We start from the raw sequence: 144,179 nt of genomic DNA on the forward strand, positions 1-144,179 counted from the left end.
TGAATAATCGGCCACAGAAGGAAAAAAAACCACTCTCTTCACTTCACTGAAATTACAGAAAAGCCTGACAAGGAGTAAATCCCAAAGCCATACTTGGCACTGGTTTGTGAATGCTGGCTCTGAGCTATCGAAGGACGGTACATCAGATAACCCGGAAGCCTAAGCCAAAACCTAAGAGTTAAAAGGTCAGGAAGGTAAGGAGAATCAGGACCGCTGCAAGCTTTATAAGTTAGTACAAGAATTTTAAAGCCATATGCTGCTTAACAGGCACCAGGGTAGAGGGAACGTGAGACTGGAGAAATATGATCTGTAGATCAAGTCCTAGTAACAATTCTGGCAGCAGCAACATTCAAAACCATCTGCAGCCAGTTTAGCAAACAATCTGGAACACCACCAGGAACAAATTAAAATAGTCAATCCTGGAAGTCATGAATGTAATGGTGTTTGCTTGAGAATATCTTGCAATATTCTCAAAAACATCAGAAGAATTTTTTTGCCCTCTCTTTCATGTGAAGACAAAAAGCTAAAAGGAGAGTCATATGGGTAAGCAGAGAGAAATGCATTTCAGCACTAGAGCTCCAAAGTAATCAAAATGCCACAGATTTCACTGGCAGTAATATTAATACAAGTCAGGAAGAGTGCTCGTGTACACTGCAGGGCCTCAGACCCAGATATTCCACTACACTTTGCACCACATGTTGAGTGCAAGAGCTGGGAAGCAAGTGTGCTGAGAAATCCCACAGAGAGGGGTGTGGGTGAGAGAACTGGCTAGCATATGCAATGCTCTAACATACAGCAACTGAACCCTCACTACATGGATTTCGTTGTGCAGCACCTCCCAACAAGTGAAAAAAAATTGTGCGTGTGTGTAAGAGGTTAGGAGTTTAGGATGTGGTGCCAGCAGGAAATGGAAAGGGAGAGAGAAGTAGAAAACCAGACATTTGTAAAAACTGCAAGGAAACACACCTCCGTTAATATTATCCAGCGAGGAGTACTGCCTTTGCAATTGCCTGGGATGGCAAATTGTCAAAGCGAAGAACATGACAGAGGTGTCTTCACAGAGGCCCACACACTGGACGCAGCACAGTCAGGGATCTCTGCTGTGGGCTAGATTAACTCTTTTGAGGGACTTCTGCCTGTAAAGTTTCACTCCAGACATGATACCGCTGTTCAAAAGAGGCAGCTCCTGCTCCAGCTGTTCTAGCGCAGTTTCCCCCGCCGCTCTGGCAGGGAGCGCAAAGCTCATCCTGCTTGCTGCTCCCTCCTGCCCTTCATTTCACATGGGAAAAGAAGTAAAGGTTTCAGGTTGTGTGTTTCTTTGGGTTTTTTTAATCTAAAAGTAATTCAAGTTCGGTCCAAACTCCTAGCACATCAAATTCTCACCGGTTTAACCTGAACACAAGGAGCTATAAGAGAGATCTCTCTACAAAGCAGTGTGACCCACCAGTACAGGTGGGAACACAAACCTACCATGTGGGCCAGGTTCTTGTTCAGACACACAGGATGGGAACAGACAAGTTTTTTTCAGTGTGTCTATGAAAAGGAACATTTGCATGATGTTAACTTTCTTTCTGAGCATCCAAGAGGAGAATGTAAGAACAAAAAATTTACTTCGGATTAATCCTACTCTTAGCTTTGTATTGTTTTCATCACTCCTCTCTCAGTCTTGTTACTCTGGAATTGACAGATATTAGAGCAAATTTTTGCCCAGTTTAATTGCACATATAAGCTCTATTTTCTTTTCCTTCCACAGGTACGATTGAACCCCTGATGCTCGTCCTGAGGAGGGGCAGCTTTTAACGGTTGCTGTTGAGTAGCAGAGCTGTGATGGAGCTGGCTCATTCCCAAGCCCTGCTGCTCCTTTACCTCAACCAGGGAGAGCATGTTAAGCTCACAACACAGTCAGTGCCAGTCTTGTACCCAGCTATAAGAGCCACCAGGTGGTTTTTTCATAGCTTTGGTCTCTCTGTGGCCACTCATAATCTAGCCCTAAACCTGCAGTCAGAAAAAATAAAAAGAAAGAGTGCTTTCTCTCCAAGAAAGCATTTTCTGACACACTGGAGTAGAGGATGGGAAGGAAAGCAGGCGCCTACAAAACACTGTTTCAGTTTGTGCATCAAGACTTTTATTAGCAAAGCTGATGGCAAGCAGTACTCCGAACTGATAAAGTTCACAATAAAAAAAACTTAAGAGACTATTCTCTGGCTTTTTAATCATCCATTCTAACTCACCCACAGTATGGATTTTAGAATTAAGTGCTTTAATAGCTGACTCAGCCGAATGCTTTTGACGATGGTTTTACTCAAATGAAGGACAAGCCGTGCCTGCAGCACTGGGAGGCTGGGGAGGAAGAGACAGCAGCCCCAGGAGCCGTGGCGCGGCTCACGGGGAGACGACCAGCCGCTCAGAAACACTCGTTCATCCTCATTTGTATCCTACCCTCCTCATTTCATGCCCAGACTTCAATATGTCCCCATACCTCACGATAGCACAACTATTAGTGACAATATAACCCAGTACTTGCCGGAATCGACAGCACAGCAGCAGCCAAAACACCACGTCGCAGTTTACTCCCCCTGTCCCCTAGGGAGTAGGAGGGATGCGGTCAGAAGGGCCACCCAAGGTAGGGACCCAAACTTCGTCTACGTTTTACATGTCCAGTAAGTCTGTCTGGCTAAAGTAATACCCTGTATGATTACAAGGAAACCATAGATTCCTTTTAAGACCCTCAGAGCGAAGGCCTGTTGCTCATTAGATGCCTCAATTTGCCAAAAATATCTGCCTCTGGAGATCTTAAAAAACTCCTATTTTTCTTGGCCACCTGTTTAGGGAATATAAGCACTTACTTTAGCAGGACAACACAGACGCACATTTGGCAGACAATGCCAGACCTGTTATGCCCCATCTTTTGCAAAAGATTGATTTCAGTATTAAAAAATGTATTATTCTATCTATTTTCATTTATATCTATTTTTCTTCAAAAATTGAAGGGCTTAATGGACCCCCAAAATGGAGTCAACTAAATAAATTTCTGCAAGCTCTTGGAGACAGGTACCATTTCTCATTCTTTCCGTAATGCTCCCAACTCTCCATAATATCTAACAGGCTGCAGGAAACAAATATTTTTCCACAGCTGTTAAAACCCAAGCAAATGCATTAGAGAGATACAAACAAAGATAAAAATACTTAAGTACCTTTACTCAGCCTTTACTTTACTCATTATCATTGAATTGTTTTGCTCAGGCCAGAAAGATCTAAAACTTTGCAAAACGTTGAAATAAAACACAATATTTAGGGCAGATTCAGTGGAGGTTTTGTGAGGATGTACCACATCCTCATGAATAAGACATAAAATAAATTTTAAAGAAGAGGTGAAAATGTAGTTAGAGTTCTTACTGTTTGATGGAAAAGGAAGTCCTGCCTACAGATTTCAGCTTGAAAATGGCCAGCATAAAAACCAAATTCTTTTTCTCTCCCATTTTTAAAGGAAGAGGTGCCAGGAAAATGTACGTTGAGAAAGGATGAATTAACTCTGGGTATTGCCAAGGGGAAAATGGGTCATGCAAGGCAGGACTGTCTTGTCCTGCGAGGTGTGATGGTGGCAGGGGAGAGCCTCCCACGGCGCTGGGGAAGGACCAGGCACCGCAGTGCTGGGAGTGGCACGGGGGCCTGTCCAGCTTCCCAAGCGCTAGTATGTTATGCAAATTTGGAAGTGATTTTCCAATAGGCATACCCAATTACTTTATGTTCCTAGTTAGGGCCTACCATAAAAAAAACCAGATGCCTTTTAGACATCAGTTGCCTCCTGACACAAAATTTTTTGAATTGGTTTATCCTCTATGAACCTCCCACTGCAAATAAGCAGAGGTTTGCTCACACTTGGATCAAATTATCCTCTAGCTGCTGGGTGCTCCAAGGCAGATGTGCAGCCAAACAAGCCTCTGAGCTTCAGAAAGTTTTGCAGTTGTATTTCACATGAATCCACAAGATTACTGCATCTTCTACCAAAAATACAGGAAAACGAGCAACAAATTACAAATGTCATGCCTTCCCCCACCTCTCTCTCTCTCTCTCACACACACACACACACTCACTCACTCTTCCTCACTATTCCTAAGAAATAACTGAGTTTCTCACAGTAGGAAATTCATGGAAAAATACAATTAAACCCAGAAATATACAACCAGATGATTACAGCAGGTGCATTCTGTGTTCATAGAAACACTTCATGAATCTTGAATGAAACGCTGAGGATGAATGCAAAAATTATTCTTTACTCTTTATTATTCTTTATCAGTAAAATTGCTTCAATGCTAAGAAACATTTATTGAAAGAATTTAAAATTATTATAAATAAGTAGTTATAAACTGATTGATTAAAAAGTATCCTAATCATATGGTATTTTTAATGGATAAACTGTTCTACACTGTTTTCTAAAATTTTCCTAGATTACTGACCCTGAGATGGGGCAATTATGATTTGAACTATTCAGCAACCTGCTATTTAGCAACACCATATGAAAACACTCTCTCTCTTGTGTACTGACATCCATCAAACACCATTGTGTCAGCATCAATCATCTGGTAGAAGAAAAAATACTGTTATTGTAATAGCACAAGATCAATATCTCCTGCTTTGAAGATAAATCTCATTTCAATAAATGCCTTGCCTATGTGACAGCAAGAGGCTATTACTCTACAAAAATATTCTGTTTCATTCAGATTATCTCTTAATTAAAAGTTTTGCTATATTAAAAGTATGGTCAAGAAGGCAATTTCTTATGTAAAGCTGAAGCTAACTAGCTCTCTGGTATAAAGGAGAGGAATACAGAAAAGGTGCTTTCCTCAGTTCCTGGTTCTAGGTACTAGCTCCTGCTTACAAGATTCTGCACACTTCCATTCTCAGTATTGACGGTTCACACTGGTAATTTAAAATGGCTATTAATAGGTTCTGACCTTTAATTATATCTCCCAACTAGATCTGTTTTAAAAATAGATTTTCCATCTCAACCTAAATTTACTTCAATCTAAATTAAAACATTAAACCATTAAAACTAGGAAAAATTTCTGTTAAAACAACTAAAATGATATCTCAAAAATTGCTTCAGACAAAATATCTTGTAATTAATTTGAAATATTTTGGGCAAGTTTAGAATCCTTACTGTTTTTAATAGAAAACAGAGACAGCTTGAAAGTAAAAAGTCATTTCAGAATCAGCAACAAGTTTATCAGTGCTTCAAGGAGCTCTTGGAAGAATATTCCTGAAAGAGGTTTCCATTCCATTTTTTTCCCTAGAGGCCGTAAGGATTCCACTGAAAAATGAGGAGTTCCACCCTTTAGAGAGGGTGAAATCCCACCCAACACAAATCAATGGCAAAAACTCTATTGATTTGGATGGGGTAAGTATTAATTTCCACGAATATGAATTTCCATCCCTGTAGTCAGTTCCCTGGCAAACACTACCCAGATTAAAACCATAACCTTTCTGATTTCTGTATAAAAGCTTTTTGTTATAAAATGCTCTCTATAGTATTATAGAGTGGAAATATTTTACATAAGAGTTGCCTTGATTAAAACTTAAAATATAATTTTTTCCTCACAGTCCTTTCCTCCTTGGTAGGAAATCCATATAAGGCTCTCTCTCACACACACACACACACACACACACACACACACACACAAAAAGAAAGAGGTTTAGCACCATGAAGTTGAAATAATTTATACAAATTGAGATGCACATAAGTACTATGGTTCTGAAAATTTACAACAATGGAAAAGCTATGGATCAAGAATTCGAACTCTGCTTCCAGATATTGAAATGGGGCTGATGCATCATTCCATTAGACAATTCGCATGATATATCTCCAATTATTTCCAAGATATAAATGGATATAAAGCTCAAGGTACTCTGTAAGATTTCAAGACAGCTCTAATTGATTTCAGTGGGAATTGCATTTATGTATCTAAGGGGAGAATTCAGCTGTTCATATTTAAAATGCAGAATCTTGACATACTTAAATAGTGTTACAAGAATCTGATCAAAAGATTGGTCAGCTTAGGCTGTTTTTCTCAAGAGACACGAGGATGCTACAGCTTACATGGGGTATATAACAATAATTTGAAAAGATGGGTATTTGCTTCAAGAAGGAAGGATTTTTCAGTGCAGCAATGCACTTCAGTTAAGAGGGCTGCATTTCAGATGATAAAGCATTTCTGAGTTTATGATGATTTCATTTTGGACAGATTTCTGAAAGAAATAATAACAATGTGTGTTGGGATAGTTAATAGTTAAGGCCTGCTGCCTATTTCTATCTATTTGGAGTGGTCTAGGAGGCTGTCTTGCCTGTCTTCATGCCCAGGGTTGCACACGTGGTAATGAACACCCCAAAGGGTCAAGGGACTTTGCCCAGCTCTGCAGACACCACTGTCCTGGGCAGCAGTAATGCTGTGAATGGAGGATCTGTATCTCCTTCAAATATATCCCTCTCCCAGATTTCTCTTCAGGACTGGGAGGGGACGGGAGAAAAGAAGTACTGCAGACCCCTCTCTGGAGTTTATTTACTAAGCCAGCTATATTTTGGCTTTGGCAGGACAGCTGCAGGTCGTGCACAGGAATGTGAGCGTGTGGGTGAGGGGGTGCCAGCAGTGTGAGCTGTACTATAGCCAGGGCGAACAGCACTTTCTAACATATGCATTTGTGTATTTTATTCTCAACAGATGCCAAGTCACTGGGCACCAGGGCAGAAAGCAGAATTTTTTATTTCCTGCTTAAGCCCTTTTTCCAGTGTAATGTGCAGTCAGTAGAGTTGCTCATTTATGTCAGTATGTTTAGTGTCTATTGGGCATTAACAGAAACAAATGCACCCCATTTAACTTCGGACTTGTCAGGTATCTTTTATTTGATGCTATGTTCTCTTGCAAGAAAATCTGAACAATATTTTTAGAAGGAAATCTAGTCTGTCTCATTTTACCCTCTTGCTTTTAGTTGCTTGACCATCTTTAGCTCACTGGTGTCTCACAAAATCTCCTTTGGGCAGTGGTAGCATAGTTAAGAGCTCAGAGATTTATGACTTCAATTGTTTAGCTCACAGGCAATAATGCATCATGACAGAAGCAATTGTTGGAACAGGCAGCTATGATACCATGCCTTTGTGAAAAACTGTACTTTGAGATAAGGAAGGCAAGAGAAGCCTCTGGTGAATATTATTATTTGTTGGAAATGATCCCAAAAAAGATTTGCCGTTTCTCTATAGACTGTGGCTAGAGTTCATTGATCCACAGACTATCATCCTGAATAGCAGATTAAAAACAGATGGCCATAGATCTGCTCTTGGCTACAAATCTCAAAAGGAATAAGAGGGAGTACGGTGGTGACTGACCACAAATGAAAGCATAGAAGGGGTTCATTTTTTCCTTCCTTGTTTGGTTCCTCTGTAGTTTTATACGAAGTCCACTGTAGTTATAACTCCAGTAATATTAACACAGGGAAAGTATGCAAAGTAGACCAAAATTATACAAAGCATACTAAAAATACACTACAGATTCTTTTATGTAGACTCTGTAATAGGTTATTGTGCTGGAGCAGCATATCGTCAGTGAAAAGAGTCTTTGTATAAACTTGAATTGATGGTAGTATTTTTGCTTTAGTGGCTCAGGTCAAGTAAAAAGTAAGTATAAATTATGTGTTCTTATGAAAGGGATAAATATATACTACAAGGTAATTTGATACAGAGGATGAACCCCAGAATAGTTTACTGTCATGTCAAAATCCTTGTTTACGTTTCACATATGCACATATGAAGATTCATTAATATAATAAGTAATATCAGTACTTACGCATGTAAATGTGACCCACTAGACCAAAGGTTTCCATCTTCTCTTTTCATAGTTTTAAATACTCTTTGGAATACAGGTATTCCATTATTGTGAAGTTCCATTGTATTCTGTGTAATATTTTCCTTTTTATCTGCTTTGAGCTAAATGAAATGGCAAGCTGAAATTCCAAAATTTCTGATGAAACAAAAATTCCAGAAAATTTCAATATAAGCCCATTGAAGCATTCTATTTCAATAATGTCATTTTATTACAACCTCATTAACAATCTTTCTTACCGGATAAAAATCTCTCAAAATGCTGAATTCCCAGTTATCATTTCAGACATTTTATTTGGATTTTATATTAGATTAAAATTTATATTATCTATAATTTAATATTCAAAACATGTGATTAGACTAGTCAAAAGATAACCAACATTCCATTCAAAATATTTTTAACTTAATGAAACAAAAAAAATAAACCAATTGAGGAAACAACAGATCTTGTTTTGATTTTTTTCATGGTACATTTTTTCAAAATCAACAGATTAAGTATTTTGATAACAATGAAACTGCACTTTCCTGGGGAAGTTATTCTGTCAAATTGTTTTCAGGCAACTCTACCCTTAAATATACTGTTGGGCAGTGAGTCAAAAAGCCTAGTTGTCCAATGAAATTCCCGTGGACAGCCTCTGCAGTTTTTTATACAGTTTTAGTTCAGCTTTTTGTAAATGTTTTCAAATATATATAAAGTGAAAACAATTTTCACCAAGACTCTACTTAATACTAACACATTGATGGAGGCAATAGATAGCTTAATTATATAACTAATATTATTACTATAAACAACCACTGTAAATGGTCAGAGGAGTCAAATGACATTGTTTCTGCTCCTGGATTGAGAAAATATTTTTATTTAATTTCTGGAAATTGTTTCCAAGCATAGCTGTGCATACTTCAAACTCACTATCTACGAAACGGAGTATCTGTAAAGGTCTGTTGTTCAAATGTTAGTTAGTAAGAATTAAATGCAAAAAATTGACTACAATAAACTATTTTTTTGCATATTGAAAGTCCAAGAAATAGACAGAGAAATTAACTAGGTTCCCCTTAATCATGGATGAAAGTTGCAAAAAAAATGTATATTATCCCATCTCAGTTAACATTCATGTAACAGTATTGGAAGGTGTCAGTCCTTCACAATTTGCTAATTTTGGTTTCTTCTGGAATAGTTAATAACCTGGACATATGACACAGCAAAAGTTCTGGTCAAGACAGCTCTATGTCCTCTAAATTAAAATCTGAATCTTGTACACATCCAGAACATCAAATGCAACTAAGACTGAGTCTCTGGAGGGATGTTAAGGGTTTTCACCTGGACTGCCTCTGTGGCTTTTGCCTCTCATAAATTAAACTTGCTTTTCCCCAGCATATTATAATTGCATTTATATCGTTGTTATTCTTCACTGATGTGGGAGGATTTCATTCTCAAATACATCAGACGGAATTGACAATTTTCTACTGAAATGTTCTCCCCTGTGAAAAATGACTTTTCAACTAACATGAAAGTGTTACTGAAAGAATTCGAGGGTGTTGATCCTTTTAATTAATGGTACAAAAATTTAAGTGGAAAATCTTGAAAAAAAATCTAATCTTTTTTCCCTCACTGGTGGACAAAAAGCATTTTAACTTGCAATTTTTTTAAAATTCCCTTTAACTGGCGGAAGAAAGATTTTGTCATGAAAACATCTTTTTTCTCAGAAGTCTTTCCTAAAAGAGTGAGACTAAACTTTTTTTTTCTAAATAAAACGTAAAAATTAATTTGCTCTGACATACTTATTCTGTCTTTAACTAGCTCTATTTTATCATGGTGCTCAAGGAGTTAGAATTCACCTTTTAGAAAGGGGAGGGAATATCTCAGGCGCATCAACTCTTCTTCAGGAGTCAGCCTGGGAATCCACCACTTCATCACCTTTTCCGATGAGCAATGAACTGACTCAGTTATCTTGATAAAGTCCTTTCTCAGGAATGAGCTGCTTTTTCTGTCACTGTTTGACTCCTTTCAGATCTACACTGGAGAAGACATGACACCATCATCATTATTCCCTGTCTAGCTCCACAAAAGCATTTTGAAAAATTCTGACATTTCAGAAAATTGTTACATCTGACAACAATTATTCTTCTCTATTTTCTCTCCTTGTGACCTGAATTTTCATATAAATTGCATTAACTTCACTTTTTAAGGACTCGTAGGGAAAAGGATCTTTAAAAGACTTATTATTAGTTTCCAGGTTATAATCCAGCATGTAGCTTAGTTCTTGGAATATAAAAGAAAACTTGAGAAACTGCCTCTATTCTGGAGCTCAGCTTAGCACATGTATGTGTGAAAGTTACTACTTAGGTGATGCTATAACAAGCTTTCAAAAACTGTAGGCTCTTCCGAAACGTGGCAGGGAGTGCTCATATATTTAGTAAATGGTGGGCAATTTGAAGCAAGTGAGATGTATAGAGGATCAATCTAACTGATTAGGTTCACTGAGTTTGTCCAAAGAAAGCTCATTTTGTATATTCGTCTTATAACAAAATGAATTCCCTTTTCACCCTCATGAGCTGAGTTAGGTCTACAAGTCTATGAACCTAAGCTGAAGAGGTCAGGCACCCTGGCTGGAGAGAGTCCAGAAAACAGGAACCCATAATCTGTTGATTCCTGTGTTAACAAAAGAGGTCCAGTCCTTCAGTACTAAATATTAGACAATTTGTAGTTTAGATACAATTTTGAATTTTATGAAGGAGCTGGACAGCAGTGGAAGTCTTTCATTGAAGCAACTGTCAGCCAAGTTTGCAATGCCTCTTTGATTAGCAAAAATGGCTTTACATGTTATGCCTTCGGTTGTTTCCTCAAGATCCCATTTCCCTAATTTTCTAAACTTGGGCTTATTAATTCTTCATGTACTGACTTTCTCTCACCGGCGCAGCAATGAGCGCTCTTCCTCCCTGGTTCTGTTGGTTACCTGATGCAAAATTATTCAAGGCTCTCAAATGTCAAAGCAAATTTTTTTTTTATCTCCTCTCCTTTCATATAGCTTTCTCTTCTTTGTTTCATACAGTGTCTTCCTGCAAAGGAAACACTGATCCCATATCATGCCTAGGCCTATGTATTTGGGAGGTTTTTATTCATTTGTGTTTCCAGGCTCAGGCAGGGCAGCACATGAAATCCACATACAGATCACAGCTGCGATTCTGAATACTTTTCCACACATTCAGGCCTTTCTGCTCCACAGGCTGGCTCAGAGCATCATTGGTCAGATGGTTGAGAATAATAAGAAAATCCATAGCCCAAACTCAGATTCTGAAATGTTTACCCTGTGAACAAGGAATGGCTGAAATAAAAACACCCTGAAGTTAAAATAACTGTTGTATCACCATATTTTTAAATATAGCCACTTTTTTTTTTGTAATTTACAGTGTCTTATGCTCTGCAAAGCCAAGCAACTGTTCAGTCAAGACTGGCAATGCAGGTTAAGTAACAGTCCCTGCCTCCAGAGATCTACTGATATCTTTGATTATGCTGTTGTAGAAAGAAGGAAATAATGGAGTGACATTAATTTTAGTTTTGTTGAATACACATCATACTGAAGGGTCAAAGAATGAATATGTGTCTGATGAAAACAAATGAAAACATTGTAAAAGAAAAATTATTCACACGCTCAGAATGAAAAAAACCTACAAAGGGAGTACGTGTGTGTGTGTGTGTGTGTGTGTGTGTGCTGTAAATGATATTACAGACTGGTTACCTTGAAAATCTAGTGAGTTCAAGATGCAAGTGAGATGTATTCAGACTACCTATTTTGGTATATAAAACAGATTCAGGTGATTAGAGTGACACCTACACAGAAAATTGAAGGCAACTTACTAGCCAGAGCTGATAAGTCATAGTTACTTATGTATTTCAATTTCATGGAGAAGTATCTACACTGCAAAGTCTACCACTTAACAGTGGTGCACAGCAATCTGTCGCAAACTCACATGCATATACAGAACTGGCCTCGGATAATCAGTTCTCTCTGGGACAGATACAAAAGCTGGCAAAGCAGAGGGAAGTTTACACTGGTTCTTTTTCCCCTTGCTGTAGTCTCATAGGAGGCGGGCTGGCTGCAGGCCGCTCTGCAGTGACCATTGCATTTATTGAGCATTTACCTTTCTGAAACAAGAGATCAGTCTGGTGAATTTATCACATTCTTGCATTTCTTGCATTCTAGGAGGCATCAGCTGACACCATAAGTAAAATCAAATACATGAGAAAGTCCTCTGCAAGGATTTTAAGGAACAGAAATACTTTCAACAGTGGGACATCAGTTTAAAGGATTTTAAGGAAACATCTCTGCCTTCTTTTGGCTTTAGGTCTATTTTGAAACATAACATGGCTATTTCACCCTTCTACCCTTCTACCATCACTGTTTTTATCTGGAGCTGTTTTTCATCAGATAGGAGTGTCCTGTAGAACAGGGATTGAAAACATTTTTGCTGTTTCAAAAAAATCCAAAGGTTTCACTGTGGAATGAGAAAGGGCCTGATGACATTTTCTAGCAGCCAGCAAATCATGCTGTCATGCATAGGGAAAAAGCCACTAAAATATCCCTAACCAAAATATCGCAAAATTATGTAGAGCTCATCCTTGGGAGCCATCTGCCATGTGAAAGCTCCACTGATTTCAAAAGGCGTTCATTGCAGACAGGCTTGCAGGACTGGACGCATAATTTGTCCCTTTTAGAAACTGTAGCTGTGAAAAAGAAGCCTTCATCAAAAACAATCACTTTCGAGTGGCAGAGGCTGCCTGAAAAAAAGTTTGTGAATTCAGCTGGCCAAAAAGAAATCCTAAAAAGGAGTTTGTGTGCTGGCTGAAAATGTGCCACAACTACAGTTATATGAATGGGTTACCCATTAATGGTCTAATCCTGACGTGTGTAGGCATGGAAATCTGCCCGCTCTCAGGGAGTTCATGTTCAGAAAGTGTGCAGATAGAGGCCCTCATCAGCAATTGCCTTTTCCTGAATTATACAGGCCAATTAAAACAAAAGTTAAAAAATTTCAATCCACACAGAGATATATTTATTGGAACAATTGGGTTTCTAAAGGTGCTATTTAAATTGAAAAATATTTAGCAAACAACCAAGTCTGCTAGAACATTGGCTTCCTCCATAACTTTGCAATACATTTTTATATATATATATATACTATATATATGTAGTATTAGCTGTCATTTTGTCAAAAAATGTCTGTTGGGAATGGTTTAGTGGGTCCTGCCTTGGGACAGAGAGATGGTCTAACAGCCTCTTAGGATCTTTCCTGCCGTTTTTGTGTTTCCAAAAGCCCAGACCCTGGATCTATAGAAAAAAAAAAACTTACAAAGGGGCAGAAGGTGATGTGCTTTACAGAATTGCTGCAGGATGAGCTCTGTGACAACATTAAACACCCATGGAGAGTTACTGTAATATAAATACTAAATGAAAAATCTTTTATGGCAGTAGTGAAAGCAAAGTCTTTGATATATATATAAAATAGACAAAATTCCATTAATTTTCAACTTGGGACAGACGGTATATTTGAATTTACAGACACGCCAAATGGTAATTTTGGCTTCCAGTCTCTGAGATGTGGCTGATCTATTATGGGAGATAACAGCATATGTTACTTTCTGAGTCAGTTTCTGTTATGTCATGAGAACCATCACCAGCAGTAATGGAAGGCATTACATTAACTAAATTACTAAGTGAGATATTTAACATTCAAAATAGGTGGGCTCCTAAGGTAGATTCAGTACTTCAAATGGATGTCAAATTCTATATTGAATAAATAAATGAATGAAAGCAAATTTCACGTGACAAAACAACATGTTGTGTAGCTTGTTCAGATCTTTTTTCTTTCACTGTGACAAAGTGTTGTGTATCTTGATAACTTCCTTTAGCTGATTATGCCTGGGAGAATGAAAGGAGACATTTAGCCTTTGTGGATCTGTGTCCAAACTTAATGTCCTGAGGAGAAAAGCAGCTATGGAGAAGCCGCCAAGCAGTGGCGAACAGGTGAGGAATGGGAACGTCTGAGTACAGTTTGATGGAGCAGATGTTGCATCCCAGCATTCCAACACTGCCTCAAGGCTTTGTCTGGTGTCATCCCTTTCCTAAATAGGTTTTTATAATAAATTAAGTTGTTAATTGACACATAAAAACCTATGTAAGGAGCAAACACCAAGAAATTCAAGAAAAAAATCTGAGTTTGACTCTCCTCGAAACTTACCTGCTGTTTCCCAGGTGGAACAGCAACCTCTGGTACAGGGACACTTTACTTGTCACAGAACCGAACATTTCTTTTTTTATTCTGGCACTTGCTAAACAAAATTGTATTTCTATGGCAAGATCCCCAAAAGCTTTTTGACACTTGCCATGACGGAGACAGCCACCTCCAAAGCCTGGCAAAAGTTTTGGCTGTTGCCACCTTACCTTGAGGGTGCCCCAGCATTAGGACACTGTCTTCTTAATTTACCTGGTGCCTAGACTTGTGGTTCTGTCTGCTCAAGTTGTCCCACTGCTGACCAGGCCAGGCAGAAAGGCTCTCCCATTTCACCTTGAAGAAATGTCAAGATGCTTCCCCTCAATCTTTCAGGGTTTCCACTATTTCAACAACAGAGCTAACAAGACCTTAAATTAGGCAGCTCATTCAATACAATAGCCTAGTTGTTGCCATATAAGATGAGAAATTGAGAAACAATTTCCTTCTCAGGCTGATGGGATTCAAATTTACCTTTTTACCCTCAGGGAAATACCCCACCCACCAGTAGGTCAGGACACCTTCTACTGAAGCTATACAATGATGAGTTCAAGGCTAACTTTGGCAGCCTGGCAAAGGGAGAGATTTTGTTTTAGCATCCGGCGAAGTCAAATGAGTGGGGAACTCCTGGGCTCCAGGCCATCTTCCCAGGACCATTTTTGTATTTAACATTAAACCACTATTGCAAAGACTCAAACCCAGAACATTCACCTGTAGATCACCAACTCATGATGTCTGTTGCTTTTTGCCCTCCGCTGCAATGAATTTTTCACTGTTTTTTCCACAGCACGATCATTTCCATAAGAGAGAGAAACCATATCCCCTCATAGAAGAGTTAAAGGCACTTTTCTGAGGGAAGAAAAGAACATGAGTGGTTGAATTTCACCAGAAACAGTAACTGAATCTGGACATCTTGGCTCTCAGAAGAGTCTTTCAACCACAAGGATGTTATGCGAAAGTACACAGAAAGCCTAGGCCCTTCTCCAGCTGTGTTTTGAAAAGGAAAGAGTGAGCCCTTTTTACTTTTATAGAAGAAAAATCCTCAGTACCTACCTTCATGAAACACTATTCAGCCATTGATCCTGGGAGGATGGAAGTGGTTTGCTGCAGCCTGAGGTGAGCTGTACCACTGCCCTGAGTCTATCCTACCAGCTCTCTCAAGCCTGTGCACTGAGGACGTGGTTTTTAGGCTGTTCCTCGCATCCCTGACTGCCTGCTTAGATGCTGTCCCTAGGCACTGGGAGCTCCTCCCTGACTGCACCAGTATCCTACATTCCTATGTTCTTTTCCTGGGCCAAAAATTCATTCTACTAGCTGCCTATACCCTTTATGAGCACTAACCCTCACTTTGCAAGCATCGCACTGAAAACCTGTTCCTGCATCTTCTGACAAACCAAGGCACAGGACGCTCCCAAAATATGTTCATAAGCAGCATAACTTGTTTGAAGGACTGCCAATAGCCAGATCTCAAAATAGACATCACAAATGCTCTAATTCTGGATTTCCCAAATATTGGCAGCCTTAGAAGACATGTGAAAACAGCAGTTTGAGATGGAAATTCCTAACGAATATTCACTCTTTTATTAAGCTGCAACATAGCTTTCTTGTATGCTTATTTCCCTCAGCCTGTTTTCGGAGTAGAGGGTGTAAGTGAGTGGTCATAGCCATGAACTGGCAAGCCTGGCAAACTGACAGTGAGCATACAAAGGTGAGGCAGGTTGTGGGCACAGAAGGGCCTGCAAATGAGCCCACAACATTCTCTTTCAAGTGCTCTCCTGATTTGCCACAAGATTCAGTTTCTGGTTTTCCTTTAGAGTAGTGAAATCAAGCAGGTAAACAGAGTTCCAGCCTGAAGGTGATTTCACTTGCAGCTGATAAGAAATGTAGATAGGAAATGTAGAGAGAAACCACTTTGGTCTTGGCTCTTAAAATAAGCTCCCAAAGTAACACTGCTCCCGTGCCAAAAAATAACCCTGCAAAACAAGGCCACAGCCAAAGCCACATTCCAAGGCTGGGACAATTTGTTAGCAAGTAGTAGCACTGTGGCTATAGGATGGTAATAAACTGTGTGGGCAACGCTCAATAACTGCAAAGGCTGCTGACAAAAATTACTGACTGGAGGATTCCTTGAGAATAGGGAGGTGGAGGGGGAGACATCAACTGCTGATTAACAAAGACAAGCTGTTGTGCTGAAGGTCAGTGTTAACGAAGCAAACAGGTGCACCAGGAACGTCTTTTCCCTGTGCTTGTGCTCCATCCGGTCTGTTCTTGCTTTAACACACGAGCAAATTCTCTCCGTGCCCAGCTGGAGATGAGACTTAGTTGGCACAGCCACGGCCAAGCTTCCCTCCAAGAGGCTGCCCCCAGCACTTCTAGCATGAGGGGAGTTTGGTAGGTTATAATGGGAACCTCCTGCAGATTAACGAGCTGGTGAGTTTGTTGAAAATGCACTTTGCTAATATGGCAACAGAGGACTAAACTGATGTCTAAGTGGTCTCAAATGCTCTTTTAGGGCTCTTCTGCAGGACTTCCATGTGAGCGAATCACCCTTGAAAGATGATCCTGTCTTGACCTTGTCATGCTATATGTGTTATGGAGCAGAAACACATGTATTTCTCAGTGTAAAACCAGTCTCAGGCTTGCCCCCTTCACCTCAGCCTGTTCTCTCCAAAAATAACCACCCCTCATTCTTGAGAAGCAGGGAAGTAAGAAGTGAATTTTGCATGAGGTGAGTCACAGCAGAAGACAGACCACAGTGTAGATTAATCTTTGCTGCAGATCAGGGAAGTTGCAGACCAGAAAAGGCATGACCTAGGGGGAAAGATGTCCATGTCCTGCCTTTTTGTTCCACAGGTCCAGCTACAGCCATGTAGAACCACCTGGCTTGTGATGACATGAGTTTCTGACAAAGACAAGGCTAGACATCAACTGGAACAGATTTCCAACGGTCTCACAGGACTGAGTCAGTGTTAATTCTTCTCAGCAAACCATCCTGTCGAGTCGAGGCTGGGAGATGGGAACTATTGGACCACGGCTTCCACATCCCAGGAAATGTTTTATATTTGAGCAACATTCACAGAAGACTTTCCAGACCCATGTGTCTGTGTGTTTGTTTCTATACTGGCTGACAGCCACTGTGTGAAACCAACAGCATCAGGTGCATCAGCCTTTGCTGTTTGTCTGGAGACAGGAGGGGAGGGTGGGCCTAGCAGGCTGCAACTGCTCCCCTGTACAGGAGCTGGTGAAAGCCAAGGTGACAGCCAGTACACGAGGCAGAAAGACACACTTTAATTGGCCTATGTCATTCTGGTCTTCCAGGTAAGTAGAATCACCAAACTGCTGAGGTTGGAAGGTGCCTCTGAAGGTCTCTAGTCCAACACCCTACCCTGAGCAGGATCAACCAAAGCAGGTTGCTTGGAGCCATGTCCAATTTGGTTTTTAATATCTCCAAGGATGGAGACTCTAAAACATCTCTGGGTGACCTCTTCCAGTGTCTGACCACCCTCACAGTAATTTTTTTTCTCATGTTTAAGTGGAATTTCCTGTGTTTGAATTTGAGCCCATTGTCTCTTGTGCTGTTACTGGGCACCACTGAGAAGAGTCTGGCTCCATCTTCTTTATTTCCCCCCATCAGGTATTTATACACATTGATAAGATCCTGCCTGAGCCTCCTGTTATCCAGGATGAACAATCCCAGCTCACTCAGCCTCTCCTCATATGAGAGAAGTTCCAGTCCCTTAGTTGTCTTAGTGGCCCTTTGCTGGACTCGGTCCAGTAGCTCTATATCTCTCCTACTGGGGAGCCCTGAGCTAGACACAGTAGTAGTTAGGTAGATTTTGGTGACCTGGCAGTATTCAGGTCTCAGGCCTGAATTAAGCTCTCAGACTACACCTTGGTAAAGAAAACCCAAGCTGGAAGGATGTTTTCTTTCTAAACCAAAGACCAGAGAGAAATCAGAACGAGTAGATGTTCAAACCCACACAGATGTCTCCCTCCTGATATATGAGGCAATAAGGCACTCTGGCTACCCTAGTGCATAATTCCTCTGTGCTATCTGGGATAGCAGCAGTCCTCTGGGTGATCACCGCACATCTCCTGGAGTACCCTAGTGCAGCTGAGGCCACGCAGGTAGCCTAGTGTAAGACATCTCTACAGCCTAGTTTGATGCTACCCTGCAGGAGGTGCAGGTGACGTGGCAGGGCATGGTGTGCTGGGGTCACAGCAGAGCGTGGCTCAGCCTTGTCACCTTTTGGCCTAGGTGCTGTCAGGAATTGGGTCCTCAAGGCAGTGTGAAGAGTACAGGACTCGTACTGTCTGCCCAGGAGCCCTCCTGCCCTGACAGCCTTCTCGTGCCACCTCTGAGTACGTCACAGGGGCCCGAGGGAGCAGGTGGCCATGGGACATGGCCCAAGGGAGTGCTGACTGTGCTTCCCAGGTAGATGTGGCCACACTCCCCATCACTGAAGGAGCTTGTCTTCTTCCTGGCCTAAATGTCAATGCAGTGAAGTAGATGCTGACCACATAACAAACATCCAAATTTAGGATTTTAACACACAAAATGCCATCAATATTTTTCATGGTTAACTACTGACAAGTTCTAACTGACTAGTTATTCTGAAACTATTATTCTAGTTTTGAATTCATTCTTACAACTGAAAATATTTCTCTTCTACCTTTATCTGTTTTAGTTATATTTTGTATTCAATCCTCAGTTTTCTTGGATGCATGCCATGAACTGAGCTACCACTACCCCTGCTGGTTTCTGATGAAATATCGGAGTAGCAACATTGATGGAGCGATTACTGAAGTGCTTTGAGCATGGTGTTTGCAATGACTGTCCATAACACGTAGGTGGTAATGCTGAGGATACACCTGTTCCTCCTTATGTACCACCTGTCTCTCTGAAAAAGAGTAGTCTATGAGATTGAAGAGAGGCAGATATGAGCTTGCTCATACATGCACTTCATGCTTTTATGGATGAAACACCTATAAATGCTTAATTTCTTCTGAAAAAGAAATCTTACTCTAGAAAAAAATCTCGTTGCTCTGAGGTAATTTAAATGCTTTTAAAAACTACATTAGAAGGATCAATGGAAGTGCAGGGGAAGTACACTTGTGCAAGACAGACTACACTTCTGAAGAAAATAAACACACATGCTGATGAAGGGTCTGCCAGTAACAAACAGTTTATATTTTTATCATGTACTTGTCTTTATTTTTTAATATAAACACAGCAGGTTAGTGATAGCCAGCTGCTTTGACTGGGTGGGCAGTGCGGAAAAATTACAAGAGGACCACCGAAGAGGCAGTGCTCCCTGTCCCCTTCCCATGTACCCTGGGAAGGGCCTTCCCACCCCCAGTCTCATGCACTGCCGCCCCATGGCCTGCCAGCACCTTAGCGCTGGTCTGCAGCTACGCAGCTGCACGATCACACGTGTGTGTCATCCACCAGTGCACCCCACCAGCACGCGGGCTGCATGGCCCATCCATACGAAGCAGACTATGTGCTGAGTGTCCCCCGTCCCCGTCTGCTTCTCTGATAGCAGAGAGGCCTCTCCCAGGGCGGAGGAAGGAGCGAGGTGCGCAAAGCCAAGGTCTGCAGAGCATCACACCTCCCCTCTGGATCACCACCTTCGGGTCATGGAATTGGGACTTGAAGAGAACAGGCCATCAGAGAGGCATGAAGTGGGGCAACAGTGTGGCCATGCCGGCATTCAGTCTGAGCTACAATCAGCAGATTAAAACACAATTTTATTTTATTTGAAAATAAAGTGAAAATGATCACAAATAGTAGATTGCAAATGTAGTATTCCAAAACCTATTTCCAATCTGGAAACACTCCAGAACCAAAAAAGTGGGTTTTTTTATTTTCCTTATCAGTTAGGATTGCTTTAATTCTTCCAAAGCACTCCTTCTTTTATGGAGGTATTCTGAAATAAGAATTTGCCTGTAGGAAACAAGCTAAAAGAGAAAAGGAGTGAAGTCTCAAGGATTTAAAAACAGTGGCAGGCAGAGCAAAGAAAAAGAGGAACTTTAAAGAAAATGCTGAGAGTGTTTGATATTAGTTTACACTGGTGTATAACCTAACTATACTGGAATATAAACTAACAATGCCAGCAATGTGACTACTAAACTGTCTTGTATAGGAAATGTCATAATATTATTTTAAAATTTATTATGAGGGGACTTACTAACAGTGCTGTAAACACAGGACTTTCATAATGACAGAATGGAAAATCAGCTATAGACACTGCAGCAAACTGCTATGATATCACAAGCAAGTAGGATCATCTAGCTGATGTGTGATGTATAGAAATAGACAGTCTTCCTTAAAACTAAAGGGCTAAGAAAGCCCTTCTCTCTTTATCACAGAAAGCATGTAGGATCAGTATTATTTGCCAAAGACTTAATTCTCAAGGATGAATTAGCAAATAACATTAGTTCCTTCCTGCCCCTGTTCTGGGGAAAAACAGACCGGGATCTCGTTCCCCCAGCTTACAGGGGGATTTACAGGGCTCTGTCGCAGCAGTTCACAGGCTCAAGAGGTCACATGAGGCATGTGTGTATGAAACTTTGCACTCACATGAGACTGTAAGTCAAGAACAGGGAAGGTAACAGCTAGTGGAGATGTGTGAAGCACTTCCCCACAGAGCTGAAAGACTGCTCTTTGGGTAATACTACTTTCCATTTCTGAAAACTCTCTCCATCTGTAGACTACCACAGAAGAATTTTTGCTATAATTACTATAGCTTGTTCAGGTTTCGAATGTTTGAAATAGTAGTCAAGTCCCAAGAAATCAGGAGTTTGATTTAAAAATCATTCTATAAAACTATAAAACAGTGCTACCAGTTATCACAGAAAATGCAGGTCAGTGATGGAACAAGTCCTGTCTAGTCCTCTGTTCCTAAAATTGTATATTTTTTGTTCCGGTTTGCTGGTTCAGCCCCCTCCAAAACTGGAAGTGGTACAAATCTGAAACCATCTAAGAGATGTTTATGTGTCATTACATGATGTTCCTGGCACTTCCTCTGCGGACTAACAGAGGGACCTCATTTGCTGAACTGATGCTCAACAAGCATTTTTAACTATACCACCTGGGGCTACAAATGACAGGCTATATACACACTTAATATGTGCTGATGGCTTTGTTTATGTAAGGTTTGGGATTTACTCAACAAAGGGAAAAATGTGCAAAAAGTAAGTTCACCAGCCACTTACAGCTACTATTAACAATTAGGGGATCAGATTTTCTCTCTCAAATGGAATATAAGACAATTAGAGGGACATACTTAGTAGGATTTAAATGAAAGTACAAAGTACAGCTTATTTCACCATTGTGGAGCTTTTAAGAGCTATAGCGTTCCTAAGATTTGGCTGCATTTTGAAACTGTGACAGCGCAACAATTAAAATACAATGGGGATAAAAAGTGCTTAGACTCACCAAGTCAGTCAGAGCACCAGTACAGACTTTTATGACAACCTATGCAGCACAATGATCCATTTCCCCAGTTCTTCATCACCTGACTGTATCAAGCATAAAAGGGATTTTTATGATTAGAAAGCACAGTAGAAAAAAAAATAAACAGCCATTTCTCTGCTTCTGCATGTCATACTGTCCAGAAAGGCTACAGAGCCTGAGAATTCCCATTAGGGAACGAGTTGCTCCCTATGCTACCTTTCAAGTCCTTGGTGAGAGCTGACCTTGAACTCCTACTCTCCACTTCTGGGAATGAAAAGAAAAAGTTACTCAGCCATGTGATTCCAAAGCGGCTTCCTTACCAGTTGGTGAGTGTAATTGTGAAGTGTAGCTCTAGAAAATAGCCTTCATCATTAAGAATTTCATTAAGAATATTTAGCTCTGTAGCAACTACCAATTTATGGCACTGCAAGTCATTTAGACTTTTGCAGACCAGTGTAAAATAAAAAATGTAGAGGTTGCATTAATTTTTTGTAGCAGTAAGTGCTTTAATAATTCACCAGCCTTGAAAAATTAGGCTATTATTTTCAAGGCCAAATTTTAAAGGAATCTCAATCTCTTTTCCATTTATACCATCGCAGTTATTGGGGCTTGGGGTGTGGGGGGGGGACTACCCATATTTTCTCCTCTACTGGGGTAACCCATAGACTTTGTATGAGCAATACCACAAACTGGATATGAGGTGCACCATCTGTAGATGGAAATTACAGAATTTAAAAAGACATATTATAATGACTGTACATGCATAGAAGTAACATTGTGAAACCTTAGCCAAAGATTTCTGTATCTTTTACAGAGGTCTGTCAGATACCAGTCTCCCCTATAAAAACCTAGGAGGAAGCAAGTTCTGAATATAGTACAATTATTCTGTCTCATTATTAAGATTTTGAGGTTGGAGAAGGCAATGTACATCATTACAGACTGGTTAGTACAGAACGTAAAAAAAACTGTTAAGTATTGAAATAACAAGGACATTTTCCTCCATGCACTTGTAAATTATCTCCTATTCCATTTTATTTCCATATGAATTTATTGTTGCACGTGCTAATATACAGAATTGAAATAAGGGAAAAAAACAATTAAATGCATTGTAAAACAAATGGAAATGTGTACATTATGTGATCTTTACTAAGAATGCATCGTAATGATGAAAGCACTGTTTAGCATCCACTCTGGAATTGCATGCGTTCATTTATTTATAAGAGACTACTTTCTGTAAACAAAGAAAGTATCTCCCAAAAATAGGACTGCCATATTTTCAAGGCATACTGTATGTTTTATTTTGGTAACTAGTAAATGTCAAACAATTTTCATACACAGTATTGACATATTAATGTTTTCATTCAACAGTGAAGATACCTTTCCTTGTTATGCTGTATATTTATGGCATACAGACTGTCAAATAAATTATGTCAAGGCAGCTAAACTCAGACCTTGTGACACTTGAATCACAGAATCAGGGCAAATAACCTTTAAAATAGAAGACACATGATAAAAATTAGCAACATTTAATTTGCATACATATAATGTTAACAGTCTTTCTCTTATTACATATTTTATGTCTAATTTATAATTGTCACTATGTTCATTTCTTAACATCAGTTTGCACTCTATTTTTTTTCATCTTTGCTTGCTTTGTTTTGGAACGCGTGAAACAAATTCTGTAAGAAGCATATGATAAGATCCCCATTTTAGCATATGCTGATTAGTGCATCTTATAATTTTCAGAAAAATCTTCATTCACATAATAAGCAAATCCTAAAGTTTAGGATTATTTCCTAAAAATTCCTAAAAAATCTCAAGCAAATAGCTCTCAAAATATTGGCCATCTCTTAAAAGCAATCATATCTTAATGTTTTCCTATGAAGTGCAGATATACCAAAATGTACAATACTGAAGCATAGATTTTCATAAGGTACATGATTGCTTTGGATTTAAGAATGCAGAATCTGAGCATCTAAGTGTACATATGTAGGAACCAAAATGGATGGTTTCTTTTACAGAATTGCTTAATACCCAGAATCCCCATTGACTTCATTAGTTAAAACCTTCTAAAATGGTTTGTTAGTAACTGAGACACTTTGTTGAGCCTTTACTGTGAAGCACTGAGTATTTCTCACACCTTAAGCAATCAACAGGAACTGGGAGAGCTCAGCACTTTGTAGGACTGTGTCCTTACTGCTGACACTGCACAAGCTTATGTATCCAAAGACAGCTAATAAAAAATGTACATTATTCTGAAAAATGCCTTAGGGATATTCAGGTAAATAAGTGTAAGGTACAAATATGAATGGCTGTCTAAGAGGGCACAATAACTATACCCCCATACTCTTAATGTCTCAAATTCACCTCTGCATGGATAAGGGGATGGGAGCCTGCCCCACTGTAAGGAGGGAGTTCAGTAGCACACAGACTTCGTGCAGTGTCTTTGCTACAGGTTGGGTTTGGCTTCCTTTGCCCTTCTGAATCAGAAGAATAATTTGGGGGAAGCTAACTGGAGGTTTTACGACAAGCTCCTATATAATTACATTCTAATATTTCCTGATGAGCCAGAGGGAAGCCAATAGACAGTCTACACAAAGCAGCATGGTTAAACTGGTTGGAATTGATACTATGCTCCATGACTTAGTCTAAAAAGGCTTAGGATGTTTCCTTAAATCTTCACAAAGAAGAATCAGGCTGTTGCTGTTTTTCAGTTTACTGTAAAAGTGAAGCAAACACATTATCATGAGAGATTTGCAATGAGAAACTCAGAAAAGATGCTCAGCACCTTACAGCCACAACCAGAACAATCAGTGATTTCCTCGTGGTCAGTCACTGGCATTTGAAATCTGACGTCATGTCATCCTGGCCACTTGAAGACAGGCAACATGCAGTTATCAGTTTTTGTAATCTTCAATAACTCAGAAGGGTGGTGGTGGAAAAAATGAAAACTGCATGACTACTGATGTAATTTGTCTTCTTAGGTCATCAGTAAAAAATAAATGACCCTCCCTCACCCACCAATCACTTCTGTGATTGGTCTGATAAAGCTGAAACTATAGAGCTTAAACTCAGTATTTTGTACTGAGTAGTAGTATAGGTGTTTCAAAAACAACTGAGGAGGCAGCTATCTTTTTCCCTTTTATCAGGGTTCCTTGAACATTCTGTTCTACTAATAAGTATTGTATCTACAGTGGGGCCACTTGCCAGAAAGAAAAGTTAATTAACAATTTATATGCTCAGAAGTAAAAGGAAATTTAGGCTAATAATATGAAGTAAAATACATTACAGGAATATCACAAGTATCCCAAAGCTCAGTGTTGGAATGTTTAAAAATTCAGAGTTACACTTAAATGTTTTAAGGTAAGAAATGCATTTCATCCTTGATTCTGCTCTGAGAGACAACCAAGCAATAATGATAGCATTAAGACATTTTGTACGTGTCGTCTTACCTCAATGAAACACATTTTAAAATGACACTGTGCTCCAAGAAGGTCTTTGACCTAATGGGAAATAAATGTCCATCTCAAAACAGCCATTTAGGCGTGGAGAATTTATTCCTATTGAAATTAGTGGAAAATGGAAAACAATTTTGATTAGCACTGACAAATTTTTAATTTGTTGCAGAGGTGCAGAGGATTTCAACAAGCACTAGCATCACACAGAATCTTAAAAGCATTTGTGTTGTTCCAGTAACAAGATCACACAGAACAAAAACAAAGGTCTCGTAGTGGATGCTATGTTTGTTAAAGACCTCATTTTAAAAAATTTTATTAATCAACTTATCTGTAAACTTTCAGAAAATACACTTAGCCATCAAAGAGTAAATAGTGAAATTAGTAGAGAAGATACGTTTTATTCACCTATGCAGTTTATATTTAAGTAGAGATCTCCATTCAGCTGTGACATACAATTAATGCTGTACAATTAAAGTACAATGTAAATAGTATCTATAGTGTTAATAAATTACTATTAAGACTATTAAATTACTACTAAGACTATTATTTGAGGCAATTATTAACCAAATGTCATAACCTGTCCCTGAGTCCAAGAATGCGATGAGTCATTTGCAATCAGCTGTAGTATCTGACATGTATGTATGTATAACAATGTATGGTACTGATTTCTCCTGTGTATAATATTAATATGATAGCATAATCTAATATTGTGGATAGAAACCCATAATTACAAGGCACACATTCAAACTGTGAATTCTTCCACCGCATTTGTGTGTTCTCACACAGTACGGCACACAGAAATTTGAGCTGAAATGTTACATGTACCTTGGTTTGCTCCACTGCTGCTACAGTTGAAGATTTCAGTACCAACCACATCATAGCTTACACTAAAAGTGTAGACTACTTTATGGTAGAAATAGTTAAAAATTTTGGAAAAACATTGCCAGTTTTTCCTCTTCCATCTCAATTAAAGAATACCTGTGGCTCTGAAAACATGACAAACCATAATAATAATAATTCATGGCAGGTACTAGAGGAGGAGACAATCTAGAGCACCTAGCCAACACACATCTGCCTTCCCTGAATACGCCGAGCTCCCATGGACCTTTGCAGCCATTAAATGCTTGTGATAACCAAGTACAAAAAATGCAAGAATATGCTAGCTGTGATATGATGCTGTTACCGCAAATGACTGTCTTGAACAGAAAGATAGGTAAAAATATTAGAAACAGTATGCGTCAGTATATTGCTTCCTGCATATATTGTTTTTCAGGATTTATAATGTCTTATTATTCCATGCACAAAACTAAAGATGCATATTACAATTAATGTTACAATAGAAGAGATTTAAAAGAATATACCTCACTCGTAAACATGGTCAATACCACATATCTGGTTTGTAATAATTTGTATTTAAATGTGTATAAAAATATTATAGAAAACAACTATAGAATGATTATATGAATATTCTCTGAGTGATAGCATCTGAAATTTTTTTTTTTCTGAACTGCAGACCTGTCATTACTGTGTGTAGTAAATATATATGGTATACAAAATATCATCTGCAAGATCTGGAGAAAAAAAGAAGCCAAATAAAAACTGTGGTGTAGTTCACTCCAAAAATGAGCAGATCAAAAAGCCACATGCAATGAGTCGATATCACACTTCACTTTGTTCGCTGTATTTGCTGTAATTCTAGAGTGGGAGAAACAGAAAAGAATTATAATATTTTCCTATAATATCAGTCAAAAATAGCAGACGAAGCAGTGCTGATTTAAAAATGTCACCATCCTAAAGGCTAATAAATCAAAGGTTATTTATGATAAGGATGAACTGCATAAAGCAACAGATAAGTCTCTTATCAACATAAAAACAAGGATAGTGTATTATCCTTGGAAGTTTTAGATAAGAGGACCTTTGCATATCCAAATGACAATTAGAGATGACATGTAACCAAGTCCTCTTGCCTCTACCTTTCTGCCAGTGAAAGACTATTTTCTGCAGTAGAATCTGAAATGTAAATTGGAACAAATCGCTTTCCATAAATCTCCACTTCCTTCCATTCTATTATTTTCTGTCCTATCCTTACCATGTTTTCCTCACATAAGCACTCAGAATTCCTACTGACTTCAGCATCATTAAAAGGCATACAAACAGTGCATGCACAAAACAGTGTTAGCTACAGTGTGATGTGGCTGTTGTGGTCATCCGGCCTTTTTATTCCTGTCCATCGTCTCTTATCCTCAGGTATTAGTGGCAAGGAACAGATCAAGAAACCAAACCAAATACTTTGAAGGCTCAAAAGACAGGTGAGCAGCATATATATATACTGTTCATAATTATATTCATAATTTGAAATTGCATGCAAGCCATTCAGGAGTAAGCCACCACTCAGATTTTTGATTTACATAGCAGCTCTGGTAGAAACATGGTATCAGTTCCTGGAAAAGTGGATGCCTGACTTCTAGTTTTAACTCCCTCTGTGGCTTTGGACATTTCAGATGGTCTTTCCAAGCCCCAGTTCCATAAAATAGGAATACTACTACATAACTATCTCAGAAAAATGTTAGGAAGTTAAATAGTGTCTATGAAGAATGCAGAAATTTAATAACACAGTAATCATCCTAATTGATCTAATCAGACCCAGACAAAATATACAATAGTCAGCCCCATTATTTTTGCCCTGCAGTTACCATTTTGGTAAGGGTTTTGTTGCAGGACAAGAAAGTGAGGATTTTTGAAAAGCACTGAAGAGAACATATTTTTCTTGATCTGCAATCTACTAGACCAACAGTGCCAATTCACCTTATCTGGATAAATCAATGGAAAGTGATTGTTATCCATGGGCAACTTTAATCTAATTAGTGAAAGGCACCAGATCACAGTAATGGGGCGGGGCACATAGACCATGATTTGTTTAATGTCTCTTGGAGAAGGCTCTGAGCTGAGCCCTAGCTATGTTTGGAATCATAAATAAAACCATGGGAAAGCACACTCCTTACAATGCATGCGCAATTACAGTGGGATTGCAATGGAAAAGGCTCACACTGTTTATGAGGAAAGCCCAGGTTTATAGCCTTTTAAGAAGGAATGCAAGAACTATTATTGAGCAAATAAATGCATGTTCAAGCCTCCAGCCTCAATTTCTGAGCCAGCCCTTTTTCTTCCTTCCCCTGTAGCTCTCTCCTCCACCTCATCCAATTCCTTTCTCCTCTTTCTACGAGTAAGCCAACACAGTACGCTGCAGTGAAGGAGAGACATGCTTACGAGCTGTAAACAAATCTGCTAAGTATCCAGAAGTATTTCGATCAGAGCAGCACAGCACCCTGTTTCAATTTGTCTTGTTTCTCGGTTACTTTGCGCTTGTGTATCTCAGGATCATATTGTACCAAAAACACACCCCAGCTGGAGGTGTGCGGCTTGCAGAGCACATTGCTATGGGATGTAGATTTAAACAACCTACGCTGAGGAATGGAGGAGTTTAGCTTCAGTAGTGCAGAACGAGGTGCAAGCTAATGCACCCCACCAAGAGACTACATCAGGTACTTCTAGGTGATGTCACACTTTCCAGTGGAGAAAGCAGCCAGATTAATGCTGCAGAACATAGTGCCTCTGGATCTGGCACAGGAGACCTAGAAGTCATTGCTAAAGCAAGGAGAGAAGATGATAGGACAGTTCAAGCTGGAAAACCTTAATAACTGAAGTCCAGAGGCTGGAAACTTGTTACAGACAGATAAAAGATCTATTCCCAAAAGGTTCACCGGATAAGTAAGATTTCCCAAGAAGCCTTCCTGACTTCGCCTCCCCTCTGCTGCAAGACTCACCCTGTTAATCTGAATGGCACCAATTGCAGAAGAAACAGATTCAAAGAAGACAGGATGTTCAGATTCAAGGTTTCCACCATACTGCATAGCTTTTATCAAGGAAGCTGTAACAAAACAAACAGATGAGCACTGATAAGGTAGCGAGGATATCTAAACCATCACGTTAAAAATTTTGCTGTAAGCTGATACTTGCCTTTGCAGTGTGCTAGCAACACATCAATGTGTCTGTTTTTACAATCCACGTAAAGCTAAATGTGTGAAAACAAGAAATTCAAAAAAAAACTGTTTAAAATGCCAACAGAGAATAAAATACACAAAAGAGCATATTCAAAGCAAGCAAAGAGCATGAAGTACTGCTATTCAAGCTATACTGACAGTAGCCACTAGAGAGAGCCGTGCTGTAATATAAACATCAGAAAACCCACACTAAACAGAGAAGGGTCATTTCCTCCGCCTTTCTCAAAGTACTCTATAGCCCTACTTATAATAAACGGAATTAAGTCTGAATTTGATTAATAGCTTTGGCTTCTTTATTCTATTTTTTTCAAAATATTTTACTAGTATGCCTTTTCCTACAAGTTTTCCCAGTTGGTCTCCATATTCTTACATACCAGGCCACAAAGATAGGAATAGGACCTAAGAGACTTTGAAATTTCCATCAGTCTGTCAGAAAAGTGCCATAACCAACGTGCTACATTCTGCAGCAAGTTGTTTTCTCTTCCTTCTCAGAAAATGTTCAACTTCATAGAGACTAAAAGTTCGATAAGCTAGAAAGTGAATGAAAAAAGGTAAAAACAACTCTAGAACCAGAGTAGGGCTCTTTCCTGGAAGATGAGGAATCCTGTTTACAGTCTCTGCTTCAAAAAATACTTAAATAATCCGTATAAAGTGGAACAATTCTAAGAGGAGAGATTAAACCAGAATCACATCAGAATACCCTGTTTTATGGAAAGAACCAAAAGCCTGACTCACTCTAAAGATCCATCTTACCAGTATCTTATCTCCAGCAGTAGCAGTAATATTTAGGGAAGGAGTGTAACAAATAGGATGTTTCATGTATTCCTCCCTCGGGTATCTCAGTTTCCAACCAGTCATTCAGCCAAAGTCTATGTGTTTCATGCAATCTACGCATTTCATAGCCAAAGATAGACTTACTACCCACAAATTTGTCTAACACCCTTTGACGTCACTTGCAATTCTGAGGTCTCTAAGATCTTTTGGAATTTCATTTCAAAAAATTTTTTGTTTGTTTTTTAATTAACGCTTTTCCTACTAATTTTATTGAATGCTCTATATTTTTAGTGAGAAATAACAAAGAGTAACTCCCACTCACCATCTTTTTTTTTAAGTTTTCATTTTGACTATCTTCCCACCTATATGTGTAGTTTCGATTTAACACCTTTTTTCTTTCTTTCTTTTTTTTTTTTTTTAATTTAGTACTTCCTTAGCTGCTTAATCACTTCAGTAGACTGAGAAAATGGTTAAGATAAGGAAGGGGCTGGGCTGAGACTACAGTTCAAATCAAGTCTTCTGAGTTATTCAGAGAGATGATATGAACCAACTCTTGCATACCCAGTTAATCTATACTCACTAAACATCTTCTACATAATGCCAAGCCCAATAGCAAAGCAGGAGATATAGCTTTTGAACACAGCTTTTCATCTGCTATATAGAACTGGTCATTATGTGGTTACTGCTTTTGGCCTTGTGGGAGCATATTGGAGCTCCTGCTATGCATGAGGAACCCAGTCTGCATACCCACAGCATAAAACATGGGGATCATTAAGACCTCTAGACTAGTGGAAAGCAGGACATACACATAAAATCATAGAAATAAAAGCTGAACTTCTAAGGGGTAAATCCACACAGAGCTCCACTACAACTGGCATAACTGAACCAGGTTTGAATATGACCTAATCAAATTTGAAGTAATAAAAAAGGAATATTTTCAGAAACTCATCTCCAGTAAATACGGATATTTATATCTGTACTGAATGTCCTTCAAAAATCTTTAGAAATATTTTAACTTAATTTTATATATAAACACAAGGCAATTCCCTACCAAGTTTGTGCTCATCTTTTTCATGAATGATCATGTCAATCCACTGATGTGACTGAGATGACTAGTAGCTAACCCCAATAACTCATATGTGCAATTATGTATTTTTATATACAGAATGTATCTGATGTCATAAATACCTGAAGCAGCACTGAGACTCCAGTATAGTCAAAGAAATTCAGTCCACTGCAGTCTAGTATCAAAGCATGTCGCTCCCCATGGCATGGCTGCAGCAAGGACTCACCTATGTATTTGATATATGAAATGAGTTTCAATTAAAAGGAAGAATGCTCAAGAAACATACACCTGAAATTAATAATATATCACCAAAATAAACCAAAATTATTACAATACAAAATTTTCTATTGTGTATCAGTCAAGAAATGGCTCATTTTAGAAATATGAATGAAGAATACTTAGAGAAATGGGAAGAAGTGATGGTGGGGAGAACATACTCTTAGTGAGATGTATCAGACAGGAATATTCTCTCAAGTAAAAAAGAAATACTTCTCTGTACTTGAATTTCTAAATCAGTCTGAATAACCTCTTGGCTATTTTCAGAAACTTTCCATGGGATACACGGAGGATATATCCCTCTTTCAGGTTCTGATATATCATTAATTTCTGTAAAGTCTAAATGCCTTCCTCTGGTGTAACATAACTAATATCCTCCTATAAGGAAGAAAAAGATATAAAATGGTGTGCTTTATCTTGCAAGTATTTTACTGTGGATTTTACTTTTTGGTTTAGTTAATGTTTTTGCAATATATATGCTATCAGGTATTGATCCTAGAGAAAAAAAGATGTTGTTAAGATTTGTGATGGTCTTAAATTCAGTCTCCAAACTCACACTAGCTTGTGCTTAAACAAAGCACATACTGCACTAAATGTGTCCCAAAGTAGGACATAAATAAATGATTCCTTTCATAAAGGGAAAACTTGGAAAGAATGCACACTCATTTACATTGCTCTGTGGATAAATATTAGCTTTAATGTTAGTTATCATAAAATACAAAACACTCAAAAAAAGATGAAGGAAAAGAAGTTTGAATGTAAAGATGGGTAAAGCTAAATGCTTTTGAAAGAACAGAGGAAAAAAGATTTTAAAATCTTGAGGCGACTTAAAATTTCCCCACAGTGTAGATTTATAATGGCACTAATTCCTTCTTGAAAGTAGTTTGAGAGCCAGAGCCTTTTGGACTTGCACCTTCAAAGACTAATTGTCTTTGTACTGTCCAATGTACATTAATAAATACATTTCAAACAAAAAGAAAGAATTTCAAAGGAAATCTCCTGCCTGACATTAATGCTATAGAACCCCAAAAGAATTTATGAGATCTGCTAGGCTGCTGACTGCAATCTTTTCCACATACCTCATGTGTCTCTGAAACAAAAGAACTTAGTCTTTCTCTGTATTACTTAATCACCCCCTAACACATACACTTTTATATTTACAGGTTCCAACAAGTTTTACCTTCAAAAATGTCCTGTGGTATGTTTTTCTTGTGATCATTATGTTGCCTAAATAAAATCTAATTTTTGAGAGTTCAAGAGTTTAAATAAAAATAAATTGTATGCACCTTGCTCTTAAACCTCTGTGCAACAGAAGCAAAATACAAATATAAAAATAAAAAGGAGTGAAAGCCAATAATCATTGCCTCAGCTTAGAAATGTCACCTTCAAGGACACAAACTGAGATTACCTTACACCTGAAATGTATTTAGATGATAAATTACACCAGCACACTATGAAACATTATTATTATTATTATTATTATTATTATACAGTGAAATCTATTCCTTAACAAACATTTTGAAGGTAAAAACACACAAACACACACCCCATACAAGCACAAGTTGCTGTGTCTTCCAAGGGCAACTACTGTAAGGATTAAGGATTATGTCTATCTGCTCCCCTCCTTTCTAAAACCTTAAGTCCCATAGTTTGTTTTTCTTTTCTAAGGATTTTTGTTTTTTTCTCTCCAATTTTATTTTGAAACTTCACGGACTGGTTAGCAGAATGAATAACTGAGCATTTAGGTCCTCAAGACAGGACTCAAGCAATCAGAAAAGAGGTCTTGCGCTGTCTGTCACTTCTGTAGCATGAGAAACCAGTTCATCTCGATTAGACTGAAATGCATGCTGGTAAGACCTTCCAAAAATCTCCCCACAAATACCATACTGTACACTCTTTCAGTATTTTATAGTACAGTGTTGTATAGTCTTTGATAGCCATTATCATTTTGTTGCTATGTGTTACAGCAAAGCACTCTGCCGCCCCCAAATAAAGTAGGCACTGTAATGTCATAAAAATGCCATAAGTCTAGTTAATGAGTGTAAACATTCAGACCATAGCGCCAAATCAGATTCTCGACTGCAGCCTTAATGCTTGTAAGTGTTTTAAACACACAGAATATTTGAATTCCATCCACGATGAGGTCATCTGTTTAAAGTATCTTTTGCAAAAGGTTGCTGCGGCTATCCCAGGGGAATGCATGTGCTCTGTTCTGATTTATGTGTTATAAAATGTGGTAAGAGATGGAATTATCCAGCTTAATCCTTAATTAAAAGCAAACCTCTAGGTTTTTTTCTCTACTCTATATGGCACTGGCATACTGTACTGTATGGGTGACCATGGTGCCACTGATAATTCAGTTGACATTTTGTGAGTTTCTCCTCATAAATGGCTTTAAAGACCATAAAGATTTAACATGAGTCTAATCCTTTCCTATTCTTAGTTTTTCATACTAATATCCAAGTCCTACTGTGAGCTCAAAACAAGAGCAGAGCTTAGCAAAGCAGTATATTAGGCCTCTGGCTGGAGACTAGTCTAGACAGTAGCACTGGAAATGATTCCCTCCACAATGTACATATTTCAATAAACATACAAGATTCATGCGAAATAAGCAGGGACTCCTGGAGAAAAGGTATCTTCATTGATTCCCACTTTTGAAAACTTAGAAAGGAAGTCAAGAACAGAACAAAAATAAAGATGAACTATCTCCCACTCTTGGAAGGAGACCTTTTAGGCCAAGACTAAGGCAGTTTGACACTGTTTAGTGCTCATACTTCACTTAATGTGTGGATTAACTGAAAATATTAGTTTCCAGACAATTTCAGTTCACCTAGAAATAAATGGAAAAACGTGGAACCATTTTGCACACTTACATCCATCTTGTTTTTAATATGCTTTATAAATAATAAACTCACCACGACAACTTCCATTGGAAAATGAACAGAGCAATGTGTTCTGCTCACACTGAAACAAAAGCAACAAACAGTTAACATACCAAGGAAAACGAATCCAATGTGTAATAACCAGAGAAAATCGATGCAATACACAAGACTTCTGTTTCTCAGTGTCAGAGTTAACTCCTTCTCTACAAACTCAGCATTCTGTGCAACAGCCTTTTGGGTATATTCTGTTTGCTGAGTAAGTCTTCCAGCGTTCTTACAAAGTTACATCAAATTGATACCTCTTTTGTTTTTTTAGATGACTTAACTTCTATGACGTTTGGATCCACTAGAAAGCACATTATGAACATAATGTTTTTGCAGCAGGGGGGCATTAAGTACAAGTGGTTAAGGCATGGGAAAGATGTTCTTGAAAAGATAAATTCAAGTAAGTAATTTCATAAGATTAACATTTGATTTATTTTCTTTTTGCTGCAATCTCATCTAACACACTAAAATTTTATTGAGGATGCTTTTGACATGGAAATTTATTAAAGAATTACTTTTATCTGGAGAAAAAAATTAATAACAATTTTAGTATGAAATTAACTAAGCTTTCCGTAACAATATCAGTTAAGAATCAGAGGTACAGCATAGAAACAAAAATCCAAAGTGCATTTTTTTTCATTCTCTCCCACTGTTCTACAAAAAGGTCATTATTCCACAAAACAAGAGTGTATGCATTGTATTTAAGCCAGCTTTACTGTCAAGTACCTTCCAGAAGAGACAAAGGATACCATTTCTCTCCTCAGTAACTTATAATTTAACTTATTACATTAACTTATTGATTTATTAGACTTATCAAATTAACTCATAAATTAATTCCAAACAAATACTAAATGATTTCTTTCTGTTTGAGGGTATGTTATCATACTAATCCAAATATCAGTTACCCTCAACAGAACAAAGGAAAATAAGCATCACAATTCCTGAGCTGAATTCCCAGACGATGGGGAGGAGACAGCCACCCAGGCCTGGGTAGCACAGCTCTTTGGCAGGAGACAGAAGAGGTGGTGGGCAGATATTGATGCATGCTGTCTTAACAACCTGCCTAGGAAATGGCTGTGGTTTTATCAACTCAGTCTACCAAATTGGATGAAATTGCTTCCAGTAAGCCTTGAATAGGATTGGAATGTCTTTACTATAATGAAAGAAAACTAATAAGAGTTTTTCCCTTTTAGGGACAGTTATGGGAAGTTGCTGTAGTTATGTGCAGATAAACTTGAAAAGCACTATACTTACAGTGACATCCCCCAAAACCAAACTATATACAATTTTATACTGTTTATTTGTCAGAACAAATCAATACAATCAGCATAGAAAATGAAAAAAGCAATATTGCTTTAGAAGAAAATGTTAGTCAGTTTTACACATTTATAACTTTTTACTGTTAGAATCAGAAGTGATCTCCAGAATGATCTCCAGCACAACCCCCACATTTTATTCTACTGGCGTTGTAACTATGCACTGTCCCAGCACAACCCCCACATTTTATGCAACTAGGCTTGTTACTACTCACTGTCTTTTTAAAATCACCTGATATTATTAGCTGAGGTTATGTAAGGTCTGCCAGAAATTTTAAAGAGCTTTGGATCAGCACTTTAATATCTTTTACAGAATCACATATAGACGGATATTAGAGAGACACTTTTCAAGTACTAATAGAAGAAATAAAATATATCAAATCTGATTAAGATTAGGATGAAGTTTATTATATCGTAATTTAATCATTTGTGGTATTACCTCTTTTTATCTGTTTCAATATCCGATTACATTCTCTAAGAAAAGCAAGGAAAGCAATCATGATCTTCAGCACTGTCATCATGATTACTGATGCATGTAGCACATCCTACCTTGTTTACATCTTCATATGCCTGGGTGCTTGTGCTATCCTTCTGGATTATTTTTATCAAGTCAGCATGAAATTTCCTGGCATTCAGAAAGACTAGTGGGTTGTTGACTGAAATTATCTTTACTTGTTTTAACAATTCCTGTGGGATGAAATAAACAAAAGGCTGAGAAGATTATCTTGGTTTTGGAGACTGAAAACCAACATAATTTCCTAAAAAATCTGAAAAATTCCTCTAAATCAATATAAGAACTTTGGACTGTGAGGTTAATTTAACAGAAAGCTGTCTTAACCAGTCTTCACACAAGACTTAAGTCAAGGAGGAAATACAACTAAGCTATAGGGAAAATTATCCTTAATTCAACTTAGCACAAAACCAAAATCATATTCATCACAATTTATCATATTATGAATTATTATCTGGCAAGTAATAGTAGCATTATTTCAGTTGGTACGGTCCCCAGGCACAGGGAAGACCAGCTTTACAGAGAGAGGGAATGTCTTTTGTCAGACAAACTTTTGTATTGGAAAAAGTAGACAAGTTTTTGGGACAGACACTACAGGTGGTTTGGGGAACACTCATAATGTTCATCTCAGTCACCTGAAGATGACTTTAATACAACAAGGTCATTTCCCCAGGGAAATGGAAAAAGCAACCAGAACAAAGAGACTTTGGTAGTGAAGGATATTCCCACTAATCCTGCCCACCCTGGTCTCACACTGCCCTGTTCTGGAATCGAAGCAGAAAATCATTTCACAATTACAGCCTGCAGCAGAAGCTCCTGCCTAGAGAGAAATTCTCCTGGATCCTCTCTTACCTCATCAAAACCTTCAGCAAAAGTAAAATCCTGAAGCTCCAACTTGTACAAAATGGATATAGACCAAACCTGAATGATAAGTGTAAGGCTTTGCTGACGTATTTCTATAACCAGCACAAGGAATAATCCACAGAAGAACTATCGACAACCTTGGAGCCTACATTTGCACTCCCTGAAATATATTTCATTCAATTCACCAAATATCCTCACAAAACTATGTAGTTCACTGCACAGACTTAACACACCAGAATGAATTCTGAAGGACAACTGATAAAGGTCAGAAATAGCCAATTACCAATAGGCAACATTTCCCACAAAACAAGCACTTCTTCTCTCATGCTCAAGGCAGATCTACAAAACACCTTCAAAAACCAGCAAGAAAATTAATATGTACAGCTATGTTGTATATTAGAAATCACAAGCTCAGTTGAAATACTGGTTTTGTAAACTTTAGAATTATTCTAATTCTATCAACCTCTCCCCATAGGTTATAGATCAATTGTCCCTCTTTTCATTAGGAAAGAATCACATTCTCACTTTTCCCCAGCAAACTTTCCCTGTATGTCACAGTATCAGCTACTTATTCTCTATTATTGTCTGAGACAGACCCAATTCAACATGGGGTACCTGCTCTCAGCTGCTTTGATGTCTGTCGCTTCTATTTTGCCAAAAAATTTATTGGCCGCTAAGGTCTTCTATTTTTTTACAGTTATGCTGTATGCAGTAATGCTGTATTATATCTAATAATACATACTGCATGTATTATAATGTTCTTTATCTATATTATGATAAATAACTGTATTAAGCTTTTACGCGTCTAATGCTGTAAAACAGGAATAAGCAAGATAAGGTGGCCTCTAAAAGTTTCTAGTGTTTTCAGTAGCATTTTCTGCCTGACAGGCTTGCAACTAGACATTCTTTAAGAGGCATAATAACACAACTAATAAATTCCTGTTGCCAACAGCTCGATAGCATTAATTTGCTTCAGGCATATCCTTTATGGATTCTGGGGATGTCTCAATTACATATGGAAATTTGGAAAATTCTACTTTCAGGTGAGAGAAAAAAGGATCCCTGAATGCACAAGATGAGCATTGCACAGTGGCGATTCTCACTGCTTATTTCCATATGCAAAACACGGTATCAAAGAGCATCAGTTTCAATGGTCTCATGTTAAAATTGCCCACCTTTGAAAAATGAAAGCAGAATAAGAGACATCATTCAACTAATTTTAATGGAGAAACACTCTCATACAGCTAACAACGTCTCAGTATGTCAGCAGTGTATCATGAGAGCCTAGTCCTTAGAAATACTCTGAAAGGATTTCAATCCACAGAAGCGTTTCATATAATAAGGTATCTTATCAGCAAGCATAAAAAAAGGGTCTGGATAAAGAAAACGTGCATCTGCTACTGAAAAAAAATTTGATTTATGCAAGTATAAGAACTACTTGTGACAAACTAGTAACAGAAAAGAAAAAGGAAGAATTCACAAGAGAATAGAGGCCCAAAAGCCTCTATTCATCTGAACAAAATCCAGAGAAGCATAAAGCTACTTAACAAACTCTTACTCAAACACAAGAAGTAAGTGGAGCTGACACAGAGACAATTTCTGAAGTAGTTCAAGAACAGTATGGGACTGTACTGAAGATACACAGTTTTCCCAACAGACCTGCAAGCAAAACAGGAATGGAAATCTTCACCACAAACCACACAAACTACCTCCTTATTGTAGACTACTATTCAGACTTCTGGGAACCAGACGACCTCTCGGACACCACCGCAGCAACCATCGTACAGACTAATGAAACATCTCAAACATCCAAAACTTTGGCAGTGAACCCCAGATTATGTACAGTGATTTTGCGCAATTTACCTATGAATGCGATTATGGTAAATATCCCATCAACAACATACTTTGGTCAGTAAAGTGGAAAAGTCTAACTCTCAATTAAAATGGCTAAGATTATATGAAAGAAAGCTCTAAAACAAGGAAAAACAGAGGGCAATGCATGCTTGAATGTAGAGGCACTCCCGCAGACTCCTTTAAAAGCAGTGATCAATACTGCTTTGGGGACATACCAGAAATGGCAAAGTGAAAGAAGAAAACTAAGAAACAGGAAGACAGACATGCAAAGGCCAAAGCCTATGATGAGCTGCAAGCTAATAGTCTTCCAGAAATGCAAAGTGTAAACCTTCAAAGGCTCAAATCATTAGGCCAGATCAAGCAGACGGAAGGCTTGGGTATAATCTTTTTTCTGGGATGGGCAAGGAAAACAGTGCCAGACTTGTAGTTATTCCTGACTCTAGTTCAGTTCTAGCACCTTTCTTAAAACATTTCCAAACTTTATCTAGACTGTTCTGAGGAAAATGAGCTCCTTTTGATGTATCCTTGCAAAGGAAGAAATACAATTATCTGAAGCGGCTGACTCGCTATGTCACTTAGGAGGATGCTGACCATTGCCCTATGCACACTACACAGCGTTGCCTACACTTCAGTGAGAATTCGGTTAAGTGACTGTCTGTGATGCAACGTGTTTCACATAAGTTTCTAAGTATTCTCTTGACTTTTTCCACATTAAAGTGTCTCTTTTCCTATTGATGAAATAATCCCCACAAATCCCACAGAACCCCAAATTACTCCACAGACCTTAATGGCAGGGTAAATAATTAAACTTGCATATTTTCATGTTTAAATGTCCTGTTGTTTATGTCTGAGCTGTTATTTACCAGGGGAACTTGGATCACCCTAGCATTGATATATTTACTGCTAAAATACCGCTGCAATCCAGTGACTCTAAATTAAATTAAAGGCATTTTTCTAAATCTTAAAAATATTTTCCTTCTTTGTTTTGTGTAATAAGCGCTTGAGCAATTGACTTTCCTAACAAAATGTTATTCCCCCCACTCACTGCCTGCAGACACTAGTTTGTTATTACTTGGTGACTGGCACTAATCTTAATGATTAATGAAGAAAAGCAGAAGAGAATTTAGCTTTAAAAAAGAGAGGCATATGGATTTGTACAAATATTTTACAAGCTGATACAAAAAGAAAACATGCAAATCAAATTTTGGGTTACACATCTTTGACAGAGTTAGTCCAACTTTTTTTTAAGAATGAAAAGTGATGTAGTAATTGACTATTTTGTTGGGCCAGGCTCAGCAATAGTGTTTTTAATTCACATTTTAGAGTCCTCTCCACCCTCATGTACCTTTCACATTGCAGAATTTTTCAGCCTGCTAGCATGCTAGAACAGTCAAGTTCAGATTTTGAGCCTAAGATAGCTCTATTTGAACACATTTGTCAGAAAAAATAAATTCTTCGGAAGGGAGCTTCTTAATAGTGAGGTAATAACTGCTGAGTATGCTGCTCACTGGTACGGAGGATACTTGCTAAGTATCTGAAATGGAAAGCAGACATAGTAGAAACTGCCACCGCAAAGAAAGCAGGGTGTCTCAGTGCCCGGACTCTGTGCTGACAAGACACATGGTTGTCCTTCCCTCCTGGCTGCTGAGCTACCGTTGGATCTTGGAGGAGGGAGTTGACCCCTCTGTGTCATTACCTTTCTCTTCTTATCACAGACCAGACCACAAGAAAATTGGTGATAATTGTAATGAAAATAATCAAAAGAATCTTAAAACTCTGACTGGTAGGTTAAAGTTTGTATGAAAGCCAAATGTAAAAACCGTAATCATCAGGAAGGAGACTTGCATCCATTTTCCGCGTAGAAGTACCCTTATCTGAGCACATGGTGGTGAGAAGATCCCTGAAGCGGTCTGCGACGACTTCGTGCTGCTATCCCAGTCACACAGTCTCAAAAGGCAAGGTCATCCGATCGAGTACAGAGAGAGCTACTGGCTGTGTAGATGGCCCTTGCTGGCAGATTTTCCTAGACTGACTGGATTTAGGAAACCCCTTTTGTAAAAAGCAATTCCAAATAGAAAAGTAATAAATAAACTTAGACAGAGGTAAGAGGACTCGCCTAACGTCACTTTGTGGACCAGCAGCAAGACCAGGAAAATATTCCAATTTCCTGAGTCCCAAACTAGTTCTCTGTTTACTATTTCACATCAGCTTTAAATCTGAAGTGGTAATTTCTCAAAAATATTCCTTTAAGGCACTGATTATAATCCTGTAACCAGCAACAGAAGGTAAACAAAACCAAATTAGTACAAAAAAAGAGAATTAAACTTACACAGTTATCTTCTGCTTTGTATTTATATTCCACTTCTTTCACATTTTTCACATGCAGTGTGTTTGCTCTGTAATCAATACATGGAGTAAAAGTGTAGGACAAACTGTTAGTAGCCTTGAAAACAAGCAGGAAAACACACACTCCAAAATTATAACATAAACATTTGAAGTTGCGACAAAGCAATCCATATATATTTTGTGTTTATAAAGCTTACTTTGTATGACAGTGATGCAAAAAAAATCGTAAAGGGCATATATTAGAGAAAAAATATCCTTCCAGCATATTAATGATAGGCAGCTACCAAGAAGTAACCTCTCCGCCAATCAGGAAACGTTATAGTATATTACTTTGAAAACTTGATATCATCATTTTTTATTCAAATATGAATAATGTAAATGGTAAATAAAATGTTATTTTTAAGTTTCATTATTGCTAGACATCCAGCCAGAGAGGTACAGGGGACCATTTGCAGGTACTGGGGAAGGCTAAATGAGGTTTGCAAAAGTCAACTGTTCTCTCCTGTTTGCATGAATCCAACTATAGCTTCTGTTGTATTTAATACATTCTGATACATAAAACGTACCACGTCTGATACTCTAGTGTATGAGCAGAAGGGCAGTAACCAGCAACTTCACAATACATCATCTACACTACTTTTCTCGCTTCACTAGCTCTCTCTTCTCCAACAGTCACTCCTATGAATTTTTTTTTCTGTTATTGGGTGGCTTATTGCATTTTCTCTTACTAAACTCAACACCTGTGCACTACAATTTTTAAGGATATTAGTCCTTTCATCACCTTTACATTGCATGAACAATCATGCGCAACCTGATTGGGAACCACAGAAATCACTGGAAAGATTCTTATTTACTCTAATTAATGCCCATTCAGACTCAAGTCTCCGTTATGTCAGACAAAAGAGGATAATGCTGTTTTGTGGCAAATATCCCTTCATCCACTGCTGTTGTTGAACCTCAGACATCCAAACACAGCATATAAATAACTTGAAAACATACCTTTTCCTTTACTAGCAGAATTTTCCAAAAGTTTAGTTCGTTGAGTAGCAGGAGGTTGCTAAAAATGCACTAGCTGATTCAAGCAGAAACCATCTACTCCAATTTATAATTGTGGTACAGTCTTAAACTATTTAAATGCTGATTCTGCAAATTAATCTATGAGAATAGAGCCCTGCGCAAATTGTCAATACCATTAACTTTAACCAGCATTGAATCAAGCTGTCTATATTGCGGTTAACTCCAGTGGGATTCAATGTTCATGCAAATAACTGCCCACATGAAGCAAATCATTTGCAGGATGGGTGAGCTACTAATTAATCTTGTAGTACAAGATGATCACAGACCTCAGATGAAATTTTCTTTACTCGCAGACCAAAGTAGCAATTCTAATATACAATGGAAAAGAATATAAGCATTTGTGTTAGCTGCAGTTTCTTCATTCTGACTTTTCTAATGCATACATGACATTCATAACGTACTTTCCAGACATCAGAATAGTTGTGCAATTGTCTTTTATTATGATATTTTAGGAATAAAATTGTCAACTGGCATCTTCTATAGAATGCAGTATCTCAAAGTTTGTAATGGAACTTAATCATCAAGGCTTGCCATACATCCTGCAATTTTTTGAAAGAGCAAACAAGGATCTAATGGAATAAAATTTATATTATGAATCTTATGCCCTCACTTAATGAGTTACAGAGATGTATAACTGCTAACAGAAAACATATAATAACCCCACAGAATGAAATATTTCAGAAGTCCTTAGTCTTCAGCAAATGCACAGGTGATGTTCCCTTTACAATTATCTTATCTTCTAATTTTCTGCAACTAAAAGGTGAAGCTTCATTGTTAAATTCAGTGTACTGTATGTCTATACAGAGTGTGAAGCAGTATGGCAGAAAGAAGTCATAACCATGCACTATTGGAATATTTCAATAAATTATTTCTCACCTGGGAAAGCGGAAAATCACAATTACTATTGTGCAGACAACTCCATACAACAGTCCCACGTTAGCAGCAAAGCATATTGTAAACACATAGGTACTAACCCATATGCTCTTGAAGGGGGAAAATAGAAAGGTGATTAGTTTCAATTTTTGCAACAATGTATGTTTTACAGGTTGGAAGTAAGGATTTTTAAAATGCAGACAGTTTCTCAGTATAAAGAGGTGAACACTAAGATCTTAGAATGAGCAAATAAGAAAGACTGAATTAGTGAGTAAAATAATGCCTATCCACTGCAGAACACATATGGCATGAGACTACAAATCCTAATGCTCAGAGAAGTTCGTTTCAAAGTTACTCAAAAGAGCATATGTAGTTGTGATAGCAGTATAATTCAGGACAAATTTGGTCAATTTGTAAAAGCTATATTCAATTTTCCACATTGTCAAATTATTGCCACTGCACATATTTAAAAACTTCCTTTCCTTTTATACAGAGAAGTGTCCTAAAGGTCACATACAGAGAGCTCTTTTCCCACTAACTGTGTAAGTGGGAGCTATGATTTGCAATGAAGTTAATTAAAAGTGGCATTTATCAGTGTACAGCAGACTAAAAAAATTCAGTAACAATTAGAAATTATTGAGAAATCAGTTTGTCCACATTAAAATGTTGGATTTGCAGAATGCTTCCCCATCTCTCAATAACCGATTAATAAAATGTTTTATTCATTTTAACTACAATTTAAAAAATATAAGGAAGTATATCTGAAATAAACATTACTTTAAAAAGAATTTAATTTATTAAAAAGTCAAAAGATTTTGACATTTCAGGATTTTTTTCCTCAATTATTTTCTAAGAGAGGGGATCACTAGTATTTCCATACTATAACGCCATGTATGGCATAGACATATCCAGATTTTAAAATTAAAATGAGAAATGTATGAGTGACTTGATTTCCTATGTCAGCCTACTATCAGGAATATTCAGCACGTATTTCTTTCCTTTAGGGAGCCTTAAGCAAAGGCTGCCACCTAATCTTTATATATAAAGTGTAAAAGAAGAATGGAAAGTATTTTAACTTTTAGGAATATACTGTTCTCCACAGGTGCCTATTTCAACAATTACAGTGCTTCTTGTTAATGTTTTCAGAGGAACAGATCACATTACAATGGCATAATCAGTGTTAAAATTATCCTTTCTGATCCCTTCAGTTACTTCAGGAAAGCCAGAGACAACAGGATACTTTCAACCTAACCACAGGAATTTTTGCTCAAGTAGATTTCAGAATTGTTATTTTATAAATTATAGAAGAAAAATCATACAGTATTAATTTGTGCTTTCTAGAGGATAGAATGTCTACTGAGAAATATTTTTCTTCCCCCTCTTTAAAATTCTAAATTACAGCAAAAAATTTTGCAGTCCTTTCAATGACAGCAGCTAATTAAGGAGGTGGTTCATTCTTTAAAATAATGTTCAATTTCCAGTTGTATACTAAAAATAAAATAAAAAATAAAATAGGATCTTATACAAATTATTCTGTGTGTATTTACAAAGAATAACTGTATGAACAACAAACACTGAGTTCTGATTAACCAGTGAAAAATTAGCTCTAAGATTTATAAATACAATATATATCTATAACATTGCTTATTGCATGTAAAAGGGCCAACAGAAGCACTACAACCTGAAATTCAGACTGGATCAATAATTAGCCCATTCTGTGAAGACTGAACTCTTCACAAAGCCTGAGATCAAGCAAGCTACTTCTACTGCAAAACTGAGCCTCATTATCAGCTTGTTCTTAATATCACATCTAACTAATCACTGCTACAAGACCTGCAAAATTCTTCTCAGTCTCAGAAGGAAAAAGAAAGGAAGAAAAACCAATACAAAGTCTATACGGATGAATCCAAGCCAAAAAAATTTTTAAAACTGCTGAGTACTGAGAAAGCTAGCTGAGTGCCCCTGTAGCAGCCTAGTATCTTGGATCTTTGTTGTAACCAGAGACAGCCATTGTTATAGAGGATGAGCCAAAACAATCATATTCTCATCTGTCAGTCACCCTTTCTGCAATTTATGTTGGCCTTGAGTCGGTACTTTATTAGATGGGGTAGTCAACTTGTAGAACGAAGTTATGTTGATCTGCTAGACTTTTTTTTTTTTAAATTCATGGGTTGTCATAAGGTTCAACAAAGAAGTCATAAAAACATCAAAGGATTCTTTGGCAACTTACTTTAAGATGGATATTATATACACCAAGATGGACTGAATTTAAGCACTGCACTCTTCAAGTCTTAGCACTAATGTATTATAGGTACATATTATTTTCAAAAATTAAAACAAAATCCAGCCTCAAAGTATGCATGTACTGTATAAATTAAAAGAATTCTAAAGAGAGGTAAAAGTAGAAGATATGGATTTATGTTGAACCTTGCATATACCAGAAGGGAATAGAAGCATTTGGAGCATGGAGGTATGGTGACTGTGCATGCATTGCAGCTGTCTCCAAAGCAGTGTTTCTGTATCGCTTTGAAACCAGATTATAAACTTACCCTTCCACTGCAAGCTGAAGAGATAATCAGCTATTGACTGCAGGGGTAAGACTTATTTCACCTCATATTAACTATCTATCTACAGCACAGATGTCTACAGCTGAGTGAGCTGTCTAGATTCCCACCAAAGTCAATGAAGATTTGGTTATCAGATCCATTAAGGATGCGATTCATCTGGCCCTCCCTGATTATGCATGTACCTACTGTAGTAAGAGATCAATCATATCCTAAATTCTACTGACTATACTGCCCAGCTCTGTGCAGTCTATTAAGCAAGGCCATGATGACTTGCTCAGGTATAGAAGGCCATGCTGTAATCACCAGTAGGTAGCCAGGAAAATCCCATCAAAGTCCTGTTCATTCAGAGCGTGCCTTGGCAGAGGAGATGCCGAAGTCCAGCTGGATGCTCTGACCCCCAGGAAGCTGTGAAGCACACACCTGCTCTGAAGTCCTGCGTATCCACTAACAAAGGAGGGATAGAAAATCTCCCTGAGATGTCAAAAGCTAGAAGTATCCATGTAAAACTGTTATCATAGAAAAGCTGACTTGTTACTCCGTGGTAATCTGTGTGTCAAATCCCTCAGAGCTCTGTCATGAATCAGGGCCCCTACTGATGAATACCTGACTAAAAAACTAATCCTCTGGAGTATATGATATTAAAATGTTCTAAAAATACATGAAATTGCACCAGTGAGATCAAAATTTCTGTGGAAGAACACCCCTGGGCCTCCTACTCCAAACTATTTTGACCACAGTTTAGATTTTCAGATTTGAAGTGTTTTAAATGGCAATAGAAAGGGCATGAAGAGCTTTTGCCCAGACTGATATTCAGCCCCATGCTTGGGAGCAGGAGCTCGTATAATACCTTTCTCAATACTCAAAATACATTTTTTCTCCTGGATGTTCTGATATTGCATTGATGGATGAGATAAAAACAGAAAGAATGAAACACAAAAATTAGAGAGGCAATTACCAGTACTATTTGCTTCATTCCCTCACCACAGTGTGGTGGCTCAGTGTCTCAGAACTTCATATTGGCAAGATCTTGGAGGATGCTTGTCGAAAGTAAACTCCTCCTTTTTGAAGGTATTTTAATTACTGACTTAATGTCATTCATTACATCCTTTACATATTTATACGCTTTTAATTCATACATCCATAGCTACCTTTCACATCAGGACATCATACAGGGGACATCTATTTTTATCAGGAATTATTGCCATTCTTTCTTATTTACAACTCAGATACACAACTCAGCTGTCTCAGGTCCGATCATTTCCTGGCAAAATCATTGGTACAATTTCTAACATTTTTTTGTCTCCAGATACAGTAGTATCTCTCTGTTGGATGTCTAAATCACATAACTATTTAAAACTCATTAGAATAATCCTTATTTTATTGTCATTTCTCATGTACAACATCACCTTCTAAAATACATTTCCCTCCTCTTTAGTCATTTTCAAATCCGACTGTTAACAGCAAAAGGAATATTTTTATTCAGCAGTCCATCACTGGGCACTAGTCTTTGCCTAGTTTCAATGGCTGAGCAAGTATTTTATATTATTTCTATATTTATACATATGTATAATAAATTTTGTCATTTATCTTATTATTTATATTTTTGTGTTTCTATATTCTGTCTACATTTTCTATTATTTATATTTATTTTTGAATGGAACTGAGCAAGAATATTGGAAATTGTTAAAGCCATCCCAGAAGACCCTAAGCGAAAGAAGAGACTTTTAAGTTGATATGAATGCTCTGAATGACAGGAGATGACACTTTGGAGTAAGTCTTTTCCTATGGCAAGAAAGAAATCAAATGTGATTTGAGAGATGGTGTGTAAAAGCAGGATGTTCCTGAGAATTTATAAAAAACAAGTTGAAAGAAAATCAAAACAAACATATGTAATAATATTTAGCTGATAACATTTGGTATTAGCAAACTAGCTCTGTCAGCCTAGCTGCTGCTTTAAATTCAGCTGCTCCTAAACATTAAATTTGCAAGAAAAAACAAACCATGTTTCAAATAAAGAGATTTTGAGCGGCACCCTTTACATTTAAAAAGTGGTAGATTTTATAAAGCACTAGTCAACAAACAAATATTATTCATGCTATTTGTGTTCAATTGAAAGCTTAAGGAAGTGATAAGGAACAAGGTAAGAATTTGATTTAAAATATAATATTCTGTTTCCATGCACTATCATTCATCAGATGTATGAGCATAAGAAACCTGACTTCTGTGTTACATGACGCAGACGCTTCAAAGAACCAGTTCCAGAAAGGACAGCTGCTAATTATTTCCAAATGTTTTATTAGAGTTCCTATCTTGAAAACATTTTGGACAACCTAGGTAATGGAACTGACTCATTTCCAACATGCTGTCGATTGCTGAGGTGAATCTTTTCAGTGCAAAATCAACACCGGTGCAGTTACGCAGTCACTAGGTTTGGTCGGCTCCATCATTGCTATGCAGGCATGTAAGATCAACATACCAGTTTATAGCCTTACTTTAGATTATTATACTTAGAGCAAATGATCTACCCTGTCAAGCTAAGGACTGATGGCACAGCTACCTAAAGATAAATGATTGTTTCAGATATGTTCAGTCAAAAACCCAGCCAATTCTTACTCTATATAACCTCTCTTAGAAATAATGATAGCCATCAGAGGTGTAATTGACTATTCACCTATCCTTTTCTGCCAAAACCACAAAAGCAAAAATCAGTCAGGCTAGTCTATCTTTGATGACTCATCAAATCTAGCGAGCTTCCAGAATATGCTGTTAGAAAACTTGGCTAGCTATTATCTCAGTGCACTGCTAGGGAAGCTGTAGCTCTCCTTCCCATAACTACCAATTGTCTCCAGTCCACTGTGGCCAAAATGATTCGTGTTCCATATCATCCACTGTTTAGATCACTGGCAACCTGTGTGAAGCAGAAGACCAAATATAGTGCAAGAGGCACAAAACAGTTCCTGAATTTTGCTTCTGGAGGAACATAAGATTTCATAAAAGTTGGAGCCTTTCTTTTGGATGATACCAAAAAATAACTCTGCTCTTCTGTCACAGAATGTGAAAAAATCGACATAGCCAAGCTTCATTTTGTTTACTCAACTCTGCCTGAAACCCAATAATCCATAAAATATTTCATTCAGTCTAGACAAACCATTACTGCTATAGAATACTAAACTACAGAAGAATTCGACAGAATCCGGTATTACTTCTGGAAACTGCTATCTCTTACCACAGAACAGAAAGATATAGCCAAGCTACCTTCCTGAACGTGTGTTAACTGGAAGGTGCATAAACAGAAGTTCCCAAATCTTTAAGGGATGTCTGTACCAGTATATGTAAGCTAGAAAGTGGTTAGAGTACTGGTTCCACTAATTGACTAATATATTCAAAACCCTCTCAGAAGAGAAAACTAGGAGTCTCCCTAAATATGGTGTAATCAAACTGAATCTAACTAACTGGTGGTAAGAAACCACTATATCTGAGTGTGTCCCACCCAAATGCCTCTTTAATACTTGCTAGAAATTCTGTGCAAATGTTTGTCAGACTATTTAGACTTTGCACTAAACTATATTTTCATATTATGTCTCTTTCCACCTATCCGTTCTCTTTCTGCCCTATTTCCCCTGTCATCCCTGGGAGTCTTTCATTATGACCAAACAATATCTCCTCTGCTTGCAAAAAATGAAGGAGTTTGGACAATTTACTAACAGCACCTTAGGACCTGTATTGTTCCCAGATCTGTTTGTCAAGTACAGTCAATCCATAAACGAGGAGAACAAACATATATGATAATCCTATAATAGTAAAAGTGTGCTAGCCAGCTAGAATAGGGCTGTATAGACATGCAGAAAAAGATACACATCTGTTCAGGTTAACTTGATCTGTCTATATATACAACTTTAGTATTAAATTAGGCTTGATCCTTTATCATTTGCCAGAACTCCATTTCTCTTCCTTATATAAAGACAATTAACATTTCAGATACTGTTGTTTTGAGACAGAAAATAAGCTGATAGTACACACACAAAAAATAATAATTATGGACCACAGAACTATTAAAGTTTGTTTAGTAAGTATTTGTTAAAGCTTCTCAGGAAAACCTCCTAAGATTAAGTTTCACTTACCCAGTCTATTTTATCCACATTCCAATATTTTTTTAAGTCGCGGAACTGCATCAGCATCCCCTTCAAGCCCACAACAATAATGCTTGCTAGAACACACTACAAAGAAATTAAAAAAAAGCCCATTATGGAATTGTTAGGGAAAACAGAGGTTCTGTCTCCAACTCAGTAGTCAATATAATTTACTTATAGAAAACCAGAGTTAGTGTTTCAAGTATAGGTAGGCACTGGTGTCCTTGTGACACAAACACAGCAGTATGAAACCCAATTTTTCCTTCCTGAAAGATCATGAGAAAAGGACAGAAACTTCAGGAGGTCCTGACTGTCTCTACGCGTCATCAGGCCAACCACATTCTACCCCAACCCAGGGCATTCTGAAGCACAGCAGCACTGAATTCCTATGGAGTGAAGAATTTTAATTCCCCTTCATTGTCACTTACAAAAGGCCCCTAGAGCAAAGAATCCATGAACTTTAAGGTAGACTTCAGATAATTTACAGGTTTCTGAATAGGGAAGGGGAAGGAGAGGGACAAAGAAATCATCTGAAGGCATGAGGAGTACAGAACGATGGACTCACAATGCACAGGTGGGAAAGGCTGAAAAAACATAACAGGAAAGGAATAAAATATCAAGAAAGCGACATATAAAAAGTGTTTTTTAAAAAAGGAAAAAATAATATACTTGTAAGAAAACAGCCAAAACTTGAATATAATCCATACACAAATGGAGGGAGGAAAGCAATATAGTAAGAAAAAAAGACATACTCTGCATCCCTCTTCAGGTATCCTTAATTTGTACAATTAGACTAAGCTATATAAGGATCTGCATTTGAAAAGTGTTCTGCTCTCATATGACATTATATTTACAGTTGCACAAAGTAAATTTAAAACACATTAGAGCTAAAATTTCATATGCAAACCTGGTGAAGTTCTGGATAAATTTGTATTGATAAATTTGCATTGATAATTTTGTATAATTTTGATGTATTTTGCATCTTTGACAAGCAAAATCCTACATCATATTTATTACTAGCATAAACTTGAGGATCTCCATTAATTTCTGTGAAGCCTTGTTAATTTTCATCTGTATTAATATGAATACATTTTGCACAAACATGTTGAAAGTAAGGAGAAGAGAAATATTTAATTATACACTTGTGTGGAAGCCTATACATGTAACCATATATAAAAATATTTATATAGCTATGTATATATATTTTTTACATATATATAAATAAAATCTCTATATCTTATGTAGTAAACTATACAGTTTATGATTTTGAGATATGTTCTACCCTTGCTTTTCTCACTGCCATTGAAATGAAACAGAGCTGTTTCAGATGGAGAACCATCTTCCCCTGAAAGAAATTAAGTCTTTAGAAAATGTTTGATGTAACCTTTAAAAATGAAGACAAGTACTGTACCATGGGCATCCAATATAACATTGGTCCGACTGCATAAATCACCACAAGAATTAATGCACAAGAGATAAGGCAAGCCACCTAAAAATAAATAAACAAGAAAAGCACATCATTCATTCTAACTGAAGAATTAAAATCTGTCAAAAGTACTAATAATCAAATATTGTTGACAAAGTCAAGAACAAAATGTTGGGAATTCTGGCTATTAATGTCTACAGATTGCAGATGCATATAATTTCAGTTTTAATCTCTGGTGATTACCTTCAACCAGCTACAGTGAAAATATTGCAACTGATACCAATATTTGTGTTTGACCTTGATGTCATCATACAGACAGAAACCACAACATGACTTATACAACCAGCTATTAAATATTGTGTATTTGTGTGCAATAACTCATTTCACAATATTCACAGCACTCACTCTAATGACATTCTGTAATATATACATTACAGTAGTGTACCCGATGTTCCACTGAATCGCAGATATTTGTCATGGCATTGAACAAAAATTCTGTACAGAGGACTATGTGGTTATCTCTGCACAAGAGAAGCTTTGTACTTTCACTGAGACGAACACTAAAAGGAAACTATTGTGTTAAGTCAGCAACCATCACTGATTCTCATGGTCGCATCTATGTATTTTATCATAGAAAATGCAGTAGTAAATTATAATTTTATATTAAAAATGATACTTAATGTGGGTAACATGAATCAGGACAAGTGTGGTCAAATTTTTCTTCGCAGTATTAGATGATATTAATCTGATGGAAAACTACAGTAAAATAGCAGTCTCCTACTCAACTCCTACTGATTACAAAGTAGAGTACTTCAGGCCTCATTAAGATACAGTCCAGATTCACAGAAGGTTTTTGATAAGTAGACAGATGCTCACTTTATTTTTGTATTGATAAAACGTTTCTTTACTAAAATAATTAGGTTTCATTTTAACAGACAAGTTGTTAAAAACAAAAACAGACAAGTTGTTAAAACACTAGAAAAAGCCATGGTCTGCTTAAAAAATACCATCAAGAAGGACTGTTTACAGAATAGACACAAAATCTGGTGGTAGAGTCACAAGAAACTTTTCCCTCTCTCCACCTCCCCCCAAAGTAAAAAAAAAAAAAGTGTTGATTGTGCTTGAAGGACACTTTTCAGCCCATGATAGCCCCTCACTTCTGTTGTCACCTAGGAATAGATAGCAGCGAAGAGCAAATGACGTCACTGAATCCAAGTACAGTCTTTGGAGAAAAAGGGGCTGCTCAGAGCCTCTGCAAGGCTCTTCACATTTCCCACATGACATGTGTCAAATTAAACTGACTTCTGTCTGTGCACTCAAAGCAACCCTTTGGTCTTCTCTTTGCCCGTGATCTTACTAACACTTAGTAGTGACATTCTTCTCATCTGTTCATTCTGCCTAAACAGCCCCAAAAGAAGAGGGTTGAGTTGATGTGTTGCTTCCCAAAAAAGAAGAGAAGAAAACAGGAGAGAGAATTTTAGGTGTATTACATACATGTAGGTGTATTACATTACGTTCTATCACCAAAGAGGGAAGACCGAAACAAGTTCTAATTTACCTGTCCCATACCTTAGGATAAAAAAGCAGAGATATACTTCATCCATACTCCTATGCCAAAGAAACTCCCTGTTGGTAACTGATCGCTAGATTTTTGATCTCCTTGTATCCAGCACAGAAAATGATTTGAGCAAGTTTCAAAATCAAAGTCACAAGCACCCATGATTTACATCAGTTTGCATTTCCCTTCAACTCCGTATGCCTTGTGTTACCTACCTATGCCTTCAGGTTACCCTAAAGCTTCCTTGGAAATAGCATGATGCAGTACTACTGAAATTCAGATAGAAAGGAGATGCACAGGTAACTGTAAAGGATGAGGGCATGGTGTATGACATTGGATCCAACTCAGACTTGAAATAGACAATAAAATGGTAGCTAAATTATTTTAATATAAATGCTTTTTGAAGATAGTTATTAGATAGGATAAATTATTAATTACTATTGATTGTGTTCAGAGTATTGTGTAGGTGAATTACCAAGTAATTAGTAGGCAGAGCTTTAAAATAAAGCATTATATCATTTTTTAGTCTCATGGCATCTCCATGAGAAACAATTACAGGTTGTGGTCAAGAAGAATCAGCACTTACAGACTCTGCTTAGCCTCATCAGTCATACCTCACAACCTTTTTCCTGGCAATACAAGGCAAGAACAACAGTCATAAAAGAACAACAGTCATAAAAGAACAATAGTGATTTAAGAGAGACTTAACTCTACAAGGCATAATATTTATAGGGCATGATGGACACAGAGTTGTTGAGGAAGGCGGGAGAGGCGGAGAGGCAGTGCCTGGGGCTGCCTGCTGGTGTCCTGGCTGGGGGACACATGTGGGGCCAGTCACACACCAAAGTTGCAGCCGCGCAGTTTGTCTCCTCTGCTGTTCACGTGCACGGTTCAGAAAGCTAACAAACTTACACTGTCACACGGCCATTGCAGATGCTCAATTAGCTCAATTCTCTGAACTTTTGGGTTTGGCTTCCAACAGTAGGAAATAGCTAATATCTATCCTGAAAAAGCTGAATGTCATCTCCGCGGGCACAATGCGCACCTGCTGATGGAGAGGACATACAGACCATGCCACGAGGTGGAAGTTGGCAAATTACTTGGTTCTTTTAGGAGCAGCTCCTAAGGTTATTTTCACTTCATTTTGAAACTCAAATACAGGCATTAATTTTTCAAGAAAACTTCAGTTTAGCATGTACCACTAAATCCATTAAACACCATTAGAGGGCACTTTTGTTACAGTGCTGACAATTCCACATAAAACTGAAAGGGTTTATGTGTAGTTTCCGGCAATCTGTGAAAGGACAAAACAAAACACCTAACCTTCTCACTGCCCCAGACTCTAAAGTTTATGCTGAATTAAATAGATACAAGTGAATGAGTGCTTTTCTAGCAAGACAGTTGCTGATCAGATGTAATTCCATGCAGATTGTTAAAAATGACAGTGAAAAGTCCAGGATACAGGACAAGGGAGGATAGAAGAATACAACAGATAAATCAGCACAAGTTCCAGTGAGCAGCATCACAGCCTTACTTGTGCGACTTACTTCAGTGTAACCCATTACCTGTGTTCTGGCGCCCGTACTATATAAAAGTGCTGTACGTCCCATCGCTGCAGCACTTGGTATGCAAAAGAAAAATGAAGGAATCACATTGCTGAGGCCATGAGCCAAAAGCTCCTGCAAAGTTGTTAAAAAGAAGACATAGTTTTTTTCCTGTTTTTCTGTCATTTCAATGCTGCTTGCCAGCAAAGGAGTTTCCTGCATAAATATGAGCAATGACAAAGAATGGCCATGTTTCAGGGAGCAAGATGTTACATACATACAGGATAAAAGATCTCCCATCACAGTGTATCATGACTCAGACCTAACCTGAATGATACAGCTGCTGAACCAGATCCATCAAAAGCTGAAGGAGATACATTATGTTCACAGAATAAATGACATTGCTAGTTTTTGAAGAGGAGCTTCAGCCAAAACATTTACACCCTGATACCTATCTGCATTTTAACAACCCAGGGTTTGGAGTAGTGACATCTGGAGTGGGTCCAGATCATTTCTGGCTTATGACTCTACTGAGAAAAGGCCAATCACTGATTTTCTTCTTTTAGAATATGCTTTAGTGAAAGTGAAGTGTGGTAGCAATACTACACTATATGCTATCTTTCATTACAAATATAATGTGGCTTGCACATCTGCCTGCCACAGGGCAGAGGCATATGCCTGAAGCAGAGCTGTATGAGCCCAGTGCCACTGAACAACTCGTGGCATGGGGCAGCACTCTGCTTGCATCGCTGACTGCCCTGGTTCTAGTCAGTCCTATCGTGGTAATTTTTGCCTTGTGCTCCACTATTTGATGTAGACCTACTCATAGATTCCACCACCTCAATAATTAGGCTGAGCTACATGTTTTCTAAAGGTGCTCCATTAAGTGCCTGAAGCCCTACAGCCTATTGTCATAAAGCCAGGAGTCTGCCACACTCAGACAAAGCATTTTCCCTCTGCTCCCTATACAATAGGGCCCTGCAGCACCAATAGAAATTCATGACACAACATATTCCTTGTGAAAAATTTTTTTAGAGACCTGAGCAGACAAAAACATTTTCAACGTATTTTCCCATGATACTATGACTTGCAAAAGACTTGCACTGATCAAGCAAAACTGAGCTGTCTGGACAGGGTGTTCAAACAGGCCTCCAGCTGCCGAGCCAACTGTTCTTCATTCAACCTTATGTCATCTATCCCAAACCCTTCAACAGAAAGGTGGGGACAGCATTTTAATCATGCAGCACAGTTACCAGCTAGGACCTTATCTAGAATTGAGTGGTTCTTGTCATAGTGCTCGTATTATTATCTCCACAGATTTTCAGTTGGCTTGAAGTTACCCACCCTCTATGACCAGCAGGAAGGCAGCATAAGTAAACATGCCACTTTAAATTAAGCTCACCTATTGCAAAGAGGAGCTCTCCATACAGGAAGATCCTATGCCTGCAAATTTGGCAGTGCTGTCTGAACCCACCCTGTTTCTTTTACACAAATAAACCTTTGGTTCAAAGGACACTTCTGCTTCACATAAACCTCATTTTATAACATCAGATATGTCCTGGGGCTGCAAGTACCTAGTTTATTTTTAGAACTGCTCTGTTCCTTTAATCAGTGGCTAATTTAAAATCTTAGCTGGCTTTAAAAGCTCAGCTGCCAGAGGAGCAGCAGTGTCTCATCTTAGAACACAGGAAAAACATATTAACAACCAAACTGGCTGCTAGCTGCACTGAATGCAGTATTACGAGATTATCCTAAAGGATTTGCTTCTTCAGTAAGAGTCACTTAACCAACTAGGAAGTTCTGCAGAGCTAATTTGGGCAAGATGTGATTTTTACTGTAATCACTGAAGGGTCTCATGATGTCATGTGGAACTTCCCCTTTCCCACTGGGCATTCATCTATAATACATTTTCAAAAAGGTGAAGCAACTTCAAGGCATACTGATGGTAAAGAGAAAGAGCTTTACCTGGTTGTCATCCACAGTATACTTAAACTTTTTAGCAGAGCCTTGGGCTAGAGCTAGTGATGCTACATAACCAACCAGTGCTACTCCAAAAGCTTCAACGACTACTTCAGGCAGGACATTCATGGGTGGTGCTCTTGGTAATGGTATACTGCAAAAATAAAGAGAGTGCTTTTTGCAAAAAGTGTTGTACGCAGTCTCAACATACCTCTGATTCATAAAAAATACAAGAGAAACAACCTTTGCATGCACAGATAATTTTTTGAATACTTATAAAACAACTTTTCTCAATATTTTAGATTAATGAGATCACGGTCTTTTGAGAACTGCAGGGGAGAACTTGTACAGGAAGATGAAAAGGTCTCAGATGGAGTCTCCCATTTATTAATTCTGTTTTGAAAAATTGTGAAGGCATCACTGTAAATTAGCTCTGCTACTGGGAAATATAATCAGCAACCATTCCCTAATTTTCTCATGGGAAATAAAAGAGATTCTACTGGCTTTTTTTATTGTTGGCTTTTTAAATATTAAAATTTAAATGAGTTAGTATTTTTGTAAGTTATGGACAGTAGCTCACATTTATTTCATCTAATTTTGGGGACCTTACTGAAATGCTTCTGTTAAGAATTAAATCACCCCAGACATTCTCTGTACTTCATGTGTCTTCTGGAGACTTCAGTGTCTCCAGAGCTCACACCATGTAAGAGCAGAATTTTACTCCTAAAGTTTCTAACACTCTCCACTGACAAGGCAATTAGATATTCCAGGTAAGTGCCTAAAAATACCTAGGAAGGATCCATACTTGTGCTTGTATTTTTCAGCACTACAGAATATTAGCATGTCAGGTTAGACAGAAAATAAGCTTCTGATTAAAGCTGTGCTGATACAATTTAACAATATATAATCCATATCAAAAATACATAACCTTGTTTTAACTTCAGGTCTACCTAGCACGCGATTTGCCCTAAATAGCTCAAATTGCTTTTCTTTCCCAGTAACTTCCCTTATGTAATTTTTATTGCTGCAAGCTTCCACACATGCAATCTTTGTCTTGGACTGCTTAGAATGTATTTTGTGAAATTTAGGAAAACCCTACAATTTCCAAGAGGGAGATTACACAACAGCTGTACTACCCTGTCTGCCTTACTAACCTTAGAGTATGAATATTCTCCTTAATATCTAATCTAATTTTTATTTCCAGCTAATTATACTGAACATTTTTTGTCCTTCTCTTCAAGGTCATGGAGAAAAATAGATTGCCATCCTCTTTATAATAATCTTATACATATATGGAGAGGTATGTATGAACAACATACCTCCATTCAGATTTCTCTTCTAGATTAAAAAAAAACTTAATTCATTCATTTTTGCTCGGAAACCACGTTTTCTAAAATTAGTGTATAAGTGAGTGGAGAAGAATGAAATGTGGCAATCTACAAGCCTTATCTGATTGTAAGTCCTTTCTTCTACAATAACCCAAGGCAACCCACAGAAACAGTAGAGAATGTTCTGCTCTCCTGTTATACATCCACCAGCCTCATCACGCATTCAATACCCACTTTTTATCCCATAAAGTAATGAAACCACCATGAAAATGTACAAGAAAGTCTGCGTTTTTATAATGATTTCTATGTAGATAAACATTTTAATGTGAGACTGAACCGTGAGAGACTATTTGGGGAGAACTGCAATGAACATGGTAGATTTTTGCTATTTCTTATTTCAGAAAACTATTTTGACCTCTTCATAGGCTGTTCTCAGATGTATACATATTTAAAATCCACAAGCAAATAAAAAACACATTACCCTTCAGGAATATGTCCCACAACTTCTAGCCCATAGACGTATTCCATATCAACATAGTAGCAGGCAACAGAGGCAGCGATTATCTATGTGATTCAATACAGAAAAGATGTTAAGTTTCTATCACTTTTAGGTTCTTGTATGATCCCTATTACTGCAATACCCAAAAGTGTTTATGCATTTGTCCTTACATTATTCCAGTAAGGTAGGAAAGTAGTTTTACTAAAATTTTTGCAGATATAGGTGTGGGCAAAAGAAGCTAAGATCTGGATGCAAAAATGGATTTAGAAAGGAAGGATGAAGAAGGACTACAGTGGAATTTAAATGCTCTGTCTTTATGAAAGTAATCTGTAAGGGTCTCTGAAAAGTCATAGGAATCTTGCCAATTGGCATTTAAAATGCCTCTGCATAGCACGCGCCCCAGGTTACTGCCATTTTATATTCACGCAAACAACATAAAGGAATTCATAATTTAGATGCTCCTGAGTGGTCTGACTCAGCTGATGTTCTCTGAGCACATCTAAACCAGACTGCCAGTGTTGACTTCGGCACAAAACACAGCAGAAGGGGATGTGCCTGCCTCTCATATTTATGTTCCAGTGGGTAGAAATCTTGCTGAGGAAGTGGAAAGTTTGACCCTGAGGAGGTTCAAACTCACTTTGCATACTTTTTGTGAGATGAATATGTAAATTCCAGATGAACAGACACAGGTTCCAGTCCATGATCCTAGTACATGGTACATTTTATCCAGTTTAATAAGCAATACAAGAAAAGATCTTAGAGCAGGGACCAGAACCACACTACCTTCTTTTCCAGCATTTTGTCCAAGAAAAAATGTTTATTTTGTAAATCATTCCTTCAAAAAAACAGGAGTAACTGTGATGATCTACTCTGAAAAGCACCTGCCCTTCAAATTTGTTTATTTTCTGCTAGAGATCTTCAGAAAAAGAGAAAAATTCTGCTCTGGTGCTGGTAATTTGACCGGAGCTTAATCTTTAACAGTAGGGATTTACAGTGCTGTAGCTAATTTCAATTTAGCATATGCCATGTGAAAGGAAAATTGTAAGTAAAATTGCAGAAAACAATAGGTTAGGTACTTAACTTTGTTGCAGATAAATAACAAGCAATATCTAAACCACAAATATCCCACATAAGACTTTCCTGGAGTTTATATATGCCAGTTACTTTTCTTTTTCTGTTTCAAATCTCTTGCACTTTAACCTTTTAGGCTTCATGTTCTTGCAATTATGTAAGAAATAGTAAACACATGAAAAATATTTTACAAATTGGGAACATATGTCATTTCTTTCTTAATTACTTAGCTGAAGTGTTTCCTGTTCTTGTATTTAACATACAGACATGAAATTAGCTATCCATTTAATAAATGGCAGGTGTGGCTGTGGGTAACTATAGACAACACAGTACACTTCAGCAGATTAGTTGAACCACTGAAAGCTTTGTAAAGCAAAAAGTCTGATGTTTGATTTCATACTTACCAAAACTAGATCGATGGGAAGAACAACTTTAATGTTTCTTTTAAATTTCTCATTCAATTCTTTAACAAGAACAAGCACCACAATGCTCAGCAGGGACAGAAGCAAAGCCTCTAGTTGAACTGATCTGATATTCTGAAATATGTAGGCATAAATCTACAGTGATTGAAATGAAAAACAAACAACAATCACAGATCACAAAATACATCACTCTGGCACATTGCTCTGTGTTATGGCACATTCTAAACCATATCAGACATCTAGAATTATGCTTGAGGGCTGAATCAATACTCAGGAGCTGAGTACTGGCATTCATGTAACATTTTGCAGGCAAGAAAATCATCAATTTTCTATAGCTAAAATACTATGGACTTCTGAAAAACTCTCAAAATGCAGTGAATATTGGTATAAAAAAATACTATAAATTTTTATTATTAGAAGCAAGCAGGAAAATTGCAGTAAATCCAACATTTATCCTTTTCTTTCTCAGCTTCATTAAATTCAGTGAGATGAACAAGTGTTGCACAAAAGATGTTGAGAGAGGCTTACATGCACAAAAAATTATTTTCCATGTCTGTAGCTCATGACATACATGGACTCTAACAGTAAAAGTTACTTTGAGGGAAAAATTTAAAAAAAGATATAAAGGGAGGGAGAGAGAGAAAAGAGAGAGAGAGAAAGAAAAGAGAAAGAGAAAACACCACAGTAGCTGGTTGGGAAGAGAAGTGACAGATATCTCCCCGAACGATCATCTTCTCGAGGGCTAGCACAGCTGGGAGTCCACCCAAACACTCTTCTACAGTAACTGTATGGTTTCAACAGGACCTACTCAATCTCCCTGTTGGTTGCTCCTCCTCATTGCGCTAATAGTGCTCAGAGTGAGTGGTAAAAAGAGGGTGGAGGGAAAAAGGATGATTTACACATCAGTGGCAACTGCTTCCCAGGGGAAACCCTTCATAACCATGTGTGGGAATCTGCGGCGTGTGCCTGCGAGGGTAAGAGCACTTTGGGCCGCAAGGTTAAAAGCAGTGCCACAGCAGACTCTGGGACGTGGGAGAAAGGCTGCCGAGCTGCAAGCAAAAGGCAGACTGCAGTGCTGAGAGAGACAGAGGAGAGGAGAAAAAGGGGAGCTGCAGATGGGAGGTCCTTAGCATTACAAAGATTAAGTCACTGTGCAACAGGACCTAAAACATGGCCAGAACAGTACAGTTGGACCTAAGCTGAAGAAAGAAACTAGGGGGCTGAATATAAGGAACCCGTGGAATAAGAACAGAAATATGGAATAGGAATAGAAAGACTTATGATGATGAATAAAAGGGATCTATGATGATTAACAAAATATTCTAAGCATATAGGTAGGTTCAGAAGAATGCTTTTTCCTTTACTCCGGCATGGATCACCCAATTATCAGCAGAGTTCACCACCACTTCATTCCACAGTTCAGAAATCACTGATCTTCTGCAGGCTTGGAACTGCATCTTTATTGTACAGGGAAAATTGCAATTTTAGTTCTTTTCTGAATCTGAGGATCCAGAAAACGAGGTATAAATCAGTATGAGAACAGAGTAACAGAAAATAACGAAAAAAATTTGCAAGTTCACTGGAATGTTTAGGAGAGCTGAAGAAAGTTGGAGGGAAATTCTGTCCAGAAAAATAGAAAAAAAATATATACCTATCACAAGGTACTTTCATGCCTCATGAGTAATAGAAGTGGTCTATTGCCTAGAGGAACAAAGAGACATGAACTTGGACATAATAGAAAGCTGCAGGGAAAAAAACAAGGTAGGCTCAGTCACTCAAATTCTGATTAAGGTTTTCAGAACTATTGCGTAGGCTGAAATGTAAACCGTATAGAGAAAGGAAATTAAAATCTTGGCTGTAGATTTAGACTGCATCGCAAATAGCTTCTTTTTAAACCACATTAATAATAATGAAATCAAACAACCGAGGTCTGTGTTTTCTATACCAAAAACTAAGATCACTAAAATACATGGAAAGTGAGGCTTCTAGTTTTATCAAAATAGAGATTAATAATTTTCTACACCAGAGAATCTATTTTCAAATAAATTTATAACAGTAACAAGATTTGACAGTTTGGAGCTTAAATATGAATATTTATACCAGACAGGAGAAAGTACTAGAAAAATTATCTTAGGAAACAACCCTGTACTACCAGAGAGCTGGTCAATATGATGATAACAGATTTTTTCCACTGCTTTGATTCTGTCATTCCTTGCAGAGACAGTGCTCATTTTGCAGAGTGAGTAAATAATAAAGTATTTCATGATTTTCCTCCCTCACCTTTTCTACGTATATTTTCATACTCCTTTAGGGAAAAAAAAACAATGAAATTCTACAAAAACAGTTGCAGAAAAAAATAAGAAATATAATTTTCATCATAAAGATGGAGAAAAAAAGGGAATTCAGGCCTTTGAAAGTTAGTTGTTAAACTTTAGATTAAGGACATATAGCATAACACAGCACAAATGTTTCTTGGAACCTGGAAAACCATTTCAAAATCAACTTAGAATTATTGCCTGATCTTTGTAAATAATATGATCTATATATGTCATAAATCTAAAGAATAGTAATCAAACCACAGTTTTTAACCACATATTAGCCCACTGTAATCAGACAATGTGTATTGTATCCTGAGTGGCTTAGGAGTATTCTCTATACCCAAAATTTTCCAAGAACGTATTTTCGAGAGACCACGGGGCTCGGCTTAGTGCCAAGGAGAAGCTGTGACCAATGAGAAGAAAGAAGGCAATTTGGAAAACTATATTGCAAACTGCCCACAAACTCACCAGTGGCTAAGCTAGACCTAAGATACAGTGGTAAGAAAAGGGAAGAATGCAATTGATTCCTAATCATGGAAATCAGAGAGCTATCAGCTTTTTTGCAATGAATAACATCCATTAAAGTGTCAGCATTAGCTATTCATGTCTATAGTATTGAATTTAATTTTTGCTAGACAAATTAAGACTTCAGTTTGGAAGAACCAATATAATGTTAATGAAGTATTGCTAAGAAACATGAATAAGTTTTAGAAATTCTGTCTTTCTTTACAAATTGAATAAAAAGAAGAAACTATTTCTTCCATTTAATTTTTAAAATATATAGCCAAATCTTTGAGACTTTTGTGGTAGCGCTATCAGACTTTGTAAAAAACACTTTTATAAAAACAACCTACATTTTTCATTGGTGTTTCTGTGCAAATCATACTCTATAATATGCACTCTACATCAGACAATAAGAAAAAGAAGAGGTTTACTAACATTACATAGCTCATATGAGTTCAGTAGCACTAACAGCCCTATCCCCAAAGGACTACATTTCTAAAGAAAATATTGGAAACATCAGTGTTTGTTGTGCACTGAAACAAACCTGGCAGCAATACATAAATATTAAATCATTGACAACATCAGACTAAATAGCTTCTGCTGACTGCTCTACTCCCAAATAGTCGTTCTCTGAAAACCTAAAAACACCCACTTCTTAATATGATTGGCAAAGTTAAATGTGCAGTTAACAAATACTATAACTATCTGTATATTATACAGTTCACATGTCATACTGTCCATTCAGTTACTGTATTCATCAAAGGTGAAAATGTAAATACTAAATATAAGCACTTCAGGCTCAGGCTTGTAACAGCACTGATCCAGAATGTTTGAATGGTATTTCTTAAATGAATGTTCATTAATGTTTTCTTCACAAACGTCATTATGAATTCAGTATTTTACATATTCAAGTTCATCTTTTGATGATGCACATATTATAATAATTTATAAATACTGTAGCAGAGCTTAGGTTGATATTGCAGTGTACAAAATAGTTTTTCATGTCATTACATAATTATCAAAACTAAAAGATACAATAAAAAAGGTAGACATTATTTTAGCTCATTGTCTCCTGTTTTTTTATATTTTATTGCTAGTTTTGTGTAAAGGTTTTTAATGGAAATGATGTGGCAATATTTGAGGAATCAGCAAACATTTCAGTGATCTTCATGTAAATTTGAAAATACGTGGAAAAAGCAATTTTCTGACTTTGCACACATATAAATATAGCTGCTGAATGTCACTGAAGTTTTACTGTTCTCCTGGGAAATTACTGGCCTTGAGTTCCACTATATTTTCATGTACTTTCACAGGGTAATAATGCATGCTGTAGTGGTTTATATTCTAGAAAGAACATCTATCCTGATCCATTAACGAAATCCTCTGAGTTCTTTTTTAAAATGTATACATGAAAACCCAAAAGATTGGTTCTGAAAATGAGTACAGACATTGAAGCAAACAGAAGAAGAAATAAAAACAACAAATTAATTGAAAGAACTGGATGCAACAAATACAATTTAAGAGTATTTGACCTTATTACATTTTCTAAAGTGTTGCCTCGTGACTGAAGATTGTCCAGCAAACACAACATGCTGTGGGAAAAAAAGCACAGGACACCTCTGTGAACTGTATAGGGAAAGAACTAAAAAAGAAGGGATGATAGTGGGAACATGAAGATTGTTTTTGGGCTGACTTGCAACACAACCACAAGGATTTTGCAATAAATTTGCGACACAATCACAAAGGACGCCTTCTTCTGCAAAGTAGGTTTGCTGAGTTGCAGAGGTTTGTTTTGTAGTGCCACACTTTCTCAGAAACTTTTGGAAGGAGAAGTATGTCTAAACATGGATAAAGGGCAAATATATGTTTTTCTGTCTTCAGATACTACGTAAATCATGATGACAGCTTTTCTCTAAGCTATTCCTTGTAAAAATTAGACTTTGTATGTATTCTCCCCTAACCATTTTTCATCTTCACCTTTGATATATATCCTCCTGCCTGCCTTCAGGTTCCTTTTTGTAAAATCTCAACTGAAGCCACAATGTGCAGTTTAATTGCAGTGTTACAAAATGCACATAGGGAAAATGAAATTTAATAAATTACAAAAACTATGTTTAAACAGAAAAATCCCACAGGCTCAGTGCCACTGTGATAGATTTGTTCTCCACATATAAAGCTCATTTTTACATATTTAATTGTGATCTCACTTGCTATAAAAGACTGGGCTTCATTGGATTGCTTAACTTTCAACTCTCTTATCACACTTTGCTAACATCTTGCTTTGCAGACTCAAAGGCTGCCTGAGGCAAAAAAATAGGTTTTGTGAGTGGGAGGTGGTTGGGAGTGGAGAAATATAAAAAATATAAGCAAAAATACCACTCTTTGGATTTCAAGAATTTGCAGTAAAGAACACGTTGAAAGAGATGATGGCAAATTTGCCTTTTGCTCTCTAATTACATGTGAACAATAACCTACATCTAATTAGTATAGTTTTGATATAAAACTACCACCACAGAAAAAAATGATTGTCAAAATCATTATCTGGTTCTTCTGACCAAGGTACAGGACCTTATTAAGGCAATCTGTAAGTCTGAACAGACAGAAGATATCTTTTAAAAATACTCATATGATACAATTTTCCCTTCTAAATATAGAGAATGTTTATTTATTATTCTTTTAAGTTGTACAGGGGGGGTTGGATTTTTTTATTTGTTTTAATACAAGTGTACAGAACAATTCAGGACCTTAAAAAAGTCAGTCAAGAAAATTTGTCTTTCTGTCTGGAAACCGTTCAAAGGGGCTTAATTTCAAAAGTGAAGTGAAGGGCAAAATCTTGCTTCAGATACATAAAAAAATACAAGAGATATGGGAATATATTTTCTTCAAAGGATTTGGATGACCTCATTTATGATATCATCAGCACACCACCATGGAAATATTTCCTTGTATCACTGCTGTTCTTTATTATTGCTCATAATGTATGTTTTGATTGTGTCTTGGCTGCCGTACTTAGCACTAGTCATCTCTACAAGATGACAGTGTTCCTTTATGTAAGTATAGTCTCCGTGGAAACAACGTGAAAAAAGGCTGGTCATATTTTATATCAAGATATATTTATGAACAGATTTTTAAAGGCTTAACAGATATTTTAATATATGATGAATCATTTCTAGTAGTCTCAAAGATGAACTAACTACTTATAAAAATGGCTATGACATATTTAGCTATGCACTCACAACGTATTACCTGTGTTTCTTACAAGCCCCTAATTCTCATTAATATATTAGTCCTGTAAAAAACTTACCAATGGAATCTTCATATAAGGTATTATATAATATATAAAATATAAAGAACATTCTAAAAAGTAACATCTTATCACAGAGTTCACGTTAACAAATTTCCAAAAATAATGGGGAAAAATAAGAGTAGAGTAATGCAAGAAAATGTGGTGTGTATTTTTAAATAAAGTGTCTGAATTCAGTGACTAACTAGATGAGGCCTCACTTTATCTGGTAACTAACTCAGTAATTGCAATTAGTTGATTATAAATATCACCTTAGCAAGTAAATATAATTTTATAATGAGGAAAATATCATTTTAACAGACACTATTATAATACCATTAATGCTTCTGCTAAGAGATTATGTTCACAGCACCTGAACTTAGAGTTTGCCAGAGTTATCTCAGAGAATATGTTCTAACTAATATATCTTTTAGGCCATAAGATTACATACCCTTTTGCCCTTAAATATTTCAGTCAACAATATTTGCTTTCCAAAGGGAGCAACTCTGATACTATATAAAAGGCTGTACGCATTTTTGCAAAAAATAACACAAAGCTGTACACTTGCTGTGTTTCTAGTATGGCAATATCATGTCATAAAGTAATAAGCAACACATCTAAGGTAATTGTTGCAGGGGAGATCCACAAATCATAGTTTGATTTCCTTTTACCACAATGATAGTCAGGTTACATTCAGCAAAATATGAAGGAAATGTGTTTAGAATAACATTTGTAATATATCAGGCTCCCTCCCATAAGCTGTTCAAAAAAGAGTCTCCACCTACAGGTCCTCTACATATAAGCGTATAATGTTTGTGATTGTTCGGGCTAATGAATGGAATTACTGATGCTGTACCACATACCTACTCTAAATTGGCTATACACCATTTTAAAATAAGACCCAGCCTTGCTCATTCTTCATCCAGTTGTCCTACCCTATTCTTACAAATGGAACTAGCAAGATGAAGATTTTAGTATTGCATCTTCTCTTCATTCACACACATTGATAACAAATTCCTCCCACGTATATAGCAAAAGAACATAGCTATTGAAGAAAATGTTAGCTAATGAAGTGACCCATCTCTTTTGCTCAACTCACATGAAAAAATCCCAGTGGTCCTGATATGTATGGCATTTTCATTCCCAGCAGATACTTCACTTGTGAAGTCACGACATGTGTAGCTGCTCCTGTTGTCATTGCACTTATCACTGGTTCTGTCAACAAGAAGGTGGCACTGCCCAAGTGCAGCAGAAACATCGCTACCTAAAAACCAAAGGTGTATATGTATATTTATCAGCAATCACAACAAAATGCAGTGGCCTGATGGTAGGGCCATGAAACTGAATCTTCTTAATAAACTGTAAGATAAATCAGCATAAAATACAGAAGTTTTCTGAAGAATGAATAAAGCTTAGAATGGAACACATTGAGCTTTTGTGGGTTTACCTATGCTCTCTTGTTCACCTCACTGCTTTCCCAGATGTAAGTATTTGTTTAGTGACAAAAGCAGACTCAGAGAAGCTCACATATGCAATGCTTATTGTTTTCTCCTGCTCAAATATGTGAGCACAATAAACAGTATAAAAAAATCAACTAATCAGAGCAACATAAAGAAAAGAATTCATATTCTCTAGACGCATGATCAGACTGCCTAAAATCATCAGTGACTAAGAGCTGAACCAGTAGGATCCGGGAAAGGTGAGGGTGGTGCTAACACTCCTTCCATCACACTGCTATCCAGCTTGACTAAACAAAGAGCTACGTCTTGGTCCAGCTTATTTATTGGCATTATGTGGATATTGTGACAGTATAATGATTCCCAATGAATGTAGTTTCAACAGGTACCAAGCTTATTAGGTGCTAAAACTAGTGAGATGCGAGCTCGGTCCTGCTCCAGGCCGCCGTGCCTTTGGTTTCCTGGTCCCATGCAATCACGCAGCTCCTTTGCCCCTTGGGTGGTGGAGAGGCTGGAGGCGGTCAGTGCCCCACCAGGTCCCCTCTGGGCCAGCGGCGATGTCCTCTTTCCCCAGCACAGATCCCAGGCAGAACTGCTGACTTGTGGGGCCAGCTGATCCCACGGGGCCTGCGGGACCAGCGTGCTGAGGGAGGAGGGCAAGTTTCCCCAGCAGCAACAGTGGAGGAAAAGGGGAAAAGAGGGAAAGTCTACCCACAGTCTCCTGCTATCCCACTGACCCCCTGCAAAGGGTTCCGTACACCACAACACGTGGTGCTCCCATGCTACAATATCATGACAGCAAATGTGTCAAGTCTCGCTGTAGTCAAGCAGCCAGTGCCTTGAGTTACATCAGGTTCATACTTTGAGGTTTCTGGTTTTGCAGGTGTTCAGGGAAGGGAGCTACAAAAGTTGCTTCAAATCACAGGGGATATAAAATACTTTTTTTCTTTACAGAGAAACAAGGATGTTTGTATAGTTATTTGTTCTGTATAAACAAATTTTATAAAGTTAGAGTAAAAGTAAAATATTTTAACAACCTTTAAAATCAAATTCCTATACATTTGGGAAATACTTGAAATAACTTAGAATATCTGCATACAATCAGATAATTTAAAACAGGGAGACAAATTCAACATCTGACTTCATAAACGCAATCCCATATACAAACTGGATTTCACCTCTAGAATAAGGAGTAGACTTTGGCCCAACTATGCTCAACCTTGAAGATTTTTTTCCCCTTTGTTACAACTTTATGGAAGTTATTTCAGATTATAAGCATATAATGAAAGAATAATACTCTTCTTTAATCCAGAAATCTGTTTACAACCGTGGTAGATGCTTCAGAGCAATAAATGACAAATATAAAAAGTAATATGTGTACTACTGCATTTTCTCCCCTGATCCCAGACTGCAATCACTTTTTCCTCTGAAGAATGAGATTTGACAGCTCTTCTTTTTTCTCTGAAAAGGTTGTTACATACCTACAGATGCTATTGTGGCTTGCTTAACACTTAATCCTTTTTTGGACCATATTAAGTTACTCAAATTTTATCCCACTGCAATGAGTTCTGGAGACTCATTAGGTAAAAAGTGGCTTCTACCTTTTATAGTCTTTTGTATTTGCTATTCTTCTGTCTGAAAAGTTATATGCTCTTGGCTGAGAGTTGTTTAAATTAAGGCTTTCTGTGAGGACTATTTTGTGCTTACCATATTAAATATAATCCTTTTGCAATATATTAGTCTCCTTTGTTGAGTTTTCTTTTTATGCTAAAGCAATGTTTTTCAAATGTTATCATTCTTTAGGCCTGAATGCCAATTGCTTTTCACCATAAATCTCACCTGTATGCAATAAGCTGCAACTATAATAGCACAGAAGAAACGAAAATACCAAACTGAATAGCTTTTAATTTACCAGATAAACCTTTAGTGAGCAATTACCTATTCCATCTGAGAGATCAAATCTGAGATTTTTTTTCTGTATTTCTGCTAATAACATGCAAACTGCTCAGTACTACAAACAATCAGAACATTGATTGCTATTCAAGATTGGACCTCAATAATGATAATTACTGTTATACCCAGAGTGAGTAGTAATTTAGTTTGTCAGGCCTAAAACTGATAATTACCAACTTCGGATAATTTGTTTAGCTGTTTGTTCTAATAGTGTGCCTATTCATATATTTGAAACATTGTTCACAGTAGCAAGGTTCAATAAGAAATAAATTCTCCCTTCACTAGTGAGTTTTTTTCCTAAGATCAGTTTGTATTCTATAGATATGAAATTTCTAAATGTATAATAGCTTAGTTTCCAGAGAATGAGATGGAGGTTTATATGGCAGTAAGCTACAGCGACAATTCTGTGAAGTACATAGTATCACAGAGAAATATTAGTTAATATTAGTGTTTCAGAGAAAACTGTTATGGTGAATTATGGGAAATGGTGTCATGACTCAAAAACTTCGCAAGTTGGTGTCAGAAAGAATTACTTCAGCATCACCCACACATTTACTTTACACTGAGATGTTTTTACTTTAAACCTTCAGCATTTTGGAGGTAAGTGACCCTCCTTCACAGGTATTAAATAAAAGGTCACAGTTAAAAAGTGTTTTTTATTGTTTGTTCAGATATGGGTTACATGGCATCCATCAAAACCAGAATTTCAGATGTGCCATTTATGTAGCCACTCAATTAAACAACAAGCGGAAGCCTATGCTGGTCTTGCACATGGTCTTTTAACGTAGAAGATAACTCCAGATTTCCAGAAACAAAGGCAAGGCTTCATCAGCATATGCATCCTACTTTTTACATTATAGTTATTATAGTTATTTTTACATTATAGTTAAATAAACTAAATGTGTGTCCTTATGTCTTCCATAATGAAGATCTCACAAGGAAGACACCAGGACAGAAAACATTTGGGGAGGAAGGTGTGATTCTCAGCATGAGCAGGCATGGGACATTCCTACTGTCCTTGCAACGTTAGTAACGTACAAAAACTGCTTAGATGAACGGGGAAAGAAGTTCTTCTGAAATAAGCCCCTTGAATCTACTTGCATGTGAGTCTTCTTGACAGATATACTCAATACAGGTGGTATTTGTACAGTCCTAGATCAACTCTCAAGTTACCACTCCATGCTGGGGAACAGACATACAGTCCATAGCTTGGCGACCACTGCGTTTTGGATAAACGTTGTCTGAGACTAAGCTGAGCTGACAGCACCAAATTGCATCACATTGCACCATGTCATAAATTTTTTCACTCTCTAAGCAATAATCAAAATGTAAAAGGATGTTCAATATTCTTAAAGAAATTTTCAATTATTTCATCTACTATATCTTCCCTGTGGTCCTGATGCTCCTTTTCATAGGTTTCCAATCTTATTTTCTGATATACCATGTGATTTTTCTTCCTTGGTAATGTACGTAAACAGTAGAGGAAGCTGACAGTGAAGAGTCAGAACAACAAAAATAATATACAGAATTCTGTCAAAAGAAAAGGGTTTTTTGTTTGTTTGTACTAATACTGATCTGTACTAAAACTGTATAAGAAAAAAAAATCACATATTATAGCAGTATCTCCATCATTTTTCATTTTTCAAAAATTCAGTTCCTAGGGAAGGAGGGAATATTTCAGAGATAGAACAATCACAGTAAAAAAATTATCTGAAAGGCGTATGGTTCTTGCTTTTTTGTGCAGCTTTTTCAGTACATCTCATACAAAAAGTCTCATTAGGAGGAAGTAAATTTCTTGAGATGAATTTTGGTTTCACCAGATTTACATTCCTGATGAAATTCATATGAATGAAATCAGAAGGAGGCTCCAGAGAAAGAAAAAAACAGACTACAGGGGAAAGTCAAGGAGAGCAAATGCACAGTACAGGGAAGAAAAACATGGAAATAAATTATAAGACCAAGTGATTAGACAGAACTCTGAAGTAGAGGGAGGTGGGATTACCAAAAAAAGAAAAAAGTGAAAAGAAAGAACCTATAGATAAAAGTGGAAAGCAAAAGTGAGAATGGAAGAAAGGTGATGCAAAGGGTATCTTCTCTTACAGCTGTCTTTACTTGTCCATAATTTTACCCTGTCGAGTAGAAGACGACGAGGAGGAATTAACCAGGAGAAGAGAAATGAGTAATTGTAAAAGCAAACCCTTCTTTGTTCATTCGTGCAAGCCCTTTTGGTTCTTGTCCACTTCCAGTCCTTTCATTCCCCAACAACGAGCTGTTTATTATTGTTAAAATTCCACTCCCGCCGTGTTGTCCATCAAACTTTCTGGCCAGTAAAAATTTTAATCACACAACAGGCTCTTGGGAAATCTGTAATATCAAACTTTCTGTCTACAGCAGTTGAAAGTCTGATATTATGTTACCTGTTGCATGAATTGCATTTTGGAACACAGATTTTTAGAACGCTCAAAACTGCACATGATGCACGTGCTGCTGCTTCTGAACTTTCAACAGAACAAAAAGTATAACGTGGTTCTCTTTCAGGATTATTTGCTGCACAGGCTAAGGAGACTAGGTCAGCCACGGGGAATATCTCTTGGAAGGCAGAGGTATAGACTGTGAGCATCTCCTTTATTATTTTGCATCTGCTATGTCAAAATAGGAGGTTGCAAAAGTAAAGGCATCTCAGGAGGTTCTGAAGACCACTAGCCATACACATGCAGAGGTCAGCTTGTCTGAGTCTCCAAAATTCTTTTTGATCTGTTTCAATAGACATTATAATTGGTAGCCTTTGGTCTTTTGAATTATAGCTCTTAAGGAAACATTTTTTAGCTTCTGATGGTGTGAAGCGAGCTTTTCTCCCTCCAGGACCTGGAAAAGACATCTTTCAGTGGCCTTTCTGGACTAACATGTAGTATGTTTTACTGCAATTGTGAAAAACAGGACTCCCACCCAGCCTAGTTTTCCTTTTTAAGTTACGGAAGATCTGCCTATGAGAACCAAAGCTTTCCACTGTGATAGAAAAGGAACCCTGATTATCACTATATAATAGACCATTTTTTTTTAGTTCATAAAGAACTATGTATAACAGAGAATAGTGCAGCATAATTTTCCCCTCGAGTAAACAAACTATTGAATAAGAATATTAGCCATATGAAAACACAGTGCATATTTAAATGTGCTCCTTCCTTACTAGGTAAACTGATAACAGACCATCTAAATATGTTCTCCAGATAAGCAGTGCCTAACTTACTTTTTTCTAGCATCAAAATTGCTTTTCTTTACTCTCAACAGCAAGTAGCTTTCTTCTATTTATTCAGCATTTCCTCTATTTATTTAATGCTAAATTTCCATTTAATGTATTTCCATTTTTAGTTTAGTATAGACACATATATTCATGTAATTATCAGCATACTAACAGGAAAAATATATATATACCCAGCATTTTTTTTAGGAATTTTTGATGCTATAAAGGCATCATCAAATTCTAATTACAAAATCCATCCATAGCAGTTTGTTTCATTCTGTCATTTCCCTGCCCCACCAATACCTCTGATGACATTTTTATTTATTTTCTTGAATATTTTGCATCGAATTACTTGTATGATCTTTCCACTATGAACTACTGAACTTTTCAGTTTTCATATATCAGTTTAACCGGTATAGAGCACAGTAACTCTGGCCCAAAACCTAGGGGAGAGGAGAAGCCTTTTTAATAGCAGGGAATATTTCCATTAACTTGGTTAGCTTTCCATGTGCTGTTTACCTTTATAGAGTTGCAATTATATACACGTAAAAAAATATGTATTATACCTTCCATTCTGCTTCTAAAAATGAAATAGTCTCTATGAATGTATTACATTAAATGCTTGTGGTAACTAAAGATTTTATTTTATATTTACTTCTCTTTTAATTCTATGTTATCTTCATAAGAGTGCCCCTTAAAATAATCTCTACTTTCCTGTATATCCAGTCTTGGACGTCAACCAAATATCTTCCGTCTTTTATGAATATGCCCTCAAACATTAGATTTAAAAAGTGATTTAGGAATCTAAAATTAATTGCTTGAAAAAAATTTAGGCAGCTAAACCAAAAAGTTAAGAACTCACAATCTCTACCTATTTCTGTCTGATGATCATGAAGTAGCTCTAAATTCACTTGGTATCTAAATCCCACTGAGATTCACAGAGCCTACATTCCCTGAAGGGCTCAGCCAGCCTGCTCAGAGCTTATGTTCTTCACAAAAGACAAAGCAGTCACCAGCAGTTTTGCTCAAAAATGTAGCTTTTCCTTTGGCCTTCTCTCTCTGAGTCACTTTTTTTCTTTTTTGTCTTTTTTTCTTTAGCGTTATTTGCTGCTTATAAAACTTACAAGGAAACCTGGAAAAACAGTATCAAATCACTTTTCTGGCCAAGGAAGTTGGAGTCTTTATCTCCTTCTACTAAGAAAGAACCAGCTATTTTGGAGCAGGACATTGCATCCCCTCTGTGGAAACTGAGCAAAGGAATGGAACAGTCATAGCATCTGCTGTTTTTTGTGTAACAGACTGGTTAGATGACTGCATTTTATATATATATTTTTTTTAATATAGAGAAACAGTTTTATGGACTGACACCAGAACCCCGCTCTGCTCCCTTCCCAGATGAGTACTTACCAAATAGCATAGGGAACATGACAATTCCACTTCTTGTGGACATTTCATGTATTTCAGGACAACTTCAACAGAAAACTGTTTCTCCAAAATACATCATAATATTCCTCTTGTCCCAGAATAACACATCTAATCTGGGGCTATTCATTATTTTTACTTTAGTCTGATAAGAGGAAGCAGATCACTGACTTAGCTCTCTCTGTTACCAGCAAGAATCGCCTTGTCACCTTAACTGGGAAGTGCAGTAACTGCTAGCCAGGAGACTGGGATCTTAACAGCATCAGGGACAATGGCAAGTTCTAAACAAAATTTAATCACAGCTTTGGTCCAGAGCCCACTGGAATGTCCTTGATCTCTAACTTCAAGGCACTCTTCTGGGATACGAGAAATAAGTATTTTAATCTAGTCTCTATGTTCTAGACAAATGCCCTAATCATTAGACTTGCATAAAACACTAGCGGCAGCACTACAAGCAGGGGTTGTACTAGTAGGATTCCACTGAAAGTGACATTACTGAAGTGGGAGAGGAGCCCAGGTCCTGTTGCATATGCTTGGCACAGTTCCCTGTCAGCCCTACTTTGAAGATTCAGGCAGAGGATTTTCTAGTTCTCCTCATTCCAATCAGGTTTAGATGTGACATAGGCTGAGATAACTCAGCTGGAGCAGTTTAGGGCTTATATAAAAGCACAGCTTCTCAAAATGAAAAAGTAAGAGATCTAGAGGATTTAGAAACCTCAAGGGATTCTCCAGCAGCTAGGCAAAGTTTTTCTGCATCAAATTTTGAAGTTAGATCAAATGCAGGCACCAGCTTCCCACTTTAGCCATTCTGTTCTTTAACACGTGAGCTTCTCTGAGGACCATGTAAGAGATTGTAAGGCTCTGAGGCCAACACTGCCACATGAAGAGCTCTGTATATGCTCGAAGGACTTCACGTGGTTATGAGCTGTGAGTCCAGTTTCACTCTGCACATGAGGCAGTGTTGTTTGGCACCCATTGGTGCAAAAACGCAGCTCATTCAGAGGCCAGGCACAATCAACATCAGGCCTGCTTTATGCTGTCTGTGGGATTTCCCTCACACTCAAGTCATAATTCTGTGACCAATAAAAGAATCAATCAAATAAATAAACAAACAAACAGAAATAACCATGCTTCTTGATTTTGCTACTGTCCAACATAAGCATATGCCCCAGTTCCTGCTGAGCATGCTGGCCACTGAAGATCGCCTTCTGAGCTCCTTATTTCTTCTTCTACATAGCAGAGGGATCCAAAGCACCAAGCATAGAGGATCGGAATTCCTCTCAGGAGGTCAGGTACCTGGCCTGAGTGCTGGAATATTTCTTCCATTTGTGGATCTAGGCCTTAATATTTACAAGGAAAGATGGAAGCCCTCTTTGAAGACTTAAGCAACTGGCAATGGATAAAGGGACTCAGTGTTTGTGGTCAGAAGAAGAAAAGAAAAAAAAATAAATAAAAGACCTCTGATCATTTTAATAAGCTTTGGAGAATCATTTGAAGACATCTGTTTTACTAATTTATTTTGCTTTAATGATGGGTGTGTGAACTCTAAAGAGAATTTAAAGATATTTATTTTTCCTACTGGTTTTTATTATTGAATATTGTATACTATTTCTTTTCAAGCCAAGAGCAATAGAAAACCTTGGAAATATGGAGAACGAACAGCAAGTGAAGAGTTGAGTGAATGTGGTTTTACTTCATATTGCAAAACTCTAGGATCATGTATACAGACAACTAGTACATCTCCACTACAGAACAGTAAATTCTTAAAACTCATTAATTTCATCATTCATGAGCATCTGACCAGACCCCTACTCAGTTTTTCTCACAGAAGTGAAAAAATGTGATACAAATGTCATAACTGTCACAAATACATCAGTAGCATACAGATTATGTGTTCACTACCTACCTGAATGAGTCCTCCTAAAAATGAAACTGCTGCAGCAACTCCAATCCTCTGCATTTCAAACTCTGAGAGGCCCAAGACTCCTGAATTATTGTTTATAGTGAAATTAGTGCTGACTGAAGGTACAAGACGTTCAACTGCATTGGCAGATATTAAGGAAGTTAAAGCAAAAGTTCCTATAGAAAAAAAAGCCACAGATTAGTTACCAATAGCCCTATATCTGCCTGTACTCATCACTAATGGTCTCTTTTTCAAAACTTGGCCATTATAAGTGAAAGCGCTCTTTTGTGCATTCCCATCATGCTAAGAACAAATTTTATAGTCTTTTTTTGCTTAACACAAATTTCTACATGTAAATCTCTTTTGTACCTGACACACAAATTAAATGTAAATTTTTGGTGAGCATATTCATGAAGACACATTAACAAAAGAGGCTGGAACAAAACAATTCACAATGAGTTCAACATACCACAGATGCACAGACTCACTATGTGTGTGATGAAATGATTTTTTTGACTGAGAGTCCCAAATGTTCACCATTCAAACTTTTAGGGCAGTCAATTCATGCTATATACATAGTACCCAACCCAATAGAGTTAGAAGATGTGTAGGCTCAAAAATGCAACAAACAAGCAAGCTGCACACTAACAAATGGAGGCAGGTTATGAGAAACATTTATTTGCTGAAAGATGTAAAGCAAGTTTAGTGACAGACAGATAAAGAAGGACGATAATTCCATATTAAAAGGCACAGATGCATCACCAAAAGCTCTAAGATTATAAGAAATGTACTACTATGTCAGTTCAATAGTCCATCTGGCACAATACTCTGCCTCCAGCTGCGGCAATCAGAGGTGTTACTTAGGGAAAGCACACAAGCCTGGCCCCTTTCTGTGGTCCATTCCACTCGTAATCCCCCGGCACCCACAACTGCTGTCTTAGGAATGTTAGTGTGTACACATTTGTGTGGATCTTTTACAATTGGTTTATAGGTCAGAATTCATGAATTTGTCTAAACTCCTTTTTGAACCCTCATATACTTTCTGCCTCCACAATCTTCTCTGGTATCAAGTCCCAGGACTTCACTATCAGATGTAGTATCTTCCTTAATCTATGCTTTTAAAGTGATCTCTTACCAGTTTCATTGAGCATGCCTAACTTCTAGTGTTGCAGGATCTGCTGAATACAGTTCTACCTTCACCTCTGGTGTATGCCTCCGCAGTCATTTTCTCTCCCAGCTGAAGAATCCCACTCCTTATAGGACAAGTGTTCCATCTCCTAATCATTTTAGTTGCCCTTCTTTGTACTATCTCTAACTCCACGCATCTGTCTTGAGATGCGGAGACCAGAACTGTGCACAGTACTCACAATGCAGTTGCACCAAGATGCTACATAGTGCCAAAATGAAGTTCTCTGTCTTATTCTCAATAACCTGCCTGATAATGCCCAGTGTCTTGTTATTTTTTTCAGCTGCAACTGATCATTGTGATGGCAATTTTAGATAACTGTCAATGATGACCCCAGATTCTGTTCCCTTAGTTGCATCTGCAAGCTCTGAATTCAGCCTCAAGTAGGCATAATTTAGATTTGTTTCCCTCAGGTGCATTACCCTATGCTTATCTACATTCAGACTCACATGCCTTTTTGCCCACACCCTCAACTGTGCAAGGTCCTTCTAGCTTTCCTAAGCAACAACGCAATGTTTGATTACCCAGGATGGTATCATTCCTAAAACTGGAAATCTGTCTGTCCTCTCCTTTCTCCAAGTCACTGATGAAGACATTGAGTAAGACTGGTTCCAGCAGCAATTCTTTGAGCTACCAGGGACTCCTCCATCCTGAAAAATGACAACTAAGCTCTATTTTTTGCTTCTTATCCTTTAATCAGAAAACAAATAATAAAGTAACTTTTCTCATAATACAAAGACAATTTAGTTTCTTTAATAACCTTTGGTGTGGAACCTTATCAGTGGCTCTTTGACCATTCAAATATTTCATATCTAAAGTGTTTCTTTCTCCACATGCTTACCGACTCTCTTACAAAACTCCAGGAGGTTAGTCAGGTAGGATTATTCCTTTGCAGAAGTCAGTTTAATTCCTTTCCAATAGACTGTGATTATACATATCTTCAGTGCTTTTATTTTCTATTACAGACTATCTTGTCAAGAGTGAGACAGGTCTGCAGTTCCCAGAATTCCCTCCAGAGCCCTTCTGATGGATGAAATTACACTGGTAACCTGCCAATCCTGTGGCTGACTGTAGTGACAGGTTATATGCATTGCCCAGCAGTCCTGCATTTCACATCTGAGTTCCTTCAAAATTCCCAGGGAAAAGCCTTCCAGCCCTGGTGATTTATTGGGATCTATCACATCTGTTTACTTCAGGTTGATCTAGCTCTACTGATTAATGTGGCACACAGAACATATGAAGTGTAGGAATCTCCTCAGCACCTCCAGTAATAGAGGCCAACAGAAAGAAATCACTGAGCTTCTCTGCTAGGGCCTCATCACGGAGTGTGCGTGTTACACTTTTGTAATAAAGACATCCCACCAGTTTCCTCCCAGGCTTCTTGATTTTGATGTATTCTAAGAATTTTAACTATCAGTTTGATCATCCTCTCCATGGCACTCTTCAAATTGTTTTTAGCCTTCTCAGCTTCCTGGATGTGTTTGACCTACCACATTTCATGGGCTCTCCTGTTCATCTCATTTGGTCAAGCCTTCTATTTTTTAAGTGCTGAACTTTTCCCTATGATAGCCCTCTGAACCATGAAGGGGTTTTTTGGATCACATTTTCTTTTTTGAATCATGAGACACACATTTCCTGAGTTTTTTGTACGATATTTTTTAACAACATTCAAGATACTTGCAGGTGTTTTGCTTTTAAGGTTGCTCCTTTTTTTCTTATGAATTCCTGCATTTTTACATTTTTCTTGCATAAGACTGGGTTTGAAAATGGTTTACAGAAAATTCTACTTGAAATCAAATTCTATGTATGATATTATCACAAAGATGTATCCAAGGATCCTCCAAGTTCACTTATATCAAAAGTAGGCAAGAAAAAGTCTATGCAGTGATTTGTTGCTCAGGTAATCTTTGTAATTAGATTAACCGTGTCACAAGAGAGACATTTCAAGTGAGTAAAAGTTCACAGAATTGGGTGATTGATGAATTTCACGTTTCATACAAATGACCTTACTAATAAAGATCATTCTTGCAGCTTGTATACATATAGAGAGCCCCACTGATTTGCAGAAATTCTTGGTAGAAGAAATTTTCACCATTCATACAAGAGGACTTTCAGAGAACTTGGGGATCTGAGGCAGGCAGTACAAGTTCTTCTGCCAGAGAAGAACTGTTTGGGGTTTTTTGTTGTTGTTGTTTTAAGATTAAATTCTAGAACATACACCTGTGAAAAGAACAGGTTTCCATGAAATGGACCATGCAAGAATCCACATCTGTGGAATTGTGGGCTATTTGGCAAATCATCCACTGAATGATACTCCCTCCCAAGAATATAATATCTGACTTAGCTGCTTATATTTATCCATTTCATAATCTGCTGTTTTCATTACTAGAACTTATGTCAACTATATACTTATTTATCTATCATCTTTCCCACATAAGTGTGAGAGGTCCTTGTCTGTCTAATAATGTTATATAAAAAAGCTGACAATCTATTGCTAGATTAGTTCAGTTTTGAAATATTCATATTTTTATATCTTTAATTTAAAAACTTGTTAAGTAAAAAATGGAATCTCTCTCCAATCAAGTACTAAAATTATGTTCCAAATTCTAAATTTTCATTTTTAAATGTTTCTCTTTCTTACATCAGCTGAGTACGTTCCATTGCTCATTACAGCATCAAGTCACTAACAGCATCCACAGATCCTTCTCAGATACCAAAAGACACAAATACTTTCTATGCATTTAGAGAAAACAAACTTTCAGCTTTCCCCTTGCCCAAGACAATTTACAGCTGGCCAGTAGTTTTAGGTAAATCAACTGAATACTGGAAGGCCTGGCATAAGAATTATGAGTCAGCCAAACACACGATTGACAGCTTTTCCTCTAAAATATGAACAAAAGCCACTGAAGAATTGCTAGTTTATTGTGTCCATGTCTCAAGACCCAAAGATACTGACATAATTCAGGTCTGGTTTGCCAGATATTGCACAGGGGTTAGGCTATGCATGTAGATAGATAGATTGACAGATACCTATTTCTAAGAGGTCAAAGGAGACAATTAATGCTTGCTGATCCAGGCCCTGCCCTACAGAATCACAGAATGGTTGAAGTTGGAAGGGACCTGTAGAGATCACCTAGTCCAACCCCCCTGCTCAAGCAGGCCTTGAGCATGGCCGAGCTGGAAGGGATACAGGATGCTACAGGGAGGGTCAGGTAACATGGAGCATGTGCTACTTGTCCAAGACTGTGTCTGGCCATATATTCAGCTGGGTTGTTGTTAGGGGTATGCTACTTCTGGGCTACCATCTCCTCAGACTTGTCCCTACTGAACTTGGTGAAGCCCCTTTTAATGGGGACGTGGATCTTCTGATGCACTGGGAACTCAAATTCATACAGCACAAGGTCTCCACCATGCATTCCCTGCTCTGCACCTTGGTGCAGATAGACATGATCAGTTTCTCCGTGTGAACCCACGCCACTGTGTCCTGAGGCTGCCCACATGCCCCCTGCATCCTGTATGCAGCCTGTCAGCATCAGCACAAGACAATGTCTTGTTGATGTGGACAGCAGAAGCACTTCAGGGACACACAGTCAAGCCCATCTTTCCACAACTCTTTACCATTTACTTGTTAGTACAGATATGGGCAGCCTGTCGGATCTGCTGAAGGTAAGTAAGTACCTCATAACTACTAGCATAGTAGTCAGTGAAACACCTTTTGCTGCCTATCTATTACGCTGTGAATGGAGAGGCAATTGTACTGAGCTGTATTGATGCAGCTCATTGGGAGAATTTCTAGCTTTAATACAATAGCAAGTAACAGGCATAGAAAGTTTTTTTGTGAGAAATGGTGGGTTTGTGTTTTAGCCAAGTGAGAAGTAAGGTGTGTTTTCTGTGTTTTAAGAAGCATTTGAGCCTTTTTCATTCCTATTTGCAAATACCTTCTTGGTTGAACCCTTTGTTAAAGTCTTGGCCTGCGGCAGATTAATAGAGTAGAGTTAAACTACAAAAACCCTTAATAAACTACATTTACAAAGGAAGTGTCAATGCAATACTAAATTACAGTAGTAGGAGTAACTCCAATATCCTTAATGAGCCCCTTTAAAGTATTTTGCTTAAACTGGAAAAGCAAAGGTGTACAAAGAAGCACAAAAAACTTATTTCTGTTCAGTCTCAGATATTTTTCCTTCAATTGGTTTTAAAATATGAAAGATTTTTACCTTCCGATTCCTTATTTCTGGAAATGTTTTAGCAAATAGACACTTACCTGTCGCGACGTGGCGTCCCATTCCAAATACAGCATAAATAATGACAGGAAAGAAAGAGCCATATAAACCAAAAACTGGATGGACTGAAGACAGAACAGCGAAGGCCAGCCCTATAGAAAGTTAAGTAGAGTTAGTTTCTTGCATGAAGATTAAGTAAAACTGCTCTACATTCAATTTTTGTTTATGAGGAAATGTCTACTTTTATTAAGAGCAGGTAAAAAACTATTTGTAAAAATCTAGAGCATAAGCCAGTTACTACACAGTGAGGATCAGGAAGAACTGTGGAAGGTTTTCACATGTTGTCTATCACCAGAATCCTCACATTTCTCAGATACACTCCTGAATATCTGGTATGGTCTACCACAGGAACAAACAGATCACAGACCATACCTACGACATCAACTACTATGTTTCCAGGTTGTCTCCACCACTGATTCCAAACTTTTTTAATAGACAATCCTCAGCGGAAAAGGCAGCAACATTCCATGCCTCACTGATAGACACTGGTTTAACAGCATTAGTAATAACTGAAACAAGTTATAGAATTTTGCTTCTGCCAGAGCTCTAGGAGATCAGATGGTTATTTCTTATGATCAGGTCAAAAAACATATTTTTGGTTTGGATGGAGCCCATCTGTTTTCCTCTAATTTCTTAAACAAAAAAAAAATTCCAGAGTTCATTGTCTTCATGTGCCTGGGTCTTTTTATTCATGCAGATATTAATATTTCCTTCATTATGTAAAGCTACTGGTCCAGAAATATGGAAAACATTTGAATTTTTTGTTGAGATTGGAAATGAACTGAACTGGTAAAAGATTTAACTTTACAGATTTACTAGTTAATCTTGGTTTCATAGATATAGAGGATAGTGCTCTATGTCATTTCTCTTAGAAAGTCTCTGAACATACCAAGAAATCAGCTTTTAACAGAGACATTCCTGCAAAGGAACATCTTTGGTCGCTTTCAATACCTAAGTTAGGAAACAAGTCTGCATTGACTTCTTGGAAGAGTCAACAGGAGGAACCAGAATCCTCTCAGAGCAGCAGCCTGTACTGGAATTTCTCTTCATCCATTGTTCAGCAGGGTCTCCAGGACCAGGTAGGCTATCCCTGTAACACAGGTACCTTTGGTGATGTGATGCGAGGGCTCTGTCGTTGTTTCCCTCCTGGAAACTAAGGCTAGGGGAAATTGCCTGGCAGGGTTTCGGCACAAATCTTGGTGAATAACTTGTACCTTGTCCTGCAGTAGGGAAGGCTTGTGTAACACACAAGGTGCCTTTCTGAAGTCCACCTTCAAACTGAGTAACCAATCTAAGGTAGCATGCATGCATGTGTATTAGCAGAATGGCCACACACATTCTGTGGGAGACAGGTGATTCATATCTGTTAGATTGATTTACCTTCTTTTTACATTTGAAACCTCTCAAGAAAGTTAGGTGCTCCTACCAAATTTTCTTCACTGCTCCAGAAAGCATTTATTATTTGAAGCACTGGTGTATGGGGTTTTAATGACAAGGAGGGTGCCAAAAAACTTCTTTTGTTTTAGGTTTTCAGTGGCAGTGAAGAACATTTTGGTTCGAGAGCTCCCTTCATGAATTTAGATCTGAGCCTGTGACAAAGAGCACGTGGTGGGGGAAGGCAATAAAATGTCGAAAGGGCAGAAGTGTCAAGTTATCTGTGAAGTAGACAAGGTCAAGCAGTTCATCTGTTCTTAAAAAAACATCCCAGTGAAGATTTTTCTAAGCATAGATCTTACACTGATCAGCTTCATATACTCTGGACTCTGTGAAGTAGAACTTAATGACTGCAGCAATTGATTATAGCTGTCTAATTATACCACGTGCTGAGTAGCATTTTCTGATTCTTTCTTTCAGCTATGACTTACATTGAGAATAAACACCCAAAAATAGCTGTCAACGTGCAATGGTAGCAAACAGTTGCTGATACAGACATTTACAGAGTGTGAAATTTACTCACCTCCCCAGAGACTGACCAGAAGTGTCTTGCTAGCAATTAATTGCATGTTAACCAAGTGAATTGCAAATATACTCAAGACTAAACTGCATTGTATTTAGTGTTAGCTATGAGAAGGGCTAAGGCTAGGAAAGCTTTGGCTTTTTTGAGTAAGTGAGATTGGATGTTAGGGGGGGTTTTGGATGCTGATGGACTCAAGCACAAGACAGCTGGAACATAGTCAACTTTTGAGCTGCTGGTTGCTATAATATAAGAGAGAGGGAAACCATCTTACTTTGCTTGTAGAACACATTTCATTGCTAGGCTTTTTTCTCTTGTTACTTAAAAATTACAGTAGAGCTCACAGGAAGAAGAAAAGAGATAAAATTGAGGTGCTGAAAAAAAAGAAAAGAAAAAAGTCTACTTTGTTCACAAGCAGAAGGAAAATATCAGAAATTTCAATCTTTGGAAAAAAATTTCAGGATTGAATGACCTTTAGCAGTAGGAGGTAATGAAAACCTTTCACTGACTTCATGGAAGGGGAAATACAGAAGACTAAGATAACTCAATCACACCTGTGTTGCCATATCCATGAGAGAACCCATGTGATGATACTCCCAAACACCTATATTAACACAGTCAGTGAGAGATCATATAGTAGAAATAAACTTTTTTTAAAGTACCAGTGGATTTTCACAAATCCATTTTAAAACTTTGATGCTCTTTTTTAACAAAAATGGACTTCACTGCAATTTTGCCTTTTAAATTAACATATTTACTGAAAATTAAAATTTATGCATTTATTGATCATTGGTTCTGCTTTTTTTCTCTTTTTCAGCACATTATCATGAGCCAGGGAGATCTGTTGAAATGAAATTATAGTTTCACATCCATGTTCACATGATTAACAGATATAAAAGAAGATTCTGACCTAAGAGCAGCAGAAGAGGGTGTGCCTGAGAAGAACAGAAGCAACTCAGGACAGCAGCTGCATGGCTCTATCCAGGCAAAAAGGAGCGTGGGGAAAAAAAAGAGGGAGAAGAAAAGGAGAATGAAATTTTTAAGGCCTGCTCAACACTGAAAGGTTCTACCAGTATTGTCAACTATTACCAGTCTTAGTAATAAAATCAAAAACAAACAAAAACTTTATAATAAACTACCTAGTAGACTCACAGAGATAAGACTTCTAGTCTTGCAAAAAAGGATTAATGGAAAAGTAATTTATTTTCCTCTCCGAAAACAAAAAGAACAGGCAAAACCAGCATAACTTCAACCACATTTTAACTATAACAATATGATTGAAATGGAGTGACCTTTCTGTGTAGAGGAGCCTAGGGGAAATACACTAGATTCATTACTGAATGCTCAGCCAGGTATATATTTTACAAGCAGCATTAGAAAGACTATAAATTTTGGCTAAAATAACCTGCAAAGTTCTATAAGTTTAAGATACTTGGTCATTAAATGGAATGAATTCTCTAACATTAAACAAATACACAGTTACAAATTTAGAATATTTTCATCTGGAAACAAAACAGAATACATTCTCTGTAGTGTGTGAAATTCCTATTCATCCACTACAGAACTGATACGCAATACTTTCAGAGCTCACCTCAACTAGTTCTTTTGTATGCTCTGGTCCTTGCAAATTTTTTTTCTTTTTTTTTTTTTTCTTTTTTTAGTGTTTGGACTGCTCCATCAGTTATTACAAGGAAGGCACAAAAACCCTCTCTTCATCAGAAAAAGTTAACAATTTTGAAAGATATATTTCAAAATATCAAGTCCATTTTGCTGAAATCAGATGATGTTTATATACATTTTAAGTTTTCATTTAAATCATGTTAATTTGGAACCTTAAAGTTTTCCTTCGAAATTCTACACATTTCATTTTTAATAGGTTTTCAACCTAAGCAACTTAATCACTCAGTGCAAGAGGAGCTTAGCTTAGAAGTACAGAAGAAAACTGGAGTAATGTACCTCATGCTAAGCTAAAACATTCCCAGAAGAGGGACCACTAGCTCCTTTACTATTCAAAACTTCCAATTAATATAGGATTAAGAACAGTATACATTGTTCTTTCCTCTCAGCATTTACAAGGAAAGCAAGGGTTCAGCTACCGCAAAATATTCTGTAACCAGATGGCTATAAAAATTGATTCTCACCCCTCTATATGTGCTTACTTTGTTTTTATGTTTTCTAAGACATTCTGAATCTAAAACATTTGACAATTATGGCCAGACTACGTTTGATCCAGCATAAACTGTACAAGTTGTGGCTAGCGCACAAGAAGCTCAGCACAGCCCTAGATCACGCACACCAGGAAAACAGAAACCGTGTCAACATCTCCTTTCAGCTCTCTACGCAGGGCCGAGAGGACCAGAGAGTCACAACCTGAACTGAACCCTTCTGGCCATGAGAATGGGCTCACGGAAATCTGGCACGAGTCCTGTAGGACCGCGTAGAAGGGACTACCCTGCCCAGCAAAGCCTCAGAAGCCATAAAAGAGCTTTGCTTTACTCACTGAATTGCTGCTGAGAAATACGCCTGGTTTACAGACACGTAATCTAAATGTAACTTCAGCCCTTGGTGGTTTTCTTTCACACATAGTCTTTTGTGTCCATTAAGTTTGTAGAAGTGGTGCTTCATTCTTTTCGTGCTCAGGTAGCAGCAGTCAGGACAGAGCTAAAATTACCAGGCTCTGATTCTAGTCCTGGCTCTGTTTGCTGGCATTTTGTTCCCATTACTGAAGCATGTCAATTGTGCATAAGAGGGGTATTATAAAACAGATTTAGCAAAGACTTCATTCTTTCTGATTAGACATATAAGCTTCTGAAAAGTTCAAATACTCAAATTAAGAAATAACCAGTAGCTTATTTCAGCTCATGTCATTAATTTTCATATTAAACTTTGCCACAATGCATTCCATATCCTGAAGCACTAGTCAAAAGACAGGAAAAAATATTTTATTTTTTTCACTCCAAATAGTAATAAAATTCAAAAGAAACAGATCATAAAATAAAGAAGCCAGGTAATCTTTACTGGTAACACAGAAAACCCTTGATGGCAGTGACATTAAGGTTTTCAAATAAGAAAATAAATTCCATGGAAAGAAATGCAAACAAAGAATGAACAATACGTTCAAATACCATGCATTATTATTGCGGTGCTTTGTTTTAACTAACTCCTTATGATAAGATAACATTGTGTGACACAGTTGCATTGAAAACCATGTTCTCTGGCTAGCACTGGATGCACAACAGTCACCTGGCATGCTGCACTGAACAAGCAGGAGACGTGTGGCACCACTGCAGGTAGGTGACAAACACAGATAACTACTAACACGCTTGACACAAGTAGGAACAAGGCCGTGTCCTACCACAGGAAAAAGGTCTCTCAATATGTTAACTTGACAGTTTCTGCTAATTGTGCTAGTGACAAAACTACAACGGCAGCCATAAAAATCATTTTCCTTAGGACGAGCTATGGATCATCGGAATATAGCTGGCTAGTTAACAACATTCTGTATCCAAAAATGTGATCCTGATACATACGTATGCTCAGAGGAAAGCTATACCATACCTTTTGGAGATACGATATGCAAACGAGAAATTTTAATTAAGGAGCAGGAAATTGATAAGTCTGCAATTAATTTGAGGAATTTGAAATTTTTATCATTACCTTCTTGCAGTGAAAAGCTATAAATTTGATAGGTTTTCCTGTATTTTTATATATTCAAATAACTTTATCAGGAACTTGAGCTATATAAAGATGATCTCCCTTTTATTTTTAATGTGATGATGGTCAAACCCCAAGCGTAGGGAATGCAAAACAACACTAGTGCATTCCATCACACTCAAAATGCTATCTGAAATTGTGGTCAATCTCTGATACTTCAAGAAAAGACAATTTTTCCCTTTGTTCCCAAAGCTCAGTTATGAAATAAGCAAAATATTTCCTGTCAGCCCATACAGGGGACCGAGAGATGCCCTGAAATGTAAAATTACTACAGATTTAATATGATATAATAAACATGAGCAAGACTGATGACTGAGTCTCCTATTAATCCCTCTTGGGGAAACAACAAATCAGACACCCAACAATTCATATCACAGACTTTAATTTCTAACTCCAGGATTACCTTTTCCCAATGATTTTCATGGTATTCTTTAGTTTTAATTTTGTTGTGTTTAACATAGTCAAATTAAATTTGATCAGTCTTACTACCTGCGTCTCCATATACTAACCTCAGCATTGAGACAAATTGGGGCAAATATGGGTCCCCAAAAAAGTAATTTTGATTGAAGTAAAAAGAAAAAAAAACAGAAGATACTTAAAATACTACATTCCCTAACAATTTTTTTTATGTATAACTACAGTTTTGAAAGATTATTTGACAAGCGCTGATAACGAGCTAATGATCCCTTGGAAACATGATGACTAACAACAGCCTTAAACCAAGATGAACTGGACTTTATGAAGCCCACGAAAAGACATTCATTTGACAAGTTGGTGGTCAAGGATCTCAGCACTAACAGTCTGCTCCATCTCTCTGACCTGGGAGATTATAGGTGAAGTAATTTCTTTCTCTGTATCAGTGTGTCCCATATTTGCGGGCAGTTGGTCTCTGTCCATGGTGCTCAGCCAAGATGCAGGCTTAGGAATCTAAGATCCGCGGTGCTTATCTGCTCATACTAAACGTACCTTTGCATCAAGACCCAGAGGATTCAGTGGTCATTCAGAAGCTGAATTCACATTTCTAGTAGTTTGTCAGAGAGGTCTGTATTAGCCCATGCGTAATTTGGAAGAATTTTAATAATCATTGGAGTTCAAATTGTGCATGCACAACATCATTTCCTTAGTCCTCTGCTGAAAAGTTGTATTAATATAAAACTTGCATTTACTTACTAACATGTTACATTTCATGATTGGCTTACATCATTATTCTTTGTATAGAAGAGCTATAAGAGAGTTCAGCTGGAGACTTTCCTCCACAAATCATTTATGAACTGTATGGATACTGCAATGCATTCTCTAGGAGATTTTTCTGGCTCTGTTTCCAAAAGTGCTTATTCAATTTCATCTACATATACAATTTGTATGCCAACTATATATTTACAAGACAGACTTTCTCCTTAATAAAATTATTAGCTCCAGTTAGTCTGCTCAAAGTATATTTATTTCTACATTTATGATCAGAGCCTGGGGAAAAAAAAATTATAACAGGCAGCCATCACCCTTTAGAAGACACAGCTGGGTTTCTTCCATGAAAAGCTAAAAAAGAAAATTTTTTTTGGCATCATGCCTTCCAAAATACTGGGCACCAGTTCTGGAATGCATGAAGCCAGTACAGTCCATTTTTTTAATGGCAAGGTCTCCAGTCATTGTTAAGGAATTAGTTCAGCAATAAATCCAGCTCAAGATTAAATTAACTTTAATTAAAACATTACACAAAACATACCAATCCTCCGTGAGTTATTATTGGTCCTGCAGAATAAAAGAAGTTGGCATGAATAACAATACTGATTTCATCACATGCCATTTACATATTTTACTTTTAGAGAAAACATGTCTCAAGGGCTCCCCAACCACCCCCCAAAATGACCCACCAAACCTGTTTGAGCCAAAGCATTTCTTGCTCATGATAGGTCACAGAAAAGCCAGCAAATGTATAATGTTTCATATAAATACTAAAGAAAATATATATCCGTGTGCTAGTTGACTACAAAAAAGTATATTTTTTAAAATCACAGAACACTGTCATAGTCCCAAATCTGACTGACTTGAAAGTTCAAATCCTGTACCTATATGCTTCCACATGGAGACCTTCCGAGTGCAGTGCAGTATAGCACATGGGCAGATGTTTATTTGCAAAAAAAGAAAATATAATATCTATGAATCCAGACAAACACCAGGATCTTAGCAAGATAAAGACTGAATCTGCAAATACAGTGACAGTATTTTTCTTTGAAAGAAAATCATTTATCTTAATTTATAGATAGAAATATCTCAGTTAAAAACTTCCCAGTGTTTTGAGCCACAGAAGATATTGGAGGGGAACATAAATTTGTGAAGGAACCTCCTCGTGTACTGAGTTCTATCCCTGTTATGACAGGCAAACGTGTAATTTAGCACATGCATCTAATTATGTGATAAGGAGATACACTTTTTCATCCCAATATTTTAATGGAATACTTTTAGAACTACTTCCAGTTTTAAGCCTAAACTTATTTATGCTACTTTATACCAAATTGTTCTTGTGCTAAAACTGTTCATGTGCTACAACTTAGATGACTGCATATATAAGTCTGAAACAAAACCACTAACTGCGCTGGAGCCTTACTTCAGAACTGGGTATGCAGAAACATTCACTCTGGTATCCTTTATTGTTACACATGCAAGTATTATGTTCCTTATCACTAAAGAATATACTTTTACTGCTTGCATTCGGTCTTCTGCAAAGCAGGATTGTAACTTGGATACAACACTACACCCAGTATGATCCAGTCATAAGATATTCCAAATCTGACAAAATCATTAAAGGTACTTGTTACTCGATCTGTGATGTGACTTACCTATTCTTCCAGAATTCTGAGATAAAGATTACCCATCTCAGCTCTTGATCTGAGTGAATTTAATTTTCTATGGTTTATTACCATCTCAGTTCCATATCCATGCCCTTGCCCATTTTCCACATGGACAAAGTCAGCATCCTTCAAGAAAACTGAGATAAAGCACTGAATTTGTATTGAGGCTACAGGACTATTATCTTCAATTCTGATCAAATTCTGAATGCAGTAAGTCTTTGCTTTGTTCACTTTTTCCCTAAGGCTGAGGAAGCTCTTGCTTTTTTACTCTATTTTATTTTATTTTATTTATTTATTTTTGGAAGGTCTTGCTTTTACTGAGTTGTGACTTTGGATGTTCATGTTATTAGGGAAGAACTGAAGAAGCTCATATTGTCTGCACCATAAACTATCTGTGCAGTCTTATGTGAGTAATTTCTGTGTTTCAAGCAGAAGCACTTCTGTGTTTCTAATTTTCCTCCCCATAAAGGGGAGTTAATATATTTTTCCTACTAGACAGAGTAAAGAGTTCCAAGGTCCTATAACAAAAAGTGTGACATGAAAGTATTACCAGCACCTGGTGAATGACAGAAGAGAAATTAAGTCACGTCTATGTCTAAGCAGGAATCACTCTGATCATCAAGAGCTTGCAGAAGAGGATTATAATTATCAAAAGCTCAGGCAAGATCCTGCAAGAAGCTTGGGAGGAAGAGTTTACGTTTAGGTTCCTTTATTGGGAATCTACATCCAGAAAGAGTAAGGCAACTTCATGTGTTAATTCAGAGCACTTAACTTCAACATTAGATAATGTCCTAACCAAAGTACTGTGATTTAAACTTCAGAGTTTTTTGTGTTCTCTAACTGCAAAGAGAACCAAGGTACTTGAATAAGTTATGTACACTAATGCACATATTCAAACAGACTAACTTTAGACATTATTTCTCTGGTGGTGAATTTAACTGCATGACAGAGGATAAATTTGCATAGCCATTTTTAAACAAACTCAGATTTCCTTTTCTTGCATTTCATGACAGCCAGAGAGGCATATAAATTGAAAGATTGCCTACATGGCTTTCAGGTGCCGTCTGGGTGGACAGTGAGCATAGTTCTGCCCACAAAAAAGAAAAAAAGAAAAAAGAAAAAGAAAAAAGAAACATGTTCTAAATAACAGTCCAAAATCGAATACTGAGATGGGGATACTATATACCAACCAACATTCATTGCATAATTCAAATCCTGACAGAAGACACAAAGGTATTTGTTTGAAAAGATAAGATTGGATGAAGAAGGCTAGCAAAATGGACTAGTCAGAGATGGATCTATACCGTGATAATAAATAAACGATGCCAGTGAAACAATCAGCTATGAAAGGCCTTAGAAGTAAAAACAAGTAATTTGCTTGGTGCAATAAAGAGTCACCACAGACTGTTAAAATGAGCTGAGCAGCTGCATTCTGAAAAATACAAAAAAGACAGGATGATAACTTTATGAGATTTAGTGACATGGAAAGATTACATCTTAATTCATCTTAATATTGTCATGCAGGGAAAATTCAGAAAAATTTAAACATATCTTGATAAAAGTATGCGTCTCTTCCAAGCAGAAGATGTTGTCTGGGTCACAAGACTAAGCCACAAACAGAATTCTGATATTATTGTGACAGCTCAATGGATGAGCTACAGAAAGGAAAACATTAAAACCTGCTTTTAATCATATTAAACGTGAGCTGCTGATTACCCACAATGCCACAGTACACTGTGTGGGAAACATTGCACCTAAATTTTAATGTTTACATCATCAGTGTCTACATCTGCACCAGTCTCCTAAAACACTCAGTGGAAATCTTATCAATATAATCAATCAACCCTGACAAAGTAAATGCCTACATTTTGTCAGATGAACCACATAATAGATTTCACTAACTGTATCAACCAGATCTCCATTGACTAGCAAGGAATGTGAGACTGGGTTGCTGAGATCTAGTTACCCACCCTGCAGAACCTTTATTTTATTAATTAACAGAGTTTTGGTTTGGAAAGAAAAAATCAGATTATGAACTCATGAGTCATTTATGTGGATATTGAAGTTGATTTTGTGTATGAGGTGAGGAACACAGAATGAAACTGAAAGAAAAATCTTCATATGGCGACTGTAGGTGGGGTATTTAATGAGTCATAAAGATAAGAGAAGAAAGGAATGAAGTACTAGTTAGAGAAGCAAGTGAAGGATGTGCTTATTTGTTGACTGTAGAGAACATTGCTCTAGTTTCTAAAAAAACAGATTTTTGATAAACATGGGCAAATTAGGTAGCGATTACCAAAACATGGAAGCTCAGTTTTCTTAACTGTCTGTGAAAATATATAGCCAACTTCGAGACTGGATGACAAAGTTCCTTTTAGAGTCTAAGGTTATTTTTCAACCTTAGCTGTATACCAGAGTAAAAGTAATGATTCTGTGTCTGAAAAATGGGGTGTTGAGATCTATATTATTAAATGATAGTTTTGTGAGCTGGAACTAATGAAGCCTAGTTTCTCTTATTGATTTTGACTCATGGTTGACTGACTTTGCTGTCTGAGACTGTAAACTCCAACTGAAGCTTTCCAGCAATCAGGGCATTTGTAAGGGCTTTTTTTTCCTATGTAGATTGTCTAATGCCTAGCAAGCTAAGAGTTTTTATTATAGCTTTTTAGAACTCACAGGGTCTGTTTTCACTGGCCATTTTCATACAACTTTTAGAAGCATAATTATCTTTCACACCTGTGTTTCTCTGTCAAATTTTGTGGAAATTAGCAAAAGGAATCTAAAATCAGAGGACAGAGACAGTACAAATATTGTTTCTATACTCAAATAAGACAGAAGAGTTCAGCAGCAGCATTTTTAGCCATTATCTGAAGAAGAGGACGATGAAAGAACTACAAGAACACTTGGAGAAAGCATTGAGAATGTCTGATTGGTTTCAGCAATGACCCATAGTTGAGCCCTCTTTCACCACAAATGACATCACACATCACAATAGCCCCAGGCTTTTTCTACCCATCTCCCTATCCACCTCTATCCCCTCTCCCACACACCAGTACTGGATCTACTAGTTATACTGAATACTCCTGATCTGTGGATTCCCTCTGCATGGTCAAACATGACTTGGGCATGTACTAAACACGCTTTTGAACATAGCATCCTAAGGGCAGCTTCAGAAGATTCACTCTCTGCAGAGATTATTACATAATTCCTTATGTATTCTTCTAATGATTTTTTTTATTGGATAATATTGTGAGAGACTAAGCATGGGATAACAACTTAGGCACTAAGGCATAAGTGTTACCTTGAAGCCAAGGTAACTTTATCTTCTAATGATCCCTTTCTTCCACACTTTTCTGCAGAAGTAGAGACAATTCAATATTCAGGTAGCACACACTTCTCATACACCATTCCTAGACTCTGTCACCTCAGGACATAGTTTCCTGTTTGTGTGTGTGGTGAAGGAAGATATTTAATCCTAAAGTAAGTGATGTATGAGCTCAAGTCATTCAATTTTCAAGTACTTAGCTTGGGTATCTTACAGGAGTTTGAAGGCATAAGTCACACGAGAGACCAATAATTTTGACACTGAAAATCAGAAAATTAATGGTAGTAGCTCTTAAAAAATTAATCCAAAGTAAAAGACGACATTAAGAAGAGCTATTCTGAACTACCCTCGACTTTTATAAAGGACTTTTGTTAGAGCCAACATTATCTGCATATATTGATTGCTGTTCTTTAGCTTAATTTGCTCTTTTGTTTTTCTCCTTTATATAAAGTAGACTGCAAAAACTGCTATCATATCACAACTCTCCAGAAACAATTGCCAAAAATTCTAAGAGGAGCAGCTATGAGCATTATCTCTGTTGCATTGACTGTGACACATGGTTTAAGAACAGTGACTTCCCTCTTTCCTTACTTCCCTTCCCTAACAAAGAAAGGCCAACTATATTGTCTGAAATTGTTTAGGAATGGGAATATGGACGCATAACATCAAATCAGAGCAGTGGTCTATCCTGAATAGTCTGAACTTGGGCAATACCAAATGAAATTGTGAAAAACACAACTGAGATGGAAGGTCTTTCATAATTATTCTCAAGCTACTGCATTGTTCTGTATCCTGGAGAATGGGGCTCTTATCGCTCAGAAAACTGATTAGCACACTAATACAACTGCAGATTTTTCTGTATACCTCACAGTTGTTTGAATTTTAGTTAAACATATTGCTGCAACACCAAATGACACTATGCTCTACATGTCAATTATCAGTAGTTTATAATTTTTCTTCTGCCTTTCATTTTATTAATGGACTTCTTGCTTTATTTTGTGTGTGGAAGGAAAACAGACAATAAGAACTCTCAAAATTTGGGCACTTTTATCCTTCATGCTGTATAACAAATTGGACTTACTATATTCTTGCATAACCCTCTCTCTGAAAACATTAAAATATGGTCCTGGTAACTGGAAGAATTATAACACTATGAAAAGAGCTAATGCAAGAAGGGTCTAGATAAATAAGTTGTATTCAGGTTAGAACATTACAAGCATGATAAAATATTTTGGTATCTAACTGTCTTCCTTTTTCATCCCCTAAAATCATTCTAAAATACTGAGAAGTGGGGAGAGAGAAAGGAAAAACAGTCAGAAGAAGGGAAGCATCTTAACATATTTGTTTTTAAGCAGCGTAAAATTAAATTAAGATAAAATTCTTTTTAGAATAATAAAAGAATCTTAAAAGATCAAAAATAATATTTTCTAGCTTCAGCAGATCTTAAATTCATTTGGTATTGCTTCTGGGTACAAGACTCAACCAAGAAAATGCTGGCTAAAACTGCCAGCAATGTAGAACTGCTGTTAACTTAACATTTTTGATGGATTTCAACATACTGTTATTAGTAGTATTTTAATTACAATTGTTGTATATGCATATACCAATGCAATTAGATACTTCACAGTGTTACGGTATTAAGATTCTTAAAGTTAAATCATGCCAACACAGATGTTCCTAATTACCTTAAAAGTACAAATACTTACACAAACCAGTTGTTTCCAGCTCCAGCGTAATTCAATTAAAGGAATGCTTATAATTTAACAACATGAATGGTAGCTAAGCATAGCTAATATGGAAAATTGTAAAGAAATAATACAGAAATAACATGTATACTTGTTTACATAATGGAAGGAGTTAAAGTCCATCTGAGGAAGAGAAGAAGCTGCGATTTGCCTGAGACAAGTATAATACATTGCCAAAAGAAGGTGACACTGTCAAAGACATATAAAAAGAAGTAAAAAAGCATTTATTTCTCAGCAGCAATCACTTTACAAGCCCAGACTACAGGGGCTTTTTGGTTCCTGCTGGTCATGGGGTTTTATTTCTGTTTTCTTTTTCCTTTTTTCTAAAGCTGCCAAATGGAGTCGAGCTCCACCCCTACTTTGTATTGCTGCCTGAAAAGAGATGTGGTAGGTAACGTAGTACAACATGAAACCAGCACAGAAGCTGGAATGCACAAGCCCGTGTGCAGGCAGAACCTCCCTGCAGATACTGGCCCTGGCAGAAGCCTCCTTTATGTACAGAACACTGATAACTTCTACTCCTGCTCTCCAGCTTTCCACAGGTAATGGTACAATAACTACCAAAGTTTACTCCTAGAACAGAAGAGCATTTCTTACAAAGCAACTATTTTGTGGGTATATTTTTTTCATGTGAAATGGGGAAAGATGGTCATTTAGTTGATAATATATTGTATATAACCATACACCATATTCTTCTATTATTTTCTATAATGTCTTTGAAAAAGTGTCAAAGGGACAGGATATATAGTAATGGTCCAGCTCACAGAAGTCAGCTACAATAACACAATATATTTCTATCCACATTCACACATCCATTACATACACCTAAGAATTAAGACTTATAAAAATGTTTCTCATACTTTTTTTAGATTAAATCTAACAATAGATATATTGTCTTTTTTTTAAACCAAGCTTTTAGATGTTATTAAAGAAGGGGAAAAAAAAGAAAGAAACAAAAGAAAATCAGACAGCAATTCAGCATGACTAGATTTTAAATATGAATCTCAAATGTGTTAACTGTACCTTGGGTCACCTGTTGAATGGCTAGCATCATCCCAGAAACTGTATCAGGAACCAGATTTTCCTTGCAGTTGTAGACGGACACCCACTGCAGAATGGGCAGCCTTTTTATGCACCACAGTCTGATATCTTCGACGCGGACAGCATGGATCTTCCTCCAGACTGCACTTCTTTTTCTTTCTGTCCCTGTCATTATTCCCACCCCCAAAAGAAGTTCCTCTTTCAGAAGAAGGTACAGTGGTAGAAACACCCTGATCTGTGTCAGTCTCCAGTTTTCTTCTTAGATTTTACTGTTCCAAGACTATAAGGGGAAAAAAAAGAAAAAAAAAGGAACACAGAAGCACTTAGATTTCTGCAGCTGTTCTCTTCTACATTCAGAAAACACTTATTAAATGTTTTGCTTATGTAAACAGCTACATGAAATGCAAGAACTGTTTATAGTAAAGATAACATTTTCTGCTCTTTTCAAAAGTTTGGTCTAGTCTCATGTCCGATTGCGATTCTTTCCAGTAACCTCCCGCCTTATATTCACTGTAATGCTTGTGCTTTTGGCCTCAGTCCAGCGGTAAAATGAGGTATTACTGGGTGTGTGTTCGATATGGGCTGGGCTATGCTAATACGGCCAGGAAGTGCCCAGCGGAGCAAGCATCTCCCTGCCAACCACACAAAAACAGCTTTAGCTCTTTTACGAGGAAAGTACTGCACAGAACTTTTCTTGCAGTATTTAGAGGACATTAAGACCTCAATAACCCTAACAAGAGCAAACTTAGTTTACTTCATTAACATTTTGTCTTCCAAATGGCAGTAAAATACTCATTTATATAGAAAAATCTGAACATCAGGTAGCAATAATTCCTGCTGAAAAACATATACAGTTTTTTTGGTAGACTGAAGTCTCAGACTAAAGTTTAACAAGCTCCAAGTGCAGCGAAGAATGGCAAGCCGTCAGCGTCCTGTGTGCCGTGCCAGCAATACTTGTGACTGCAATTCTTTTTCAAAGCTATTCCTTTCGACTCGTGGGAGTTTAGTCAGCAAAGGTACTCTCAGCAAAGATAGTTCACCAAATGACTTTGTATCTTGTAACAAATTCATGCACCTTGTTTCAGGTGCTCAGATACAAAGGGATAAGAGCATGGAAGAAGATTAGAGATCAAGATATTTAAATGCCTTGTCCATCATGGAACAAGGACACAGTGGCATTCCTTTAAGATTTTTGGCTCTCTGGCTGGCAAAAAAAGTTAAAATGTCCTGGATGAAGTGCGTTCCTAATCACTGTTCTGCGGTCTGCAGTGGGCAATGTAAATATATCTTTTTTAAAAAAAATTCAATTTGGATACACTGATTTTAATTTTATTATTTAGACTATTATGAACAAAACTGAAGCATCGTCCATTCATAACTATATCATGATTTTGATATTCTGCTCAAATCAGCAGGTCTGAGTCACATTATTATAAAAAAGATCTCAATTCTCATTTAAAATAAAAAATTTTAGTCCTTGGAAAATGCTTTGAATTAAAATGGCAAATAAAAATAATCGAACTTCTTTTTTTTAATCTCAGTTTCTTTATATTTTCAAACTTAAATCAACTTTTTTAACTACTGGAATTGGTGACTCTGAAACAATACCCCAATTTTAGAAATATTTAGTTCTGTATTTAACGTAGCAGAGTTAAGTAATGGAGATTAATTTAGGAGATGTCATTAATCATCTCATAAATATTACCAAAATAGTTTCTTGAAATGTATATTGCATCTTTGTTACTGAACTCCAATCACATGTTTAATTTTTCTCACTCAGAATTTTTCTAAATCCCCACAAATTATATCAGTTCAGACCACATGTGATACATTTTTTCTAACACGTAAAATTCCAATTTGGTTAGCTGATCTTTTGTGATATGATAGCTTTCTTTCAATCACATTGCCAGCATGTATTATGGTCAAAATATTATCAATAATGCAGTGTGGCTGCTGGGTGTAATCTAAGCTTAACCTTAAATTTCAGTTTATGCATTTTGAAAAGAACTAAAAAAAAATCAGAAAAGGTCCTTAAAGAAAACCAAACCTTTCATTCAAAAGCAGTAGGGAGAAAAGCACGAGGGGAAATGTTAGTAAGTGTCATTCAAATGGTGTCCACTATTGTGGCACTTAAAAAAGGAAGGGGAAAAAGGAAAAAAAAATAGCAGCAAAAGATTGCTTAAGCAAGACCCTCACTTCTACCAAAATTCCCCAGTAAGACTATTTCAGGCATACTTATTCTTTGCCCTGCCCATCCTTTAAGCTTGCACACCTTTTCTAAAGAACAGCAGAAATGCACAAGGTTAATCTTACTTTGGTTCACTGTAGTAGACCTTAGGGATTGATTCCTTTTCTTTGTCCCTGAGTTTAGCTTCTACATTTAGCCATGCTGAAGCCTGATAGTATTGTGTCTCCTAAAAGTGCAGTTCAAGGACTTACTAATCAAGGTCTTTATACGTGCCAAATGTTTCGCAACACAGACCTTTCTCTAGTTTTAAGTGATCAAAAGTGGCCAGGATCTTCTAGCTACAGCGAGAGTTACTCAGCTGCATATTTTTGATGAAACATTCAATACATCTAACTAATAGAATTTACTGAATAAAAATAATTCAAAATACATTTATACATATAGATATGTATTTACAAAAATATTGATACTTATGTAAAAGAGACTAACCCTGTTCACAAAAAGAAAAAATCACAGTTCACTGGAACGAATATTCTGAAACAGTAAAAAAAACTATTACGAAATCAAAGAACTATCACTAAGCAAGTAAGAACATACTCCTCATTCTTCAGGCTTCTGGTATTAAAATGCTGAAACAGTTTGAGAAACTCTGTAACTGAGATTTTCCCCCTTAGAACCTGCACAGTCAATAAATTTGGCCAGTTTTGGTTAATCCCAGATAAGTATCTGAACTCCCAGGATTAGCCATATCAACAGACTTTTATCCATCACCAATAACAAGGGATGATTTTGCCTATTGATGTGTGTGCATGCATGCGTGCAAACATCTTACACTAATGCCTGAAAATAAGTGCTGTTAGAAGCACAGAAAACTCTGTACGCAAAGCCGTCAGACTTGGATTTTACTCCAAGAATTTACTAAGAGGTGTAAAAGACAGATCGTATTATCAGTAAATCTGGAGTTCATCAATATTGTCATTAGTCTTGAAATACATTGTTTTTTATAACTTGGAAATTAATAAAGTAATTTTAGTTAGCAATGACACTAAGCCATATATTATTTACAGCCCTCCAGATAAAGGAACCAAAATGTTTAAGTCAACCAGATGTACAGGTATGCAGTACAGGTGGCAGGAGCACACCTATACTACCCCTCTGAATCTTAAAGAAACATCAAAAAACACCTTTCTAAAACACATCAATATTCACATACCACACACACACACGAGTTTAAACATTTTCACATCAGATGGCTATCATTAACCTATAAACATATATAAAACCCCAGACCATGCAGATCTGTCCTACTTTAGACTGTACTATAATGTATACGAACCACCAGTATTGTCAGCATCCTTTCCTGAAACAGCTGTATAAAACTTACAGTTTTCTGGAACACTAAAGGATGGGCATAGGGAACCTTTTTTTTTTGTGTATTTAAGTCAGTGTACATAGAGACCTACACACACTGTTGCAAAGTAAGATTGCATACGATTAGCTCTTATGGCCATCAAAGTAGAGCCTATTTTCAAATGAGTAGTTCTTTTTCTGGAAAATACACAATAGTATGGTTCTAGTAGTGCACTTATGCACCAGGCTAAAACTATAACTACCAGAAGACAAAATTTAGACTATAGACAGTACATAAAAAGAAAGATTATTGCATTATAAATCAATTCTGGTGGACTTTTCAAACTTGATTTAAAATAAATTTACTGAAAAAATAGGGTGACCTCTGTTGGGGACAGTCTGTATTTTCATCAGCTCCTCTAATATTTTTGTACATTTGTTCATGGATATGTGGAGTTATGATGCTTGATTCTTTGTCTCTGGCCTCAAAAGATAAAATTAGTATAATTCTAGAATTAGTATTAGTATAGAATAGAATAGAATAGTCTAATTCTAACATCTTACCCCCCCACCTAGACCTACAAAAGAAAATTTCAGACAAACTCTGAGATAGAAGTCCTAACCCCCACTTTGTAAGGAAATAACTTCTATAGGAAACCACAGGATTTTTGCATGAGAACTGCTTTTACTTTGAACATATTTGATTTTTCCATGTTTTAATTTTTACATAATCTGACAGGAAATTTCAAAAACTGTGATTAAGTTTGCATATGCTTACAGAGGTTAAAGTTATTAGCACCTGAGGCAGGTATAGATGCCATGATGGAAATAATGTGCTTTGCTCTTTGGACTTTTTCTCAGGAAGACAGATCCCCCAGTTTGCTTACTAAATATGTGCAGATACCCAAGATTAAATTAATTATGTTTTGGGCTAACTAAACCTTTATTCCTGCTGATTTGCATCATTCATTGCCTCAGCTACATCCAACGCATCCAAGTCACTTCCCCATGGTCTCTCACCTACCTTCCCTGGGCAAGGGGAAGCACATGCTCCAATTAGTCAAAAGCTATACGCATCTTACTGGCTGTCTGGACACTGCTAAACTGAATATATATTGGCTGAGTTCACCTCAGCATTTCCTCAGCGGTGGAAGAAGTTTCAATCCATCCTTGTCCTCTGTCCTGATCACCAATTTCTGTGAACTTAATTTTAATACCGCTATCTTTCTGTCACATTTAGATAAAAATGGCTGAAGGATTCAGAGGGTACTAAATGAAAGACTTAAGAAAAAGAGACAGGGAGAAACCTTGGCCACTTAAGCTTTGTTTCTGTAGGAAATCTGGCTAAAATTCTAAGAGAAATCATTTGAAAATGTCCAAGTGCATTTAACAAAACATAGCTGGTTTGAGAATGGAAGTTGTGTTTAGAATGAAGGATGATATGTACTGGTTCAAACAAACGAATCTGTGCAGGTCACACATTGCAGAACATAGCACATCAGAACATTATACAAGCTATTGGAATGATAAGAGGACGCTGAAAAACAGAACAAAACAAAGATAATGACAAAAACATACCTTCAAAAAAGTGTTGCCTGAATTTTGAGAATTCATTTAAAAAAAGTTATAAATCACATGTATTACATAAAATATTGAACTAGCCCACAGAAGCTGCATCCTTTTAAGTATGCAAAGGATTTACTATCAAAAGCTAAGGAAATTCCTCATCTGAAATTTTTTGTGTATCAAATCCAAACATAATTTACAGGCTCCAAAGTTTCTCAATATACTTTTCAGCACTAGATATAAAAAAATAAATTTATGTTTAGTAATACCTAACTTTAAAAACACTCCTGAACTGAAACATTGAATATTTAAATGTGGACGTAAATCAAAAAAGACTAGATCCTAGCCTTTCAAAAGACGGTTTATGCTGAAATCCCCAGCCCTGCATCATCTAGCTCTTTTAAGAGCCACTGTGGCTTGACACTAATACCTCTGCTGCCACGGAGCAGTCGGAATTGTCACACGATAGAGAGGGACATCCAGGCAACACAAAAGTCAGATCGTCATTCAAATGGTTCGGCTCAACTTTAACATCTTATCTGTAAATGGGGTTTTCAACACTGCTGAGTGTGGTGTGCTGTACAAAGCGGCATGAAGCAACACTGACATCCCGTGGTTTTGCTTGGTATTTTCTTTTCAGTAATTACGAGATCCAGGAGCACTGTCCGGGTCTGATTGCCTCATTAGATGTTTTTTGAAGTGGCTAATATTAACTATACGATTTAATAACAAAGTATGTCAAAAATCAAAGACTTCTAACAGCAATAAAGGGCTCGTTCAGTACATTCCCAGTGTATTGGTCAGAAATTCAAAATAGCAAACCACCTGCCAGATTAGCAAGGTACTGAACCCTGTGTGCTACTAACCCTTGGGTACAGTCTGCCCTCAGCTAATCTCCCAAAGAGAGAAACATAGAAGTTCTTCAAAAAGTATCACATTAATCTCAGTTCCCAGAACGAATGGTGATGAAACAAAATGCAAGTGCAGAACAGGCAACAGATCAGACAATGCAACCCTTCCCTTAAGCTCCACTAATAGCCTGTTGTGTTAGCTATATTTGTCTGCTAATAGATTGCTATATGGTTGCTAACGAAGGAAAAAAACAGTTTAAAATGATTGGAAAATAATATTAAACTGTTTTAGTACATCTAAAATGATCATGAGCAAACTAACAGGGTCCCTCTCGTAAGGAAACCATAACATATTCTGAAAAGAAAAATCTTATTTTTCCCTTGTCACCGAAGATTGTTTTTAGGAGCTGTTCGAAGGTCAGCATACCTTCACAGCAGCAAAAAAGCTACGGATAAATCTCCCAGAATGGGCTGGAAATGGAGATTTATGGACTTATACATTTGAGAACTCTTCTTCATAGCCAAAATACATACATACATACGTACATACACACAGAGATACAATTATATTAACTACAGAAAAATTTAGTGTAACCCCTAGCCTTGACATTTGTCCAAAAGAGACAAAAAGGAAAAAAGACCTGTTTAAGGTCTCAAAATCAAAAATGCTTGTTGAAAAAAAATTTTAAGCCACAAACATCAGTTTTTTCTTATTATTTTGCTTGTCTGTATGTTAGGACAGAGTTCATGAACAAAGTTTTCTGGTTTTTGAATGCAAAAACCAGTCTACAGACAAAAACTGAAAGGAGATCATTTTAACTTTAGCAAACAAATAGATCTAAGTTCGTAAGACCTGCTTTCATTGTGTATCTTACAGGCTGGCCTGTGCTTTGCAAATTGCACCAACTAGAAAACTGTTCACCAGTTTCAATTCTAGCCTATAACTCAGGATAATAATGTTCAAAATCTCTGCTCCCTCCAAATCTTCTTCAATTTAAAATCGATGGGCATCGAGCACCCATCTTTGTGCCTGAGACCTAATCTGTAAAATACTGTCCTAAGATCCAAAGAGTGTGAAGGTGCTTTGGTACATGGTGCAGCTGGGAAGACCCAAATTTGAACTCCCAGCTCCTTTCTTCCTGGAATTAGGATGCAACAACCTTGTAAGCTAGATAAATAGCAGATAAGTCTAAAATGTAACTACGTTCAAAAAGCACAACATTCCTTTCGCAAGCCTACAAAGGGTTCATACATCAAGCTCTCTCTCACATGTATGAATATAACGTTCTCATTAACCACAGCACATTCAGGTACTCACTGACTATGGTTTGTCTTATCAGAGAATTATTTGGGAACAGCTGTCATGAAATAAGCATTCCTGAAGAATTTTATCTCCAGATATTCTTAGAATCATAGAATAATTTAAGTAGGAAGGGACCTCCGAAGGTCATCTAATCCAAACACTTCTCAAAGAAGGGGTAACTTCAAAGTCAGATCAAGTTGCTCAGGATCTTGTTCAGGAGAGTTTTGAAAATCTCCAAGTAGGGAGATGCTACAAGCCGTGGGGGCAACCTCTTCTTCAGCTTAATGACTCTCATTGCATGTTTTTTTTTTTGTTGTATCCAAAAAGGATTTCCTTTGTTGCTGCTTATGACCTCTTCTCCCCCTGCTATACAACCTTGAGAACAGACTCATTCTGTTTTCTTTATTACCATGATTTATTTCTTCTTCAGAAAAAAGAGTCCTTTGCTTCAGCTGAGATTATTTTATTTTCAGGTGAATTCAGATAAATAACAAGGCAGTCTTATTAGAAAAGTGACCATGTATAGTTATTCAAAATGTTAATTCTTTTGTATTAATTATCATATTAATTATCAACATAAATTGATTCCAAGCCTTTAGATACAAAAATATATTAAACAGAACAAAGTTCGCTTTAGTTTCTGGAGTCATAGCAATGTGGGACCAAAAAGAGAGCCACACCAATGCCACAGTAATTCTACTGCCTGTGAGTGTGTTTAAAACAGGAAATCTTAAGTACAATCCCTGAAAATCATGAAAAGGAATCATTTTAAGTGTTATTTCACAGATCAATAAAATTAACTTCAAGTAAAAGCAAAAAAGTGCTGAAGTGTGATGCATTTGTCTTTTTTGGTTCAAAAATGGTGCAGAAGGAATCACTTTCCTGTAGCATCCCATGGTATTGGCTAAGTTACCTTTTCTTTCCAAAAACATAAACTGGATGAAATAATGTGGGTAATGTACAAAGTTATTCACATTCTGTACTGTTGAGTGTTACATTATGCTATAACAGAGGGATGGACTGTTAAATTGAAGATTATCTCAATTTTTGTAGCCTTCCTCCAATCATAAGTTTTTGTTCTGACACTCTTACAGAGAAAAGATTAAGTAATGACATATCTTGCCTCCAGACCCTTCTGCAGCTGAAACTCCTTATTTTACATCCCATGAAAATCTCATCACGCTCTCTTTTCTCTATGTGAAAACCTCTAAATATCTTATTTCTACCCAGGCAGTGTGTATTTTTATGAGATTACTACTCTGTAACATGCATACTTTACAAAAATGTATCAGCACTTCTCATGAAGAATGTACAGTATGTACTTAAAAAAATGGTTAATTTTCAAACATGAGCTCAGAAAGGCTTAAATGTTTTTCCTTCCAAAAATTGTTGTTGCCAAACTGACCAATAATCATCAGCAAGTACATACAAAAATCCAGTGTATCGTATGCAATGCTATTCCAGTTGCTAACAAATCAGAGAGAAAAAACTTCTGTGTTAATAGTAATCTGAATAGTAACGTCAAAATAAACCAGAAGGATTTTTATATAGGTGCAAGAACATTATTTTTCTAAACAACTTTACTAAAAGGATTGTAACCTTAGAAAACTCACACAACAAACAGTTGTACTGAACTATCTTGTTTATCTCAAAGAAAAGTCTCAGCCTTGCTTGGGACGTAGTGAACTAGACACATGCAAAGTATTTATGTCTGATATCAAGTATTTTAAGCTGGCCCATACATGAGTCCACAGGTTGTAAAAAAAGTCTCCACATTTTAACAGTTTAGAAATAAATCAAACTACATTCCCCAGTATACTTGGCAAGTGCTTTGAAGTCAGGAACCTTGCTGCTGCTTATCCAGCACTTACTTTCAAAGTGTCAGGAACAAAAACTACACAGTCTGTACACTGTAACACAGAGCACAGTGAGTCAGCGTGCCAGACCCTTAATAGGCCATGAAAATAATAATTTAAAAAAAAAGATGTCTCATTCAAAGATCACATCCACACAAGACTATACATTTTATTCAAAGTTTCCATTGCACGGATCCATATTCCCCAATTCCAAACGCACAGCCCCCTTTCAATTTGCATAGAAGGACACAGCATAATCCAGATGAGAACCCCACCAGATGCGGCTAGTTGCACATTCAGTCATTATGAAACCTGTGCGCATTTTATGCAGCTGAGTTCATAACAAAGTAATTCCATGCCTGATAAGACTTATATGGTCTGGGCTCCATCCTTTGCACATTTTTACCCAAGTTGTTACTGGCCTGTATTTGGTGCAAAAAAGCCTGTTTTGTGTCATCTTGAACAATGCACTTTGTCTTTATATCTCTGTTTCACATGTTTATTAAGATACACTTCTGTTCTTTTATTACATGAGTGCTAACAACCTTATTTATAAAGAAAAGGCTGTAGTTTTGCTACTTTCTTAAGTATCTGCTGTTACTTAGATTAGACAATTTAAGAAGCTGGATCCATTTCTTTCCTGGAACTGAGTGAATTCTCTTACAATGAAAGTAGCAATTCTATTGTTCGAATTCCTACAACTTCAGTTGATAGGTAATATAGTGTCCTGTGTAAGCAGGCCTCACACTAGGCTCCCTGTGTCCTAGCTGAGATCAACTGAAACTCTCAAAAATTTAAATGAAAAGAAAATAGAGAAGAATTAAACATAAAAATGCATAGTCTCAGTGAATGCTTCAGTGAATGGTCCACTGCAAAGAAATGGCTAATTCATTATCACCTGACTGAATCGCGCATGGTTTAATTAAATCCTGCTTTTAAGATGTTTGAAATGCTTGTTTGAAATGTGCTTGTCAGAATAAGAGAAACACAGCACAGCTACTTTACATTTAAATTGTTTAAATTTAAAGATTTAAATTAAAATAATTTTCAAATTTTAGATAATTTAAATTTAAAAAATTAAATAAAATTTAATTGAAATTTCAGCATTTTAAATTTTAGATATGAACTTTTAAAATGTTTTTATTGTCTACTCATTTTCTGCAATCCCATACACAATAGGAACACAATACCTTGGTTTCCTGAACTAAAAGAAAAAATGTCTAAAGGCTTAAACTAATTCCCACTGCAGTTACAGAAACATTTCTCTCAACCCCAGTGATTGCTTAATCGACTGTGGAGTGCTTTGTTAAATAAAAATGCACTTGAGCATATGGCTGGATAGTTTGCTGATTCAGGTGCTTAACAGTTGCTTCACTTCCATGTAGTCAAAGCCTGTCCGATGTGCTCAAACACACAGAGGCAAATATTTACCGATTTTTCTGTCATATCTCGTTTTGCACTTTTCCAACTGTTTACAACTGCATCTCTCATATGGATGTTTCGTTGCCCTTCAGAAACTCACAGTGTTCGCAAGCCGCTGCCTTGTCCAGGCCCACCGTCTCCCACCCTTTCGGAAGTTCAGCCATTTGCCTGCTGCAGCAGCACCTCCCACTGAGATACTCTGCGATAAGCAAGGTACACTCATTCTGCCCAAACATGTGAAGCAGTTCTCTCTTTTGACTTGTCTGACACTGACATAACACGTAATTTGCACATGGGATTAGTATGTAAGCATCCTCTGCTAATGATAGAAACTGCACAAGGGAAGAAAGCTTGATAAATGAGGAGCGATAAAAGTCATTCTGCTGGATAATCACACAGCCAGTATTGCAGGCAGAGCGTGCACATAGGGAAAGATCCTTTAAAAGGAAGTCTACCTCTTGGAGTGCATTGCTTCCATTAACCGAACAGCTGAAAGTAGTTCTTTTCCCCTGTACTTGTGCCTGCTAGCAGAAGCAGAAAGAAGAGGAATGCAGAATACCTCTGTAATTAGGATTACAACGCAGGGAGAAACCTGAGACAAAACATCTTTTCAAACTTAAACACATTAACCTGCTTCTGTCTCCTACTTCTCAGATTAGTTTGTTCCTACTGAAAACAATGGACCTATTTAGTGTTGATTTTAGTGGATGATAAGACACTTATAATTTGTGCTTCACCAGTCATCAGTCTTCCAGACTGAAAACATGGTTGGGAGATAAATTCACACTAATTACTGTGAAAGCAAAATATCTGGATTAAAGATTGGTTGAGAATTTTGGACAGCCTCAAATCCTAGCAATTCCTGTAAAATATTCTGAGCCAAGGTCATTACCGATAGCACAGAATTATTCTTCATAAAAATACGCAATGAAAATTATCCTTTGATGGCATAAAGCATGACATACACACACCACAGTGATCAGTACCTGCTAGTCATACGAAATGAAACAGAAAAGAGCATAGTTCTGAAATACTCACTGCTCAAACTCCCTAGCATGGTGATGCTATGCACAAATGTGACTTACAGTCCTAGTGGAAAAAATTTCCCTAAAACTTTGCATATGGGTCCCCCTGAACCAAAGAATTCATCACAGGCGGTCTGTGGGGTTTTACTTTTTCTGCAGAGGACAAGGAAGGTTGCAGGTGCAACCATAAATTGGTCTCAAATTTTAAGGAGAGACAATATCTCTGGGTACCCTAAATTATTATTTCTACATTCAAAAAATTGTTCTATTTATCTTTTGACGGAAAATTCAGACTGACAAAAAGGAATTAACATGTTAGACTGCTGCGAGTAACCCCAGGATTGCAACCGTGACAAACGCATAGCATTGCTCTAATATCACCAAATTCCTCTTGTAATTTAAGGCAAGTTTTCTGTTGAAAATCCAGAGAAGTGTGTACCACCAGCTGATATTTCAGATATTATATTACCCTGGACCTTAGCCACCTTAGGAAATAAAATAAAGATAACTTTAATGGGGATTAAGGGGGTTGGTGTTGTCAGCTGGGGGTTCGTGTCGTCAGCTGGCTTTTACAATGAGGGAGAGAGCATTTAAGACAGACTGAAATAATAGGTTTAAAATTAAGCTTTACCTTCTGAAAGTAATACCTCTATGAAGTGATTCTTAGCTGACAAAAATAAGACTATTAATTATACTCCACATTAGTTATTTAGGAAGCTAACTGTGTAAATGTGTATTTAGCTAGTCTTACAACATTTATCAGTTAAGAAACTGATAAAATGGATCAGTGGATCTCATTGCTATAAAAGAAAAATTAAAACGTGGGCAGAGCAATGTCCAAAATAAGGATTGCTCCATCCTTTGTATGGTAAATTTGTAGTTTCAAGCTGTAATTACTTCGAGTCAGTTTTGCCAAAGCTGGAATTGTATAGGATTTCACTGCAGAGAAGGGAAGCTTTTTCCAAGGTAAAATTATTTTTAAAATACCTTGTTTTAAATTTTTTTGGGACTACTTCTACAGAAAACCTAGTATGCAGAATGAGAGACAGAAATGGAAATTAATTCGGAGAGTGCCTTTTCACACTGAAAAGAAATTTAGTGTGCTTAGTTTTACATTTTGAAAGAGAAACAAAGTGAAAAAATTCCACCTACCTGTGCTGATATCAGCTTGTCACTCTCAACTAAAATATCAGTCTTTGTGGAAAAAAGAGCTCTGTGTATGTACTTCGGGCAAATTTTAGGTGTCCTCTGGACATCACTAAAGGGAAGGAGGAAATATTACAGAGCAGTTTATGTAAAGGGAAAGCAGTCCTGCTTGGCCTGATGGCCTGGACCAGGAAGGTCCTGATGGCCCTCCTTCATGCAGACTGTAAAGGACTAATAAGAAGTAACGGGAACCCCCAGTACAAGACCGGAGAGTGGGGCAGTATGTACAGCCAGTACCCACTTTGTCACACCAAGACTTCATTTTCCAACTGTCCTGTCTTTTACCTCCTGCTGCTTCAAACTTAGACCCCCAAGTCTGACAAATGAGGGCCCTGGGTGCCATCAAGGACTGATTTTATTTGTGTGTGGTTAGCAGCTGCCATTTTTATATTACCGTGCTTGCATTTGTATGTTGATTTTAAAGCACATCATTTAAAGAGCCAACAACTCAAAACGATGTTACTACAACACCAAACAGAAAACACTCTGAAACTTGATGTTGTAATGAAACTGCTTTTTCCAAGTAAAAATGACATAAATCCACAAAGGCAATCAGAATATCTACATTTGAAAATACATCCTGCATCAGACTGGAATCATTTTTCTTATATTTTACACAGAATTTTAAAGAATTTCAAATTCTCTATGTATATATGTTTTCTCAAGGTTTATAAATGATATACCTTTATGTTTTCATTTGTTCCTATACACAAATGAAGTTTGTGCAAATGCCCATAGACATTTACTCTGTGCCAGCACTAGTATAAACTTCAGTAATATATTTTTCTTCTCATCATTAATGGATTTTGGATTATGCCCTATAGCATAAAGCACTATATACATTACATAAATTATTAGAATGTAAAAAAGAAAATCTGCACAGTCTTTCAATAAATTTTTGAAATAATTGCTCTTTATGTATTGCAGAATGTTTTATCTTAGACTTCTAAGATATGAAAGAAATCTGACTCTGGTCTTCTAGTATTTGGAACCACAATCTGATTGCATATAAAACACTCACCTATAAAGACCTCATATTCAGGTTCCCCAACCAACTTTAGTTTTGTGATTTTCATACATTTCAGTGCTTTACGCAGCTTTCTTAACATTCTCTGAATGTGATAAGGATATGAATTTAATATACTGGGTATTATTTTTACAGCTGTTCTGCCTCAAAGTCAGAACGACGTGTTTTTAAACCACCCTTTTACTCAAATGTTCTGATCCAAGAAGATGCTAGAACAGCCAGAACATTACTGGGGATAACCCTGTCCATATCCCTCACAGCTTGCACAGCAGTAGAAAAGAAGTTCATCCTCTCTCAGCAATTCTTTTTGCTTAAAGCAGACAGGCTATGCTATGAGCTAAAAGTCTCCAGAAATGTTTGCATTCCCACAATGCTTTTGCACAGAAATATTTTAATTGAAGAAAAATTCTGCATCTGTATAGGAAAATTTTATTTACTCATTCTTCAGTATTACGGAAACTGTTGTAGGAGTAGTAGATTAGTAGTAGAGTTGCTTCAAAAGAAGTGACTCTGGACCACCTGAAGAAGATACTTAAAAAAACACACCCTTAAATTTAAGCACATTGAGAATGCCACTGAAATATCTGGCTACCTATGTATTTAAGAATAGGTTTCCTGAATCAGGTTTGTCATTGTAACATCATGTTTATGTGAAAAGAATGTGAAAAAAACAAACAATTACAATTTTAGGGAAGAGAGAAATGACTGGAATAATCAGATTCTCATGGTAAGAGAAAATAACAATAATCTTGCTTCCACATGCAAACATCCATAGGAATCAAAACAAAGACAGAATATATAACTATATATATTCTATATATAAGTATAGAATTTCTAGAGATAAAGTATTTCATGCTCTCTCAATGTTTTCCACAAGATATAAGTGCCACTTTAAATTTAAAGTAGTTCCAGAAAAAAAACCTTGCAAATATTTCAAACCTGATCTTTCTTCTTCATTTTAAAAAACATATCTGTTTCTTTTTATGTATTAAGACATCTATATATCAAAATTTAAAAGCCAATTTCTAAACTTCAGAAAACTAGGATTTATATTGGAAATGCTAAAATATATTAGAAGTGTCATTCTCTCCAACTTTAAAATTTGAATGCAAAGTCTCTAAACAACAAATGTTAATCACAGTATCACATTAGAACACACGGATCACAAGAAGCAAGTCAAAGAAGCAATCATACACCAATTGTTTACAACTTACCCAATAAAACCCTGAATAATGTTTAAACAATGTCATCTGCTTGATCCATCCGTTGCTGGAGTGGAGACAGCCAAAAACACCACCATTACACAGTTACAAGGAATAATTATGTATATGGATAGATTACTACTTCGTAATTAATTTTCCCTCCATCTGGTGTACATTTTATTTTGACCACAAATGAGGTACTATCCTAGGAAGCTAATTAACAATTATTGTAAACAATGCCAAAGAGAGCAATCTCATTGATCTACTGAGTGCTTTCCTTGCCTGCTCTATGGAACAGCAGCAGCAGAGTCCATGACCACACTGCCTAAAGGATTTGCAGGAGCACAACAATATCCTTAGAGGTAGTAGATGAACATTTTGGCTTATTTTGTTCTAAAAATAAAAGTAAAAAAGGAAAAATTATTTTTATAAACATATTGATATTTATTTTACATATCTTTTAAAAAGAAAGCTTTAACACCAGTGTTTCAAAGTCACTTTCCACAGATTCGTACCATAAATACTGCTGAATTCTTATTCTGTCAAACACCCTGTAAATAGTTGAGGGGTTGGTTTTTTTTTTTCTTTTTAAACAGTTTACAAGGCACAAGGGCTTACCAGGGCACAATTTAAACTTAAATTTTGTCCTCAAGACTAATATTTACATTTAAAGATCCTTAGGACAGGTACAACTGTTATCTTCTGTGTCATATGCAACACTGAGTTATGAGTGGACAGTAATATTGCTTACATAAAAGACTAAAACATTAAGTTATGATGGTGTTAAATAAGCACCTAACATGCAAAGACTTGGCAAGAGTCTGAATTGTTTTATCTTTAAATACTTCACAAAATTAAGACATTGTAACATGAAAAAGTATAGGATATTAAAGAATTTGCTTTTTCAAACTGTCTAAATTAATAACATATTAAGTAATGGTAGCAAGTGGTTGTATTTCATGTCTGGAGGCCTCCAGATGTTCACTGTCTTGAAAAGTACAATGATCTACAATGGCTGTTTCTTGAAGTGAATTTATTATGTAGCTGCTGACTGTGACTATGTAACTGAGATGGATTTTACTGTTAAGGCAAGATATATGGCTCAAAAATAATGTCTTCTCTTCAATTTTGAAACTTTATTTCTGGAATATATAGAAGTTTCCTGGGACCAAAAAAAACCTGACTGATTTTTTAAAAAATCCAGGAAGCGTAAATTTGTTTATTATTCATACTGCAGTATTATAGGCCTAGATGGGATTAGGCTTCATGGAAAACATCTACAACAGTAAATAATAGAAGGCCTGAGAATGAACTCATGCACTGGCTCCTTCAGTGCCCATCCTGCTTCATTTTTAGCTTACTCCCTGGTTATTTTGGATTCCTCCAAGCAGCTGAGCAAAGCTTGGGGGATGGTTCACTACAAAATACACTGCCAGAAAGCACTATGGATAAGGCCACACCAGTTCTGTCTTCTGCACGCTCAGTCCTCCAGTACGATGTCCCAGAAAGATCTACATCCTCACACACCCCTAAAAATCCTTATGCTACCCTCTACACTCTAAAGCATGCATACATGCCTTCACTTTCATTCTGTAAAAACATCACCCAGCTGGGCTGGACAAACAGCCCTCAAATTATTTCAGAAAATTTAAAATGAGAAAAACATGCAAAGAATAATAGAGGCTTCTCAGAGCCACAGGCACACCACACATGATACAAAAAACCTCCAAAGCCAACAGCTATGGATCAACAGCATAAAAATTAGGCTTGCATAAGAGGACATCCTTTACAATTCACTCACAGACTAAGAGCAACTGAAATAGGCTAGCAAATCCGGCCTTTGTTTTGAAGAGATTTGTCTTCTTCCCACTCCTATATTCACTGGGATATAGAATGTAAGTGCTAGTGCAATTAGATGAATTTAGTTACATCCATAACTAAAAAGCCAGCTGAGTTCTGTTTGAAATCTTGGGCTAGGATATTATCCAAGTTGTTCAAAGAATGTCAAACAAAACAATTTTAAAGTTAGATGGATATTTTTTCTTCCAGATTTTTGGTTTGAATTACTGCTGCTGCTGTCTTTTTTTAATTATTATTATTTTCTTTAAGAACTTTATCATATGGCTGTCCATTATGGTGTGCTTAAAAAAGTTTAGTGAACTGACAAGCCCAGCTTGTGCAAGGATGCTAGAAAAACAGAGTCCCCAAGGACAAAGTAAAAAGAAAGATATAGTTGGCTGATGAAATATAACTCTCTCATTTTACTCTAAAGTACTTGAAAATATCCTGGTAAGTATAAATGTTGTGCATTTGATCTAAATAATTATCATCTTCCAATAGAATAATGTAGATGAATACCCAATTTAATTTTTCTATTATTACAAAAGATTCCCAGCTCCTATCATTTCCATGCAGACTTGTGTTGGATCAGAAAAGATAACAAAAAACAAACAAAAAGATACCAAAAAGGCCTTCCCCCAAGCACTATGGTAAGAAATGTTGAAAGAATCCAGACAGTGAAGTCCTCTTGTCTGTCACCTTGCTTTCAAGAGTCACCAGAAGAATTTCAAGGCTGGATGTATTTTTAACCTAAAATCTTAGCACATTCTGATGCAGTTCTGCCAATGAAATAAAATACTGTGTATTTACTGATCTGAAATACCTGTTTTGTTTGTATCCATTCACAACAAGAGCAATCATAACTAAAAGTAGGGATTTCATATTGTCTTTTCTTTTAGTGCTTAAATATATTACAGTAACATATATTAAGCAGTAAAAAATATACTTGCCATTTTGTCTAGCATAATTATCAAGCTTAGCTGCTTTTCATTGACTACATTCTATCTAACCTGGTGAGGTAATTTTAGCTTGCATGGTATAAATCATTGGCAAGATTAATGACAATACATATTAAGATGATGTATGTTTTATTGTTGCTCAGCTAAACATGTCAGCTAAAGTAATTATGGTTAGGAACTGCATTTATTTTTCCATAATGTGATCCTTCAAGTCACACACATTTGGGATGAGGTATATGCACTTCAATCTCTTTCAAGAAGAGTTTTTAACTACATTACATCATTTAATATGGGGTTGGAAGTTCATTATCCAACACACAAATCGTTTACTCCTGAAACCTCATAACTTTAAGAGGATCTAGGGAAAAGTTAGGATCATCAGAACTACAGAAACTGAATACATATAAAAATGTGTCTTGAGTACTGGAAGGTCGAGGGAAATGGTAATGGAATTTAGGACCTTCTATTTCCAAGTCACTGTTTTCATCATGCACTATATGAGTAATAATCGACAGTTGTTACTACAAACTATTTGGTATTAGCTGCCTGGCCTGAATCCAGATGCTCATGGATGAAGTCCAGATTTAAAAAAAAAAAAATCATTACATGGTTAGAGCTCTTATTGGCAGCCTCAGCAGAGACATTAAGGACTGAATGGGCAGAGAAATCATTACCTCCTCTCAGATGAAGAAGTGTTTTCAAAGGAGGCATTAAGGCATATTAAACAAGTGATTTCTGTGTAATAATTGGTGGGTGTAGTTTAGCTTCAGATAGACAGTAAAGTCTTTGATACCACATTACACATTACATTACAATCTGCCAGAAATACTCCATATTTGTGTGGACTGGTGCTCTATGGCACAGACTGAAGACAGAGTCAGGATGAATTACAAAAGGACAATGCATTAGGTAAGTGAAATAGCTAACACTTTGTGACAAAGTACTTCACTGATGTCCAGTCCAGTCTTACACAACATTCCATTAATGATGTGCAAGAAGTAGGAAATGCTTTAATGAGATGTGCAGCTGCTACTAAATTGGAGGGAGGTTCAAACATTGCTGTAGAGAAAGAAATAATAAAAAGATCTTTGGAAATACAAATCAGAAATAACAAACCAAAATTTAAGTGGAAAAGAACAAAGGATGTGATGCACATCATTTGTCCAAATGTGGTAAAAACACCTCTTTGCATGGATTGCATTCATAACTTCCATGTCATACAGTTGACAGCTCTGTGAGTCTCAAGCAGGGACCGATATCAAACAGGTGAAATTCTTAAGTAACAACTTCAGTGGCTCCCAGCCCCAGCAAAAAGAGAATATAATCCAACACTGTAAGGCTGAACTATTTTCTCATACGATGACTTATCTGAAAAAAACTAAATATGATAGCTCAGATAAGAAATAAATGGCTAAGGATAAGAACTGAATGGAAGATTTGTCTAAAGGAGTAAGTATCAGGTGATTTAATACTACTGAATGCAACATATTCTAGTAGTCTGAATAATCAGAAGTATCTTTAGATCTGTTCTAATCTGTCAATTAGCTCTATTGATCAAAGATAGAAAGCAATCAGAACCCCCCCCCCCCCAAAAAAAAAAAAAAATTCCTCCTTACTGTGACCTAAGAGGGGGAATCCTAAGCGGCTGTAAAGCTCACCATAAGCTGAGAGAAACCTCTCGCTCGGAGAACTGTAGTCCCTTTGACCAGCCAGGCCAGAAAAACAAGAGAATTGCATCCAGAAGCAAACACAGAGGAAAAGTCATTCTCCTGTGACCAAGTTTACACAGTTCTCAGCACCCTTTCCTCCCCCCTTTTTTTCACATACAGAAGGATGATGCCCATAAAGTGAAAGAAAAAATAATCTCTATAAGATCACTCAAACCACCAGATCATTTTGAATCATCATGAATGTCATTTGAAGAATGAGAGGTGAAGGCACATAGGTTGTTTCACTTGTTTCACATGCACAAAAAGCACACATTCCAGACGTATTCAGGAGTTCTTGTCCATCTTTTGCACAATCTCATTTTTCAGAAGGTATCCAGTATGCTTCTGGGTTTTGTTTTACTACTCTCTGTAAAGTTCTTCCTATTTATTTGACTAAGAATAAATCCTGCAGCTATTTCCTGTATTTGTGAAGAGAGATAGATACAATTTTTAAAACTTTTCCACAATATTTGCTCTTAGTTCCAATAAACATATCTTACTATTTAAGATTTAAAATAATTTATTCAAATATTATAAATTACTTTACTAATTATCACTTCAGAAACAAAGATCAGTCTCCACTCTCATCACTATTTATTTTCAATACAGCTTTATCATTGCCACTGGGTTTTAGAGTTAAGCAGTAAACAGCTTTCCATCCCATAAGATTTATAAAGACAATAAAAAAAAGGTTGTGAATTGAGAGAAATTCTCAATCAGGAAAAAAAAATCTAATAGGTATGCTGCTAAAGGAAATCCGATTTTTTCCAAGAAATCTGAATGAAAATAGAGTTGTATGACAGTTTCACAGAACTGTAACCTTTTTACTGTGACTTTCCAGGGTTGCAGGCCTGGTACTCACAGGCAAATTTAATCACTCTTATCTGCTGGAAGAGCAACATGCTGGCATGCAAGGAATCAAAGAGATTTCTGGAGTGCACTTATTACATACTTGCTGGATGGGCCAAGTCAGCATTTGCTAATCCAGGAATAAAAAATAATTGCTCTAGGACGCGATAATGGCAGCCTTGATTGCAGTGACCATGAGCAAGTCCTCACGGAGAGCATTTCAAGGCATGTGAAAGACAAGCAGATTAGAAACAGCCAGTACAGATGTACCAAGGGTAGATCATGCCCGACTAATCTGATTGCCTTCTATGATGAAATGACTGGCTTTATGGATGGGGGAGAACAACAAATGCTGTTTATCTTGACTGCAGCACAGATTTCAACTCGGTCCCCCATAGCACTGCTGAAGTCAAACAGGGGAGGTATGGACAGGATGGGTGAAATAAAAGGTGACTGTAAAATTTTCTGGCCCATTAGCTTGAAAAGGTAGTGGCCAGTTGTTAGAACTCCAGCTGGCACCCCCTTTCAAGTGGTGTTGCTGATGTTCTTGGGACTGATACTGCTCAACATCTTCATCAGTGACCTTGATGATGTGATGCAGTGCCTCCTCAGCAAGTTACTGGGACACCAGACTGGGGGAGCAAGGGAGGGAGAGGTAGTAATTATATCAGAGGGGTAGGGCTGCTGTCGAGAGGGACCCTGGAGGGAGGGAAGAGGGGGGCAGAAAGGAATCTCCTAAGTTTAACAAAAATAAGTGCAAAATATGGCACTAGGAATGGAATAATCCCATGCAGTAGCACAGACAGTGCTGGGGACAAAGTGGGTGGGGACAGCTGTGCAGAAAACGACCTGGGAGTCCCGGTGGACAGTGAATCAGTGCACCCTCATGGTAACGAAGACTGACTGCATATGGGGATGTATTAGCAAGAGGGAAGTAACTGTTCGCCTCTGGCACTCGCCTGGCCACATCTAGAATACTGTGTCCAGTTATGGGTCTCCCAGTACAACAGGTATGTTAAAGTGGAGCAAAGCCAGTGGAGGGCTACTAAGATGGTTAGAGTACTGAAACAAGTGATGGAGGAGGAGGGCTGAAGGAGCTCGGTTTGTTTAGCTTAGGGAGTACTACAGTAGGATCTAAATGCAGTCTTCCATTACTTAAGGGGACAGAGATTATAGAGAAAACAGAGTCAGATTCTTCTCAGAGGCATGCAGTGAAAGGACAAGCGGCACAGGTTGCAGCAAGAGAAATTCTGATTGGATATAATGGGAAAAAAATCACAGCCTGGGTGGCTAAGCACTGGCACAGGTTGCTCAAAGCGCAGTTCCTTGGAAACTGTCTAAACTCAGCTAGAGAAGGCCCTGATCAATCTGATTTAACTGAAGTTAGTGCTGCTTTGAGCTGGATGTGGACTGGATGACCTCCAGAGATCCCTTCCAACCATATATGTTCTATGATTCTATGATATTGTACAGAACTGGATGTAACTGTGGAATTAGTGCTTCATATTTATTCATTTGTTTTGCACTGGATTTAGAAAAGTGTGATTGCGTTTTGACTTCTTTTTTTTTTCTTTCTTTTTTTTTTGTAAATCAGCTTCAGTATGCTCATTTTGATAATCCTGAGACACTGGAAGCTTGAGAAAAAAATCATAACAAGGTTCCAAGACCCACATTCTAATTCCAAATTCCTCCACCTTGCTTTTTGCTATATGTTATGTCTTAGAACAGGTTACTCTACTTAGGAGAAAAAAGTAAAGGAGAATGAATACATATCACTAGTCTTGGTGTACAGTCCTTCAAACTCTTGGTTGAACTATCCTTGAAGCCATTAACTAAATGAACAGAATGTTATGCCTTTCAATCTTGGGTGCCTGTAATGTGTTCAGCAGTAATTCCAGAAATTTGCTTGTGTAACTACTGTTTGCATGGAGAAAATAAACTGGAAAAAAAAAGTACCAATACATAAGCAATATTTTTCTAATACTTTCATGGGCAGATGAGTGACAAGCAGAATCATAGCTTCACAATTTTAACTATAAAGTCAGTTCAATTATTCAGTATAGTTATGGATTGTGTATTCCCAGAATTCTATATTTCCAAACCAAATGTTTGTCAGATGTACCACAAACAAAATTAGAAGTGAAGTTGCTTCCATAATTTTTAAGCCACTTCCATTATGATTTACTGGCTATCATGAGATATATTCTTGTCAATATATAACTTCTTTGTATGGTATTTTAATGAATAATTTGTCAACTTTTAATAATTTAACTTTCATTTTGAAAATGGGAAGCAAGAAGGGTTTCACTGCTGAGATAGTATACTATTAAAACTAAACTCTGATTTGTACAGAATCTGTTATAGATAATAAAAATTTAAATACATCTAAAATTAGTCAAGTAAAAAATATTTTACTGTATTAATCTCATGTATTCTGATCATCTTGGGTCTTAAGTGGGCTGATTTTGATAATTTCTAACTCTCCATTAAACTGTCCTTCAGGTGGCAAGAATAATCTAGCAGAGCAAATGAGGATTAGCTGTCTTATTGAAATACGTGAACCATTTATTAGAAGCACTAAAAGCACTATGTGCCCCTAGATTTTGGCAGAGGAACAGAAGCTTTACCTTAGCATACTGCGTAAAGCATCTGTCTATTTCTTTACACCTCTATTTCCTTTATTTTGCCTTCTAATTTGTAATATAGTTCATGCAAACTGAAGTGGCAAAACTGCTTGGTTATTGATATCATAGCATCCAGCATTTTAAGACAAGTATAATGAGATTCTCTTTGAAAAACAGAAAAAAAAATCCTCATCTGAAAATTATGTCCAAAGATCTTTCAAGAAAGCAAGCAAAATGTGCTTCAAACCATAGTAAATCAGAGGTAGTTACACAATAATCCCTGCAGATATTCCTCTCTTAGATAAACTGCAGAGCAGAAAAAACAATTTGGAAAACTGGGACTGAAAAGAAATAGAATAAAATCTTTTTCATGTTTCAATTTAAATTAATCATTGCAGGCTTTAACTTGATTAAATAATATGTAAAAGTGTAGCTGCACATATATTACTTTGACAGAATTATATCCATTTTTAGCTTTTGCTGCTTTATTAAGTGATTCTCATGTGTTCTTGAATAATGGTAGCAATTACTAAATATTGGAAGTGATTCAGAATCTTGTCAATAGAATTTTGCCGTCTGATTTGTACAGACTGCCATGAAGTCAGCAGGAAAAATCTCTGTAAATGAATCATAGTTTAGAATGTGCTTGTTTCTTTCTAGATTCAAGGCAAATGAAGTAAATGGAAGACCTTAATTGCTATATGGAAAATGCAGTAAAACAACTCCGAGTTGCTTAAGGGGAAAAATGACCCTGGAAAACAATATGCTTGACCTTATTTAAATAGTACAGTTATTAAAGTACTCTTCAAGAAAGCATTTATTTTGTTGTAAAATTATAGCCATGCTTTGTTGACCTGTATCTTTCTTGGTGTGTCCTGTAAACCTACTTTAACCTGCTATTTTATCTGTATTTTCAAGTATTTGCATTTAAGGAAGAATTGAGCTGTCAACTCAACTTATTTTTAAGTTGCACCAGTAGTAAGTATAATCAGAAAAAGTTCTCCAATATTATATCTGGAACATAGGGAAGAAAGTCTGTGTACTCTGGAAAACGATTAAGAAGGTGGTGTTCAGATTGCTTGTCAGCTATTAGAATTCTGATATCTTGAATTTGCATCTTTTGCATGCTGATAGACCGAAATGTTCTTCCTCTTTTTTTTTTTTTTTTTGTATGAGTATGATGTGGTACCTAAGAAGTCATGCGTACAACCAATTTATCAGCAGAGGCCCTGGATGCAAGGTCTGCAGTCAGCAAACTGTTGTTCTTTAGAGCTTTTTGAATTGTTTTACCAGCAGTTCCAGTTGTTTTTAAAGGCTTTGTACACATTCTCTTCTTTATCGATCGGTCTGCAGCAGACACCCACCACAATGTACCCCTTTCTGGACGCCCCTCTGACCCTGACCCCTAAGCTATGAACCTCTTGCATAGCAGAATTCAGCATCTGAGCTGCTCTTCTTCATAGGGCGCAAACCTTCCCTCCTCACCTTCCCAGTCTGTCCTTCTTGAAGAGCCTCTATCCATCACTCCAGTCATGCAAGCTATCCCACTATTTCTTTGCAATCCCAGTGATGCTCTACAACTGTTCAAGGGCTTCCAGCTCCAGTATAAAAACCTCTGTAACCAAGAAGTTTTTTCAAGGGCTATCATCTGGGACAATTCGCCAGGTATCCTGCAACTCAGGAGATCCATTGATACGCAAATTTTGAACACACAGCTCTCTCAGTATATCCACCTGGCACCAATGTCTCAGTTCAATTATTTTCTAATTCAAAAGAGCAATTTTTGTTGCCTTCTGCCCACCCATCCCCTCAAAAGTCCATACCCTTTAAGGACATATCTTTTAAATGTAAAAAAATGCAGCTCTACTCCTATACACAACATCAAGGATATTTCACTAAAGATGCTAGAAGCTACAATTTTCTAAACAGAAAGATACCCTTATCAGAAGTCTTGTAATGTGTCCTTGCATTGGAGGGGCAAATATTACTTGTTGTGTCTGAGAAAGATAAGATTCTTTTAGAAAAAAATCTGCAAGAGATTTTTAGAAAGAATCTGCAAAAACTGAATACACTGAGGTGTGACATCCAGTTTCTTCTCCATTAAAAACAAGCAAAACTTACTTGATTGCCACACATAAAACATGCTATACTTAAAAACTAAAATTTAAATACCAGAAATATAGTTTTCCTTAAGGGTCTTTTAAATATTGTTTTACTGAACAGTATAGTTTTTCAAGTGGAATTTAAAATATTCTTTCATTACCTTCTCCAACTTTCTGTCCCACACAGGTTTACTCAAAGAGCTGCATGTCAACTCTCAATCTGAAGTCATCTACAAAAATTGTGATAAAACGTTCAGAAGCAGGTTATAACATACTCAAGCAGCAGATCGACCAGACAGCAACACTGGAACTAAATCCAGTGACATAAAACACAGCATGTCAAATACTGATGAACATATATGTTCTCAACAAATTAAAATAAATTTAAAAAGAGAATTAGTACTTCAGAATTACATTCAAGTAATCTACAGTTCAGTGAATCAGTGAGTAAGGTGCCATGAGGAGTCTATTATCCTGTCAGTGAAGCTACTGAACAGCTCTTTTTGCGTGGGGGGAGCTCACCACCGAGTGTTTGAGACTACTGCTTATACAGCTGAATTCTTCAGAAGCGTGCGACCTGTAAAGACACATGTGAGTAAGATCTGTATGAGGCTGTAATTTGATATTTTCCATATTATTAAGTAAACTCTATGAGCTAGAAAAAGCAGTAAGCGCTGAAAGCACCTGCCTTTGTTTCTTTGCCCCTTTAGAAGTCTTTCTCTCTCTCTTTTTTTTTTTTTAGTATAAGAACAGATCCTGTAGAGTAGTACAGAATCCATTTCTGCAGCTTATGTTTTGCTTTGAAAAAGAGATGACTACTTTAATCACTGTCTCTGTTCTGGGCTAGTCTCACAGCTCTTCTAGGCTCCACAGGTCTGTATTCTCTCTCTCCCCTGACCATCCTTGCCTGGATGGTTTGTGCATTTTATTTAGGTATCTCCAGTTACCATTAACTTTCTTTATTCTGTCTTTGCCATTTTGTACTCATAAGCTCTAAAATTCTGCATCCAGGTAAGAGAAAAATGGTCTTTTGTAGACAAGCCATCTTTTGTCTCTCACTGTTTCCCAACTCAATAGACCTTTATTAGGATTTAACAAGAACTACTGTCTCTCATCCAAAAAGCGCATTCTAGAAGCTTTGGAAACTGCCACGCAAAAATTCAGCGAGCTGTAATTCAGAACTGGGGCATGGCTTCCAAGTATCCTTAGACCATTTGCACAGAATGTACATACAAGTACAGTCCCTGCATAAAATGCGAGTCCTGGTCCTCCCAGCACAACACAAATAGTTTGCTAATGGCATCATTTCCTCTATGATTTGACACAAAGCTGAGCAGATAAATGAAGAGAATCAGGTTCCAGCCTGAAGAGGCATACTTGCTTTCTTTTAGAGATACAATCTCTCCTAGAGCTCTGACCAGTGGAAAATAAACCTACTAGATACAAATCAGTCTTCTTCTATTTCAAACATATAAGCAGAAATTATTTTCTGGTGAAAATATGCTGAATACAGAAATATAGATTTAAATCACAGCTCTGTCCAACCTGAGCTAACTATCCAGAATAAACAAGAACATAGTTACAGAAAGGATTGCTTTGTATAATACTTCATATTTCAGAAATGAGCATAAAATAGAACCGTTAATGAGCTCGTATCTATTGCATTTCCCCAGCTTCTCCTACAGCCATTGCAGTTATTTCTTAAAAGTTTAAAAAGACTACATTATTATAGCTTATTGTTATTGGGTATGCACTGACATGGTGTGAGCAGCAATTTAAGTTATTAGGTGTCTACTATAGCCAAATCTATGGATTACATGCAATATTTTTAACACATTGTTCGATCTACACTGATTAGCACTAATATTCTGTGTAACAGACTCTATAATCATGCAGATAATGACCAAACTGGCTTGTATGGTATACAACTAAATATTAATATAAATATGTTAACAAAAAAATTAAAATATGCGTACAATTAAACCTTGTATATAATTAAATACATAAGCACAGATTTAGGAGGCTACTAAGTGGATCTGCAGTGCCCCCTCCCCCCCCCACCGCTTATCCACCAATGAGTCTGCTTAATGCCATACCTGCTATATGCACATCCACCCTGTTCACACTGTAGCTACCTGTAGGTATAGCCTACAGAACAGATCATTGTGATAGCTGTTGGACAAGAACACTAATTTTCATTGTTTTAAACTAATAATGGTAAAGCGCATATTACAAAGCTGTCTTTAGAGAAAACATCAGTGAACTAGCCTGCATAACTATCAAATAACTTAGATGAGTGGTCATCAAGATACATCCAAAAGTCAAGAATGAAAATCTTTTGTTCTACATAAAAGCCTGGTGTTTTTATCATAAACATCAGCTACTGTGCCAGGCTATAAAAAGGCTAAAATAGTTCCCTGTCTGAGCAGAATAAAGTAGTCTACTAGTGACCTCGTGTTTAATTGGTATTAGTATTTATTGCCACTCAAGCTATAACCCTCAAACATAAAAATACTATGATAAAAAAATACAGTTAATTCATGTTTGCAAAATGTCTTAAACTCCATAAAGAGTAACGTTAGAATGCAGAAAATGCTTTTTATATACACACACACACATATAAAGAGGAAAGATCACAGAATAGTTGAGGTTGGAAGGAACCTGGAAGGAGATCGTCTAGTCCTCTGTTCAAAGCAGGGTCAACTAGAGCAGGTTGTCCAGCACATTGTCCAGTCAGGTTTCGAATATCTCCCAAAGTGGAGACTCCACAGCTTCTCTGGGCAATCTGTTCCAGTGCTTGACCACCTCACAGTAAAAATGTTTTTTCTTACGTTTAAATAGAATTTTCTGTCTTTCAGTTTGTGCCTGCTGCCTCCTGTCCTGTCACTGGACACCATGGACAAGAGTCTGGCTGCATCTTCCTTACTCCCTCCCATCAGGTATTTTTACTCATAAGATCACCCTTGAGCCTTCTCCAGGCTGAAGTCCCAGTTCTCTCAGTCTCTTCTCATATGTCAGATGCTCCAGTCTTCATGGCTCTTCACTGGACTTACTCCCGTATGTCCCTGTCTGTCTTATATTGCCCAGAACTAGATACAGCACTCCAGGTGTGGTCTCACCAATCCTGAGTAGAGGGCAATCATCAGCTGCCTCAACCTGCTGGTTATATTCTTCCTAAGGCAAAACAGGATGCTGTTGGCCTTTTTTGATGCAGTGGCACATTGCTGGCTTGGTGCCCAGCAGCACTGCCAGGTCCTTCTCTGCAAAGCTGCTTTCCAACCTGCCAGCCCCAACAGCAGGACTGGTGCAGGGGGTTATTCCTCTCCAGGCGCAAGACTTCGTGCTTCTTTCTGTTGAACTTCATAAGGTTCCTGTCTGCCCATTTCTCCTGCCTGTCAAGGTCCCTCTGAATATCAGCATACCTACCTAGTCTGTTAAGCACTCCTCCTCATTTTGCATCATCTGCAAAATTGCTGAGGGTTCACTCTGTCCCATCATCCAGATTATTAACAAAGATGTTAAGATATATCAGCCCCAGTATCAACCCTGATACCAAGAATGTCCACAATTGCCATGACCTTTCAAAGATGATGGAGCTGCCTCACAATGACAAAAATGAATTAGCAAGAGAAGGATATTTTCTTTAACATTAAAATATTTCCTTTTCCTCATTACAGCTTTCCTCTTTACCACATAGGAAGCTTAAGGAGCCTACAGAGTTAAAATTCACAATCTCAAGTCAAATAAGCAAAAACCTTTATATAAGGCTTCCGGGCATCTGAAATCACCACTGGTCTCCAGCTCATAACTTAATTTTCATTTCTTAATGTAATGTACTTAAATCTGTGAGAATATGAGATTGGAACAAACACATAGTTTAGGTCAGTATTTTTAAAGCATTTTCATTGCCAACTTAAGCAGTAGTTCCAAGGAGCAGCCAAGATACATCGCTATTAAGATCTGTTTTGGGGTTTTTTTTAAAACATTTTCTGTTTTAGCAGCAATGCTAGATTCATTGCAGTTTTTTACTAACTTTTGCAGGTTAAAGATAATATACAAATCAAAGATAACTGCTGCATATGCAATGCAAACCAGATTCAATACACACTATCATTCTGAAACAGGAAAAAGCAAATCTTATAACACACAAGCCTTGTGTGTTCAAAACTTCATTTTCTTATCATTGGTGTATATACTATTGACATAAAAAATGGCTCACAGTTCCAATTAATGAAAATATATTCGTAACAGAATGATTTCAGACAAGGTACAGTGTTAGTACCCAAGTGCTGACTTCGCAACTAATTTTAGTGGCAACACCCAACATCTGATGCTTCCATGAACTGGTCTGGTGGCAGCAGAACCAATTTTTCTGCATGTAAACAAGCACTTCCAAAAGTAAAACCTAACTACAGGAAATGAGATGTAAATCAGGTCATCTGAACAGACCTAAGTTCACAAAGACAAGGAGACTGAACTGTAGCCTTCTGAAAACTTGGCTCTACTTGCCAATTTGTACTTTTGAGATTTTATTCCTATTTTGAGTATTATGCAATATGTATATATGTAAGGAAGAATTACTAGATTAGTTTAAAACCTCTAGATCCTTACCTTCCTCAAAAGTCTTTAAATACATTCAAGAATGCAATTATTAAAGTGTTTTCATGATTTATGTAATCATTACAAATATATATTGCTCAAATATTTATCTAAGACAACATTGTTATTCAAAAGGAAAAAAAAAACTGCTTTAAAAAATAAGTCAGCATTACTCACATCTGGAAAATCCCTTAAGTTTTCTCTTCAGGTATCATGACAAGACAGTTATAGGACAGATGAAGTTCAGAGAGCCTTTGCAGAAAACATAGCTCCCAAGAAATATTTTCTATCTGGTTACTATTTAAGCTTATGCACTCCAATTTTTCTAGTCTGTAAGGAGGATAAAGCTTTTCAATCAACACCTTTGATGTATTTCATGTGGAACATACAGATTATGTCAGTTTATTTGGAATTTTTCTCAAGATTTTTTTGTAAGTGAACAATTCTTTTTATGATACAAGTTTACAACATATGGAGGCAGTTGCTAAGGATGTTAATTGTATTTAAAAGCATCCATACCATATGCGTATAGTGATTAATCATAACTTGTCTGGCTGATTTTATTAAAGTCTCTCAAAACAAAGGAATTTGTGGATTAGTGTTCTTATTGGAGCTAAAGAAAGTAGAGAAGATGCCTTCTATATTTCATATGCTATTTTTAAGTCTGCTCAGCTACCTACACAGATTAAATAATCAACATGGTCTGCTTGTCATTAACAAATATATCCTAGGAGATCAGCTGGGGGATAAAGTAGGGTAACATGTCTCTGAGAACTGAAAATAAAACGTACTTACAACTTCACAGTCCTGAAAATGATGGCCCAAACTGTTGTCTTTTAGACTGCTCAGAGAGTGCAGATGGGATATTCTGACATGTCATTCTCACCATAGCCTTCGGGGTATCTCTGGAGTACTCAACGTTCACTCGTTTTGCATGAGGCGTGTAGCACCCCTGAAGATGCTGCTGCTGTACGTTTGACCGGGACATTCTGGAACATACCCAAATCACTTGTCTGCGCCCCGCGACTTCCCACGTCATCCACGTAAGAGATGATGTCTATCTCCGCTCACTCGACTTTCACACCAGTGAATTCATAAAGCGTAAGATAACCAGTTGTTATAGCTGGTGAAGTGGCAAGGTTGGAGAGTTGGTCAAGATCCGTAGTCTCAAAAACAACCACAAGAGGCAGTGCCACTACCCCATCTACTGGCAGCACATTTAGCTAGGATGGTTTCACCATCACAGTTCCTAACAGTATTACCCACAAGCATCCCACAGCAGATGGGGGCCACCATCCCACGTTACCAACCTGTCCAATGATGCTGCTGCTAGCATCCCTACTCTTTGAGACAGAGGAGCAGCAGATATATGTTTACATATATATATATGTGAAACTTCACCTTTCTTATTTTTTTCCTAGGGTCTGTCGCTACACCAGCAAAGATAAAACAGTCTCACAAACCATAAATTCTGCAAGTCTTCCTAAAATATCCCTAAAAATTGACTGCTAAGAAGAAGAAGAGCAGGACAGAGCATGGACAGGAGGCAAAAAATACCTCTAGTGACATTTTTTACCACAAGGCAAGCTGCTGCGAAACAAATTCCCTTCTTCCCTGTGTTTTAGCTGTGGTGTAATCTACTTGATTTATGGACATATGAAAAACTTAATCTCAAAGGTGCTGTCAAAACCATTTCTCTAGGATACCATCACTATTACCAGTAATGCAGTAAGCACGCCAAATTAAGTATTAAGGATTCTTTCCTTTTTAGCAATGGAAATATTTTTTTCCAATTTATTATAAAATTAGTAATATAAAGGCTTCAGCACTTGACTTTTCCCATGTCAGGGACACAAACTGAAACCTAGATTAGCAATTACATGGTTTAAAGAAAATATAAAGTAGGACACTAGGGCAAAAAGAAAATGCAGCAGATTATTTTTAAATCATTTAGAGCTGTTCTGCTGAAGTGCTAAGATTTTATTTCTTCACACTCGGCTATATGCTAAAAGGTAGCATAAATTTTCCCAACAGTCCAAAGTAGTAGTTTTTACCAGTTGTTGTACACAGGCAAATGATATATGCAATACCTGTAAATACTGTACTTTGATCTAATCTGCACACCATTAAAAACTGTGGAAATGTAGGTTAGATTTCACAGCATCATAATTAAACTTACTTGTTTATTTCTGGAGGAAGACATTTTAAGCCTGTTGTTGTTCAGATCGAGAAGTACCAATTTTTCTAATACATCTATTGAGAAATACATTCTTAGCCATTAATATATACAATTTATGCTGGATATTCATACTGACATATTCTCTCTTCAACTCTTGACCTTTCCACAGACACGTAACTGTAGTAGTCAAACATTTTACTTCCTTAACTTTTCCTTAGAAAGCATATCATTTTTAACAACTAATTTTCTTCTTAAATCACTAGTTTATCATACCCAATCTTCAAATTCAGTTTCTCTAAACTATGTGATAAAGCTCACATTCTTACATGACCATAATTCGTATTCAGAATTATGAGTGCTGAGGTTGTATTATGAACTGTGAACAATACTGACATACTATGACATAATACACAACGTATGAGAATTGTACAAATATGTGTAAGGAATATAATTACTTCATTACATTTCATATTATTTATTTCTTAAAAAGACTTCCTGCAAATAATGAAACATTCAAACCATTTTATGATGCCAGTTAAACATGAATTAGCAAAAAGTTTCCCACAAACCTGTTGTTTTATGGAAGGCTGCTTTCATCAAAGCCCAAAGCAGAAACATTCGGGGCGGGGTGGGGAGGAGTCAGAGGGAGCCAAAAATGCTTCGTCAAGGCTATTATTTTAATGTGATGGTTACTTTCCCTATAATCTCAGAATATGTAAGAGAGACAATTAATCTTTGCTTGCAACAGAAGAGGAGCAAAGCCTGAAAGGCTACAAAACACCACAAGCGCTACACACACAGTTCCATGTGCACTGTCTTGCTTGCTTTTATACAGGTGGAGCAGACAAGACTATGGTTGGATTAGCAATGATGGAAAAGAGTGACTGGACCCATCTTGACAACAAGGATTGATTATCTAAGTCAAAACACACCCTTGACTCTTCACTTAAACACATTTTCTCTCTTTAAGTGTGCATGTTTTATCAAACTGATGTCATAACCAGGGAAACATAATATGAAGTTCTTATGTTATGTTCATATAGTAGCTGAACAAGGACACTAAATAATATGTCTGACACTATTTTCTTCACATTTATCTGATCAGAAAAGCATTACATGGATAGATGTAAAAATAACAGTTTGAATACTATAAAAATAATTCTTCTAGCTCTTCTTGTAAATGCCAATAAAGCAATCATTTCTCAAGTAGATAAAAAGAGACCTATGACATGTTGAGAATTAAATAATTCATTAAGTACATTTTAAGAAATATTTGCTTTCCTATGCAATACAAAACAGGATAATTATTGAAAGCATAGCATCAGTATCAAAAATTGTGGATCACCAGTTCTATCAAATATTGCAGATCTTACACTTCTAAGATACTAAGTGAGAGCGACAGGAATCAGACAGTTTGCTGCACACAGTTATCACCACCAGTGGGCATATAACTGACGCTTGAGAAAATGTCAGTGCAATGGACATTATGGACTGGATGAGCAGACAGTGAAGTGGACTGAAAATTGGCTGAATAGCAGAGCTCAGAGGATGGTGATCAGTGGTGCAAAGTCTAGTTGGAGGCTTGTAGCTAGCAGTGTATCCCAGGGGTCAATACTGGCTCCAGTCCTGTTCAACTTATTCATCAGTGACCTGGACGGAGGGAAAGAGTGCACCCTCAGTAAGTTTGCCGATGATACAGCACTGGGAGGGGTGGCTGATGCACCCTGAATGGCTGTGCTGCCATTCAGAGGGACCTCAACAGGCTGGAGAGATGGGCAGAGAGGAACCTCACAGAGGTCAACAAAGGGTCTTGCACCTAGGGAAGAATAAACCCAGGCACCAGCACAGGCTGGGGGCTGACCTGCTGGAAAGCAGCTCTGCAGAGCAGGACCTGGGAGTCCTGGTGGACAAGTTGACCATGAGCCAGCAATTTGTCCCTGTGGCCGAGAAGGCCAGTGGTATCCTAGGTTGCATTAGGAATAGCATTGCCAGCAGGTCAAGGGAGGTGACCCTCCCCCCTCTACTCAGCCCTGGTGAGGCCACATCTGGAGTGCTGTGTCCAGTTCTGGGCTTCCCAATACGAGAGAAACATGGAGCTATTGGAGTGAGTCCAGCGAAGGGCTACTAAGGTGATCAAGGGACTGGATCATCTCTCATATGAGGAAAGGCTCAGAGAGCTGGGATTATTCAGCCTGTGGAAGAGAAGGCTGAGGGAGCTTATCCATGTGTATGAGTATCTGAAAGGAGGGTGTAAAGAGGATGGGGCCAGACTCTTTTCAGTGATATGGTGAAAGGCAATGGGCACAAACTGAAACACACGAAGCTCTGTGTTCCTTACTGTGAGGGTAACAGAGCACTGGAACGGGTTGCCCAGAGAGGCTGTGGAGTCCCCATCCTTGGAGATATTCAAAAGCCACCTGGATAGGGTCCTGTGCAATGTGCTCTAGATGACCCTGCTTGAGCAGGGGGTTGCACTAAGTGATGTCCAGAAGTTCCTTCCAACCTCAACTATTCTGTGAAAGCCACATAGAAATTAATAATATAAAGTCTCCAAAATACTAATGCTTCTTCAAAATTGTAATAAAAAGATTATTTAAAATTGTGGAGAAAAATATTTACAAAATAGTCTTACTCAGGTAACTTTTAAAGATTTCAGGTAACTTTTAAAGATTTCAAAGATTTGTAATATGTGCAAACTCTAATAATGTAAAGACAATCTGATGACTCAGCTGTCTTCTTGTATTTGTCAATGACTTACCAAATATGTTCTGTAATACTGTGCTAATCTTATTTCCAAAAAAATGAACCTTCTGCAGTACACGAAAGTATTTCAGCTGCTCTAGAACATTGTCATATATGTTATTTCCCAAATTGAGCTCTGTCAACTGCTAAGAAAAGCTTATACTGTTATAGCTTCTGTACAGTATAATTACAAAGAGACAGAAGAGCACAGGCTAAACAGGAAACTAAGATATTCATTACACCCCTTTTTCAGTCCTTCCAACACTCCAAAAAGAGAATACGTATCTTCAAAATGCATATACCTAGCCAAACTTTTTGACATTTCAGACTAGTTTCAAGAAAATTTTATTTTACTCTTCTAATCTATTAACAGGAGCATTTGCTTCAGCAAATCAGATTTAGACATAAAAGGATAATAATTCTACTACCTCCAGCTGTTATCTTACCCTGTCACCAGAAGAAGCTTTAACTTGAAACTCAGTATGTTAATGAAGCTAAAAGACATTGACCCATACTCAAAGCACATATCTCCAAATCCCAGAAATCCTGATGCAGACTGTAAGGGTAAATATAAAAATCTGAGATTGTCACGGATAAATTGCAAGTTATAAAACATAGAACCTTCCAGAATCTCTTAGGTCAATGATGTGCTTTTTAATGATAAAATACTATCTAACACAGATTAAAAATATTTTTTAAAGCACAACAAAAATATATATTTAATTATTTTTTATTAATATAGCAGTAAGCTTTAAGGACTTATTCTATGTAAAGTAACTTGATTTTAATACATAAAGAAAAATAATTTAATAAAATGTTAGTCCTAAGCTTAAGTGTAGAAAGGCCAAGTTTCACTTTCTAATAAAAAATTTTCACAATCTACTTTGTGATTCACCAAAACTAAGAACTTAAAATAATGAAATGGACAGATCTCCAACTATATATATATATGCACACACACACACGCACACATACATACACACACTGGGTGGTGTATATACTTAGAAAATAAAGTAAAAAAACAATTTATCCTACTCCCAGTCATACTTCCTTGTTCTGATAATCTTAACTTGACCATTTTGAATTTGAACTAAGTCTCATAAATCAAATTATTTTCACATATGCGGAATTACAATTGCATATGTACAAAAATAGTAATGACATTCTCATCTAGTAAAGAATACTTAAGCGAAGAAAGCACTTGCAAGTCAGAGAAACCTGACAAACTAACAAGAATGGTGAAATGCCAAGTAGGTTTGAGAGTGAGGAAATCTAGAAGCATTTAATCATAAAAAGGCAAAATGACAAAGAAAGCATTAAGCTCATGATATAATCTGCATCCTATCAAAACTTGTGTATGCGTCTTCTCTAAGAGTACTCCAGTTGTCCATAAAAAGTGACCAGAGCTCAGCAAAGCAGAGCAGCCACTCCGTGCTTTGGCCGCTTCCAGGCGGAGGCTCAGCACCCGCAGCCGCCGGGCCCCTGCGCTGCCCACCACGGCCACCCGCCGGCCTTCCGCCGCAGTTTTCACCGGCCGAGCCTACGCGGCGCTCGGGGCAGCAGCGGCACAGCGAAGGAGCAGCGACGGGGAGGCCCACGGGGCCGGGCCGGAGGGCAGAGGAGCTGCGGCCTGTCGGAGAGGAGACGCGGGGGCTCTGGCTCTGCAGGGCCCTCCGCCCGCAGCCGTGCCTAGAGGCGGCAGGAGACCGGCACTTGGCTGGCGACCGCTGCCCACGGGCTCGCCCCGCTCAGAGCGGCCGCGCAGGCGGCCCCGGAGCTGCCGCAGGCTCCTCACGGCGCGCGGGCACCACTCGGGCGCCGCCACGCTGGCGGGCGCCACTGGTTGCCACGGCAACGCCTCGGCCCAAGCGGCCTCTGGGAGGCGCACGGCGCCTGCCGCGCCAAGCCGCCGCCACAGGAACAGCGCAACGCTACGGCGCGCGGCGGAGGACATTCGGGGGGGGGAGGGAGGGAGGGGGCGGTGGCGGCACAGGAGCTCTGCAAAGCCTTCCACACAGAACAGTTTAGTTTCACCAGCACTGTTCAGTCCTAGTTTTTCTGGTGACAGCCATAATAAAGGCATCACTGGTCAGTGTGAGAGTTACCGTATCTCTGACTTCCCCATACATAAAGTTTATTACAGCCCATTAGACAGTTTCCCATTCATGTAACTGCACATATTGGAAATTAATCTCTGCTACTTTGCAAAAAATTACTTAAGGCAGTGCTTAAAAAAACAGAACTAGTGACTGAACAAGGAAACTGGCAAGTAATATTTTTATCAAAAGGAGAAAATAAATAACCAGTGCAGTGCTATTTTGCAGAGAAAATGTAACCAGACATAAAGAAGTTAAAAGCAAAATTTTTTAAACTTTCAGTTTTGCTCAGTCACTCTCATGTATGGAGACATTCAAGATTATTTCTAGAGTATAGTTTTTCAGAAGAATTCAAGTTTAACTGCCAAAATACTGAAGGTAAAATTCATTTATAAACAACCTCCACTTCATAAAGTGTCAAGTTCGTCCCCTGTAAAAGGAAGGGTCAATTATTGGAGACCTCAGACTACACTAGGAACATACGTCAGACTACCGTAGGATCATAAAGCCATAAAAATTAAATGAGTAAACTTATTAAAATTAGAAATTAAAATATGAACAACTAAGTACAAAATTAAAAGCGACAGCAAGAAAATTTGCCACAAAAAACAATTTATTATTTTTTGGCAAATCCCATACAACATGAGCAAGGATCTTCTGCTCATCATATTAAAACATTCTTTTGCTTTACACAAACTGTAAACATCTTCAATAGGACAAACTGTTGGTGCACGTGTTCCAAAATTCCGGCATCCTTTCTCTGTCAGTTAATCAAACAAGAATGAAAACCCAGTAAATCCAAGAAACTTTTTCTCAGGGAATCTATAGAAAGCAGCATGTGCATTTCCTATCATACCAATTTTAAGCAACACTGAGTATTTTTAATGATTCTTTAGTGAATTTCGTAACAGTATTATGAATAGAGACATTTTTCATATGAAGGTATCCAATTCTGAGATAGCAATTAAAAACAGGGTTCCATACAATCAAGATAGTAAACCTGATTCATCAAATTGCTATAAATACAGCTATATTTGCTATACTGTATCAAATAAATGAGGATATGTCAAATTCTAGATCTGGTTAATACTTGATTTTCCTGACAGGCATCATTCTAATAAGTTCATAATCAAATTCTGCCTATTCAAAAAAATGTGCCTGTCATAGTTTGAACTTTTAAATTTTCCTCTCTTTCAAAGTGCTTTATATCAGACATAATCTGGTCTGATCCATGAAGTGAACACTTCATTAAAAAGTTTTTTTAAAATAACAGCATATTTTTTTTAAATTAGAAGTCCTGGGAATGCCAAACTGCTACCCAGCTTTACTGAAGGATAATAAGATGAAGACTGTTAGCTCTTAATCCTCAGCTCAGGGCAGAGGTGTTGAAATTTGACAAGAACTGCTTTTCTCCAAATCTATTCATCAGCTCCAAAATACAGACAATTATGGAGTTACTGACTAAGGCATTTAAAAAAAATCACTTCTGTTATTAAAAAGCAACTGACTGCATGACAACTTTGGTTTCAGTATGCTGCCACTTTTGGTGTCGTATTTACAGTAACTTCAAGACAAGAATCTAAATTTCTAATGCAAAGAGACAAGCCATATAAAATAAAATCTTTCAAGTCTCCTTTGTACACCAAAAGGAGCAATAAAGATCAACTTAATTCTCCTGTAGATTGCTTTTAAAGTTATGACAAAAACCAAGGTGGTTATTTTTACATCTGTACGCAACCAGCTGTTTTAAGCATTATGAAACACTGCACTTCAGTGCGTATAACAGCAGATCCATAGACAGAATGTTCAGACGAGTTCACTACCTGAACTGACGAAGTTGAAGAGTTTTTTGTTTATAAGCTTTTTGTATCATAGTGCACAGATGAAAGATTATGAAGGATGAACAGCACAGTTAACTCACGTTAATGCTATGATGTACAGTCATAAACAGCAATGCTCTTCCTACAGACAGAGCAATAGGAAGAGCATCAAGTGTTCAGTTCCTACAGTCAGCTGCAAAGCAAAAGAGAAGTCCTCAAACCTTGGTAAAAGCTTAGATGAAAGTCCATAAAATAAGATTATGTTTGTGATTACTTCAGCCAAGTAAGATAGTACTACCAGATTTGCCTTCAGCTCTTCCCTGCCCAAACAAAGGGGATCTGTACTACAGTATTAAAGCTAGAGCCTATGGGACTAATGAACCACTGCAAAGAACATTCCATCAGTCTGAACAGAAGTATCAATTTTTTTTAAATGCCTCAAGTCTTCCACAGTCATCAAAATCTAGTCAGAAGTCTAGTCACAGTCAGAAATAAACTAGTAGGACTCCTCAGACTACCTTAATTCTTCAGTAGAATTGCAAATTAAACAAAATATTTACTGCTGAGTATTTCCACTGTGTCATGGGATGAAGTTCTATCAAAATGTTCTCATCTACACAGCCAGCATTTTAGAGAACATTTTCTAAACATGATTAATACCAACAAGTTCAAAATACTGTTGTTTTGTTGTTTTTAGAATCAAGAGCTATTTCTAATTTATAGTCAAACCTTTTCCATTTTTAATACATTCCAGGTAGTTTTACTTTCCAGTCTGTTTGGGAGTTGTCCAGAGCCCAACATATCAAGATGCAACTGTTATCCATGTGGATTTATGACTTTTTATGCTAGCTGCCATTTTCTGTAGCAGTGTCTGTTAGAAGTTTTACAGAATTGTAATGCTCTCCTAATCCATAGGCATGTCTCATATACCTAAAAAAAATTACAAAATTTATGTTCAGTTTAACAAAAAAAATACTGCACATCAAACATTAACATTTATTAGCTTAAATAAATGCAAGCTTTAGCATAGAAAAAATACAGGGTCATAAAAGAGTAGGGTTTTTTTAAAAAAAAAGTTTTTAAATTCTGGTGTCTTCCTGGCACAGATTAATGTAAGTTTTGAATAAAAAACATATTCTGCTGTTTTGCACATCAATTGCACTATTGTGTTATTAATTATCTAGCAGGTCAAATAACACTGTAATATACATGACATATGTATATGCGTATGTAAGTATACAGTATACAAATAACATTGTAATGAAGTGGTGATTGAACCATACATCAGACAGATTGTCAGCATTTTAAGAATGTTAATTACAGTATCTTTACAGTGTTAAAATCACAAACATGGTTTCTAACCTGCAAGATCATTATTGAAGCAGCTTTTCAATGTCAAGTATGTAACATAAAACAAAAGGGCAGATCAGTCCTCTCCTGTATAAATAAACAAACTAATTTTAAGAGGGAATAAAATTACATACTTACACAAGTATTATTGGTTTGCCTGAATATTCTTCACCAACAGTAATGGGAGGAGAATCCATCTGCACTACTTCAATAGGCGTTTGCAAAATGTGTGACAAAGCCCTTAGCTTTAAGGTATAAAAGCAATTCAGTAAATAGAATCAAATCCAAGGTGAGGGAGTGGGAGGGGGCAGGGAGAGAGGAAGACATGACATTTACTTTAAATAAACAGATGCATTTGTGCATAAAGTTTCAAGTATTAGTAGAAACTATACTTTATAAAACGAAGCAAAAAATTTTTTTTTTTAATTTTTAATTAAAAACAGGTTGCATTAATTAGTTTTGATAAAAAACTGGTAACATCGTGCTAGCTTCAGTAACTTAACATAAAACAAAAAACAGTATGAAGCAAAATGTAAACTAAGCCAAAGAGAAGTATGTATTTTCTCAAGCTTGAATACCATTCTGTATCACAAAAATCTAACATTTTTCCACTACAGCCAGCTTTGCTGCCATCTAAGTCAGCATGATAAAATACTTTCCCCTTAGTTCCTCACTTGTACTGTCAGTGTTTCTAATGACATTGACAACATGCAAGTTAGAGACCTTAGTAGTTTCAAAACATACCAAAACAGCAGGGGACCATCAGTAGAAGTTATTAAGGTGGAAAAACAATTTATAACTGTTGGAGAAAATTCTTGATAAACTGTAAATATGTTCCATACAGTTTTTTTCTCTTTTTTTTTTTTTTAAAAAAAGCTCTTTTTGAAGATATGTTCACTCACTTCAGAATTTCACAAATAAAAGCTAACAGTACAGTACTTACTTCTAGCTGACCACCCCATGCAGCTGTATTTGCTATATCATCACAGTATTTTTCAAATTCCTCTGCCAGGGAGAAAAAAAAAAAAGAAAAAGGAAAAAAAAAGAAAAGAACCAACTTTCAATAATTGTCTCATTCAGGGACAAGCAACTAAGAAAAAGTACTGGTTGTATAATGAAAAAGTAAGACCTAAGACAAGATGCATTATGTAGGCATGTAGGCAAACATGTTTTCTGAAGAGAAGGGAAGGGAAAAATATAACACTAGAGGCCAACAAAAACCTAGTTTTAAAAAACCAAAAAACCCCACATGCAGACTGAAAACAGGAATAAAAAGAAGTACAGGTTTACATTTCAAACTTTTAATTCAAGGAACAGTTAATAATAAAAAGCATGAAACTGCATACAGTTTCTTCCTGTTAAGTTTCAGGAGGTATGGTTTGAGACTCTAAAGAAGAATGTAACAGCAACTGCTACACTTACGTTAGCTAGATGTAAAGTATATTTTTAAAATCCTGTAACTACATGTAGTTCAATATTTTTTTTTAATTCCAAACTGTCTGCCTCGCTTTTAACTTTTGAAATATTTAGAACACAAAAAACATTCCTTCCGAAACAAGAAATTTGAGTTTGAGGAAATACAGGGAAGAAAAAAAGTTTCTTCATAAAAATTACTATTACAGTATTCTGTATTTAGAGAAAAAAAAAAGAATCAGAATTTGCAATGAATTAGGAAAACAGAGAAGAAATTACTACTAGAATCAAATTAGTCCAAAGAGCTAAAGTTGTGAACTTGCCAATTTCCAGCATATCCACTTTTCTATGGTTTTACCAGGAGAAGAATACAGCCATACACTCTCCATAGTCACTCTGTTAATAGCTGAAGACACCTTTTGTAGAACATATTCTATAGAAGACTTTCAAATGAAAACGTTTGTAAATTATAGCACTTCAGGCTACTGAATCCTTTAAGTAGATTCTGCTCAGAATTGTTCTTCACACATTCTCCTTAAAACAGGCTTTGAGACAAAAAAAAAAAAAAAAAAAAAAAAAAAAAAAAAAAAAGCCCTGTGACTCCCTACTGCTCTGCAGAACTCCAGTCTTCACCTGGAACATACTTAGCTTGTGGCAATTATCTCTGTCAACGCAGGAAAGGCTGCATGACAGCAACCAGTCACCTAATGAATTCGACAGCAATAATTATTAAATGAATGCAGCAATAAGTTAAGAAGTGGACAAAGTAACTTTAATGGTGTTCCAGACACACAGGAAAAAATGAATTAAACAGTATACTGCTCGAATAAGTAGTACGTAAATTCCATTTAGCTGCATTTACTCACCCTACAATATTGTTCTACACTAAATGCCTTTACATTTTTCAGTTTAATCTGTTTATGAAAAAGGGTTGCAAAATGACTATGGTAAATAGTGAAAAGAAAGTGCGGAATAAGAACAGACATCTGTGAAAGCTATTATGAAATAGATTTGCTTGAATTTCATGCTTATCTTATTTTTCAATAACTTTCCCATGTCAAAGTAAAAACACTGATAAAGTTCACAAAATCTTCCTTAACCTAGTAGATAAGCTGTTTATAATACAATTTAAATCCCATTTCAGAACATGATCACCATCTAGCAACCAAGCAATTCAGATATAAAAATACTGTCGCTTCTTATGGGAAATATCAAGTTACACACCAAGTCATAATTCTGTGTCCCACAGAGAACAGCAGAACCAAACCATAACAAAGTTCACGAACAAACATACTGTAATGGGTTAGTCCCATCTCAGCTGTAACTGAGAAGCTCAAGAATTACCACAAACAGTTATAACAGTTTTTAAAATCTCTTATGCTACAATCCTTACCTCTGCTATACATGTCTCCGGTACTGGGGTTTGTTAAAAATGGCAGGAAATCATCGAAGTGACTTTGCATATACTTTGCTGTTTGGTTCCTGAGAGTTGCAACAGTCCAGGAATTTTGGTGATCCTTGAGCTGATCTTCAATAGCTCTGTACATGCAATGGCCATCTGATGGGATCTGTTTAATCTCCAAGTGTCTTGCTGCCAACAGGGAGGCAAGTTTCTGACTTTCAAGATGCCTAGCACCTGTTAAATTCTCTATCTCAGCTTCAGCTATCCTTTCTTCTCTTTCTTTCTCCAAGGCAGCTTTTTTTTCCTTAGATTTAAAACACACAAAATGATTTGCCAGATGCATGCTTGCTGTTAAAATAAGAACTATATCAAATGGTAAAATTTAGAAGATGCCTGTACAGTTCTTGGCTTAGTGCTTGCTTCTAACTCTTCAAACATTTCCCCGGTAAATTCATGTTTGTGAATGCTCTCCCTAATCAGTACTACCTAATTTTACAAGCCTCCTAGATCCAAACCTTAGGAAATGTAAATGACTAATGCATCCTAACTGCCTCAGACTCCACACCCAAAATCATGTGACAGCAGAACTCTTAATTATTTCAACATGCAGAAATAACACTTTACAATATCCCTAAAGAGGCTATTAATCATAATAATTTCTTCAGGATAACCTATGAATTTCACCACTTTGGCAAACCACACGAATCGTGTAAGTCACAGGAAGGAGAATTCTAATTAAAAAAAGAGATAAAATGTTGCTCTTTCAAAATGAGATCTGGCATGAAGGACTGCAGAGATGATCCCATGTCGCGGACCCAGAGTCCCTCAGGCTAGGTGCTATATATCATAAAAGACTTCTTTAACCTAAAGGAAAGAATACTAGAAGGGATGTAATAATGCATAACGTAATAATTACTTTTACAGAATGCTTCGTAAGTTTTGGCCTAAGTTAACAAGGGAATAAGAATCAAAGTAGAAATGCAAATAAAAAAAAAAGAAGCAGTACAAGGGATCATCTTTTCTCTTTCACAGTTAAAATTCACCACAAAGCAAGATCAGGCTAGCAAGAACTAGACTACAGAGTTTCCAGTTTGCCAAGAAATGGTGCCATGAATTAACAACATCCTTTCTCTGTATTAGAGATCACACAACAGAAGACAGACTCTGCCCTAAACTCCTGTTCACGCAGGTACAAGACTGTTGACTGCAACTTCACATCTGAAGCCTGAACAAGACTTAATCCTAATGGCCTAGACAGCTAGTAGTGTTTCTTCAACATCTCAAGAGTTTAAAAGAACTTCAGTATTAAGGTTATTTTCTTTCATTAAAATTATGAAGATCTATTACTTGCATTTTTTCCATGAAATGTTTTAAATTACTTTAATTCAATTAAGTAATTTCTTTATTAATAGTCTCAGTGAAATTTCAGTAAAGTTCCTTCAAAATTATTTTGGGATAATTTGTTTTTTTTTTCTAGCTCCCATCTCCTGAGCTCTTCTGGTTCCCAGCTTACGATTGAGTGTAAACAAGTGCAGATATTTAAAAATGCCTACAGCTCTTTAGGTAGCAGTCTTACAGATCTTCAAGACACCTGGTAGATAAGACACCAATACTGAGTAAGGCAGGTAGTATCTCCTGGATAATTCTTTAACTTCAGTTATTACAGTTAAGTTTAGATGAATGTAACTTCAATCAAATGTTAGAAGGCATACTCTTGGCACGGAAGTACCACGATTTCTTTGAAGAAATGATTTAAATGCTTAAGTAAAATGTTAAGTCATACCCGCCTCTTCTGTGCTTTTGATATTCGAGGATGCTGAATGTGTTGCTCTAGTCCTTCAAGCTCCAAATTTGCAACTCCGTCAGCTACAGAATCTAGCTAAAAAAAGAAGAAAGAGTTAATATTTTAAGTAATATAATTGGTAACCAAGATGTGCATCTCCTGAAACAGTATTAAGGTATGCTTCCAGGTAATTCCAGCATATATTTATGAAGATTATCCACAATAACCTGTGTAGCACAGTACCCTAACAAGCCAAAGCAAAGCATCTCACATCCCAATCCATCATCACGTTTGATAACCATTTTTTCTGAGACTAGATAAAAAGTTATGAACTGCACACCTCAAATTTAATTCATGTTGTCTTAGAGGCTCCACATTGAAGCTTGAACACTGATTAATGGCTGAAACAATGTTTTCCTCAAAATACCAGCAGATAGCCTGTTAAGCTGAAGTACCTAAACAGCTGTTATCAAGTTCTATTACAATCAAAGCAGGAGAAGGCTCCACCTTCCATACCAAAGTATCATGAGCAGTTGTGAAAGACAGAGTTGACAGTTCAAGAAAACATCAAATCTAGCCTCCTTATTATGTTATTAATCAAATGTCATCCAAGGAGATATGGACATAATTTCAGTCTGAATAAAAAAGCTGAGAAATAAAAACACATACATCTCAAACCTAAATTCTCTCAGGGAAACCTATGTCCAGGGCAAGGATTCTACCTTGAAAGGTCCTTAGTCAAAGTTTTGACAGCTCATTTAGCCAAATGAAAAACTCTTGAAACCAATCTATTCTTTCCTAGATAACCATAAGCATTATGTTTAATACTTACACATTAATCATCTGCTTAAGCATCTGACTAAAAATTAAAACACCTAAGATTTTTACAGGGGCATAACCCTTGCAATCCAAAACTCTTCACGCGGATACTGAGACACTTCTCAATCAAAACAATTTTATTTGTTTCTTTAAAATGTTTACACAGCTGAAAGATGCACGTTGTTAGGGATTAAGAAGATGTACTCATATGGAGCATTATCATTCACAGATGACTATACTGCACCAATTTAGCCATTAATTGCATTCCTCTTTAGATAGGGGAAAGTATATGCATGGGCTCACTTGCACAAATAGTCCTTACATTCAAGTATATGATACAAATATAGTTCTTTTCAGTACTACATACACCAAATAAAATCTGTGGATTCAAATTCCTTACAAGAGTCTCAGTCACTCTACTTACTAATTACGTGCTAAAAACATAGGTGAATTACTGCAAGTCATACAAGACTATACTAGACAATATTAGATCTCTCTTTAAAATAAAGTGATGTTCAAACAGGAAACATTTAAGTAGCTAAGCTGCAAACACCTGCAGAATAGTAACATTTAAGAAGTCAACTCTCATCACCACAAAAGTGTGTTCCTAAAAAAAAGTTCAATTACATTATTCACAGAATTGCAATACAAAACAAACTGCATCAGTCAAAAATTTATCAAAGGTCATCAATATTCTAGTAAGCCTACATAAGATAACTACAACAGCAACTAAGAAATAATTATTCTTTAAGACTTAACTATTAATGTAGCCTCAAGAGCAAAATCAAATACCTCTCAACAAAAAACAATAATACAGTTCAACATTCCTTCCAGCAACGCCCATCCACTGTAATAGCTGAACCTTTCCCAAGATGAAAAGATTTACCAAAGATTCCAGAGGAAAAGGAGGCATACTTTAAGACTTGATTATCAATTTTAAAAGTAAGTTAAAGAATCCCTAATACAAGTTGTACCTGTGCAACTTCAGCTAAAGTTAAAGCACATACCTTATTCTGCTCAAGTGAAGCTTCCTTCAGCTGCTTTAATTCCTCCGTGTGCTTCTGTTCAAGTTCTGCCTCCAGTCTGGCAACTTCATCAGCCAGCTGTTTTCGTCTCCTTTTATCATTCTTGGGAACAGCATTTTTCATGCCTTGAATTTTGGCTGTTAAAGCATTAGTGCAATAAGACATTACCTCAGAAGGTAAGATACTCTACAATCATTCCAGCAAAGAGGATTGCAAATCGTAACACATACAAAATTCTCAACATATTAGTATATTGCAACAGTTAAGGCATGAGGCTGCCCGTTATGATTATTTCTATCATGAACTTTTTAAAACACAGCAGAACTCAGCCTCAGTTTCTTCAAATAAAACTATTTGGGAATCGAGATCTCAAATCCTTTCACAGGAAAGATGTATAAATTTTTCGTCATGCAAGTAGCAGATTAAAAGTAAAAAGAGAGCTTACCTGTTCTTAGAATAACGTTTCTAAAAGCAAAATTAGTATTAAAGAACAAATGGCTGGTTAGGGATGTGAAGGCTGGGGGCAGCCTTGGCTGCAGTGACCATGAAGTGGTAGAGCTCAGGATCTTGAGAGGAGGGAGCAGGGCAAAAAGTATGATCCCAACCCTGGACTTAGGGGAGCAGACCTTGGCCTGTTGCTTGCAAGAATCTCATGGGATAGGGCCTTAGAAGGAAGAGGGGTCCAAGAAAGCTGGTTGAAATTCAAGGATCACCTCCTCCAAGTTCAAGAATGGTCCATCCCAATGACTGGGAAGACAAGTAAAGGCAGTAGGAGGCCTGGATGAGCGAGGAGCTCCTGGCAAAACTCAAATATAAAAATGAAGTATATAGAAGGTGGAAGCAGGAGCAGGTGACCCTGGAGGAATATAGGGAGATTGTCTGAGCATGCAGGGACGAGGCTAGGAAAGCCAAAGTCCATCTGCAATTTAATCTGGCAAGAGATGTCAAGGACAACAAGAAGAGCTTCTGTAAGTACAGCAACAGATGGAAGGCTCGAGGAAACACAGGCCACTGTTGAATGGGACAGGGGCCCTGATGACAGAGGATGCAGAAAAGGTAATGAATGCCTTTTTTGCCTCAGTCTCTACTGGTAAGACTGGTTTTAAGCAATCCCAGGCCACAGAGACCGGGGGAAATTCTAAAGAATGGAAGATTTTCCTTTGGTGGAAGCGGATGAAGTTAGGGAATATTTAAGCAAACTGGATATACAGAAGTCCACAGGCCATGATAGGATACACCCACAAGTGCTGAGGGAACTAACTGGCTGATGTCCCTGTGAGGACACACTCAATCATCTTTGAAAGGTCATGGTGATCAGGACAGGTGCCTGAGGACTGGAAGAAAGCAAATGTCACTCTGAACTTCAAAAAGGGCAAGAAAGAGGACCCGGGGAACTGCAGGCCAGTCAGCCTCATCTCAATGCCTGAAAAGGTGATGGAGCCTTTCCTGGATACCATTTCCAAGCACATGAAGGGCAAGAAGGTGATGAAGAGCAGTTAGCATGGATTCACAAAGGGGAAATAATACTTAACCAACCTGATAGCCTTCTACAATGAAATGACAGTCTTGGTAGATGAGAGGAGGGCAGCAGATGTTGTCTACCTTGACTTCAGTAAGGCTTTTGACACTGTCTCCCATAACATCCTCATAGGCATGCTGATGAAGTACAGGCTAGATGAGCAGACAGTGAAGTGGACTGAAAACTGGCTGAATGGCTCAGAGGATGGTGATCAGCGGTGCAAAGTCTAGTTGGAGGCTTGTAGCTAGCAGTGTATCCCAGGGGTCAATACTGGCTCCAGTCCTGTTCAACTTATTCATCAGTGACCTGGACGGAGGGAAAGAGTGCACCCTCAGTAAGTTTGCCGATGATGTAAAATTGGGAGAAGTGGCTGATACACCAGAGGGCTGTGCTGCCATTCAGAGGGACCTCAACAGACTGGAGAGATGGGCAGAGAGGAACCTCACAAAGGTCAAAGGGAAGGAAGTGCAGAGTCCTGCAACTATGGAGGAATAACCCTGTTCATCAGTACAGGCTGGGGGCTGACCTGCTGGAAAGCAGCTCTGCAGAGAAGGACCTCGGAGTCCTGGTGGACAAGTTGACCATAACCCAGCAATGTACCCTTGTGGCAAAGGCAGCCAAGAAAGACTGCATAAGGGAGAGAGAGCATTGCCAGCAGGTTGAGGGAGGGAAT

The 144,179-nt window shown here is 37.2% G+C and overlaps 2 protein-coding genes across 4 annotated transcripts in view; both read right to left on the bottom strand.

Moving 5' to 3' along the window:
• Positions 1-22,601: 22,601 nt before the first annotated feature.
• Positions 22,602-96,174, bottom strand: SLC26A7 (solute carrier family 26 member 7). Of its 2 annotated transcripts, none has more exons than XM_064507759.1 (18): positions 95,664-96,174; positions 81,035-81,145; positions 75,584-75,760; positions 66,708-66,868; positions 59,486-59,617; positions 57,993-58,075; positions 56,190-56,337; positions 54,246-54,359; positions 51,108-51,185; positions 49,688-49,783; positions 43,003-43,109; positions 41,033-41,099; positions 36,024-36,161; positions 34,147-34,195; positions 31,078-31,181; positions 29,072-29,126; positions 28,879-28,982; positions 22,602-26,749 (listed from the first exon to the last, which is right to left on the bottom strand). In XM_064507759.1, exons 1-18 carry the CDS (start codon positions 95,851-95,853, stop codon positions 26,714-26,716), a joined length of 1,950 nt encoding a protein of 649 aa, XP_064363829.1. In that variant the 5' UTR covers positions 95,854-96,174; the 3' UTR covers positions 22,602-26,713. The 2 variants fall into 2 exon arrangements, with proteins under 2 accessions (XP_064363829.1, XP_064363828.1); XM_064507758.1 differs by having other exon boundaries at positions 59,486-59,638.
• Positions 96,175-132,970: 36,796 nt separating this feature from the next.
• Positions 132,971-144,179, bottom strand: part of OTUD6B (OTU deubiquitinase 6B) — a 12,865-nt gene continuing 1,656 nt past the window's right edge. Inside the window, exons 1-7 of one of the 2 annotated variants that reach the window (XM_026099808.2) lie at positions 143,524-143,802; positions 141,970-142,124; positions 140,144-140,239; positions 138,352-138,664; positions 136,489-136,550; positions 135,684-135,790; positions 132,971-135,125 (exon numbers count right to left, since the gene is read on the bottom strand). In XM_026099808.2, coding sequence (XP_025955593.1) covers positions 135,041-135,125; positions 135,684-135,790; positions 136,489-136,550; positions 138,352-138,664; positions 140,144-140,239; positions 141,970-142,110 — 804 coding nt within the window. In that variant the 5' untranslated portion in view covers positions 142,111-142,124; positions 143,524-143,802 and the 3' untranslated portion in view covers positions 132,971-135,040. Of the gene's footprint in view, positions 135,126-135,683; positions 135,791-136,488; positions 136,551-138,351; positions 138,665-140,143; positions 140,240-141,969; positions 142,125-143,523; positions 143,803-144,179 lie in introns of those variants that run through there. The other variant, XM_064507760.1, reaches the window with a different exon arrangement.

The sequence above is a fragment of the Dromaius novaehollandiae genome, chromosome 2 (assembly GCF_036370855.1).
Source record: "Dromaius novaehollandiae isolate bDroNov1 chromosome 2, bDroNov1.hap1, whole genome shotgun sequence".
NCBI classification, from domain to species: Eukaryota; Metazoa; Chordata; class Aves; order Casuariiformes; family Dromaiidae; genus Dromaius; species Dromaius novaehollandiae.

Bases quoted from the DNA above. Each gene is read 5' to 3' on its own strand.
- SLC26A7 (XM_064507758.1), bottom strand. From the start codon at position 95,853: ATGACAGGGACAGAAAGAAAAAGAAGTGCAGTCTGGAGGAAGATCCAT. The intron at 75,761-81,034 runs GTAAGTGTCTAT...TTTTTTCTATAG, and splicing joins GGGACGCCACGTCGCGACAG to GAACTTTTGCTTTAACTTCC. The intron at 36,162-41,032 runs GTAAGTTTAATT...TTCATCCCACAG, and splicing joins ACAAAGCAGAAGATAACTGT to GAATTGTTAAAACAAGTAAA.